This window comes from Carica papaya, chromosome 4, assembly GCF_054855325.1.
Source record: "Carica papaya isolate Zhongbai chromosome 4, ASM5485532v1, whole genome shotgun sequence".
Lineage (NCBI taxonomy): Eukaryota > Viridiplantae > Streptophyta > Magnoliopsida > Brassicales > Caricaceae > Carica > Carica papaya.
This window is the reverse complement of record NC_142312.1, coordinates 8,416,528-8,560,706: the sequence shown is the minus strand read 5'-3', so window position 1 is coordinate 8,560,706 and position 144,179 is coordinate 8,416,528. Positions and strand designations below refer to the sequence as shown.

Here is a 144,179-nt window from a genome sequence, read left to right as displayed (position 1 = left end):
GCTTTCAATTTCGTCAATAACTTATTTTTCTCAAAAAATTCAATAAAATTAATTAAAATAATATTTTAATTATTTATATATATTTTATAAATAAGAAAATTTATCATGGACCAAATTCTGGACCCGAGTATTATACCAAGAGGTACTGGTAAACAGGTAAGAATATAAGTTACTATTATTGCTCATTTAAATGTGAAATAAAATGTTATCCTGGTTATTGTCTTCATAGATCGGTTTTGAGTATGGGAATAATAATTTTTATGTTAAATGATTTTATTTAAAAAGAGATAATGACTCCATCGGTTGTTTATGATTTTTATCAACTTTTAGTTTTCCGTATCGGTACTAAGTGTGATATTCTTAATGGGCAAGTATAATTTATTCTCTTATTTAACCATTTTCAGATCAGAAAGACCAATATTCAACTACTGAACAGCAAGAAGAAGGTTGCGAATAAAGCTGCCTCCCGCATCCTATCAAAGTTGCCCAATGGAGGTTAATTTCATAGGATCTTTAGTTGTGTTTTTCTTTATTTATTTATTCCGTTATTGAAACTTGCTTAAAGGAATATTTTCGTAATCCTATTGGATATCCTAATTCATTGTGTAAGGAATATACACCATAAACTCTTAATTGCTTCCATCTTTACGATATATTCATTTCCCTTAAGTTTTGGGCTTTTACAATTGACTTTTACTACTAATTAATATTAAAATTAGACACGTTACAATATTGTACATTTATAAAAAGTTATATAAATAAATAGAGTTTGAGAACTTAGATCAAAATGTACCTTAAAGTTTCAATAGTCAATAAATTTTCTAAATGAAAACTTTATCTCAAATATTAAAGAATTTTGACTTTTTAAATAAAATAATTTCTTAATCCGAATAGAAATTCAACTAATATATTTTTGTTTTATAAGTCAGAATTGAAGTCAGTCACATGTCTCAAGTTTTCATGTGTATTATATTTTTCAAAATCTATAATGAAAGAAATTAGGTAAGTTTATAACTCAGTGATCCCTAGAAACTTAAACTAGTCAAATCAAACAAATTTTATCAACAACATTAAAAATAGATTTAACACATATTTAAGAAAATAAAACATTAAATAATTCAGAAATCATTTTTCAATTAAACATTTAGGATAATGATATTAAGTTTTAGTAAAAGATTAAATGAGAAAGAAGACATCATATTCTTTAGTTAAGGTCAAATTATATTTTTGTAACAAAACTTATAACCATATTTAACTCTTATAAAGTAGATACTTAATGATTTAAAAGAAATATATTTTTGACATTATGTGCTAAATGTTTACTCCCATTATGCAAAGTCATATTATATAACTAGACTGAGTTTTAAAACAAACTTATAAATTACTCTTTATTTTTGTCAAAAAAATAAGTTATTTTTTATTCCCATCAAAATAGATAATCTTATCAAATACATCAAATTTCAACATCATCAAAATATAAACTTGATCCAAAATTTATACTTGAAATAAATAATTATATATAGTATGTATTTTTAGAAAATTTTTATAATTCGTAAATAGTTCAAAAGCGACTAAATAATTTAATAATTTAATAAAATTAAAACAAATTTTAAATATTATGAAATACCATAATAGGTTCAAAACAACTTACTCGTAGCGCTAAATTCAAAATTTCCAATAAAATGTTAAAATATCTTTGAAATTCTATTCATTCAAAATATCGAATCTCTTATAAAATAAATTCTTTCTAATTAAAAGATAAACATGGATCCAATTTAATTAAAAAAAATAAACTCTATATATATTTAAACTAATAAATAAAACAAATTATAATTTCTACATTAATTTTCAACACTCTTCTTTAATATAGAAATTACAAGCACCAAATTTGTCTTGTTGGAGCAACTGTTTCCAATATATCTTGTTTAATATTCATATTTTGAAGCATTTCTTTTCGATTGTTGATACACTTCTCACCAATCTTCAATTATTGATACGCTTTTAATCAATCTTCAATTGTTGTCGCACTTCTCATCAATCTTTAGTTGGTGACACACTTCTCATCATTTTTTAATTATTAATGTACTTCTCATCAATCTCCAATTATTAATATACTTCTTATTAATCTTCAATTATTGAAGATTTGTGAGAAGTGATCAACGATCTGAGAGAAATGCTTCAAAATATGAATATTAAACAAAACACATTGGCAAGAGATGCTCCAACAAAACAAATTTAGTGCTTGTAATTTATAAATTAAGAGAGAGTGTTAAAGATTAATGTATAAATTATAATTTATTTTATTTATTGATTTTAATTCAAATAAAATTTATCTTTTAGGAGATTTGATTCATAATTATATTTTGAAATAGTAGTAATTTATTTTTAGGAGATTAATTTATGTGTAAATCCATTTAAAGGCACATTAAGTTATTTATTTTGTGGAGTTAATGAAAATTAAAGTTTTTTTCATCTAGAAAAACTCCAACACAAATCACAATGAATCAAAGAAAAACAATCATAAGCTTATAATGAATCAAAGAAAAACAATCATAAGCTTTATTATCACTTCGAGTAAAAATCTATTGAGTTTGTTTAATGCGATAAGAAATATCATAAAATTCATATTCACTTCCACTGTTACTAATTTTATCTTAAACTTTAGGAACAAAAAACAATATCTACTTAGAAGAATGTCCTAACCTACGATGCCACATTTCCTCCTCATTTATTCCACTACTTTATTTGCCCGCATTGGTGCTATTGGTATGAAATGATAGACTCCACCGCACTGCTCACCTGCTCCAATTAGAGTCCTCAAAGTTTGATCCAATATTACATACAATCTATCAGTGAAATTAATAATGCAATTTAATTGCAATAATTTTACAACAAATATGAGAGTACAATTCATATTTGGAACAAACAGAATATGATTCACATAAATGTCATTTTCTAAGCATAATTTTCTTTTCTTTAAAGCTATTGTATTTATTTTATTGAGCAATCCCACAAGGCATTGTACAATCTCTCGAACATTAGACAACAAGTTCACATCTCCTGGCATATGATGTGAGGCTCCTGAATTGATAATCCATTTATTTGAATTTTTCTTATAAAAAGTCATTCAATTTCATCTACTTGTATTCAATATGACAAGTAACTTCACCCATTGATCTCTGCTCAACCCTGAAAACTCGTCTCTTTCATCAATCATGGCTGCTTTTTTATATTTTTTTTGTTCAACAAGCTAAACTTAGCTTTGATACCATGTCGATTTTAAAGAAAAAAATCATGTCTTTATTATATAAATAAATTCATATATATATATATATATACACACACACACACACAAGAGTCATAGGGGTATAAGAAAGCTATTACAATTAAATCTTCTTGATTCTATCCCCTAAGGTCTTATTAATCCGGTACAATCAAATCTCCTTAATCCTACTCCTAAAACCTTCTTAATTCTGTACAATCATATTTACTTAATTCTAACACATAAGACCTCCTTAATTACGAGCCTTAATACAGCCTATTGGGAGAAAAAAAGAAAAAAAAAAAACTCACCCACTTGGGAGACCGTCTCTCAACTCTGTTCTAGTGTACTTAGCTACTGAAATTATTTCATTATCATTGAATAACACATAATTAATAACAATATTGAACTTTTAATTTGGTAATTAATGGTGTTGAATTATTGGTAATAGAAATATGGAACGGTGCTACAAATTCAAAAAGATAAAAACAAAATTAAAAGAAGCAAATTGTGGGGCATGGCTGACGGCACTGAAAACCAAATCTATTATAAGTTACGACCTCCCTACCGGCAAAGGAGACTGGGTCTCCATTTCAGTATAACATGTACTCTTAAATTTTTGGATTTATACGGCACCGTATAAGCTTGACCTGACGAGTCTCCCACCGACATTATCTTTTTCCAAATCTTCTAATTACTCGGTCTGTTTCTTCTTGCGATTTAGTGTATCTAAGTGGGTCAGCTTTTAATTATCAAACATTTAATTTTACAATGCAGATCAGACCAGACACATCCTCAAACCTTTTTTTTCAAATTCCCAACATGTCCAAGAAACACTAACCGACCTCAGAGACGAAACCTAACTCTTCGTGAAAGTGAATAGATGAACCAGAATTTAGTAAGCAACACTTATAGTTTCTAGTTAGACCAGAATCAGATACTTAGCTTTTACTTGTTAACTTATACCCACATACAAATATGTCTAACTAGCAGTGTCATGTTGAAGGTTAGAGTATTTCTAAACCAAGCGAAGTGTAAAATGCTTAGAAAGTTACATAGCTTTCCAATCATACTTAAATTTAAAACCTAAAGAACCAACAGAGAGCATCTTGGAGAACAATATCCCAAGGGTTCTAAGCAAATAGTTAGCCAAATGCTACACAAGGTTATACCAAAAAGCCTTCAATATCTCCAAGTTTAGTATCTAAATCCAACAGGCATGCCTAGCCTGTCTAGGCGGCCTGATCCTGGATAAGCTTTATTTGCGAAGTTGGCATGCAATTTTGAAACCTTGGATTTTGAATCACCAGACCCATAAAGGGAATACCTTCTCGCTGAGCTCGATCTCTCGTACTGGGGTCTTTGCTTTGGAGCACTAAGAGACCTTGCCTTAGCCTTTGAAGATTCTGTGTAAGTCATGTAGTTTGGATGGTCTGAGTACCCACTTAGGTAGCTATTTGCACCATCACTCTTTGTCGGGGTAAAAGGGCTTCTTTTAGATACTCCGCCCCGGGATGATGCAGAATAGAATTGTGGACTGTTATCAGCGGTGCCGAAAGCACTTTCCTCCCCTTCATGAGAGAACTTTAATGGACTTAAAGATTGGACCTCACCGGATGATGGGCTACGCACTCTTTGGTGCACTGTCGACTCCTTTGAAGTGGCGAAGCTGTTACTATATTGGTCCAATGACACTATAAGATGAGAAGAATGAAAAAGGTTCCTACGTTTGGGTAGGTAATGCTGTCTTCCAGTGTCGATTTCAAGGATCTTGTCATTCTTTTCATTATCCATGGCACCAATTCTAGCTGATGGTACTCGGTGATCCCATGGACGTTCCTCTATCCAATGCTCGGATGAATTCCCGCCAATATGTGCTTTGTCAGTATTATTACCCACTCTATCATTTGAATTTGAGACATTTCTCTGCATTGGAGGCAGAGGAAGAATTAAGCATGGCCATGGATAACATCTAGACTGAAACAAAAGGAATGAAGTACAGAAAACAAAGACAATATTACCTTAAGCATTGGTTGTTGTTCATGTTTTCTACTCTTGGACCGGACCGCTTGTTCAAATTTTTCAGGTGTGGGTGGACCCTGCATCCATGAGGTGACAATGGTAAAAAATGCTCCCAGAATTTAGAAGACACAAATTCAAATTTCAGATACTGCAGAAGGATTATTGGAGCCTATCCTATGTCAAAGCAAATACAACAAAAGGATCAGCAGGGTGATACCGCAATAAATTTTTTCTGTATAATAACAAAGCAATCAACATATTTAAAAGTTACGATTTAATTTATGAGGTAGCTCACTAATGCTTTATAACTAGTCTATATAATCTTTGCCGAATTGATCTCATTAGAATTATACATAGTTAGAGCTATATAGGAAAAGGGACAAGAAGACCGAGAAGCTTATGAAAGTTGAGTTGTAGCCAAAACCAATAGATGCTTACAGGATGGTGGAAATGGGAAGATTTGCTGGTTGATTCAGAAACTAAGGCACGTCCTGCACGTGCACGTGCCTGTGCTCGCAACAAAGCTTGCATTCGCCGCAACCATTCTGCAGTTTTCTTCCTCTCAATGTGACCCCTAACAAGTGCCTGAAGCCTAACCAATCCTTTCAAGGCACGCAATGCCCTTCTCGCCTTAAAAACACACGAACCAATTCAGTACCAAACTTAGATAATAGATTAAACAAGCAAGGGAGGTAATATTAACTCTTATAATTAAACTGTCAAGTCCTAATTAAACCAATTTTATGAATATCAGACAAAAGGCAACGAGGTGATCATATCAGGATTTGAACTTTCAAGATAAAAAGAAAGAGGACCACACTGGATCATTTTCAGCAGAAGTTAAAATATGAAGGGCAATGCGATTTGAAATTGTGGCGCCAAGGAGGAAAAAGTAAAGGAAAAGTCAAAGTAGCACGAAATTTTAAAGAAAAGAGGGCGTCTTGAATTCATAAGTCCTTACCCGTCAAGCTAATTAAACATCTGACATTGACAATCAAAAGAGATAAGGACATCTCACTAGCCGTCCTATATGAGAAGAAAGGTAAATATAATCCTGTGCATGAAGACTCTTGTCTATTAAAAGTTGCCAACTAACCAAACTTTACCTCTCAAAAGTCGCATACACGTTTTCCTGCTAGACGTACAAATTAAAACACTGAGTACCCAGATGACCAAAAACGTAGACTTGGACTTTGAAAATGTCGAACAATGATTCTGACTCTAATTAACTAGGTGGGTCAATTGAGACAGAATTGGGTTTTATTAAAACCCAAATCTCTCCAGAAATTACCCAACTAACTGATAAACAGAACATCAATAAAGATTTATCAGCAGCAAGTACAAAAACTAAATTCTCAGTATTAAATGCTGAAAATGGCATAACAACAACTATGCAAGTGAACAGTAAGCAAGGTATAATGTTTGAGGTCCACACGGCATTTTTGTTTTCCCCTTGGAGGAAACGGTGCGCATTGTGCACCCTAAACGACATAGATGCATGTGCATGAGATTTTAGAAGCATCGGACCTTGGGGAAAACGACAAAAAGAAAAAAACGAAGATCGAAGGGAAAGAAAGAAAGCGACGTCGTTTGCATACACGTCGAGACAGAGACAAACCCAGAATGGATTACCCAGTTAAACTTTAAGTTCATAATTTGCACTTCCTCTTCGCGTGTGTCTTAAAAACGAGTCTTCTCTGGTACATTCTCAGCAAGGCTGAAACGTTTCGATTGAAAGAGAAAACCCAAATTAATTTAAAAAACGGGACATGAAAAACGTTTCAATTATTATTTTTTTTTAAGGAACGAAGACTGTTCACAAGTGTGAAAGAAGAACGGGTGGACGATGGGACACGTGTCGCTGGCTTAAGCCGCCTCAAGTGCACGGAGGAGAAAAAACCAGGGGAAAATGAAGATGGGGTGAAAGAGAGACAAACGAACAAAAAGAGCCGGTGAGAAAGCAAAAAGAAAATCCCACAATAATGACAAGAAAATAGATCAAACCAACTAACAACCCAATAAACAAAACGATAAATATAAATATATATATATATGTATATACAGACACAAATAATATAATATTTATAGAGACAAGATACCAGATATCCACGAAAAGCAGACTGTATCTTAACAGCGGCCAATTCTTCCTCGTCACGAGCTACACAGTAATTCTTCTTCTCGTTCTTACCGCAGCTAAACTGAGTTGTGCGATTTCCTGCACATCTGCCACTAGAGTTGGTTAGCCGGACAACAACGGCGGCGGCTTCAGCAGCCGCGACCGCAGCCTCTGCTACTGCGGCGGTGGCCGCCGCCACCGCGATTGCGTGCTCGTCCGGATCCTCCACCTCGTAACCCTCCTCTCCCTTCTTCTGTCCGTGTGCATACGACGAAAAATGAGCGCGTTCCGTTGAGGATGCCGTCGCGTCATTCTCGCGGATGGATTTGACGAAGCTCCATCGTCGCTTCTGGTGATGTTTAGAGGCGGAGCGGATGGCAGTCGGGGAAGAAGGCGATTTCGGGTTGGGTTTCTTGAATCCCAAGAGATTCCGGAACCATTTCGACGCTTTTCCCATATCCTAATATTGGTCTCTCCTTAACAACATAAGAGTTTTAACGTTAGATTCGGAGAAAAAGAAGCCATGGCAGTGGAGATACTGGTTAATTGTCACGAGAGAGAGAGAGAGAATCAGAGGAGTGAGGTTTCTCCGTTTTGTTTCAGAGGGTTTTGAGCCAAGTGATATGTTCCGAAGTGTTCTGTTTTGTTTTATAGAGTTTTTTAGAAAATATATAATAAAAAAAAGAAAATTGATTTGTTAAGATTTTATAAATACGGAAACCAAACGGTAAGTAAGCCAATAAATTATTCTCTTTTAGGAAAGTAAAAAATATTAGAAAATTAATTAATTAATTTAATTATAATTATTAAAAAATTAATTATAATTATATTTAAATAGTGAAAACAGGGAAGGAAAAAGGGCAAAGCAAGTTTAAACCCAATAAAGATGATTAGCTTTCTGGATGAATGAATAGATAGAAGTGACAGGTGAATTCCAGTGGATAGAGATTACTAAATAAATGAAAGGGATTAATTTTTTAATTCAAACTAATTACTTTTTTCCTTTTTGTTTATTTCTGTATTAATCAGGACTAATCATTTCAATTGAGATATAAACATGGGTTTTAAGTGTGTTTATTGTAACAAAAATATCTTAACAACAAAACAAAAAATATAGCTAAAAAAATAATTTATTTTTTTATTTTAATAGAATAAAATTATTCTTAATGTTTTTTTTATAATTCTTATTTTATAAAAATATATTATATATTATATTGTATTAAAAATAGCTCTTTTTTTAAATTAAAATTGTACTCACATATTTGCTTTAATTATTAAGTGTATTATCAATTTTCTTTGGAAAAAAAAAATTCTTTTACTTCAACATCGTACTAGTTTTTATGATGTGTTCTGTAACGGCCTGAAACTTAACTCCCATATGGCATCTCCCTGTGTGTGATTCTGCCATAAAACCTTAACGAAGAAAATTTTTTGATTGCAAAATACTCTGCTCTTTCGATCCACAATACCGACCGTGCAGTGAAAAGGGCTTGTGGGCCAAGACGTGAGAGGGCTGCCGGGTTGTACATTCATAGCATGGACACATGAAATATATTATGGAGCCTAAATAATTATGGAGGCAGTGTCAGTCTGTAAGTAGGGGTGCCAATTTTATCTAAAATTTCAAATGATCCAATAAACCGATAATTTAGTTTTTTTCTCTTGCCAAACCTACTAATTCTCTTGAAATGAGTAACCTTAAGGAACACTCGATCACCTTTCTCAAATTTCAAATCCCTCATCCAGGTATCCGCATAACTCTTCTGTCTGCTCTGAGCCGTCTGGATGTTCTTCCTGATCTTAACTATTTTCGTTGTAGTTTTCTCCATAAGATTTGGACGGAACAATCTTCTATCACGCACCTCTTCCTAACATATTGGCGATCTGCATATACAGCCATACAACACCTTGTACGGAGCTATACCGATACTTGCTTAGTAGCTGTTGTTGTAGGCGAACTCTAGTAGGGGTAAATGATCATCCCAATGGCTCTCGAAGTCAAGAACACAAGCTCAGAGTATATCCTCTAGTGTACGGATCGTTCTTTCTGATTGTCCATCCGTCCGATGATGGAATGCAGTACTAAGAGACAGTTTCGTTCCCATACCTTGCTAAAAACTAGACCAGAACCGAGAAGTGAACCTGGGGTCCCTGTCGGACACTACTGTCACTAGCACTATATGTAACCTGATTATCTCCCGGATATACATTTTTGTTAGCTTGTCCAAAGGGTCAGTCATTTTGATGGCCAAGAAGTGGGAAGACTTGGTGAGCCGGTCAATAATTACCCAAATGGCATCATGCCCCGAGCGTGCCCTAGGCAATCCTGTCACGAAATCCATTGTGATATGTTCCCACTTTTACTCCGGAATTGGTAATACCTGAAGTAGCCTACCTGGGCGTTGATGTTCTGTCTTGACTTGCTGACATACCAAATACTTGAAAACAAAGTCAGTCACATCTCTTTTCATCCCGTTCTATCAAAATCGGGGTCACATACTTTAATACATTTTAGTGCTTCTAGGATGCATGATAAACTTTGAACTATGGGTCTCGGTCATGATGTCATTTTTCACTGTCACGTAGAACACACATCTTGTCTTGAAATCTAAGCAACCCATCGGCAGAAACTTGAAATTTTGAATTTACTCTCTGTTCTGCATTTTTCTTGAGGGCTACTATGATGGAAGCAGCGAATTTGGCTTCTTTTATTCTCTCGATCAACTTAGGTTGAACAGTCAGGTTTGTCAAGCATGTAACACTCTTCAGATCCTGGAGTCGTACCTATTGTGTGACCCCTATTGCCCTACATTCTGAAACCATTAAGTGAGCTAATATAACTATATTTTTTCTGTTGAGTGCGTCGGCTACCATGTTGCCCTTACCCGGGTGATACAAGATGTTGCAATCGTAGTCCTTGAGGAGTTCTATCCATCTTCTCTAACGCATATTGAGATCTTTTTGCGTGAATATGTGTTTCAAGCTCTTATGGTCGGTATAGATCTGAAAAGTCTCCCCCCATACAAGTAATGGCGCCAAGTCTTCAAAGCGTGGATAATCGCGGCAAGTTCTAAGTCATGGGTGGGGTAGTTTTTATCATGACTCTTCAACTGTCTAGATCCATAGACTATAACCTTCCAATGCTGCATCAGAACACAACCCAACCCCAGTTAAGAGGCATCACTATAAACTGTATATCCCTCTGTCCCGCTCGGCAAGTCCAACACAGATCTAGTAGTCAACCACTTCTTTAATTCTGAAAAATTCTTTTCACAGTTCTCGTTCCACTTAAACTTGACGTTGTTCTTTGTGAGCCGAGTAAAAGGAGTGGGTAGGCTAGAACATCCTTCCACGAACCTGCGGTAATAACCTGCTATTCCTAGAAAGTTACGAATCTCCTTGACCGATGTTAATTTTTCCCAACTGAGCACTACTTCAACTTTTTTGGGATTCACTGACACTCCATCCCTTGATATGATATGCCCTAAGAAGGTAGTCTACTCGAGCCATAATCCACACTTACTCAACTTTGCATACAACTTCTTTTTCCTGAGAACCTGCAAAACCTGAGTCAGATGATGAGTGTGTTCCTCTCTACTTTTTGAATAAATCAGGATATCATCGATAAATACAATAATGAACTGATCCAGAAATTATCTGAAAACCCTATTCATCAAATCCATGAAGATGGCTGGTGCATTGGTTAGTCTAAATGACATGACTAAGAACTCAAACCTGGTTCGAAAAGCTGTTTTGGGAATGTCTTCTGCTTGATCTCTACCTAATGGTAACTTGAACGCAGATCTATTTTGGAGAAGACCTGGGCACCCTACAACTGATCAAAAATGTCATCGATCTTGGGGTGGGGGTACTTGTTCTTGATCGTGACCCTGTTCAGTCATCTGTAGTCAATACATAACCTTAACGTCTCATCCCCCTTCCTTGCAAATGTGACTCTAGCACCCCAAGGGGACACACTATGTCGGATGAATCCATTATCCTATAATTCATGATCTGTTTTCTCAATTCCTCCATCTCAACACGACTCGTGTAGTAAGGGACAACCAAAATAGGTTGGGTGTCTGGTTAAAGATTTATGGTGAATTCAACTTCTCTGTCCACTGGCAGTCTAGTTAGTTCATCCGGGAACACATCCAAAAAATCTCAGACTACCAAAATCTCTCGAATATAAATTGTTTTCTTAGGTTTGCCTAGTTGGAGAAAACAGTCGAGTTAAAACACTTAATAATAGAAAAAATTGTCAAGAGGAAATAATGTTTAAAGAATTTTATTAATTTATAAATGACTCTTCATTAGGAGGGTTGAATACACGTTTCTTATGAAAACAATCTATGGTGGCGTGATACACCGTTAGCCAGTTCATTCCTAGGATTATATTAACGTCCCCCATATCAATCTCTATTAGGTCCACACTCAATTTCTTATCTGCTATATATATGATACATGCTCTGTATATAACCTCCTCCAGTAGTGTCCTACTCCCAATAGTAGACACAAACGACACAGAATCAAGTCTTTCAAGTAATACATTCAAGTTTGATGCAAAAGCATGTAAAATAAATTAATGTGATGCACCAATATCAATCAAAACATGTGCAAGAAGATTACAGATAGTGTACGTACACTATATCACGTATGGGTTGGCTTATGTATCTTGCTGAATGAGGTTGTAAGCCCTGCAGGTCTGGCCTGGTTCTAATTCCTCGGACATTCCCTCACGTAATGTTGGTTCTGTTGAGGCAATAACAGGGTCGGTCCTCATGATCCTTGTCACAGTATTGACAAGTCCTACCACATCCTATTGTCAGAATCTGATGAGGATCCTAAGTCATTGGCCTAGGTCTCTTACTCTGCTGAACAGGTGCAAAAGGTGCTGGTCTGCAGTATGAAATCGAGGGCCTGAGGTTCCTTATTGCTGGAGGAAAAGTCCGAAGGTTCCTCTCCACTAACTGTACCTTGACCAAAATAGTCGAGTAAGTACTGAGCTTGAATACATATAACTGCTGTCTAATCTCAGGACAGAGATCCCACTCGAATTTTCTCACCTTTCTGCCTTCATCCACATGCTCTCAGGAGAATACTGGCCCAACTCTAGGAACTTTTGAGCATATTCAGATACAGTCATATCACCCTAGACCAGATGTACAAACTATATTTCCTTTAGATGTCGAAGATGCTTGGGGAGGTACTCTACATTGAAAGCCATCAAAAATTATTCCCAAGTGACTGGAACAGGTAGGGTAGCCTGCTTGAGTTGCAACCAACAGCCTGTCTCTCCCACCAGCATGTAGGTGGCAAGTATGGCTCTCTACTCAGGAATCACCCCAAGAGTCGTGAAGGTCTTCTATGTCTCAACTAACCAGTACTCTGCCTATTTAAAGGAGGATGTCGCTGCAAAAATAGATAATTTTAGTATTTTATACCTCTCAATGTAGCTTGGGTCCATAATGGGAGGAACTGGGTCCCGTGGAAGATGGACTGGATTGTACTAGGGATGGGCTAGATGGCCTTGTAGTGGTATTGGATGATACGGTAGAAGCAGCAGATTGTACTGTAGAGGTGTCAGTGATGTAGTTAGGGCACTGGGTCATACTATGGTGGTGCCATGTGAGGCAGTTGAGGCACCAGACTATACTGTAGTGGTGCCGGATGGTATTATAGAGGAGCAAGGTCGTACCGGGGTGGCTCAGGATCCTTCCGCTGCAGGAGTGGCTCAATCTGTGGTAGCGGGGGAGGATTAGGTAACTCCCTCCTTTCCTCTTGGGTCTGCTGGGCAGCGACAAGTCTCTCTAACATTTCAAATAATCGGTCAACATCCTCTCAAAGTGAACACTCCCAGGCTACTTGGTTTAGTGGGGGTCTTCCTCTCCTCATCTATCTGTACCTGTATTTCACAAGGAATGGTTGAGTGATAATTTATTTTTTGGTGTTTCCTAGAGTTTTTATGTAAGGAATGGTTCTGAGGAACGTGGCTCTGATACCAACTGTAACGGTCCGAAACTTAAAATGAAATAAATTATAAATTGAATGCGGAAGCAAAATAATAAAGTTAGAGTTTTACATTCCTTACACAATAACTTAGAATACCCAATAGGACTACTGGAATGACATTTCTAAAAGAATAAACGAAAAATTAAAGAAACAGATGGAAAGTAAACAACTAGGCATCCTATTCGCAACCTTCTTGCGGATCAGGATCTAGATCCTGGTCCTCTTGATCTGAAATGGTTAATGAAAGAGTAAGCTACACTACTCCAGTAAGAATGTCACACTACTCACCGATACAGAAATAAAGGTTGGTAAAAATCATAAAAACAACTAATAGAGCTCTTAATTTAAGTAAATTTATTTATAATAAATAAAATCATTTATTGCATACTTACCGTAGTGAGGTTTCCAAAACCGACCTATAGAGGCAATAACATAAACAATATTATAATCTCATTTTCAATTAGTCAGAATAATAACTTTTCATTTTTATATGCCTACTAGTATCCATGGAGTTTCATAGGGATATCCCTACTACGCGTGAACCCTTATTCAACATTATCAAGTAATCGGTCGTCCCCGTACTCCGTCCGGTATAAGCACCAAAAATACTATCCCTCAATACCTCATCCAATATGAAGGTGAAATGAGTCGTCCCCATACCCCGTCTGATATGAGCGACAAAAATATCATCTCTCAATATCTCGTTCAGTATGAGGGTGAAACGGTTCGTCCCCATACCCCGTCTGGTATGAGCGCCAAAAATACTATCCTTCAATACCTCATCCGATATGAGGGTGAAATGGGTTGTCCCCATACCCCATTCGATATGAGCGCCAAAAATATCATCCTTCAATATCTCGTCCGATATGAGGGTGAAACGATCCGTCCTCATACCCAGTCTGGTATGAGCACCGAAATACCAATCATCGATACCCCATCCGGTATGATGCAACATTCACGGTAGAGTTTCCTATATACCCGGTCCATCTACCATCTCTCATGATATTCAGTAAAGCTATCATTCATTCATTCACTTAATTAAGTAATTTTTTGTTTACATTTAATTTTCAGTTTCACAATTTAACGGTAAATCACGCAAAACAATTAATACATGCATCTAGGAAACACAACTAAATCATCTTACAAATTCCGGTGTATTATTATTTATTCAAAACTGTAAGATCAAACAATCAGTTAAAAAAGAACAAACAATAATAAATAACTGGTTCTGACTCCATTAGTAACCTGTAATTAATTATCAATATTTTTTAAATTACGCAAAATACCGTTATAATTAAACTTCAATTCCATAACAGAGAATAAGGTGAGAGATTCTTACCCGAATCGGTGTGCGAAATACTAAACTTTCAGCTGCGCCTACTGGCAATCCACGAGTTTTCTCACGTGTTGGAATCGTGGTATGTGATCATCCCAATAACCCCCGAAGTCTAAAACACAAGCTCGAAGCATATCCTCAAGTGTTGGAATCGTTCTCTCTGATTGTCTATTGGTTTGAGGGTAGAATGCAGTATTAAGAGACAGTTTCGTTCTCATGACTTGGTAAAAACTAGACCAAAATCAAGAAATGAACCTTGGAACTCTGATGGTTACCACTGACTTACTAAGGAGTCGGTCATCTTGATAGCCAATAAGTGAGAAAACTTGGTGAGCTGGTCGACAATTACCTAAATGACATCATGTTTTGAGCGTGCCTTAGGTAACCCTGTCATGAAATCCATTGTGATATGTTCCCATTTCCACTCTGGGAATAGTAATGGATGAAGTAACCTGCCTAGGCATTGATACTATGTTTTAACCTGTTGACATACTAGACACTTGAAAACAAAGTCGGCTACTTTTCTTTTCATCCCGCTCCACCAAAATTGGAGCTGCATACTTTGATACATTTTTGTACTTTCAAAATACATGATGAACCTTGAGCTATGAGTTTATGTCATGATGTCCATTTTTAGTTCACTGTCATCTGGAACATATACCATGTCCTAAAATCTAAGCAGCCCATCGGCAGAGACTTAGAATTCTGAATTTACTTCCTATTCTATATCCTTCCTGAGAGCTAGTAAGGTAGAATCGGTGGATTAGGCTTTTTTTATTCTCTGGATCAATTCAGGTTGGACAGTCAGGTGGGCCAAGCATGCAACTCTCTTCAAGTTCTGAAGTCGTATCCGTTGTGCTGCCCCTATTACCCTGCATTCAGAAACTATTATGTGAGCTAATATACCTGCACTTTTTTTATTGAGCGCGTCGGCCACCTCATTACTCTTACCCGGGTGATACAAAATATTACAATCGTAGTTCTTAAGAAACTCTATCCAATGCCTCTAATGCATGTTGAGATTCTTCTGAGTGAATATGTACTTCAAACTCTTATGGTCGGTATAAATCTCAAAAGTCTCCCCATACAGGTAGTGGTGCCAGATCTTCAAGACGTGGATAATGACGACAAGTTCTTAGTCGTGGGTGGGGTAATTTTTTTCATGACTCTTCAACTGCCTGAACTCATAAACTATGACTTTGTCATGCTGCATCAGAGAACAACTCAACCCCAGGTATGAAGCATCACTGTAAATTGTATATCCACCTGTCTCACTCAGTAAGGCCAACACGGGTTTAGTAGTCAACTGCTTCTTGAGTTCTGTAAAGTTCTTTTTGCAATTCTCGTTCCACTCAAACTTAACATTCTTCTTTGTGAGCCAGGTCAAAGGAGCGACTAAACTAGAAAATTCTTCCACAAACTTGTGGTAATAACCTGTCATTCCTAGAAAACTACGAATCTCCTTGACCGAAGTTAATTTCTCCCAACCAAGCACTGCCTCAACTTTTTCAGGGTTCACTGATACTTCATCCCTTGATATGATGTGCCCTAGGAAGATAGTCTGCTCAAGCTAGAACCCGTACTTACTAATTTAGCATACAATTTCTTCTCCCTAAGAACCTATAAAACCTGAGTCAGGTGGTGAGCGTGTTCCTCTCTACTATTTGAATAGACCAAAATATCATCGAAAAATAAAATGATGAACTAATCCAAAAATTATCCTAAAACCCTATTCATTAAGTCCGTAAAAAAAGTTGGTGCGTTGGTTAGTTCAAATGACATGACTAAGAACTCGTAATGTCTGTACCTAGTTCTGAAGGCTGTTTTGAAAATATCCTTTGCCCTAATCTTTGCCTAATGGTAACCCGAACACAAGTCGATTTTGGAGAAGACCTAGGCACCCTACAACTAGTAAAAAAAGTCATCAATTCTGGGGATAGGGTACTTGTTCATGATTGTGACCCTATTCAATCCCCCTGTAGTCAATACATAATCTTAACATCTCATCCTCTTTCCTTGCAAAAGTGACTCCAGCACCTTAAAGAGACATATTATGTTGGATAAACCCACTATTCTACAACTCATTAATCTATTTCCTCAATTCTTTCATCTCAACACAACTCATATGATATGGGGCAATCGAGAAAGGCTAGGTGTCAAGCTGAAGATTTATGGCGAACTCAACTTCCTTGTCCACTGGCAGTGCGAGTAGTTCATCAGGAAATACGTCTAGAAAGTCTCAAACTACCGGGATCTCTTAAATACAAATTTTTTTATTAGGTTTGCCTGATATAGAGAAGACAACCGAGTTAACACTATATAATAAGGAAATTGTCATAAGAAAAAAACATTTAAAATTTTCATTAACTTGTAAATGGCTTTTCGTTAGGAGGGTTGAATACAAGGTTCTTGTAAAAAAAATCTACGATGGCGTGGTACGCTGTTAACCAGTTCATTTTCAAGATTACATCAAAGTCCTCCGTGTTAATCTTTATCAGGTCCATACTGAATTTCTAATATGTTATGTCTATGATACAAGTTTTGTATATAACCTCTCATAATAGTGTCCTGCTTCTTAAAGTAGACACAAACAATACATAATCAAGTCTTTCCGGTGATATATTTAAGTTTTGTGTAAAAGTATGTGAGATAAGTAAATATAAAACACCAGTATCAATCAAAATATGTACAAGGTGATTACAAATAATGTACGTACCCTGTATCACGTCCGAGTTGGCTTCAATATCCTGCTGAGTGAGGTTGTAAACTCTGCCCTAAATAGGAGGTCTGGTCTGATTCTGATTTCGTTGGGCACTCTCTTGTGTAGTGTTGGGCACTCCCACATATGTGGCAAGTATTATTGAGACAATAGTAGGGACTATCCCCATGATTCTTGTCACAATGCTGACAAGTCCTACTACGTTCTGTTATCGGAGCTTGAGGAGGAACCTGAGTCACTGACCTAGGCCTCTTGTTCTGCTGAACCGATGTAGTGGGTGCTGGTCTGCGGTGTGAAACCGAAGGTCTAGGATTTCCCACTGCTGGAGAAAAGATGCGAAGGTTTGTGCCTTGGCCAGAACGGCTAAGTAGGTACTGAGCTCAAATACATACAGCAGTTGTCTGATATCAGGATAGAGGCCCCACTTGAACTTTTTTTCCTTCCTGCCTTCATTTATCATGCTCTCAGGGGAATACCAGCCCAACTTTAGGAACCTCTGGGCATACTCCGACATAGTCATATCACCCTGTACTGGGTGTGCAAACTCTATTTTCTTCAAATATTAGAGGTGCTCTCGGAGGTCCTCTGCATTGAAGGCCATCAGGAACTGTTCCCAAGTGACTAGAACGGGAAGGGTGGTCTGCTTGAGTTGCTACCAGCAGCCTGCCTCTCCCACAAGTATATAGGTAGTAAGTACAACTTTCTGTTCGGAAACCACTTCAAGAGTCGCGAAAGCCTTCTCTATCTCAGCTAACCAATACTCGGTCTCTTTGAAAGAAAATACCCCTGTAAAAGTAGATAAGTTTAGTCTTTTGTACCTTTCAATGTAGCTTGGGTCCATCATGAGTGGAACTGGGTCCCGTAGAAGAGGGATTGGATTATGCTAGCGAGGGACTGGGTGGCACTATGGTGGAGGCACTAGATTATACTGTGGCGGTACCGAATGATGCGGTGGAGCCACCAGATTGTACTGTGGTGGTGCCGGATGGTATGGTGGAGGAGCAGGGTTGTACTAGGGTAGCTCTGGATCTTCCTGCTGCAAGGGTAGCTCAAACTATGGTAGTAGGGGAAGGTTAAGTAGTTCCCTCCTTTCCTCCCAAGCCTGTTAGGCAGAGATGAGTCTCTTTAGCATCTCAAAGAGTTGGTCAATATCCTCTTGAATCAAACCATCCCTGGCTACTCGATTTAGTGGGGGCCTTCTTCTCCTCATATTCTTGTACCTACATTTCATAAGGAAGGGTTGAGCGATAGTTTATTTTTTGATGTTTTTAAGTCTTTGTGTAACGAATGGTTCCGAGGAACGCAGCTCTGATACTAACTGTAAAAATTCAGAATCTTAAAAGAAATGAATTTATAATTTAAATGCAGAAGCGATTAATAGAGTTAGAGTTTACATTCCTTATACAATAATTTAGAATATTCAATAGGGTTACGGGAATATCCTTACTAAAAGACAAATGGTAATTAAATAAATAAAAAGAAGAGCGAATAAATAAGCCTCCTAGGTCAACCTTCACTAGCACTTGAAGGGAGTTCAAATGGTGAATTAGTCACAACCTTCTTACTAATGGGGATCTGAATCTTGGTCTTCTTGATCTGAAATGGTTAATGAAAGGGTGAGCTACACTAGCGTAGTAAAAATATCATACTAATAACAGATACGAAAAATCGAAGATTGGTGAAAATCATAAAACAACAAATGGAGCTCTTAATTTGAGTAAATTCATTTAATATAAATAAAACCGTTTATTCCATACTTACCACAATGAATTTTTCAAAAATAACCTATGAAGATCCATATTCATACCAATTTTTATTTTTATACATAAGAGAATAAGAAACGATAACTTTTCTTTCTTACCTGCTCACTGGTATTCTTGGGGGTCCATAGGGATGCTCCCTTACTCTTGTGTCCAATATCCAATTTAAACAATTAATTGACGGTTCCTATACTCCATTCGGTAATTGGCGCCAAACATTCCATCGTCTTGATATCCTCTCCGGTATGAGGGTGAATCATATCTCCCAAACTTTTCTGATAAGGGACTTTCCAGCCTCGTTTGACTGAGGTAATATTCGCGGTAAGGTTCCCTATATACCGGGCTTATCCGCCCTTTCTCCGGGTACTCAGTAAGTCTTTCACATAAAGATTCTCATCAACAAAATAACCAACCACGCACACCAATATCTCATATTACATTTACAAATCAATTAAACTATAATCATGTTGACAGTATATAACCGAAAATACCAGATAAATCGATAAGGCTATAGAAAATATAATTTAAGAACATGCACCATATAATAACAAGCAATTAGAGTAGTACGAAAAAATAAACAGAAAATCGAGATAATCATGAACTAATTGGTTCCGTCTCCACTAGTGACCTACAATTATTTTTAGGCGCGCTGACATTGGCGCCATGCAGGAAGCCATGCTGGCGATCCGTGTGCCCTGTGATCAGACAACCCAGGATCGATCCTGCGCGCTTGGACGGTCCAAATCCGCTTTCTCCCTTAGGTATGATCAAACGGTCGAGATCAAATGCAATGAACGGTCCAGATTTATTTCTCCCTTAAGCGCGATCGAACGGTCGAGATCAAATGCGATGAATGATTTAGATTCATTTCCTATTTAGGTGCAATCGGACGGACGAGATCGATCGCGATTGACGGTCCAGATTAAGTAGGATGGGTATAAATATTTTGTATCACACAGAACTCGAACCTTAGCCGTCAACCCTCCTACAGGAGATAAAAAATCAGACGCCAGAGAAGGAAGCCGACCGCTGACCGTCGCTGCACCAAAGCCACATTTGACCACAAAAAAGGTAAAAATTCTCCTACCCACTCGAAATTCGATTCCAAGCACCCTTGTAGCCATATCAAAGAAAGATAAATGGTGGGTGAGCCAAAAACTACGGGCAAAGCTCGACAGGGCCACCGGTAACCTCCTCCGATGAGCCCCTTTTCAGTTTTCATTTCGTGCGATTCTTCCACCATTGTGTTCATTGTTCTGTTTTCTGTAAGTTGACTAAAGGAGGAATCCTAGCCGCAAAGGAGAACTAACAGAGTCGCCGCACCTGGAAACCCCACCACCGGTAGGTTTCGATTTTCTGATTTTTTTTTCGGCCAACCAACACTCCTTAACGTATTTTTTATAGGGATATGTGTAAATTCAGCCGAAACCAGCAGAAAATGGCTAGACCGAGGTAAATTGCTGCTACGGGCGGCAATGCTGTCGTTGGAGCATGGCAACGGCGCCATGCCAGAATCTCGAATTTGGCCAGAAAAAATTTTTTAACACCGATTTTTTATTTTTTGGGTACTTTTTTAGGTACATGGAGCATGTTTAAACTTCGCAGAAAAATTCAGGAAATTCAGAGAGTGTCAGGAGTTGCAATAGAAAGTACGGTGTTTCGGACACCGATTCGGGTAAGAATTCCTCACCTTATTCCCTGTTATAGAATTGAAGCTTAAAAATCAATAATATGGTATTATGTGGAATTTAAAAAACTTTGAGAATAATTACAGGTCACTAATGGAGTCAGAACCGATTAATTGTTTATTTGTCCTATTTAACTAATTACTTGCTCGTATAGCTTTAAATACATGATAATGTATTGAAATATTTAAATGATTCAGTTGTTTTTTCTTGATAAATATATCACTTGTTGCGTGATTTACAGTTATTTGTCAAACACGAAATTAATATACAAATAAAAAATTACTTGATTATATGAATTAATAAATAGTTGTCTTACTTGATATCTTAGGAGATAGTGGACAAATCAGGTACACAGGAAACCCTACCGTTAATGTCACCACATACTGAACGGGGTATTGAATGATGGTATTTTTGGCGCTTATACCGGACAGGGTATAGAGACGGCTTGGTTCACCCTCATATCGGATGAGGTATCAAGGGATAACATTTTGGTGCTCAAACCGGACGGGGTATGGGGACTACCGGATAATCGAAAAGTTTAGATTTTATGTTCACGCATAGAGAAACATCCATCTGGACTCGCAGAGGTACCAGTAAACAGATAAAAAATGAAAAAGTTGTTGTTTTTGCTCACTTGTATAAGAGATCATAATATCATTTGAGTTATTATCTTTATGGGTTGATTTTAAAAATTTCATAACGGTAAGTATGCAATAAATAGTTTTCTTTGTGATAAGTGAATTTACTTAAATTAAGAACTCCATTAGTCATTTTATGTTTTTTTACCAACCTTCAGTTTCTATATTGGTGAGTAGTGTGATATTCTTATTGCACTAGTGCAGTTCGCCCCTATTAACCATTTTAGATCAAGAAGGTCAAGACCCAGATCCTGATCAGCATGAGGGTTGTGAATAGGTGTCCCCTAAATCCCATCAAGAGCTAGTGGAGGTTAACCTCCCTACAAGATTTATTTACCATTTTCATGTGTTTATTTTGTTTTTTTATGAATTGCTATGAAATGAACATTTTCATAACCTTATTGGACATTTAAATTTATGTGTAAGGAATGTAAAGCCTAACATTATTATACGCTTCAGCATTAAATTTATGAATTTATTTTCCTTCTAGTTTCGGGTTGCTTTAATAATATTATATATATAAGTTTTTCATATACAGAAAAAGATGTAGACAATTAATAGTAAATAATTATATAGGGTATAATTTACTCCTATACCTTGATTTTCTTCCTTTTTAAAATCATAATTTCTTTCCTCTTTAATATTCAAATATTGAATCAAACTAAAACAGCCAACCCGAGGCGGACCGCCGGCCCGGGCGGCGACGCCATCACCGGAGCACAATGGAACCACCGTGCTGGATTTTTGAAATTGGTTGAGTGGGTCCTAGGACTAATTTTGGATTTATTTGGAATATTTGTAGGTACTATAAGTGTGTTTCAGTTTTCGGAAAAAAAATTCAGGGAACCTAAGGACCGCCCGTAGGCGCAGTAAACCGTTTAGCTCTTCGGTGTTAAATCGAGTAAAGGTCTCTCACCTTATTCTCTATCATAAAATTAAAGTCTAAATAAATAATAATGTGGTATTTTTTGCGATTTTAGTAACCATGCATAATTAATTACTGATTGCTAATAGAGTCTGAACTGAAAATTGTTCTATGTTAATCTCTGTTGATGTATTTTATAGTCTAAAAGCATGATAGTGTCTTATTGATTTATATTATGGTTTGAATGCATGAATTGTTGACTTACGTGACTGCTACTTGGTTTGAATTTAAAACATGATTTCATTACCTGATGCATGTTTATTTGCTTATGTGATTATGTTTGATTTGGAAATGGAGACTAAAAGAAAATGGGAAAGGGGTGTGATTAAATAAACAGATAGAACGACAATCTTACCGGATATCTTGGGAGATAGTGGACAGACAAGGTACATAGGGAACCCTACCGTGAACGTTGTCTCATACCGGATATAGTATGGATGCTGAATAATTTGGCGCTCATACCGGATGGGATATGGGGACGGCCTGCTTCACCCTTATACTGGACGAGATATTGAGATTTAATGATTTGGCACTCATACCTGACAGGGTATGGGGATGGCCCTGTAATTGAGATTGTTAAAGAAAATAGTTCACGTGTAGCGAGAACATCCCTATGAACCCCCATGGATACTAGTAGGCTGGTGAAAAGAGAAATAGTTATGATTTAGTTTATCGTTAATGGTTATGGATTTATGATATGTTCTATGTTGTTGATTTTTCATGAAGTTATGATCTGTATGGTATTATTGTTTTTATAGGTTGTTTTCTTAAAATTTCACTATGATAAGTGAACGACAAATTGTTTTATTTTTAATAAATGTATTGTTTTAAATTTAATGCTCCATTAGTGGTTTTCGATTTTATACCAATATCTGTTTCTGTGTCGGTGATATAGTGTGATATCCTTACTGAACTAGTATATCTCATCCTTTATTTAACCATTTCAGATCAAGAAGACCAGATTCCAGAGCCCGATCTGCAAGAAGATTGCGAGTAGATGATAGATATTTTCTATTTTCTATTTGTTTCCTTATTTCTCGTGTTTCTTACAAAGAATTAATTCTGTAATGCTGTTCAGTACCTTTAAGTTATTATGTAAGGAATGTAAATCTTAACCTTTTATTTTTCTTCCGTATTTAAGTTATTATATATTTCCTTTTGGATTTCTAGGGCCATTATATGTTCCAATTTTGATTTTTATCATACTGTAGAATTGAAATATAATGTGGTTAATATCATATTTAGTTTTGAGTAAAAATAATCAGGTGACTATTGTGTAATCGTTAATTAATGACACAAACCATAGAATCTTAGAAATATTAGTTATGTAAAATGGTTGCCAAATATCATTATGAATTAATAAAAATATAATTAAATTTTATTTATGGCTAATAATAAATGTCACATGCTTATATGTAAACTTCCATATTCTGAATTTTTAAATAATGATAGAAACATCTCTTTTAAGATGTAAACGGATGGGTGCCAAAGTCTTTTATAATGAAACTAAATCTTATTTATGAGACATGTAGTAATAATAGAGAAGGATCGTACATGTGTAACTAAGTAGTAGAGTCTGTTTCTAACTTCGGCGTGTTCAATTATTTTCCTCAAATATCAGTCTTGAAAGTCACAATGAGAAAAGTCAAATATGACTTTGTAATTCTTGTGATAATTTACTTACTGATACAAAATTAGTACATAATTAGAAACATGTAATATATTTTTGAGGATAATGGTAGGGCTAAACTTAATATTGCCCTTAGTTGCAATAATTTTGAGGGAACCGTCTGTATTGATAATCTTTTTATTAATTGGACATGGAACATATATAAAAAAATTTTAGAATTATTAGTCATATGATCTATGACTCCTGAGTTTATAATCTAAGAACTTTCAGAGAATTTATCTGACGCATTTAATACATATGAGGTAAAATTTACTACTTGAACATGAAACATATATCAAAAAATATTTAGAAGTATTGATCATATAATATGTGGCTCCTGAGTCTATAATCCAAGAATTTTCAAAGAATTTATCTTAGGCATTTAGTTCATGTAAGGTAGAAGTCATACTTTAGTGTGCTAATAAATTGACACCTATTTGTTTCTTTAGATATTCAAGTCGAACACTTATTTTCAATCTCCACTGTGAATTTACTAGATCTAAAGTTGTCATATTAGAATTTGTTCTTGTAACTTGGGACATACTATTCGATATTTTTTAAAAATTAAAGAGTAATCAATTATCAAAAAGAAAAAATTACTAGAAGGATTTTACCTAGAACATGTGGCTGCGTGAAGTTGTTTGCATCTGGCCATGATGAAGGCAACAAAAAGAGTTATTTGCGGCATTGCACGCTTATGTACAACTGCTGGAGAGTAGCAATTACAGGGAGTAATAGCTGGTTTTAGAGTCGATTGTGATGGCTGGCTGGTGATGGAGGTGGCCGATCTTGTGGTGGCTGACAACAAGAGAGTGGTGGTCAACTATGAAATCTGGCCCTCTCTATACTTTTTTATTTCGACAATGAAGGTTGAATAGGGTTTATAAAAGAGTTTAGAGATTTCTTAATCTAAAGCTATGATATTATGTTAATAATAATTTTGATTGATGTATATTTTGTTGAAATATATCATATATATATATACAGGTTTTGTATGATAGGAATAAATAGATAACTGATTATAATTAATTATAGATGGTATAATTTATCCTTATACCCTGATTTTCTTCCTCTTTAAAATTCTGATTTATTTATTCTTTAATACCCTAATTTGTTTTCTCTTCAATACATTGATTTACTTCTTTTTTAATATTTGGATTTACTTTTTTCTTTAATAATGTTTTTAAAACTTTTACTTTTAAACTTTCTATTTTGATGATCTTTATATTATTGATAATATTTTTAGTTTGCTATTCATAGATGTTGGTGCAAAAATATTTAATTTTTTTAACTTGTAAAATATATTAGGCAAAATGGCATCCTAGATATATCTCTAGTATAAATATTCTCGTGATTAAGTTAGTAGTGGTGGTAAGAGATAATATAGATAACATAAAATCTCAAAATAGTCTACATAACAAAAAGAATATTTCTTTTCTATATTCATTCATCAGGTTTTTTTTGTAAAAACTTGATTATTGAGATACATGACGACTTGGGAATTGCAAGTAACTCTCTTTCAAATTAACAAAATGCCTAAGAGATGAGGTTATATTGGGAACTTATGTAGTGTCTTATGCTTAAGAATGCAATTTGATTGGGACTAATATATTATCACTCTTTTTACCACGAGAGATGGTAAGAATACATGCTACCATTGGCATCATTGGACTAATTTGTGTATACCATGCTGATGCGATATGTCATGTTAATCACTTATATGGTTTATACAAAAGTAAGTGTATAGATGTTTATAAGGTAATGAATCCATTGAGCTACTTTGTATAGATCCCTTGCATAGAATATTCATAATAATAGTGATGTAGTTAGTCCTTAGACTTAGGATGGTCATAGTTACTTTGGGAATATTATTTCATGTTTTAATGCTACTAATCTGTATACATTCTTATATCATGTAAAGATAGTTAATTGAACATAGTTTGAAGTTCATAAAGCTGGTTGAATGTTAATGAAATATCTATCTACCCTTGTCATTGTTGTGTGAACATATATGTATATGTCATATACGATTAAGGATAAATTTCCTTTCTTAAAAGTGTTCATTGATTTAAAAAAATTATAGTTTGATCAATATGATTAAGTTAACAAATTATATTTGTGTTGATAGATATATGGAGTCTAATATATTATTCATGCAAAAGTTTACTTATCGGAAATGATATTGAAAGAAAAAAAAAAAAAAGTATATTTTGAGATAAATCATTATCAAGTATTTAGTCATGGGCTTATGACTCATTGACAATTGATAATGAATTTGATAAAAATTTGAAATTTAATAATAAAATAAATTTTTAAAAAAATTAAAAGTAATAGAAACAATAAAACCATTAAGAAAATTAATAAATTCTCGAAATAATGAAATAGTGAAAATATTAATAAAATAATTGAAAAAATCAAAGTAGTTTGTCAAATTATAATTAATTGGCGTAACCGACTCAAGAAGCCTATTTTTTATGACTAGTTCAAATTAATTATATTTTAATTAATTAAACAAAATTTATTAATGCTATTTTATTTGTAAAGTATAATTTATTTGTATTATGTTACATGTATTATATACATGATGCAGGTTTTGTACCATGATAAATAGCTTTGATATGAAGAATATATGTAACTGTATACCATCGCATATATAGGTACTGATATAAAAGATTATTTTTATATCATGGTATATGTATGTGTATATATATATATATACACTATCTACTATTTCCTTACTACAGAATATTAGCCTTAATTATCAATATGTTTTTGTTTAGAAATCCAGACGAGTGTAAATATCCTTGGGAAAAACTAATAATTTTGTAGAAGTTAAATAAATTAAACCATACAATATCGAATTATCTCAAAAAAATTTAAAAAGAATAAACCTGCAAGTAAACCAAATTATAGGAGACAGAGATATACTTTGTGCTAATTAATATATACAGATGATAGATTTTAGTGACAAAACAATTCAAAATAAGCATAACCGTAGTATATATGATTAATATACATCCTTCTCCTATTTGCTTGACTATACTATGATTTTGGGTTCACCCTTGTTTAAAAAACCTCATTGGTTATAAGGATTTCCTCATTCAAGTTTGGCACAAAAACTGCAAGTCCCTCCATTTTGCTTCCTTGGAGGGGAAAAAGAAGCCAGTGAAAAAAAGGGTTGGAGTGCTAAATTGGTTGCCTCCTATATATGGTCTTCTGAAAATGTCTAAACTATGGAAGAAACAAGAAGCTATTGATCATGGTATTGGAAATTTAAGGCTTGGAACTTAAGTGACCAGATGGGACAGTAACTTTCTGGAAAAAACATGACATTCTTTGAATTATGTCTTCAAATGATGGTCGTTGATCTGGGTTGCTGTTTGTTTTTCAAAGGAAAAAGGGATTAGTCTCTGTTGGCTAACAAGTTGTAAAGCTTGCAAATTTTTGAAGAAAGAAAATTAGAATCTTTATTACCTTTTCCAACAATCTCGGATGATTGATGCTAGTCGAGGATCGAGGCCTTCTGGCAGGTCTAATCTTCTGTCCATAAAGCCCACAACGCCAACAACCTTTCAGAGGGAACAAACAAATAAGTCTTAAGAAGAGAGGTAAAATGCTAGAGATATTATCTTACATGTTAGTAAAGGACAGATTTTTACCTGTAAAGAATTTAGGTTGCTCCATGGAATGGAAACCGTGACTAATTCCCACAAGATGACACCAAAACTGAACACATCAGACCTGCTTAGATGCAAGAGTTGCAAAGATCATGTAGTTATGACTAAAAACAAAAAACAAGAGAAGAAATAAGAAAAAAAAAAACAAAATCTAATTTAATTTAATGATAATTAGAGGGACTATCAGAATTCTTGTTTTCATATGATGATAATGTGGAAAAATACATATGTTTTTTATGTTGTTAATTAGGGTTTTAAAGTAAATCCTTGAGAAATAAGAAATATAAACTGAGTTTCCAGATATTACTTCTCATTAGAAGGTTCATTCCTAAGAACTTCAGGAGCCATCCACTGCGGCTGCAGATCAAGAACAAAAATGTTAAGCAACTTCATATGCGAAAAATGATGAAACTTGTCGATTGCAACAATGTTTGACCAGAAGAGAGAAAAAAAAAAGGAATTATTACCGTTCCTCTCCCAGATTTAGTAGTTAAGAATGTTGCATTTTTCCACCTTGACAAACCAAAGTCTCCAACCTGGGAAAGAATAATGAACTGCTTAAGCAAATTGCAAGTGCTCAACTTGATCAATTGTTTAAAGGCATTACCTCAAATGCACAGTACCTTTACATTCCAGTTTCTGTCAACAAGTAGGTTAGATGATTTTAAATCTCTGTGTACTATTGGTGGATTTCTGCGATGTAAATAATTCATTCCTCTCGCCTGCATGAAAAAAAATGAATGTGATTTTCCTCTAAGCTCAACAATCTAACCTTACTCTTTGGTAGAAGTAGAATACATACAACATCAAGAGCCATCCTTAGGCGGCGTCTCATGTCTAATGCCTGGTTATTCTTGTGTAGTGTCTTGAACAGGCTTCCCCTGATCATAAACAACAAAAATAACTATAAGATAAGTTATATATGATTTCCATCTTGCCAAAACAGACACTATGCATGGATAGCTACTTAATAAGAGCTGATATCTGAGAGGAATCTAGGTTTTGGTCATGCTTAATCACTTCACTTGGTCAATCAACTCAACAAGTAATAAATTGAAGCTGGTGTATACACCACACAGGGTGACGTTGCAACTAACTTTAGATAGTTTTTGCCCGTGTCAGTCAACAATCCTGTAGAAAATAGTACTTGCTCTCACCTTGGTAGGTATTCTGTGACTATGGCAAGCCGTTCCTGAGAGTATACTGCTCCCATGAACAGCAGTACATTTGGATGTCTCAATTTTTTCATTATATCAATCTGAAGAGCATGAGAAAGATCCAGGATAAGATGCTTTCTCTCACAAATAAAAAGAAATATCAACTGCAAATTAGAAGAGAAATCTTGATACCTCCTTTTTGTAGTCTTCCAAAGTTCCTTCAATATAGTCACTCCCAAAATAAGCCTTAACAGCAACATCCTGGTTTACAAACAATTGTTTTGAGGTTGATCCACTGATTTTTTCACCAAAAAGAAACAAATACTTAGAGTTTGAGTTTCATATACTTACAGATCCATTCCAAATTCCATGGTAAACAACAGCATATGAACCTGCAAGGGAAAAAAAAGAAAAATATTTTCTTCATATTACATGTTCAAACCATGTACTTTTGTCTATTCCTAATTTCACAATATTGAGATCAATTCTTTTCATAGAAGTTTGAGTAGTCTGCCATTATTATATAAGTTTCTAGATGATGCCAGTTAGACCAGCCTTGTTCCAGAAAGTACTGGGTATGACATTATTGACATCATTTCCTTCTTTCTTTTGAATATGAAGGAAAAGTTTAATTTTGGCATTCTCACTTTTTATGTTTGCTCAGTGTGTTTTGCAGAACATAGTTCTAATCAACATATTTCTTCCTCGCCCAAATCTCCATGTACAGAGACAAGACAAACAATTCAAATCGCACGTTACAAATTAACACTGCTTACCTTGGCCAATCTCCTCTCCCAACTGTAGGTCTTCCCAGTGAATCTCACAGTCTGTCAGAGAGTTTGAATCATTATCCCCCTTGCTTGATGAACTTCCTTGGGTCCCAGTACCCTCCCCTAAACTAGGAAACTGTTTACCATCTGATCGTTTATGCTCTTCATCTTCCACCCCTGAAGATTCCAACTCATTCGAATCCACATAGCAGCCTGATCCTGGCATAGAATTTTCTGGCCTGGATGGGGCAGAGTGTTCACTACTACACTCCCTTGGAGAGACTACAACGGGATTCTCATCAATATCTTGTCTAATTCTTTGTTCTTTTAGATTGAAAGGTGTCTTGTCAGCTGAAGAATTTGATTTTTGCTGGTGTTGTCTCCTGTTTCTAGTGCCCGTGATACAGTGGTCTACAGTTGATGCTTGTGGACCTCTAGAAGAATTAACTTCACTAATCACTTCTTTATGGCTTGGCATATCACTTGCGCCATTTTGTCTAACGCTTTCTTCATCTTCATTTTCACAGGTGCCAGTTCCCCAGATGTGCAATTTTTCCAAGACCTTTGTTGCCTACAATTAACCCAACCAGACGTCGAAATAAGAGACCATATGTGAAAACGTTAAAAATAAACTTAAAATGTTGGTGTTGAAAACAAGATTAAGATTTTCACCTCATGGACTAACCGAAAACTAATTTAGATGTCTCCTCATCACTTTAGTTATGCAACATAAAGTTCAGTATGACCTGGGGAAAATAAACTTACTAGAGCACAAGGCTTCTCTAATTTAAAATCTTCAGCCTGTGTTCCACTATTGTCTCTGTTCCTCGTACTTGCATTTGCACTACAGTTGTCATCTCCATGTCTATTTGATAGAAACTTTGATGCCTGTTTATGTTGATGTACAGAAAAAAAAAATCACAAACTAGAGCACAAATGAAAACATAAATTAGAAGTAAAGAAAAAAAAAAGAAAAGGAAAATCTGATAAGACTGTAATACATAAGCACCAGATTGGAAACAGACGCTGCTATCTGTGGCATGGATGCAATCTGTGGTCGTGGAGGATTCCACTGAATCTTTTTCAAGTTTAATCCTCGTGCTTTACCATGATCCTGAGATGGTCTTAAGTTTTGCAAATGTAATCTATTAAATATTGCTGCATCACTTGAGACAGTGATAACACCAGCAAGCTCACCATCCTCATACAAAGGGCTTTTTGTCATTATTGCCATAAATATTTGACCTGATCTCTTCTTTAGAGGGAACTGGCCTGACCACGATTGCCCTGAGTTCAACCCCTCCATGATTTCCTTTAGAGGGGTATGGTATTCTTCAGCTACAAGGAGATCAGCCGCATGGCAACCAAGGACCTCATGGGTCTTCCATCCATATAGATTTTCAGCAGAGCGGTTCCTGGGATAGAAAAACTTTCTTCTCATAAAGCAAAATCCAATGGAAACTCTACAAGAAAGATTTAGTGAAGACCTACTTTCATATAGATAACCATTTACATAACAATGCGTGATGCTATGCTAATCACACAGGTCAGGATTAAATCGAAATGCTTTCTTATGGTTGTCAGCATGTGGACATGAGCTTCAATGTGTGGAAGCAGGACGTTGATCCAAATGATAAGCTTCAACTTCAAACAGAAGTCTGACAAGTGAGACTGAACATCTAAGGGTATTTTTGGAACAAATGAATTACTTTTGTCGAATTCATTTAAAAACGTATTCTTAGTTAAAGAATGAGAGATTGAAATTCAAGGCTGCGAGAATAGAAATTCAACTCTATAGAATTCAAAATGTATTTCAGTTCTTCTACTTGATATTTGTTCATGCATGAATCTTCATTCTCTCGAACTTGAACTGAGTACACATTTTCAAATAAATTCCAGAAAACATAGTTCATTGGTTGCAAACATAGCCTAATCATAATACAAAATTATGTTCAATTATCTTCCAAGATAATGTGGGTTTTACCCATGAAAAATGATTTGCTTCCTTGTTTTAAGAATACTGCAGGCCATTTCTGATTACTCTTCCAACATCAAAGTTACAAGTTCAAGTCTAATGCTGGAAGAAATGACTAAAATTTTTTGTTTCATGCTGGAAGAAAACAGCCTTTAAATTTTATGCAGATGTCATCATGTAACCACCTAATCTTCAAGGGTATAGAAGGCTGCTACTATGATAAAACGGACTAATCAGGCTTCTCAGAAAACCTAAGCCAACAACTGAATTGGATGCTGTGTGATAATGTAATCTAGATTTATTAACTATAGGAGCTTCGAAGGTAATTAATTAACAGGAGTTTAATTGGTAATTTGAGACATGTAAAACAATAAGGAATAAAAAGGTAAATGGTTCCACATTTTCCCTAAACAGGGCAAAGAATACTCATCATTCTTTAGTGTATACTTAGCAAGTGACAACTTCATGCTTGGTTGGTTAGCCCGGATTCACGATCATGAAATATACATCCAAGTGGTTGGTAGGTAAGTGATTTAATTGTTGTTCAATGTGGAAATAATGTGGTGTCAAGAGAAAAGTTTAATGATTTCAAAAAGTTGTTTGACACGGTTAGAAAACAATTTCCAACTCTTATCAGATCAGAAGATCTGTACTGGCAGCGCCACAGGTCACCTTGAGCATACGAGTTGCCAAATGAAAGGAGTAAGCCAAGCTAAAGTTTTCGGTTTGTTTGGACTCAACTTGTACAATATTAACTAATATTTTCCATTCCAAAAACAAATGGTAGCTTGAAGTGATTAGGTCTTTCGCTTGACCAACATAGGAGCAGAGCAAAGAAGCTAAAGAAATACAACCGTACAAATATTCTTGAGACCTAAAACTCACTACACATATCCCTTTTCTATACTAGAACTTTGCTGCATCAATAAGGTTACTTGCTTCACTCTGTATACCATATTCTGTTTTACGGTTTGGATGTTAATTAAGTGAAAGTGGCATTCACCACACCTGGATTGTGGGATAATTTGCTATAAATGAAACTCCAAATAAAGCTAATTATAATAAAAGCATCTTTTTGAAAAAAAAAATCAGATACTATTATAAACATTAAACACTAAAGCACCATCTCTTTTTGAGAGAGCCTTTCATCAAACACCTTTTTGACATTATGGGTTACAGGCTTGGTAGTTCACATATCAAAATCAACCTTACTTAGCACGAGGAATTGTCGGGTTAAGTTCAAAGTCAAACCAATTCACTTGCCTTATCTTCCACCTCTCAGTTCTAAGAATTTTCCTTTCACAAGTTTTAACTTTTCTTTTTCCCAAAAACATGAAGAATTATATATCACTGGAACTAATTTCATAATCAATGGTCTCCTCAAAATAATCAAAATACCCACATAACAAACTCAAAAGAACTCAGGAAACCTCAAACATGTCAGACCAGGGCAAAGACATATAAAGAACCAATGAATAATCATATGAGCGTAAAATGTCCATTTATCGATTATATATTTACACTTACCAGTATATAATCTCTCCAGAAGAAGCTCCGCAGACATAAACAGCATGTCCCATGGACTCCAACACGCTCCGGTACGGGTTTCCGGCGGAGAAATGTCCGGGAACCACTCCTCCGACGGCATCTGACGACATGTCAACGGAATCTGATGTCACTGACACCCCGGTACTCCCGTTCCTCTTCTCCTGCACCAGCTCATCAAGCTGCTCCCTGAGTTGCACATAACTCTTCTCTAGACTCAGGCACCGATCTGCCAAGTTCTGGTACAGACTCGTACCTGACTCGTCTCCGGCCATCTACCACGCCGGAGCTCCGGTGCTCAATGCGCATCAAACTTTTGATCATAATAATAAAAATATAAGCTGTATTTACTAGTTTATGGTGAAGGTGGTGGCTTATATGTTTTTGTGTTATTAAAAAATAGGAAGTAAAAAAAAAAAAAAAAAAATCAAAACTCAATATTTTATGATTTTCCGGACGAATCTTGTCGCCAAAGGGTGTCTGCCACGTGTCACTGGCCGGCATGAGGGAGCTATCAGGTGCGGACAGGTAAGATGTTGGACGAATTAGAGATGGACTTTTTATTATGTTTCTCTTTTTCTATTGGTTAAGGTAATCGCAGTGTTGTCTTGTTGTTAGTTAAAAAGACGAAAAAACCATAAGACTTGAATATAATTACAGAAATACCCTTGCCGCCATTGGTTTGAATAAGAACAAGTGGGTAGTGGGGTTAGGTTGCTTGTACTCAACTATAAATTTTCAAAATTCTTTTACAACTTGCGCACGTGGATAGGTCAACATGTAGAGGAATGGTCCCATGTGTCAGCGTCCACTGTAAAAGCAGGTGGAGGAAAAGCGTGTGATTGATTTGATCCGTTGGATGGAAGAATCAGATTGGTAATGGTTTTGAATGGTGAGGATCAAGTGGGAGAGAAGAGAGAATGGTGGATATGTATGTATGTAAGAATCACAAAAATTCATAATGATGCCAACTGTACTTGCACTATAATTAGCACCAAAGAGCCATGAATATCTTCTGCATAATCATTTTGGCCATGAACACATTCTTTAGTTTTACGCGTAAGGATGTTTCCAAAGACTCATGCATACATGCATGATGTGCTGTTTTTCTTCTCTTATTTGCGAAGGCAAAAATGAGTGTATATATATATGTATATATGATAAGGAAAGACGGCTTCTTCATGAATCAATATGATGACATTTGATTTCAAATGTTTGAGATATCAATCTTTTTGTTAGGTCATAGTTGATTCTATAACAAATACTGATTCAAAATATATATTTGCAAAGAATTTTTTTTATTTCAAAATAATATTTCTTTAAATAATTTTATTCGATAAATTTAATCATAAAATATAAACATATAAAAATTATTAAAAAATATATAAGTACCAGCTACGATCGATAACTATTATCAAATCACAAGTGACACTCACATAAAAAAATTATGACAATAAATTATCAATAAGTAACAAACATCACGTGATTACTTAATAATGCCTAACATAAAAGATCTTATGTGCTAGCACATGTTTATCACCAAATAAGAATCAAATATCTAGTAATTTTAATTATTATATAGAGATTACTTACTTTCAAAAGTTAGAATTAATTATTGAATATTACAAAAACTTAATAACTATTTACTCATAAATTATAGACACCCATAAAATATAAGACTTAAATCTCTTTTACTTACATTATTAGTTTTTTTTTTAAATATTTTCTTTTAATTGACTTAGAAATTAAAGTGATTCGTTTGATATAATACTCATGGCTAACTATGTATTAGTATTAGTAAGTTATAAATAACAAAGAGATCACTTGTAGAATCGTGAAGGATGACCATCTGTCAATAGTGAGAGTCATTAGTCAATAATGGACTTAAGCTATTATTAGTGAATGCCATTTGCCACTAAACAACCCCACATGTAATCTAACCCCATATTAATTGGCATCTTATATTAAAATACAAAAATTACATTGCTACCTAAAGAAGCTTGTAAACTAGTAAAAATAGTATTTATCAAATGAGATAGTGAAAGATTTACCCCACTTGGGATATGATTCCCCAAGTAATAGGGTGAGGAATCAACCTTATTGATGGATAAAAATCAAGTAAAAATATAATAAATTTTATTATGTTGTGTCAAATAAAAAATCTTATTAAGTAGTAAAAGTAATTTATTATTTTAATTTAGAAGTTAAAATTGTATAGATTTACTGATTAATTTTACATATGTTAAGTATACATTATGCATAAAAAAATTGTTAGAACTTACATTAGTTACTACTATGTTAATTAAGTAATAAGTGTAAAATACATTAAACATTCACTAAAAAATATTTAAGTATCGACTAGTAACCAATAATAATTGTAAAAAACAAATAATATCCACATGTTTAAAAATTGATCACAAGCTACTAAGAAACTTGTAGATACCACATGGATAGCTGCTAGAACCTATACTTAAAAATATGTGGTGGCAAATACTTGTTTCTAGATGATAAAAAAAATTCTCAAATAATAGTTATTGTAAATAATAAACACCAAAATAAGAGGAAAAAAAATTTCTTGAATAGATTTCTTTTTGGTGAACAAAATATTAGGTTAGATTTTAACTCATTGTTACTACTTCAATTAAGGAAACCTATTCGATTAAGATATTTTTTAAACAAAAAAAATAATTGGTTCATTAAAATTAAATTCAACTTGGTTAGTGTAATATCATAAATACATTAATAAACTAAACATTCAGTTTCATTGAATCAAATATTATAAACGAATTAAATCAGTTTAGTTATACTTATAAAGTGATAAACTCAATGTATTCGAGATTTAAACTTGTGATTTTTAATTAGAATATAAAAAGTTTTAATCACTAAATTATCATATTGTTAATAAATTCTTAAATAAGTTATTATTTTCTTACCTATACTCTTTTATTTCTCTATAATATAATTTTTTTATTAACAAAATTCAAGATAATCGATGTTAATTTTAGCATATTTCAAGTAATTAAAAAAATACCACATGAAATGTTATTATGAAGAAGTGCTTGTTAACAACAAAAAGTGCTTACCAACGACAAACTTATTATATTCCTTGGCATCTTAAAGTTAAGCATAACCCCTCTTTTTAAAACTTTTAAATGTGTTTGGAGTTAAGTGGGGTGCATTAAGCCAAACACAGCAAATTAGATAATAGTAAATACTGTCTCTAGGTGTTAATTTTTTAATTAGTAGATGGGCAAGCAAAAAGTTATACAAATATTTAAATAATATTAGAGTGATTAAAGTATTTTCCTTTCAGAATTTGAAAGTCAACCCTTTAATGTTTGACACTAACAACTAGGACGTGGAAAGAATATAAGTCCTATAGGGACCATACCCATAAAAGGACTTTTTTTTGACGGCTACCCTAAAAGTGGCTTTTTTTTTTATTTTTAAATATTGGTTAAATCATGCTGGGAAAAAGATATTTAAGGGGAAAAAAAGAGCCACATGCCCCACATGGCTCATTAATTGTAGGGCCGGAACTTGGCTTAGGTTAAATGTAGTCAGGTCAGGTGTCAAGACCACAAATTAATGACGACCTGGCCCAGCAAAATCGGAGGTGCAAACGACGACGTTGAGGTAGGGGTATAAATGGAATTCCACTCAACTCTCCTTGGCCCCTAACCCATTGGTGGCAGTTTTTGAAAAACAACTAACCGCCAGTGCCGCTGTTCAACAATCGCTTGCTTCTCGGAGCAGAAATAGCGAGAGGAGAAAAAGTGGAAGTACGAGGAATGCAAAAGGAATGTTCATTTTGGTTTGCATTCTCTTCAGCTGGTATCTCTGCTTCATGTAATCGTCGTCGACGACGTTGGAGTCCCGATTTTATGAGTTTGAGGAGTGTGGGAGGACCTCTGATTCCGGAAACTGAATTTCTTCACCATGAACTGCACGATATGGCCACAAATCTGTATACAGTAAGCGCTCTCTCTATTTCTTGAACTCTATTTATTAGGTTTATTTTATTTAGTGTTATTTATTTATAATTTTCTTGTATTTGGATGTGGATTATTCTTGTAAGTGATTATTCGCTATGGATAGCTGGAATTTGCTGTGTCTTTTCAATTAATGACGTAATAATGGTGGTTTTAGTCAATTAGTACTTCTGAGTGGTGATTTGTAAAGGCTTGAACTCCATTAAAGGCAAGAAGCACAAACAGAGGTGAGATAAGTTAATTAATGGATTTTTGGGTTAAGAACAAGAGAAATAAAGAAATTATTATTTATCTGCTTATTCATGTGCTCTAGTTTTATTTCAACTGTATTAAGTTTGATTGAGGTAACGAGTAACTATTATCTTCTTTTGGTTAACAATCATATGAATATCCCTTTTCAAATTCTGAAACAATGAATTAATAGGATATGCACTTAACCATGCAGATATAATTTTGTTTTTTAACTCAAATAATATGCCTCTTCCTTTTTTAAGGAAAAAAGTGATATCCCTCTCTGTATGAAGCATAGTAAAAGACCTTGAAGGCCAGCTAGCTACAAAATTATAAAAGGATTGATGTGGACATTTTGAACCAGTAACTTTGAATACATTAGTACTTCAACTGAGCTTTTTCTCCAGAAAAAGAAAAAGATGGAGCTCACCTCAGGTTTTTCACTTTCATTCTTTCGGTATTTGAAATTTCAATTCTTCTTGTCCTTGAATTTCCCTGACTAAATTATTGTACTTATAATGCTATGAATCTAGCATCTGATCTTCCTACATATTAGGAACTTGATGGAGTTACTCAAGGTTGAATGAAAGTCCAATCGCTCTTACGAGTTCACTTATTGAATGGGGCCTATTCTACTATTTAAGGATCTTCCCTAGATATGCTCATCAGTACTTCACATGATTGGATAGTTCTTCTTTCGTTACTCTTCGCAAGTTATAAATTGATATGATATATATAACTCAGCAATCAATACAGAATATTACTGCAGCATTTATAGGTCTCCAAAACCTTCTTAAGGCTCTACAATTTTCATTGTGTATGTACACATTGCATACTGTGTGTGTGACTGCTGTTGGGAGTGGGGATGGCAGGAGTAGAAGCTAAAAGAAGGAAAGAGATGCTGTAGTTCTATGATGAAAAAAGGAAAAATATTTTTGAAGTCTTTATTCAAGATGATAGGGTACAAGCCTGCAAGAGATTGATTCTTTATACACAGGTTAAAACCAGCTATCACAGTGGATTTTCATAATAAACTTCTTAGATAAAGGAACAGGTAAAAGATTATAAGGAGAACAAGAGAAACAAGGTTATCGGGGATTTATGACTTTGGGCATTTTGTTGAATAAATGATTAACTATGGAGCCAAAGCAACTGTGGCTCAATGGCACTGTGCTTTCAAGAGGACTGCCATGGGTAAAATTTTGAGCCTATTAACTGCATGCGTTGTAGGCCTCTCTTCAATGGACCTCAGCAAGAAAAAAAGCAATGACTAAATATGTATATACAGGCAGATTATTTTTATATCTGAACTGTTTTCAGTATCTTTTAAAGTTGTATACAGTCAGATTCTTGTATAATATGCGACTTTAATCAGACTAAATAAGATTTAACCTTAATAGATTGCTCAAAATCACGTTAATCAGTTTTTAATATAGATTAGAGGATGAATATATACAGCTATTGAAACTGTATTATACATTGGTCAGTTTTTACATACAGATTAGATCTATATATACATCTATTGAAACTGTGTTATACATTGGTCTGTCATTCTGCATATGTTTATTGTCTATACAAATAAATATTATATTTTTAGGCTGTCAAAATATGCCTCCTGGAAGCGGCTTAGTAAGATGTCATTTTTTTCTCTGTATGTATTGAAGTCCTTATATCTGTATTTCCTAATCATAGCATCATATTTACTCATATAATCATTATATCCCAGCAATTCTAATGGATGGTTCATTTTATGAGCAGAAGAAAATGTATTTTTTTTAAACTCTATATACAGTACTTATATAATGATTTGGATAGTTATGTTTTCTTTGCTTTGGCTATTCTCCTACAATTTAATATAAGTTCTTATCTGCAAGTTAAGGCATAAACAAATATAGCTTTCATGGACAACCACTTTGACATATTGCCCTCCAGGAATAGTGTGTGTAATGCACTGTGCAAAGTTTCAATGCTTGCTCTGCTGTGGATATTGCCAAAAAGGCCTCTTTTGTCCTGGAGAAATTCAATATTGGTTTGATTGCTGCCATATTGATTTTAGAAAGCATCTCTACCAGGGAACTAGGAACCAAAAGTATGAAATTTGGCACTAGGAAGTATAAAATATCATCTTGACCATGCAAGGCCAAGCAGAAATAAGGACAAATAACACAAGTAACATGCAGCAAATCTACTTAGAAAGAATTGGGAATGGGTATTGGATATGGTAGACACATAAAGGAAGAGAGACTAAAAGGTACCATCCGAAGTGACTCACATGGTGAAAAATCTAAAAACGAAATTGAAAAATTGTCATTTAACTTAAAAACAAAAAAGGAAAAGTTGTTTTTGATGTTTTCATGATTTCATTTCCAGAAAACAGTTTTTAGTTTTTAACTACCAAACATGTTTTCTAAAATTGCTTTCATTTACACTTTTCTCAAAAATAAAACTATTTTCTATCTTAGTTCCTTGAAATTAGAAACTGGAAAACATATTTAAGAATCACATGAGCCTAATATTTGGAAAAAAAAAAAAGAACAGAAATGTTGTCCAATAGGCGACGTACAGTTTAGCTTCATCCAGAGCAGGTAAAATATGATAACTGAAGGTAGTATCCTCTGCAGTTGGAGTGTGATGCAAAATTTCCATTTAGAGGCCACACTGTCTAGAGTTGACGCAAATTATTATGGGCCAAAGAGAGTTGAACAAAGAAGATCCTTTGATGAATAAATACTTTAAAACTGATAAACTGTGCAGTACTTTTTCTAATAAGTACAAAAAGACATTTGCACTATGTTTACAATTTAAGTTTCACTTTGATGGGCATGCTGTATTTTGGTTTTTCTACCTATGCATACCTTTTCTTCTCTCTATCTTTCTTTTTTCCTTTTCTGCCTTTAATATACAGATTGGAGAACACAAAAAGTTGATTTGATTCTAAGCAAAACTGAACCTTGGTCTTTGTTTGAGTGATTATTATGATTGCCTCTCTGCTTGTGACAATCACCAGCTATTGATTCTGTTACCATCTTTATGGAGCATCAAGTATTGTAGCAATCCTAATAAGCAGTATGAAGGACGTCCATATGTGTTGAAGTTTGCAGCATCAGACTAGCAACCTAGCCATCCTAACTTTTAATATGCCAAGCCAAAAGCTTTTTGGTACTGTACCCCGCTATATGTATTTGTCGTCATACTGCGTTGACTAAATTGTTCTATTTGTTGTATCTTTCTCCATAAGCTGAATGTGAAAACCATTTGGAAATTGCAAACCAGGAGTTCGGAGTATATCACCTCCTTTAATTGTTTTCCATCTGAAGAGATCATAAAATAGTCAGTTTATCTCTCTTCCCTTGCTACACACCCATCCAAAATCACTCATGAGCAGCATTCTATGGGGTTTTGTTTACCTGTACTTTGTGACCAAGCAATGGAGAAATACGGCCATCTGCACTTTAGTGAAGTCTGTTCCAACACAAAACCTCATGCCACCACCAAAGGCCATGAAATTCTTAGATGCACCATTTATCTCAACTCCCTGTATGCAGACATTTTAGTATAGCAGCGAAACGAGAGTTCACGTTAAAATTCTGCATCAATTTACTTTGTTAGCTAACTGTTTACATGCAGATTATGACAGAAGTTCCCAAAATAGTTGACCCACCTCCCATCTCCATGGATTGAAGGCAAGGGGGTCTTCATATTTTTCTGGGTTTAAGTGTACAGCTGGGGGACAGACCATCACTGCCCAGTCTGCTGGAATGGTGTACCCTGTATTTCACACCAACTTAAATGTTATAAACAAAATCAATTTATCAGAACAGATACCTATCAGTATTAGTATAGAAGCCAATCGACGGTTATTACATACCTTTAAAGTGAGTCTCTCTGAGTGCTTTTCTAAATATTCCTGGAACTATGTTTGCCAATCTAACTGTTTCCATGATGAACTGCAAGTATAATTCATCAGTGTGGGTGACAGAGAAAGCAAATTTATGTTTTAGATGTTTTGTGAATGTTTGAAGGTGTCTGGCTCACCTGTAATGTGAACTTCATTGATTTGTATTCCAACCACGTAAGTCCAGAGTCCGCATTTCCTCGTTTTCTCAGAATCGTCTCATGCTCTTCCTGAGAGAAGAAAAAAGCATTCAGAACATGTTAGCTAGAGAACCTAAATCTTTGTAAAGTATGTTTCATAATTTGAAACTGTTTTCACAGACCGATAATTGCTGCAACACCAAAGGATGATTGGATAGAAATTTAATGGCTAATGTTATAGCCAGCGAAGTTGTTTCAAAGCTGGCAAAGAGTAGCACAAACATTAGATCTAGTGCAATTGCCTCCGTCAGAATTGTTCCCTCTTTCTGAAGTTCTTGGAGGACATAATCAAAAAAATCACTCTGATTTTTCTGGGGTTTTGCGCGTCTTTCGTGTAGCATATTCTTCAGCATTCTCATTGCCCTTTTCCTACCCTGTACAAGCAATGAGAGGACCAAGAAAGATTATGAACATATATTTTATTGTACACCTAAAACTTTTGCTAACTGATAGAGTCTTTTTTAGCTCAATCATTCCAGGAAGAAGTAATGCGTGGTCCAAGCATATTTTAGCATAGTGTAAGTGGTTTACCCGTAGACATTTGTGATAAGCAGTTCCAGGAATGTCAAAAGGGAAGGAGATTAATCCCTGTATGAATGCAACAAAATTTTCCCTTAAATTCTCTGAGGATTTCTCTTGATCATAACTTATCAGTTTCTTTGCAGTTAAATCAAATATCATCTGCACAAAAGGGACTAATGTTAGAAATTGACAAGGAATTTAACTGAAGATGAATGATTTTTCTGAAATTACATTTGCAGTCGCTTCTTTCAATTCAACGGTTTCCTGGGATGACCACAACAGTAACTTTCTGCATGCAGCCTGTTCAACTTCAGGTAGCATCTTCTTGAGGCCTTCCGGACCAAAGAGATTTAGCACCATGTTCTTAAGGTACTTGTACATGAACCCATGTAAGGAACCTACATTCTGTTTCCCAAAGATCTCTGTGAAAGTATCTGGGTACCAGCTCTGAAAGCAATGTCCTTCTTGTTGGAAGATATAATGATTGAGATCCGGGTCTGTTGATACTATGACAGGTCGTCCCACCAAACTAGTCCGGAATATCGGTCCATATCTACAAGCAAGAGCAGGAAAATATTTAGCCAAGTTAAGGCATAATAGGTGGATGGAGAATAAAAATTGAAGGCAATGATCGTGTCAATGGCATTGGTTAAAGAATTAACTTGCAAGTTGAGAGAACCTTACTTTTCCATCCTCTCTTTGACAAAGGGTGGAATGTCAGACGACTTGTTGGGAGTAAAGAACTGAAGAGTCTCACCGAGAAGTGGCCAACCCATTGAACCCGGTGGGAGTTTACCATTGCATCTGGGATTTCTCCACCTGTAGACCCAGTGCGTGATGATTATAATAATCACGGTTCCAGTGCACACACCCCACATCGGACTCGATTATATTATTTAATATTGCAAAAGACGATTACTGTGCTATGAATTTGCAGGATTGCAATGTGAGCAGATGGCAATGGAGCTGATGATGCGTATAACAGAAGAGGGTATTGCAGTAGCAGAAATTAGAAGCGCTTTGAGGTTGGAAACGTGAGGAAGGGGATATAGATTATAGACAGGTAGGAGAAGAAAGTGCTGGCGTATCTCGTCAACCATGAGGAACTCCTTTTAAATAGGTAGGCAGGCAATACTCGCAACCAGTTAGAAATTAATTTTATAATATTTGGCTCGTCATTTGAAAAAATTATTGGTTACTTCAGAATTTTATAATATATTTTAAAATTTTATTTTATGATTTTTTACCAAAATTTAAAATATATCAATCATATTTATAAGATCACTATATATTCATGAAGCATCTGACAATTACTCGGTCCTTTTTTTTTGTTGTAATTTTCTCAAGTTTTTTGTTTGATTAGGAAGCTGTACGAGTAGTTGAAGATAGAATATAATAGTTTAGAATAATTCCTGTCAGTACACCACTCACATTATCATTTGTCAACGGGGCATCCATAAAATTTTGTTAGAAGCCAAGCATTACGTGAATCTTACAGGATGTTTCGTGTCTCACTCTCTCTATCACTCACTCTCTCTCTCTCTCTCTCTCTCTCTCTCTATGATGCATTGTGTATGAGAAGGAATGAGATGAAACTGAAGGAGCACGAGGCAGAATTCTGGCCTTTTTTAAGGAGATTTTGAGAATATCGATGGAGGTTCAAAGGATCTATCTGACCAACTTTAGTATGTGAAATTAATCCATAATGTGGAATTAAATACTAAAGTCTGAAGGGTTTCACCAACTTCATAAAATCTAGCAATATCTATGCTAAATACTCCATATCTATGTGATGTTGATCATCACCCTGAAAAAATACCCACACAAATTTTTGTTCTTGGTTTCTCATTTTTTGTCTCCTTATATTTTTATTTAGATCTCTTCCTAGATCTGCTTAGGTTGCAATCATTACATATATATATATATATATATCCTGTCTATATGTACGCATACATACACTGACTTAAAAAACTCCCCCTGCCAAACTTAATAATCTTAAGTGCATATGTCACTGGTGATTGCAAATGAAGTAGTTTAGATATGCAATCAGCGACTGTATTTTCTTGTTTTATTTTTTGATTGCTTGGTGGAAAATCTTAAATTATGAGTAAATTAAAGAAGTTGGTTATTCAACGTCCCTGTGTGGTTTAACCAATTTCAAAACATAGAACACCACCCAGTCAATGCCATTGAGCCACGGACTAACTCGACTCGATGCAATAAGTGGCTACATATTTGTAGGTAGGTCACTGTGAATTTTATGACCAACAATTATATGCCCTTTCCCATTACATTATACGTTTTAAGCAATCCAAATTTTCATATTGGACGAAGTTTCATGTATACACCTAAAAGTGAATAGAACTTAGACAAAAGCCAAGGCCTGTAGTATGTGGGGACGGAATCTCAACACTTTGTGTCTTGTTATATATATTACATAATTCGTAAGAAAGCAAAAATCTATTGGTGGTTTAGTACAGAGCCACTAATAATTCCCTTGTAAGCTGCAGGTTACCTCTCAAATCCTGTAGTAGTTCGGTACATCTCTTATATCCTGATTTTCTTTAATGAAATTGGTGTCTTTTCCCTCTGAATAAAAAAAACTAATTAAATATATATGTATATCTATACATACTACGACATAATACAGAGAAAAAGAATGTGACTGTGTCATGTGTCAAAGTTATGAAAGCCGTTAATTTTATGTAAAGAATATCTATACAAATGGAAAATACTCAATTTTATGCAAGTAAAAAAAGTGAAATAATCTCATTACTCTTTCCTTACTGTTTTATTTTTAGTGAGATGTGATAAAAAGAAAAAGGTAGAATCTCCTCCCAATTTATAAAAATGGAAAATACTTGATTTTGTACAAGTAAAAGAAGTAATATAATCTCAATCCTATACAAAATTGGAAATTTATTACATTTTTTTAAAAAAAATTTGAGTTAGATATAATCTATAAAATTTCCAATGACTTTAGATTTTGAGCAGAAAACATATATATAGATTTTGGATTATATTGTTATAACTATTTTTTAATCTAGAATATTAACTTAATTATGATAGAAATATAAATAAATATTTCATATTGTTCTTGTTACGTGGGGGCGAAGTGAAGAAGTAGCTGTCAACACAAATTGCAACTTACAGACAATTAATGTTGGAATACAAACACCACCAACAACAGCTTTACTTACACCCCATTTTTGCAATTAAATTTGAACAATTGTTTTGTTCTTTCCCTTTCTTTTTATCTGTTGAAAATAATATATATATATATATATATATATATATGAGATGCATAAAAGGTAGAGCTAGAATAATTTGATCGGTGATTATTTTTGTGTTTGATGGGTGTTTTTAATGCAGAAAAGTTTAAAGTTGTTGAATGGGTTGATTGAGATGGTGACACGGATTGCTTAACTGCTTAGCATGAGCTTCAAAAAAGGTCTCCTTTCACAACCAATAGTGACAGCTCAATTAGTTAATTAATTAATTAATTATATTGGAATTATAAACTAATTAATTAATTAATTAACTGTTCTACTGAGTCAACTTTTCTTTTCTTTTCTCTTTTTTTTTTTTTTTTTTTTTTTTTTTTTTTGTGTCCATTTTAAATTACATTCACAGTGTCCTACAAACTGACATAAATTTTGTGGGTAATGGGGAACCCACATGGAATGGGTATGGGTCCAGATCATCAAAATAAAATTCTGATTTCAATTGATCCGACGGTTCACATTCGTCTTTCAAAACCTTAACCCCTAAATAGATATAAAAATAAAAAATAAAAAAAAAAGTTGGTTTCTAATATAATTATATTTAAGGTTAATTTGTATTTATATATGTCTGACATGCGTCCACGGGAGGCCGGCAGGGATGCCTGCCTGCTTCCTTCTATGGATTTAAGCCTTCTGGATCACAGAATTGAAGTTGAGGTTAGTGGCAAAGCTGTGCGCACGAGCACAGATTATATGTGTGAATCATCAAAAAAATCATAATAAATGTAATCTACAATAATATTGCCCCCATAGAAGAAAAAGAAAATCTATGTCCCATCACTTTTATGGATTTATTATCTGCTCCTTGTGTTATAATGTCTTTTTGGAGCAAATCTTAATCTCACTCCTGTGATTTTAATGTTTACAATTTGAAATATTAATAGCTCTTTATATATATATATATATATTATAATTCATTACTTTATATAATTTAAATATTGTCAAACTCAATAAAACTATTTTATGATAGCACAAAAATAAAAATAAAAAATTACACGACAAACTCGTTGAACATGCTGATTGATCAGTTTTGACCAATATTTAAACAACAAATTAGTAAGGCTTAGAAAAACATATCTAAACTAGAACACTTCAAATTATAAGATTCAAACTAAAATTCGTTACACTTTTTATTATTTAGTCTTAAAGTTTGTCATGAAATTTGATTGTAAATGTCTACTAATTTTTTCAGTTTACAATTCTAAAACTATTTAGCTTCGAATTGAGGTTTCTGCACAAAATCCTTAATTTACTTGTCCAGTCATCACAAGAAACACCTTCTATCCACCAAACTTTGAAATTTGTGCCACCATCGATATTAAGTTTATATAACATTACAAACATATATATATTAGAGTTAGGTATATCGATAATAATCTCATATGTGTTTGGTTAAATTCTCATTCACTTCTTACTTCTAATCTTCATATTATTATTTATTATGTTTATGTATAATGTATTTATTGTATTTCAATTATTACAACTCTCATTTTTAAACTGTTTAGTAGTAAAATTTTTATTTTATTTTATTTTAAAAAATAATATAATAAAAAAATTTAAGACGATAATAACTTAAACATAATAAACTGAACAAAAACTTTGTCATTATTTAATTATTCTCTCTTGTGTCAATGATATTAAACTTTTTTTTTTCCATTTTATTTTTTTTTTAAAGTGAAACTCTTTCTTTTTATTTTTTAATTTTATTTTTAGTTTTAATAATTAAATAAATCAATTTTACTAAAAGAATAAACTTTTGGGGATAATTATTTACTTAAAATGATATTAGAGTCTGATGCTCAATTTATGAATCATAATAACTCTATTCTTGTTAAAGAGTTAAAATTTTAATTAACACAACGAGTATATGCCGATACAATATTATGTAATATTTATAAAAAAAATAGATTTTTGGTTGGTTCGAGCCGTAAAACCAACTCAGAAAACGTAAATATATACAATCGTAGCGTATATTAATTTTACCGTTTTTCTTTTCGTTGGCCTTTTCTATGATCAAGAGTCATGCGTATAATAACTACGTGTTAATCAACACGCTTAACTGGAATTAGGAGACAATAATTTAGTTAATTACTTATTTATCCATCCCCGCATAACAACAGCCTCCATAACTTGATTAGGTCACCGTCTATATCTTCAAATAAACAAATAAAACCCTAGAGCTAAGCAAGGTATAAATTTGGTCATCCATGAGCTAAGGCTCAGGAATTCATGGACAAGAAAACATGACCATGGTAGCTTCTGTAATTATGAATCCGTCCGAAACAATCCAATTCATGTTCTTGTTTTATTTGCAGTGAAGAGAGCACATGACCCTTCCATGAGTTCAGGCTTGACCTTTTTCTCCCTCTACAAACCTTACTATTAGCATAAAGAAACCCAACCAACACAAAGACAGATGCCGCCTAAAGAGGGAGCAACAGTAATTTTATGAAAAGAACAAGTAATTTATACTGATTAATGCTAAAATCAAATTTCAAGATCTATTTTTAACTGACTTTAGTATAACAATACAATTAATTGCTATACGATTCCAAGTCTGCTATGTACATACACACACATACCATATTATATATATATATACATGTATACATATGCGGATGAGTAAAGATGACATGGGCAATGTCAAACAATCACCTTGAAGATTTGAATATTACCCATTGCATGTGTCCTAGTTAGTTGCAGAAACATGGTATCAAGGACCATACTATTTATTTATGCTGAACAAAAATATTAATATCCAAATGCACTCTGAATATAAAAATTGGGTGATAGGTGAACAAGGGGGCTCCGGCCCCTCGTGTGTAAGAGGCTTTATCATAACCCACCAACCAATATGAAACTGTTGACCTTTTGGGACTACTTAAGCAAAGAAGCGAACGGATGATGTCAGCAGTGATGCTCTTACAATGGCTGCAAGCCATTGTTCAAGAAGACAAAGGGCATATTGTAGTTGGTTACTGCAATGAGACCAAAAGAAGTCAAATAGGGAAACTTTCTCAGCAGCGACACAATGTTTCATTCCCCAAAAGAAAAAAGAAAAAGCTAATGATCTATACATAAGATTCAACGTAACCCCTACCAGACAATTTAACCATTTCTAATAAATCTATCATTTAGGAACTTATAATATGCCCTAACAAGACTAAGATGCATGAACCCCCAGCTACTTGCAGATAAATAAGACAAGTACACTCCTGTACAGTACAGCACAGCAAAAGTCAAAAACCCTGTACTACCATTAAAATATTCCTCATTGTGTTGACACCAAAAAAAAAAAAAATCCAAATGGCTTCCAGAAAAGAGTAATTCAGGGGTAAGTCTTGACTACTCAAATCCAAGAAAGCCATCTCTCTCAATGTTTCGCAGACAATAATATGGTAAAATAGCCAACAACAAAATACCACTGCTGACTTCTCAACAGAAGGTTAATGAGCAGGAACGTGCTTAACAAGGTTGCAAGATTTCAAGATTTTCCCTCTTGAGGCTTCCCAATATATCGCTTTCTCAGCATTCTGTCACAGTTGAGCATGGCACTGACACTCTCCACCACCAAAACAATCTGTTGAAAAAAGATGGAGAAAAGGGTCAGAAGACAGTCAGATGGAGAAGTAAACGAGTGAAAGTATTATGTAAGTACGAAGGCTCTCAAGTAATTAAGAAATAGCTAAAAACAGAAACAATGAAGTTGAAGTTATTTAGTCAAAAGATGGCTATTACTTAGACCTACCTTCCATCAACCACGTAGTTCATTTCAGTTATTTTAGAAAATGGGATAAGATTAGGTCAATGCCGCTAAAATTGGTTCACCAAAAGGACAAAATCAGCACCAAGCAATCACATGTTCAGAAAAAAAAAAACTAATAAAAGCAATTGGACAGAAGCCTCATATAAAAGTAGGACGCTCGGTAAAACCATAGTTAACACAAGAAAACATGTATATATATGTCTATCTATTATTAAATATGCTATATACAAGAAAACATGACAGGACATGTAAACTAGTTATAGATAGAGGTAGCTCTATGAACCTTGTATCTAAATCTGATTTGGCGGTGCTTAGCTGCAACTTTTGGCTATGGCTTTTAAAGTGCCAAAACATTTTTAAACTAAATGGAAAAAATTGAAAATATTTTTTTATCAAAACTAGAACTAAAATATGTTTTTAACATTTATAAACACATAAGCTAATTTCATGTGTTTTGTAAAAACTACTTCTGCTTATAAAAAAAAATGTACACATGGTTTTTCAAAATTATCCTCATATAAATTAATTAATTACACATATGTTTTATCTTCTCCTAATAAAACTTATATTTTTTCTGACAAAGTTAAGTGTATATTTGCAAATAAATTTCACACAAATTTTGTCGTATTTAAGAGTCTGTTTTTCAACAGATTAAGTTTGTATTTCTTAAGCCATTTTGATTATCTCAGCAATTGACATTTCCTTCATTACCTTTCCCAAACTATGGCCTTGCATCAAAGTCCTAGCTCTCCTAATTCCTCTCAAATAGAAGACTAATCCTTACAAACTGATGGAATAATCTTACGAACTGATTATCTCAGCAATTTGCTCAATTAATGGAAGTAATGGGCAAAAAACTGTAGCAGTAGGAGATTCCTCGGTTGGGCAACCCACCACTTATTCTACAAGGCCAGATAAGGATCTTACCCATCCCGACCCGTTTGATACACCTTTTGGGGCTAGTCAAGCCTTTAAACAGACATGCATTACTTCCCTCTTCTTGGGTCATACTTTTGAATTTAGATTCTCATAATTTCTATGATGAGCATCAACTTGGGGATTAGAGGAGGAGAAAAAACCCTTATTTCTACTGAAGAATGTTCAGGTAGAATGTCCATCTAGGAAAGAACTTTTAGCTCATGATCCACTTGTTAGACATGATGATAGCCACTAGCACCAAAAGGTTAGACATGATGGAAAGAACCTTCATCTAATAAGCATAAGCTCTCAAAACTTTACATACAAGCTAGTTGGCTTAGATTATATGTCAAGTTTTGAGGGCTTATGCATTATTGTGAGATAGTGGAAGAATCTTTCATTATTTTTAAGTGGATCTTTTAATGACTTAAGACCTGATAAGAAGAGAGAAGTTGTGTTCTACTTCTTGATTGTCTAAGAAGCTCATCATAAGGCCTTGGAGATCAAGCACTGGTCTAGGTATTCATCTATTCGGTATGGTTTCTCTCAAGTAGGAGATTCAAGGCAGCCTAGAACAATTATGCAGTCAACTTCTAGAGACGCTATTAGCAGGAAAATGGAATATAGTGGCTTTTGTCCTCTATCCTAGTCCCACCTTCCGCATCCAAATGGTCCAATTAGTGAGTTTCATCCTAGTGGTTCCACTGATGAATCTCAAACCACTTCTTCAATAATGTCACCGTTGCCAAAAGAAAGGTCATATGGCAGCTCATTGTTTTCAACGAACTCTCAATGATTGAGAGAGAAATTAGTGATTTGCATGAAAGAGGATCAAATTATTGACGTATTGGAGTTTTCTCGAGAAGAACACGAGTTTGTAATGAATTGAAAGTCAAAACAGAACATTTCAGTATGGTAAGACGTATTCTCTCCAAAGCCACTAAAAAAAAGTGATGAATTGAAGAGGACTAGCATCTTTGATACATGTATTAAGCTCAACAACAGGGCATATATACTAGCTATAGAAGGAGGTAGTACTATCAATCTCGTATCTAAATCTGCTATGGTGGTGTTTGGCCACAGCTTTTGGCTGTTCTTCCAGTATCAATGCACTTTACAACCAAACAAAAAAAAGCCAAAAAAGTATTTCTGATCAAATCTGAAGTTAAACTGTCTTTAACATATATAAGCACATATGCAAGTTTTACATACTTTTTGAAAACTGCTTCTGCTTTTTGAAAAATATATCAATGATTTTCTAAAATTATCTTCATGCAAATCTATTAGTTATAAATGCTCTATCTTCTCCTTCATCTAAAATATTAACATTTGACAATTTTAAGTTTATCAAAATATTAAAATTTTATTAACATTTGATTATCTGATTTTAAAATACAAATAATTTAGTATTTTAACAGTAATATGGAATGTTTTGTACTTATATAATATATGTTTACTGTAAAAAACAAATAACTCAATTAATATTTGTTAATTAAGAAAGAAACAATTTTTATACTCTTTTTTTGGTCATTTCAAAATCTATATTTTTTTCCACCAAGCATAATAACTTCTACTTTTTAATGTGATAGCACTTTCTATACTTATTTTCACCAAAACCAATACAATTTTTTTGGCCGTCTTTGTACTATTTTAAAATATTCAAATTAGTTTTGGTCTTAGTTTTTAACAATTCTGATATCTTTGTACTTTCAAAAATTTTAATTTAATTTTTGACAATTAATGTATACTAATATCGTTGATGGAAGTGCCACATGACCTTAGGTTGAACATGTGTCGCATTCTGTTAGGGTCAATATCCATGTTAGATATTATGTGTCCAATAGCGTGTAAAAAAATTTAATTTATTAATTATTTTTAATAAAAAATTAAAAAAATCAAAACATATGAAAACAACTGTTAATCCACAAAAAATGGCTTCCACTTGGCTTATGGCATGACCATTGTCTGTGGATGAAGTATTTTTTTTTTCTGATAGTTTTTAATTTTTTATTAAAAATAATTAAAAATTTAATTTTTTCATATTAGATGTCACATCATTGGACACATGGCATTTGACATAATATTGACCCAACTAGAATGTGACAAACGTTCAATTTCGGTCTACATAGCCCTTCCATTAATGATGACTGTGTGCATTAAGAGAGAGAAACTAAGTTAGAAATTTTTTAAAATGTACAAGGACTAAAATTACAAAAAAAAAAAATTACAGAGGGACTAATTTGAATATTTTAGAATAATACATTGACCAATTTAATATTTTGATCAATTTCTTTCTAAAAATACTCACTAAAATATTATTTGAACATCATTTTTACCATTAATAGCACAAAAATAAACCACGTCAACCGGGTTCTATAACTAGATTTCGAATGAAGACAAAGACTATCAACCTTTTAAAGTAGCTTGGGTTGACAAGATAACTCTTCAGTCAAACGAGTTCCATAACTAGATTTAGAATGAAGATAGAGACCATCAATCTTTTGAAGTAGCTTGGGTTGACAAGATAATTCTTCAGTCAAATGGGTTCTATAACTAGATTTAGTATGATGACAGAGACCATCAATCTTTTAAAGTAGCTTGGGTTGACAAGACAACTCTATATGTTAATGAGAGATGTCTTTGTAACTTTTCAATTTGGTGACTACAAAGACGAGTTTTGTTTGTTGTGTGTTACACATGGATGGAACACACATCCCTTTAGGTTGACCTTGATTATATGACCTAGATGTGACCAGTCACGAAGGGCGAGAAGGCCCCAAGGACAAGAAAAGAAAATAAGCATTTACAAGCCCCTCAAGTTCCTGTTAGGAAGATTTTTTACACATTTTTAAGTAATAGAGAATTTAAGTGAGAAAGTCACAAGAACAAATTCGCTTGGACCTAGGCTTTACGAAGTTCGATTAAACTTGCTAAAAGAATATGAAATTCCAGAAATGAACAAGTTAACAGAGGATTCTTTGATATTATGCTCTATGAAATTCATAATGAGTTACCACCTACAAAGAAGATTCAACATGCAATTGACTTCATTCCTGAATCTCAAGGACCAAACTTGCCTCACCACAAAATCCTAAATGAATTGAATAGACAAATAGAGTATTTTCTTTTTAAGGGATTTTTCAAACATAGACTCAGCTCATATGTGGTTCATGTACTTCTTACATCTAAGAAAAAATGGAACATGGAGAATGTCATAGATAGTCTAGTTATTGAGAAAATCACCATCTAAGATGGTTTTCCGATTTCTAGGCTAGAAGTTATGTTATATATGCTAGCAGGTTCTAATTGGCATTCAAAGATAGATCTAACAAGTGGTTATCACCTAATTCACAATGGAGTAGGAAATAAGTGGAAAACTACGTATATAACTCAAGAAGGAGTGTATGAGCGGTCAATCATGTCATAAAGGCTGTCAAATGCTCTAGTACTTTCATGCAAGTTATTACTCTTCCAAAACCGTTGATTGGAAAATTTTTTGGTAGTATGTTTTGATGACATTTTAATCTACCACAAGTCTGAAAAGGAGCATTTGGATAATCTTCAGAAGTTACATGAAAATTGTATCATCATATTAGCTCATGTACTTTCAAATTCAAGTTAGGGTTTCAAGAGGATCCTTGATTGGGATAGTTTTAGAATCAAGAAAAATCTATATTATTATTATTTACTATTTATAATTCATTTAGATAATTTTTAGGTAGTTTTTCAAGTTATTGGAAATTTAGGCTATTTACATAAATGTTTAAGTCATAGAAACTTTTGATTTCCACTTCAATTATTTTAATCTTTCCATTATCAGTTATAACTAATTCTGATATAAAGGCCAGTGACTATCAATAAAGAAATAGATGATGATGAATTAAGACTTCGTCTTTTAGGGTTTTATTCGCTGTTATCTATCTATATTTGTTCTTCTTGTTATTATTTGTCTAACCTATCACATTCATTTTACTTCTCCCTATATTTTTTATCTTGATTCCCAATTTCCTCGGTCTATTTTCATTCTTCTATGTCTCACTTAAATATTCTCTACTCCAATATTATTCACAGGACAAGTTAGTTTAACTGCTACTTGTTTTGCACCAAGGATTATCCTTGTTATTAGAATATCTAAATTTCCTATCCGTAACTTCTTTCTTATTTGTTCTATATGATATCAAAGAAGCATGAGCCTTTCGCACTAGTGAAATTAACGGAGCTAGTCAGTATCAATGAGGAGAAGAGAAAGGGGCTATGGGATATAGAAGTTTTTCTGAAGCAAAAATTCCTTGGCAAGACAAATGCTAACTATGGCTAGACACGAGGAAGGCTTACATAAAGATTTTTTGACAGGAGTTGCAAATATTTTATGCAACCATCAATCCACAAGGCAGAACCACCAGAAAAAGAAAGAAGCCACAAAGCCATATGATTGGCGGTAACTTCTTGTATGCTCAGGCCACAATCAGCATAATCCAATCAGTGAAAAGAAATCTTTAGCTCGACCAGAACATATGGGGAATTGGAGGTATCATTCCACTAAAGTTAAGTGATTGACTGGTCCTTCATCTTAGAATTAGAAAACCATACCTTCTGACACATTATCACTCTTCTCACAATTTTTTAAAAATTAAAAATGTATGGAACCAAGGTGGATTAGTAGTGACAACAGAAAGATTAGCAATCACGCCAACATCTCTGTTAATCAACCTCTGTAGAATCAATTACATAAGAAAAGCTACTTGTATCCTCAGAGAGGCTCGCAATTTTAATCATCAATTGGTCTCAGGTTATTGTAAAGAACAAGAAATCATCAAATCCACAAACCTGAAAGCATGCATAGGCGATAGCAGTAGCAAAATAAAAGTTTGCATTGCCAGTACCCTGTAAATTTAGCCTGTCAGTACCAAATAAATGATATTGTGCAACTTATTCTATTTAAATAAGCCTCAGAAAGAGGCCTACCCTCCATATCCACAAGTTGTGCATCAGAGGACTGAGGAGCGAAACCCCAACATATCCACAGAAGAGGAAGAAAGAGAACTGCATGTCTGCAGGACATGAGAGAAGGATTAGATTGCAAAAAAATGGGTCAAAATTCATAAGAAAGAAGAAACAAACAGACCAACGTACTGACTTGCCTGCTAACTCATTAACAAACAACGCCAACAAACCCAAGTACAGAGCTGAATCTCCAACCTAGTTAAGAGAACCATAAACGAAAGGAGAAAACAACTTAGACGATCAACACAGGCAACTTAGACAACAACTAATATCATGAAAATTGCAATTGGATCCAATTGAAACCAATATAAAGCAGAACCAAAATCAGCTAATGATCATTTTTCCAGCATTAATATTAACATGTAGCAAGAAAACCTGTCTTCAAAATTGAGTAATACAGTTATAGTCAAATGTTTTAGCTTCTGTGGAAGTCCTGAAAACATTTTGTTCGGCAATCCTCTAAAATCTTTGTAGCCAGAAATTTATCAGGACAACATCATGGTCCAGAATTTATTCTTGTCATAATTTTAATAATTGTCCAATTAACCCAAGAATTAGATAATTAATTCCCAAGAAATGTGATTAACTCCTAAAATTCAGCTAACACACAGCTGGGGTCACTCCTCAACATGGTGTATGTATATCTCTCATATCCAGCTTGCATATAAAAGGACGAAACGGGCTCTTACATAAACCTTTACTGAATATTTCGGCCAATTGACATCCTGATTTTACACAGTTAATTCTTAGACTCCTATCATTTAAGTTTTTCTTTAATAAAAAACTAATCAATCTTAATATGGTTAGTTCAATCATGAAGCATTGGATTGTAAGCAATACTGATGACAGCTTTGTGGTCATAATACAGGACAAGTAGCTTTATTTCATATAGGTGTATATCTTGCATCAATCTTTTAAGCCATAGGGGCTTCAAAATTCCTCATGCCATCACTCCAGTACTTGGCCTCTTCTTTGACCTCTGCTTTGACCTTCTAAAAACATTTTAGTTTTTGCTTCGCCAAGTAACTAGATTTCCACCAGCAAATGGACAGAACCCCAAAATAGATTGTCTATCATCTAGTGATCTGGACCAGTCAGCATCTGTGTGTTCTCCTATCTTCAAACGACAATCATTGGATCAAAGTAATCCCTTCCATGGAAGCACTTTCAAGTCTCCTAGTACGCAAAATGCAGCATCCAGATGTGTAGTCCGACGACTATGCATAAATTGGCTCACTACACTGATGCTATATGCCATGTCTGGACATGCATGTGAGACATAAATAAGCCTCCCAACTAGAAGTTAATACTGATCTTATGTCAACTGTTTCTCCAACATCTTTCTCAATAGGTAAACCACGACATATCAATTTCTTCAGGTAAATGAAGGCGATATTTTCTCTGGGGAATAAAGATACATTTCTGACCTAGCAATCTCTATTCTAAGAAGGTACTTTATTTTGTCGTAAGTCTTCATTTCAAATTCAGTATGAGATACTTCTTCAAGCCTAACCATCTCCGACGTTATCTCTTGTTAGAAGTATATCATAAACATAAATAACGAGGACAATGATGATTGGCTTTATTAAACCTGTTGAAGCAAGCTCTACGTGCCTATTTTAAGCCAAATAAATTTTTTTTGACCAAAATATCCTCCCTTCAGTTCTTTGACAAGCAAACCCTAGTGCAATCTCGTTAAAGACTTCTTCTCTACCCCTCCATGAAGGTATTCATTTTTTATATCAAACTATTGCAACGACCAATAAAGATTAGCAACACTCGGTAAGATGATTTGGATAGAGTTCATTTTTGCAACTAGTGCAAATTGTCGAGAAATATTCACTAAATAGGAAAATGTATCTTTGTATAATCACGGTAAAGGGTATACTAATAAAATACTCATGTATGTAATTAATTGTATGTTTCTTTTTATTGCCCTAAGAAAGGGTATGTAAAGGAGTTTCTAATTGAATAATACATACCTCATGGTATTAGATCACCAGCTTGAAAAACTCTATACCACTTTTACGAATCCTATTCCGTCTTTGTAGCCAAAATAAGAAAAATCTAAAGGAGGTCAACCTTCATAGCTGGCACCACACTCCAACTGTCTGCCAGCCACGACAAGATAGGCCATCTCCATCACAAGCCAATCTTTCCAAACTGCATGACTAAAAGCAGCCAAAAGCAGCCGCTCAGCCATCAGCCACCAGAACCGCACGCCTGAACCTGCATAGCCTCTGGCTGACCAGCCAAACCTTAGCCGCACGCCCAACAACCTGCACAGCACAGCCACAACCCTCCACCTTGCGCATTTGTCCCTGGCCACCCTTTTGTCCGCAGCCACTACTCCCAGCAGCAGCGCGCCCCTCTCCAGCGACACAGCCAATACAGCCATGCAACTTTGACAGTCGCGCTTGCTTCTCTTGCGCACAGCCATCAGCTGCGGACAACCTGTCCAAACAATGGAGCTATGCTCTAGGGAGTTGGTAAATCTAACTTTATTCTATTCAATCAGCCTTAACTGCCTCGAGAACATTAAATCATGTTAAATGTTACATCGCAAGGTACCAGTTACTTGACCCATTCAAGTATATTTTTTATCTCTCATGATTTAAATGCCTCAAATAAACTTTTCGTCTTGTCGTAGATTATAGACTCATGAGCCGTATACCAGATAACGAACTATGCTCATTTTTTAACACCTATGCTCTATGAACCAACAATAGAAAGATTGTTACTACTGATGGTTCACCAATCATAATAGCAGAAGTTGGAACCATAAAACTTAATCCTCACTCTACAATTACTACTATATTACATGTTTTTAAGTTGTACACCAATCTAAGATCAGTAACTAAGTTGTCCCAAGATCTCAATTGTAGAGTGAATTTTTTTCATCTCTTTGAGAATTTCAAAATCAGAACTTGGGGAGGATGATTAGACGTGTTAAGGCTTAAAATGGATTATATTTCCTGGATGCATATGAGACAACGGTTTGTCCCTTACACTAGCACCTTTGATAAGATATGGATCTATACAGAAGGTAATGTCACCCCTCATTCTCCACCCTTGAGGTTATGTTTCCCTTTTTGTTTTCGCATTCCTACACTGTGATGTATGCAAATAGGTAAAACACAAATATGTAATTCCCCCCCTCCCCAAAGTAATAAAAGAAGTAATTTTCATTTTCATTTGGTACATACTGATATCTAAGGGCCTTCAAATATTCCTAATATTTCTGGAGGCCCAATAATCATTTATTTAATCAATGATTACATTAGAATAACCTAACTTTTCTTATTAAAATCCAAATATGAGATTAATCATATTATTTCACAATTTCATAATATAGATCAAAACCCAATTTGGAGTGAAAATCAAATGTTTTGAGTCGATAACGCTCATAACCACTTTAATCAAACATTATCCTCTTTTTTTCAAAGTAAAGGATTCACTCATGAGTATTCTTGTGTCTATACATCACAACAAAATGGAGTGGCAAAACGAAAAAACAATCACCCGCTTACCAACTACCCATACGTTTTTGTTTCAAACCATATGCCCTTACTGAGGAAAAGCTGCTTTGACCGTAACATACCTTATCAACAGGTTACCATCTCGGATACTAGACCTTTGAGTCCCATAGAAGTTCTAACTACTTTCTTTCCCAAAGTTCAAATAACCTTATTTCTAGAGTCTTTAGTTGTGTTACCTGTATTCATATACATTAATTTCAATGAGGGAAACTTGACCCTAGGGCCATCAAATGTGTGTTTTGGGGGGTGCTCACTAACCTAGAAAGGATACATATGTTATCCTCCTCCTACCCAGAAATTCTATGTATCTGCTAATGTTACTTTTATAGAAACTGAGTTGTTTTTCAATAAACCTTATCTTCAGAAAGAGAGTTTATTAGAAGATAAAACTGACTTATTTCTATTTGATATTCCCCTACTCTTAAATACTACACCCTCAGAAAGAATAAAAGAAAACTAAAGACCACAAGATACACTTGAAAAACACGTATCACCAAAAGATACATCTGAAAACATACCGTGAGAAAAAGAAAAAGAAAAATAAAAAAAATGAAACAAAATGTTCAATTATATAGAACCCACGATTCTATCAAGTGGACTCAAGAACGGAAAAGTCGGATGCTAATCCAAAGCAAGTTCAAGAATCCAAGTCGGGTAGTAGAAATGAGGTAAGCTCTAAGAACTTTTTATCTTTTCATATAATATACCCATTGCACTCAAAAAATGGACAAGAGAATGCAGTAAATATTCACTCTACCCAATCTCGAACTTTGTATCATTTGGAAATGTTCTGTGTCTTATAAAAAATATCTAATGAATCTAAATACAATATCTAATCTTAATACATTATCTGAAACTTCAACTAGTGAGGAATAGAAAAATGTATAAAAGCTAAAATGCAAGCTCTAGAGAAGAATCAAACATGGGAGTGGTGAATCTACCCAAAGGAAAGAAATTAGTGGAATGCATGGGGTATTCAATATTGCTAAAGAGAGTGTATTTTTATGCATAAGTGCATAAAAGTAAAATACACCATATGTAGTTAATTGTTTATTTACTTTTCTATTCTAAAAAATCTATATATAAAGAGTTGTGACATTTAATGAATTACATATTCAACTATTCTTAATAGGATATCAGAGATCTAATATATGAGACAAATTCATAGATAGGATGACTTTCGGCAGTTCTAACAACTTTCTTTATGGCAATTGGCACATCTAAAAGATATAATGATTTGTCACCATCATATCAAAAGTTTATTTCAACTCTTGATGGTGTGCAGGTTCCTCGTTCCATTCAAGTGGCCATCAAGAGTCAAAAAAGGGAAAAGGCTCTAAATAAAGAGCTTAGAGCGTTGGAGAAAAATGGTACATTTTAGATATTCCACTTGGAAAGAAACCAATTTGGTGCAAGTGGGTCTTCACCTTAAAACATAAGGTTGATGGAAACGTAGATAGGTTGAAAGCTCGCCTAGTTGTTAAAAGCTTTACTCAGTCATATAAAATTGACTACTAAGAAAACTTTACTCCGGCGGTCAAACTCAATGCTAATGGAGTTCTCTTTCTAGCCTTAAATCAAGATCGGCCACTACATTAATTGGATGTCAAAAATGTATTTTCAAATGGTAATCTGTAAGAAGAAGTGTATATAGAGATAATACCAAGACTTAAAAATTGTTCTGACACTAACAAGGTGTGCAGGTTGAGAAAATCACGTATGACTTTTGACGGATTTACTAAGACTATGATCAATCATGGATACACTCAATGCCAAGTATATCACACACCGTTTGTGAAGTTCTCTCCATGAAAGAAGATAGCAGTTATAATTCTATTCGTTGATAATATTATCTTAACACGTGATTATGATGAGGAAATATTGAGACTAAAGAAGCTTTTGGCCAAAGATTTTAGGATCAAAAACCTCAAACATCTAAGATATTGTCTTAGATAAAGGTGGCATGATCTAAGAAAAGTATATTTATCTCTCAACCTAGATTTGTTAAAGGAGACATGTATGCTTGGTTGTCAACCTACAAAAAATCCAAAGGATCCAACCAAGAAGATAGGAAATGGAGAAGCAGTGCACTTGTGAATGGGAATGATATCAAAGATTCGTAGGCAACTCATCTACTTCCCACATATTTCAGTCTGACATCAGGTTTTCTGTTTTAGTGTTGTGAGTCAGTTCAGAAATAATCCAACAAAAAAGCACATGAAAACTGTGAATAGAATCTTAATATATCTTAAAATGATCCAAGGCAGAGGTCTATTATTCAAAATAAAGGACAATAGAAATATACAGATTGAGCAAGAGATGTATATACTATAGGCTCAATATTCAAGTACATTCTTATGTTTGGAGAAATCTTATTACTTGGAGAAGCAAGAACAACAGTAGTCTCAGGAAGCAATGCTGAGATTGAGTTTAGAGCTTTTTCCCTAGCTATCTGCGAAGGAATGTGGATACAGAGATTACTCAGTGAAATGAGAACACAAAGTAGAAAGTCTATCCAAATGTTCTACGATAACTAGCCTGGCATACAAATTGCAAAGAACCTAGTGCATTATAACAGGACAAAGCACAACAACATAGTGTCAAAAGCCTTAGACGTGGCTCTAATCTTGTGAAAGTTTAATAGAGAAGATGAAGAACGAATAAGGGAGAAAATAGTAGATTTTTTTATTAATTTCTGATATGCTTACAGTCAATGAAATGAGCCTTTTTTATAGGCCTAAATACATTAAGTAAATTCATTATTCAAGGCGAAATCAAGCATGCTGGAGTTGCGCGGTCGGAATCGCGTGATGATGATGATTAGCATCGTCTAGGGGATGGATTTGGAAAGTAGAGGCATCGGCTGTGGAGTCTTGTTAGGGTTGGTCAACCCTAGTTCCAGTTGTTCTTCATTTTTCCTATTCTGCCTTTTTGTGTGCATATTTCCTTTTTTACCCTTCTTTCTGTAATAAACCCTAAAGGGCTTCCTGATAATACCCTCCCCTTGAACAGTAACCTTGTCCTCAAGGTTGAGATGCGGGAATTGGTATTGTAAATACTCAATCTTCCCATGTGCATTCTTCGAATGGAGGTCCTTCCAAATGGATAGGGACTTGATTTACGAGCTGATTACCCCGTAATATAGTTCTATGTTGTAAGATCTGTTGGGATTGTATACTGATGAAGTCTTTCGTGGTCTGTAGGGGTAAGTTTTGTTGATTTTCTGTATGCCGGGGATGTATTTCTTGAGTTGGGACACATGAAAAACTGAGTGAATCCTTGATTCTTCGGATAACAGGAGCTTGTATGCTACATTCCCAATTTTCTGAGAGACTTGAAATGGTCCATAGTATTGAATGGATAATTTGGAGTCTCATCCCTCCTTGAGTGTTCCTTGTTTGAAAGACTGTAATTTGAGCAACACCCAGTCATCTACTTTAAAACTTCTCTCACTTCGATGATTATCTACATATTGCTTAATTTTGGCTTGTGCCTGTAAGAGCTGTTGTCGTATGGTTCTGTTGGTCTCTTCGTGCTCCGTTAGGACCATCTCTACAAAGAGTAATACAGAGTCAAATTCTATAAAGTTGGAGAAATGTGGAGGTGAGTATCCGTAGAGTGCTTGGAAATGTGTCATCTTCAAGCTTGAATGGTATGAATTGTTATACCACCATTCAATCATAGCTAATCATTTGGCCCAAGTCTTCAGTTGTTGGTTAGTCATGCATCGTAGGTATATTTCCAGACACTGATTGAACCTTTCTGTTTGTCTGTCAATCTGGAGGTGGTATGCAGTACTGGAGAGCAAATTTGTCCCTAGTACCTTCATTAGTTCCTTCTAGAATAAACTGGTAAATATTTTATCTCGATCGATTACTATGATCTGTGGAACCTGGTGTAGCTTGTGTACCGTCTTCATAAAACTTCAGGCCACTCCGGTTGCAGTGAAGGGATGTCGTAAGGGAATGAATGTCCATACTTGGTGAAACGGTCCACTACCACTAATATAGTGTTCTTGTCTTCTCACTTGGGCAATTGTTCAATGAAATCCATTGATATGTGGCTCCTAGCGTGTGGTGGAACAAGGAGTGGTTGCAGTAATCTTGGAGTGAGAACTCGTTCTACTTTGCAATGTTAACATATATCGCACTGTTGGATCCACTGTAAAATTTATTTCTTCATATTAGGCCAATAGAAGTGTTGTTTGACCCTCTCATAAGTAGCTCAAACTCCAGAGTGACCCCCTACTGCTGAATCGTGGCACTGGTAAAGCAGTTGGTTACGAAGTTCCTTTTTATCGCTTATGACCAACTTCCCTTTGTATCTTAATATCCCCTATTGTAGGGAAAAGGGTGATCTACTGTTAGGAGAAACCATTAATTCTGATAGCAGTTGTTGGGTGAAGGGATCCTTGAAGTTATTGTCACTTATTTCCACCATCCAAGCAGGCATGAATGTTGAGAGGGTGTATAAGATTTCCGCTTCAGAGTCAGGGGTGTCCCTCCTTGAAAGAGCATATGCTACCTTATTGGATGACCCTTGTTTGTATTGGATTGTGTAATTCAAGCTTAGTGGCTTTCAGATACCCTTTTGTTGTAACATGGAGAAACTCTTTAATCTAACAAGTACTTTAAACTACATTGATTTGTTCTGATGACAAATGAGGTTCCTTCTAAATAGTGCCGTCATTGTCCTACGGCACAGAAAACAACCATTAATTCTTTCTCATAGACTGACTTTTTCTGATTCCTAGAACTGAGGACCTTACTTATGAAGGCTATAGGTTGGTTTTCTTGCATCTGTCTCAATAGTAAAGGGATCTCTGAATAGGGGCAGTCGTAGGACCGGACGGGAAGTCATAGCTATCTTTAACAACTAAAAAGCTTGCTCTACTTTTGGATTTCATTCGAAGGCAACCTTCTTCAACAATTTGGTGAGAGGTTGGGCTATGATTCCATAATTTTGTATAAACTTGCGGTAGTATCCTGTTAAGTCCAGAAAACCTCTAAGAGCCTTAATCATCCGATGAATGGGCCAATTGACTATAGCTCCAATCTTTCGTGGGATCTATTTCTACCCTTCGGCCTAAGATGATATGCCCTAGATACTCCACCCCTATCTGAAAAAAACAACACTTGGATTGCTTTGCATATAACCTGTTATCTCAAAGTGTCTTTAGAACTTTGTTCAAATGGATAAGGTTCTCTTACTCAGTGGTACTATAAACTAAGATGTCATCAAATAAGACCGATACAAACCTTCAGAAAAAAGCCTTGAATATGTGATTCATGAGAGCCTGGAAAGTAGCGGGGGCATTGGTTAAGCTGAAAGGCATCACCCTGACTTTATAATGATTCTGGTGTGTTCTGAAAGCTGTCTTGTGGATGTCTTCCTCCTTGACATTGATTTGATGATATCCTGCCCTAAGATTAATTTTAGAAAAAATATATGCTCTATATAGTTCATCAATAAAATCATCAATGATGAGTATGAGAAACTTATCTTTTATGGTCAGAGAGTTTAATTCTCTATAGTCAACGCAAAACCTCCGCGTACCATCTTTCTTTTTTACTAGCAGTACCAGTGAAGAGAATGGGTTATGGTTGGGGCGTATTAATGAGTCCGTCAGCATTTGTTGTATATGCTTTTCTATTTCGTTCTTCTAGGTGAATGAATACCTGTAGAGTCGAATATTCACGGCAGCATCATGTTTGGGCAAGGCGATGACATGATTGAAGGCTCGGGCCGGTGGCAACCCATGGGGTTCCTGAAAGACATCTTGATATTGTCTAAGTAGTGCTTCTAGTGCTGGGTTGGATATCTCAGAAGTAAGTACTTGCTCTGAAACTTCCATAATTAGAAATATTTTCCACCTTCGACCGTTTGCTTATGTTTGACCCACTGTTTCGCCTTTATTTCTCTTGCTTCAAATGCTTCGCGAAAGTCACAACCCTGCAATGATATCATAATTGAATCGTACCACTACATGGAGGAAGTCAAACATCATTGGGCCGAATTGCTTCATCCAGTACCCCTAATATCATGTTATACCCTCCTAGTGAGATGATGCGGAAATCGTAGGTGAACTTGAAGCCTTACATGGTCCACGTCACATCTGCGAATTCAAGGTGACCAGATATCTTTTGTCCATTAGTGACCATAACTGTTTGGGGTTTACTACTAACCACCTAATTCTTAATCCATTTAGAAGCTCATTCGTCTAGAAAGGAATGTGAGCTTCCACTATTTAGTAGGACTAACGACGCATCATGACCTGACAATTTTCCTCATATTTTCAGGGTGCTCCCTGTGGTGACCCCTTCTATTGTTTGTAGGGACAGAGTGTCAGTAAGGTCATCGCTCACCTCTTTAGCTTCCTCAAAGGCTTTGTTCTCCAGAGTCTCTTTTGGCATGATCTCCTCCACTGCCATGACAGCTTTGTTGGAGCATCGGTGCCCTGGAAAATACCTACCTCCACATTTGTAACAAGTTGTTAATCTTTTAGGATTTGTTCCCTTCCCCATGCCCCAGAAGGATCTATCATGGTATCGGTCTCTTTCTGATGAGGGAGGTTCATAACTAGGAAGATAGGGATTGCGGAGCTCTATGACTAATTGTTCTTGCAGTAAGGATTGTTCGAATGTTTGGTTGAGTGTTTGTGGCTTGAGAATCTTTATCATGAGTTGTATTTGTGGCTTGAGACCTCTGAAAGCACAGGATTATCTGCATGCATAAAAGAACGTAAGTGTTCAAATTTTTCAACAAATTCGAGAACAATACCTGTTTGGTATAACTTGATGAACTATTCTATGAAATCTTTTCACAAAGGTTCTCCAAATGGTCAGCATAGTTCTTCCACGAAATATTCTCAATCTAGGGTGTCAAACTTCGCTAGCCATCCACGATACTATACGTCGGCAACTTCGCCAAAATATAAGGACGCAATCTCCACTTTTTGTTCATCGGGAGTGTGGTGGATCATTAAATACTTTTTAGAACGCCGGACCCATCCGCGAGGGTTTCCTCCTTCAAACAGTGGAATTTCCACCTTAAGGAGTGCGTAAATGGGAAGCAGGCCGATTCGGTGTGCGATTGCGGTCGGTCCAGCAGCTCAAATGGGTGATTTCTATGTAGGCCAATTCGGACAGATTCTAGGCCAGGTCAAGTCAGACTGGGCCAGTTCGGACTGGGTCAGATCGGGATGGAGTGATACGGGCCAATTTCGTCGTGATCCAGTCCGCTGTATGATGGTTCCAGATCAAGGCAACGGAATCGGTAGTAAAAGAGACTCCGAGCCCTTGTTTTCCTACATCTGCGCCGTACGGGAAAGGAAGAAGGCCTCCACGCCAATGGGTCTCAGCTTCCTATCGTGCGGAGTTTCCTTCGGCCTGGTCGGCAGTTCCGCCTCGAAGCAGCTCGAGTACCACGCTGAACTGTCTGCGTGATTCATCCATAAATGCTGACAGCTTCAAATCGACTTCTTTTATGGTAAGTGATTTGGGATTATTTAGTTCGGTCATCGGGGCCTTCCCGTTCGATCGTGTTCTGGTGGCGATACCGGCGTACGATTCGGCCGGTTCTGGCTCTAATGCCACATTGTCAGAAGTTTTAGACATGGTTATGATCTTGTGAAAGTTTAATGGGGAAGAAGTAGAAGAAAATAGAGAAAATGAAGAACAAATAACGGAGAAAATAGTATACTTTTTTATGGATTTCTGATATGCTTACAATCGATGAAGGAGCCCTTCTTATAGGCTTAAATACATTAAGTAAATTCATTATTCAAGGCAGAATCGAGCTTGTTGGAGTTGCGCGGCCGGAATCGCGTGATGATGATGATCGGCGTCGTCTACGGGATAGATTTGGAAAGTAGAGACGTCAGCTCTGGAGTCTTGTTAGGGTTGGTCAACCCTAATTCCACTTGTTCTTCATTTTTCCTGTTCTGCCCTTTTGTGTGCATATTTCTTTTTTTACCCTTCTTTCTGTAATAAACCCTAAAAGGTTTCCTGACACATAGATCGACACTTCATATAAGAGAAGATTGAAGTTATTTAGCTAGCATACAAGCTTACAAGGTTCCAGATTGTAGACATACTCACTAAAACTCTTCCCATAACTACTTCGAACATTTGAGTCACAAGTTGTGCATGTACAATATCTAGAGTCCAGCTTGAGGAGTGTAGAATCCTTATTCAAGTCAGTAACTTAGGGATTATGGTAATCGGTGTTATCATCCCAGATCTTTTGGAATATTATCTTTTCGAATCCAGGATATTATCTTTCCTTGTCTAGTGTAGGATTTTTCTCCGATTAGATCAACTTATGGCCTGATATGTAGCTAGATTCTTACTATATATTATGCAGATTCTTCATTCAATAATAATAAGAAGAAAACCTAGAATATCTTCGTGGTTTCTTCAATGTCTCTTCTTGGTCTTCTTCAAGTTGTAAATGCACCTTGGAAGTCCTGATCGTAATCTAATCCTTGCCATAACAGAATGAGATCAGAAGAATATTTTCCTCCCCTCATTTTCCATTGTTTCATTTCACAAAATTTTTCCCTTAGCTCATTTCTTGAGCAACATTGCCCAATTGAGAATAAGACGTAACAGGCAGCATTCTAAATCTGTTGAGCATACCGAGGAGAAGATAACCACAAACAATCTGTTGCTGCATGAAATTAGTCAGCCAATACATGATAAGGGAATTTTTGCATTTCCATCAACTAAGATATTTGCTTGAGGCTGCTGAGTTCTTTTGGTCTCTGGGTATGTAGCCTTGTAATCCTTGAGACTAACTAAATATATAACAGATAATATCAGGACCAAGCAAGGTATTTTGTCTGATCTAATTTAATAGGACTAATTTAGAGTGAAGATTACCAATGAAGAATCCAACTATACTGCCACCACTCTATTCAACAGTGACAGTTAACTTCTCTTAGAGATGTTTGAATCACAGGACTACAAGCTACAATTCTAAAACTATGAAAGCCCTGCCATGTTGTGGGGTTGAAATCCTAGAGTATGCAGCTCAAATAACCAAGGGATCATGTTCTGATGCCCTGAAGATTTAGAAATCAGAATAATTGCCCAAAAAGATTTAGACTTGCCTACACCCACGACACTGTTTATAATCACACATTTCAATAAAGCTTTCTATAAATTGCCCTCTGTCAACCACAGTACATAATTAATTTCCAATATTACATAATTAACCCCAAACATTCAATTAATATACGATTGTCAGCAATCATAAATTATTATTCTTCAAGTATTCCATGGAAATGAAAGGAATAATACATGGTTTAATTTATAATTGTTACTTGAACTCTTATATAAACAAATACTTACTGAAGGGTAAGATTTCAGAACAGAAGTAATTGCCATGTACGCAAAAGCCAGGAAGCAGGGCCGATGATTTAACCGTGTTGCTAATGGAAAAATCATGAACAGAATATTTACATGGAAAACTATCAGAAAAAAGCTTCTGAAAAAATCGAAAACTTCAGCAAAGAAGTACCTGCAACAAAATATCAAGCAAATGAATGCACAAGTGCAAGACCTCAAAATTAGAAGATATCTATGTACAAGATAACTTGGGCTCACCACAAAACGCCTACATTTGGTGACAGATCTTCAATAGTGAGAATGAACCCATACGTCCTACAAAAACCAGTCCAACATATAAGTCACATTCTACTGCAAAAGATTTTAGAGAAGTGCAGTGTTATTTACTTGTCTATCTTCATATCCATTGAACATTAAAAATAAAAAAGAAACAAAAATATCTACATCAACACTAAACTAATGTTATTCAATTAATACAAAATCATATGTACTTGCCAAAGCATAATCCCGAGAAGACAAGAGCTCTAATAGCCAACAACATTACAGTTTTATGCATACCTGTTGATTTTTGAAGAAAAAATAATAATAATTTTATTTCTCACCCTTTAACTTATTATATTTAAAGTATTTATAGACTTCGTATCTTATTGATAGGGAAATTCTTATTTTACTAAATTTCTAATAATATGAGATTATTATTATCATAAAATCCTAATTATATAATATTAAATAATTAGATAATAAACTAAAATAACAAAATAATAAAATATGTTATTCAATACTCCCCCCACAAGTTGGTGCAAGGATATTGCACCAACTTACAAATCAAATTCTAAAGAGTCATCCTGCAGTTTACCAATATCAAATGATGTCCAAAAGATGCTGCAAACTGGAACCAGATCTGTCAGACAGCAACTCGTCTCGACTCAAAACGACTCAGTCTGACTTGAAACGGCTTATTCCGATTCAAAACGGCTTGACCCAGCTCAAAATAGCTTGAGCTTGGGTTCAGGCTTGCCTTCAAAACGGCTCGAACTTGACTCTAAAATGGCTCGACCCGGCTCAAAACAGCTCAATACGGCTCAAAAGAACTCGGGCACGACTCTAAAACGGCTCGGGCTCCATCGAAGTATCACAAGAGCTCTCACACGTTGCCACAGACCGACGGTTGTCCGATCACCAAGCAACTACATTCTGCCACCCACCACCGCCAGAAACTGCAACGCACCACTACCAAAAACACCACCCCCATAACCATCAGAGTCTCACGCGTTTCTGCCCGACTACCACGCGCCGCCGCCAGAAACAACACGCATCACAGAGAACTTACGGGGAATCAGCACAAAAGCTCCCAACTCGTCAGATCCAGCACAGATATGGTAAGAACACTAGAAATCGCCTTCGCAGAAAAATGGGCCGCCGTGGCTGGTTCTTCTCCAGCGAGTTCTGCTGCACGCAGAACCGATCGCGCATTGATCTATGCTCCTCTTCGCGGCCGCATAGTCACGTGACACGTATCTACATGTTTTCTATTCGTCAGCCTCTCTGTTCAAATCCGACATCGCTTCCTCTTTCTTCACAGCTTAACGCGGCCTCCAATCGCACAAATCTAAGCAAATCGCTTGTCGTGCGATTTCTTTTCGGCCAATTGCGACCTTTCGTTTTCAGGATTCATATGGTCGTGCTTGGACAGATCTCCCCGCGTGGCTTTTCTGGTTTCACCAGTCGCCACTGCCACCGCGCATTGTGGTTCGATTTGCCGCCCGCCGCCTCTATTTCTCCTTCAGGTGGCGGTTGAGGGTGACGAGAAGAATCATACATGTTTTTCTATGGCTTTCTATCTCTAACCTGAGTTGAGAGGAGGCCGGTGATGAATCTCCGACGTTGTTTAGGGTGGTGATAAAAGTAGAGTTAGATAAATAAGTACTACCCCAGTCTATTGTGTTATTTTAAGGTTTGAATAAAACTCTGAAATCTTTATTTGGCTCCGATACCATGTTGATTTTTGGAGAAAAAATAATAATTTTATTTCTCACCTTTTAGTTTGTACACTTAAAGTATTTATAAAATTTCTATTCTAATGATAGAAAAATTCTTATTTTACTAGACTTCCAATAATATGAGATTATTATTTTCATAAAATCTTAATTATAAGGTACTAAATAATTATACAATAAAATAAAATAATAAAATATGCTACTCAATAACTTTACGCCATAATAATAGTAAGCCATCCCTTAAAAATATCAAGAAGTTATACTATTTGATGGTGTCAATTCTCGTATCACTCACACGGCTAGATGCTATCAAATATTATTGAGAAGAAAAAATAAGCATATATTACCAAAATTGGGTTGAGCCCTCAACGTTTTGGCTTCAGAGCTCCCTTAAGCAGCAGAAATATTGTGGATGAGTGTATAAGAAAAATGTTGTCAAGAACCTAGATTGGCTGGAGAAAAAGTAAAGCAGTTGGTACAATTCTGTTAGGGTTTCTCTAGGGATTTGTAGTGCATTTCATTTTTTATGCTAACCTACTAGCAAGGACAACAGGCTGGTAACAGCTTTCATGTACTAGGGAATCTCACCATTACTGCCTACCAATGATTGGTGCAGCAATTATATTTATGTACAATCTAATTGAATGAGGAATACAACAAGAATCAGTAGAAAAGTTCCTTCATTTTTTCCATCATTCTCTACCTTTTTCTCCTATCCCTGTTCTTCTATTCTCCTACGTTCTCCTCTATCCTTTCTGTCTCTATTTCTCTATTTCTGCACCGTCATATTCACCTTCATGGTTACTTAAGGATAGATCATGAGCCAGTATCCTGACAAATGTTTGGTGTCCATCCCTTGGCATTAACTGAACCATTTTCACAAATATTTTTTTTTAAATAAAAAGTATAAACAGTATAGTTTTACTAAAGCACCAAAGAGGTGCAATCCATTTACAAAAGATATTGACAGTACAGTAATATTATCTACAATATGTCCAAAATCATCCACCATATACATGTTGTGCCCCAAAAAAATAGAGCCAAAATAATGATACCAACAATCTTTAATTTTTTACAATATCACTCTCCACCCCTTCAAAAGTCTTTCTATTCCTCTCTTTTCAAAGAACCCACAAAATAGTGAGGAGAATAAGTTTTATATATTTCTTCTTTTTACCCACCACACTCCCACTCAAATCTCCTCCTTCACCGAACCCGCCTCCACCCAACAAATACCCAGCAAGCCATGCACCATCGACCATAAATTATGAGCAATAGGACATCATGACAGTAAATGATTGCAAGTTTCAGCCGCCTACATAAATAACATGCATTCACCATCACTCTACCCCTGTCAATGGTCAAAAATTCCTTCCCTGCCTCCCAAGCGAAAAAAGCAACTCTAGGTGGCGCATGAGCTTTCCAAATCTGTTTGTAAGGAAACACTGCAGCTTCATTTTCATTAGACTCCATCAGTACATCATAAAAGGATTTAACAGTATAATTACCATCTTGTTTAGGTGTCCACACCAAAGTGTCACTGTTTTGATTCAACCGAATGTCAGAGAGCATCTGCAGAAGATCTTCATATTTTCCCACCTCCCAATCATTCAAATTTCTCATCACCTCCACATTCCACACCAACCCAAGCCCCCCACCAACATAAGCAACCTCCACCACAAGATATTTAATTTTAGTAATAGCATTAATATGCGGAAATTGGTCTTTAAGCTTCCCATTACAACTCCACTCATCTAACCAGAAACGAATAATATTGCCTCCTACCCAACCTCCACTTAACATGCTGGATGAAATAATTACAATTAATGTTAATCTTCCTCCATAAACTCAAACCATGTGAACGACTTGAAGAACACCATGATTCACCAGCCACCCATCTTCCCAAACACGCATCAACCACTCTCTTCCACAACCACTGCTCCCCCTTCATATATTTCTATAACCGTTTACCTAGTAACGCCTTATTCATCTCAATCATAGACCGGATACCAAAACCTCCATGCTTCACTGGTTTCTTCACCTCCTCCCACTTCACCAAATGAAACTTTCTTCTACCCTCTTCATCTCACCAAAGGAAACGACGTTGAATTCTTTCTAATGTTTTAGCAACCTTTACCGGGATCGTAATAATAGACAAGTAGTAAATAGAAAGGTTAACAAAGATGCTTTTGATAAGTGTAAATCTACCACCTTTGGATCAGAAATTCCTTTTCCAATTAGTAAGTCTCTTCTCAAAGGTCTCAATTACCGGACCTTAAGTCACTAAACCCTTATATTTGGAACCAAGTAGGAGGCCCAAATATTTTATAGAAAGTTTTACCATCTTACACCCTAACAAATCCGCTAAATAAACATCATTCTCCAGATTCCCAAAGCCGACCATCTTAGATTTATTTAAATTATTATCCAAGATCACCTTCTCTTCCAGATGGCAAAAAATAAGGGTGTCATTGGCAAAAATAAATGAGAGACTTCAATGTGCTGATTACTTCTCCCCACCCAAACCCCTCTGAACCATTTTCACAAATATTAATGAACTTATAATAAGACTTATTCCTGCCATGTTCAACAGTGATATTTACAGCATTGAAAGGGCACCCTGAAGGTAAACCAAGGTTACTGGCACGAGGGAATACACTGAAAGCTGATCATATCCTGAACATGCACCAGAAAATAAACAGAAGAAGGATGGCACTGCGTTTCATTGTATAGATCAGGTATACTTGCAGAATTAAGTCTATCCGCCTAATGCTTCACTTCATCACGACTTCTCCCCCGGTAAGGTTGATTCAATGAGGAGTATTAGGTACTAGAGAACCTTACCTTATGCCTGGAACAAGCCCTGCTCCATTGACTGCCTCCTTCAACCACATATCCCAAGCCTTTGCTGATGGAAGAAAGATTTGCAGCTTCATGGACTGCCTCAACATGATTTTTTTTTTAAATAAAAAGTATGAAATATTTATATTAACAAGGTATCAAAACAGAGTACCACCCATTTACAAAAGATTTACATAAGAGTTAGTATATCAATGACATTCCCAATGTCCCAATAAAATGGTCTCAAGATAATACAACCATCTATCCCTTAAATTGTACAGCCCACAAACTTGGCCCTCAAAGGCTGTAACATTCCTATCTTTCCAAAGAACCCAAAAAAAGTCGAAGGAATAAGGTTAGCAAAGTTTCTTTCTATACATAAACCTTCTCAACCCCAAATTTCCTCTTTAACCAAACCCGCCATCACCTAATTGATCCCTAGAAGGCCCTAAATTGTGCACCATAAACTATATGCAATAGGACACCAAAGCAGTATGTGATAGCAGAACTCCTCAGCCTTGAAACAGAGATAACACCCATTGACTAGAATCTGGCCTCTTCTTTTCAGTTTATCAATGGTAAATATCTTCTCCCAACATGCTTCCCTTGCAAAGAAAGCAACCCGCGGAGGGGCCTTTGTTTTCCAGATTTGTTGGTGAAGGAAATTCAGAAAACCACCTGCAGTGCCTTCCATCAGGAATCTATAATAAGAGCTGACAGTGAAACCCTCTTTCTTCTCCAAAATCCAAACAAACTTATAAGGCGAAGGCCTAATCTGCTGTGATGATAAAATCATGAGCATGTCCTCATATTCTCTGATTTCCCAGCCATTTAAGCTCCTAACCACATTGATGGACCATCCAATGTTACCATTACCCATCCGGTACGCATCTTCGATCAGTATATTCCTGGATTGAGCAATGCTGAATATCCTCGAGAACCGGTCCTTGAGGAACCTAACCTTCTTGACTGCCTCAACATGATAAAAGGAAGCACAGCAACCTAACCTTGTTTTGGTCAAGACTTTCCTAACTGGAAGGTAAAGAAAACTCTCTTTCTGCCTTTACTACACTTCTACTAACACTCCTACAATGGGATTCAACTTTTTAAGTGCATTAGACGAAAAAAGATAAAATATTCAGGAAGATGCCCATAATGCATTTGTGATCCTCACATAAATGGGAGAACGGTAGCCAGAAGATCATGAGACATTTAATGAATTACAGCGAAGAACAATTGCCACCATGAAAAGATGCCACAAATGTAAGATCCACATTAACTTGTATTCATGTGCTTCCAACCTTATGTCACAATTTCACCTCTCCATGGCCATTTTGCACTTGGGATTGGGATTGATATCATAGGAGGGTGACAGCCAACGCACTAATGGACATGAATACATATTTGCAGAAATTTCTTATTTTATTTAATGGGTTGACGCCCATCATGATTCAACCTGCCTCCAGCCACTAGTTGGAGTCAGCTACATGGATGCATTTGCTACAATTGATCGGCTTGTGTCGTAAAAAAAAAAAATTATTTGGTGCAAAAGTATCCACTAGAAACCCTGCCACTCCCCTGGAGTTGGTTGTCTACAGTCTCACCTTACTTGAAGGTTGAATTTCAAGTGCTGCCTTGCACGGCTTTTGCATAGCTAAAAGAAAGATAAGCTTGCATGTCGGTAGCAATACATAAAACTTAAAATCTAGCAGAGATATCATTGAGTTCCTTATCAATGTTCAGCATATCCTAATGCAGATTGAATTTGGAGTAAGACATAATATTGAAAAACATACCTTTTGAACATCTCTGCCAGACCTCCATACTGCTGCAAAGATATGTCACATAGCACCAGCACATATGCTGACCATGCTGAGGCCCAGAGTATAAAATGCATGACTGGTCTCCATGAGAAAATAACAGGTAGATTTGTTTGGTTTAACAATCTGTGTTGCTGATCACAGACCTCAGTTGACGGATTATCTCCATTTTTACCTTGTCTCTGCAGGAACAACTTTCTAGGAGGACCATCTGGACCATATCCCAACAAAATAATCACCTGGTACAAAATTCGCAATTTATTACAGTCCATCAAAAAACTTACTATTTCCAAATACTAAGTCGATTAAAACTGGAAGTGGTGCATACTGGAATTATGAGAACTGCAGGATAAAGAGACAAATGTGTTGCCATGACCCATCCAAAAGCAGCCAATGGAACTAGTCCTGAGTCAGAAGAACATAATTCACTAAGAGGTACAAGTTGCAAAAGATCATAAACTAGTTATCGATGTATACATATCCTCTTCCATCTTTACACCATACCCAGGCATAATTAGTTTTAGAAGAAAATCAGAGAGAATCCAAAAGCTAACCAAGTACAAACAGCACAAAGCATAAGCATTCTCAACAACTTAGAGGACTTGAAATTCTCAAGAGAAAAAAAAATACTAAGACAAAAAGGAAAACTAGGAGACCTGTTAAACAATAACAAGAATGGCTACAACATTGGGAAATATAATATTTTCATATGTCCCCCTTTTCTATTTCTACTTGACCCATATGGTTTAATTCTTATTTTGCTCTCATTCTATTATTAGATAAGTATCATATGTGAAATATATCTTTTAGATAAAAAAATTAATTTAAGTGTTTTCATTTAGTCATTAGAATGAAAAATTATTTAATTTTTCATTCTTTGACAATAAAAAGGAGTGAATTATACATTACCCAAACCATATTTAAGTTTCTGTTAGCCTCCAGAAAGCAAACATTCTTCCTTTTTCCTTTTTCTTCCATTGACCTCACACCACTCCAAACTGTCTAACACTATCATCTCTTTCCTCCCACCTTTAAACCATTAAAATAATCAAACCCAGCACCGTTATCTCCATTTCTCTCTTAGCTCTTTTTCTTCACCACCTCCCAAAACTTAATCAACTTCTGCATGCAGCTCCTTAAACTCCAAATTGCTCCTTTCTACGACACAAAAAAGCCTGAATTAGCATTAACAAATTCCAAAGAAAAGCAGCATCACACTGCCAAAGCTTGTCCACCAGCTCTTCCTCTTGTTTCGCTGCCTTCCATAGTCACCTAGAACTTCCTAAATAATACATGTAACAGGTCTTTCGCTTTGTGTTGTGAATCTCTTTGTTGAACGGTACACAAACAGACAAAATAAGATCTATAAATTCTCAATTTACTCGAAAGTGCTTCACTGGGATCCTTACACTTGCAAATCATGGCATTTTCATCAAGCTCCAAGCAAAGATGAATGAGAAGAATAAAAAAAAGAAAATTTGTTCAAAATAAATATAAATGAAGAGCGGAAGGCTGATGATCAGGACTAATGTAGAAGAGAAAAAGAAATTTGGGGCTTAGAGCATAATTTTTTAAAAAGTAAAAAAAGTTTGGGATAAAAATGCCCTATTTGTACACACTGTTGACATGTCCGAGGACAACATATGTGACATGCTATTGGAATTAACAGAAAATATAAACAGAAGATGCAATCTGATACTTGGTAACATAAATATCAATTTGCATCCAACAATCTATATCAAATTCCATGGTGCAATCTGATATAAAATATAAAACTGTACAGGTGATTTTTGATATCATCCCTATTAATCTGCTATCTTTTTGTGCTAAGAACTACATTTTGTAATGTTTATAACATTGTGATAGCTTCCTCTTCCGAAAGGTTATATTAGTTCTATTGTTTTTTCCTATTAAAGAAAACCACTACTAGTATTCAATCTGTGGACTCTCATTGACCAAATCCTCGTATTGTTAAACTGTACAAAAATATTATCAATTCAGACTCTTATGTCCGAACCTGACATGTACACCTCATTCTGAGAAACATAGCTGAAGGCTTCTTCTTAGTTCTAACTACTCTTAACAAATTATGAATTAACAATCATAAAATAAACTCTAGTTAACAAGGTAGTAGGCAAACATTTCTAGCTTCTTACTTGTGCATGCTCCATAAACAGACAAAATGACCACTAGATTTTCAACTGGGGAAGTTGACATGCCCACACAAGAAACTACTGTGAAAGGATTCCACAAGTAAACAAGTGCAGCAATATCTCCGGGGGGCAGGATCTCTGAAGAACAAAAAGGTTCATCATAAACATCGGTGAAGTGAAAGTAAGCAAAAGGCAAAATACAATTTGCATTTGACTGAAGGCATAAATAAATTTTCTAGGAAAACAAGAACAAAGGAATTTCTCGTCATATTAACAAATGAAATGCACAACAGATATTCCAACAATCCAGTTTCAACCTATCAAGATTCAATGTTTTGGCTTTCTTTCCTCTACTCTTTTAAGGGATTTGATGGTCTTCGTAACAGAAGAGAATGAAAGGAAGAATAGTAAATGTCATTATTAACAACAATATTTTTTAGATAAAAGAAGAAGCTTTATAAGAGATATCCTCGGGATTTTGTAAGCTGCAGTAACGGATTAACTATTCTTCCTTCATTTTTACCGTAATGAGCAGTTGACAATATTAATAACAAGGAGAATGTTATAGTAAGTTCAAACTCACAATATTTGTTATAAGTACTAGATTTTTTTTTACTGCTAAGATGTGAATATTTAGAGAATCAATTTTCAAAAATCACAATCTAATGGCCTAGTGTTCACAACTAACATGATATACTTGAGCTTATAACAAGAGTACCCCGATAACAAGCATGTTATGGATAAAGATATCATGAGGAAACAAAAACTGGAAAAGAACATGAATAACTAGTCCATTATTTCAAATGAGCTGACAACCTTGTATACCATGGTTGACTATGATAGTAGTTCAAACCATTTCTCCCATGCAATGCTTTCTTAACTATTGCTTTCATTATGTTGGCTCTTCCTCATAAATGTTGTAGCTTCAGGATTAAAATTATAGAATCCTAGAAACATCTTATTCAAACAAGAAGTAAAAGACAGCCTACTAATTACCAGAAGTATTTGATGGCTTAAGAAGGCCCAGTAATTTTAAACCCTGACTATGGGCTTTCTGAAGATTCAGTCCAATAGCGCGAAGAAGCATTGCACTGAAAATATCTGCAATCACAAAAACTAAACTGTATCCCAAAAGGTGTTAGTCCTAACTATGTGATTCAACAAACAAAAAATTTCAGGACAACAAAAAAAAAGAACAAAAGAAAAACTGAAGAACTTTTACTACATTAAGTTGACCAGAGAATACTATATCCTTAAGTCTTAAGTCCACTCAGAAATGAAACTAGATATATACCATGTCCTTTATTAGGGTAAAGTAGGATCCCCGTGTATGGCCATTTGCGCATGTCATGTAATTAAATAGATCAAACAGTTTTCAACCAAAAAATGTTCAACATGGTTTTACTGCACAAACATGAATCAATGCACTTGTATTTTCTTATACACACTGTAACACATATCCAAACTAAGAAATGATGTTACCTCGAATTAAAGGCACAGTTGACGAATGAAAAATTTTACTAACACAGGAGAATTACCTGCATAAAAGATGACTAGGTTGTCCTTCAATTCTGCAACACCCATTGAAATGCCCAATAAGTTGACACACCATTCAAACATTTCAGAACAAATTAAGAAACAGATTAAACCCACATTTGATAGTAACACAAACACCGAGCTCAAGTAGGATTTATGCAAAGGATTCCTTATATTTCAGATGGAACAAGAATTACCATCTCCAAGATACTATCAAGTTTGTGACAGCTAATTCGGTCTAGCATAAATCATTTATAATTACTGTACAACGACCTGATAATAAGTTCTTAAAAAGCAAAAATAAATAAAAATAAAAAAAGGCGAATTAGAGCTCATCAAGAACCTTTTAACAGTAAGCGGCCCAAGAACTGACAGCAACAAAGGTGAACCATGATACATTGATCCTGTGAAACAAACAGAAACCTACTATTTCTTAGATCAAAAGCTTCAATATTTCTTTTTTGTTTCTCTATATTTAGCGGTCGGATATCCTCATACCAACTTTCTTCCAGACCAAAACTAAGAAAAATAAGCAAAGAGTGAAAACAAATCAAAACATAACCATTAACCTGCATATGGAGATATCGATGACTGCTTCAACCAGTAACCTTCGGCCACTACACACAGAAATTAGATTGACAACCAACTTATATCAAAAGCTAAACGTGACAGAAGCAATTGAGCTCTACATATACACAATTAATGATGTGTATTTAGTGTGTTTGGAGAGATAGAGATAGAGAGAGAGAGAGAGTACAGCGACGAAGACTGGTAAGAGGAGTGGAGACTTCGGGGCGAGAAGCTAAGTTGAGATTTTTGGGGAAATAAATCAAAATCAGTCTGAAAATCACTGGTATGATCACCCAACTCCAGAATCTGCATTGCTTTTTCTTGCTTTTGTCTTCTCCCTCCTCCATTCTCTCTCCTTCTCTGCAGTGCAAAATCAGTACGCCGAGCGAAGACTGCACTCGGAGGAAGACAATGCGTTGTTATTAGGTAAACGATGTCGTTTTAATCGCAATAAGAGACGAAGCACATCTGCGTAAAGCTCAATTATTAGTCAAGGGTCAGAGTTCTCCTATTACAAATTAAAAGACGGTAATTTTTTTTTTTTTAACTGGAATTAATAAAAACTTATTTTAACAAACTTTTAATGAAACAGTACATTAAAATTGGTAAAATTATTTTAATTTCATATTTAATTTAATTTTTTATCAATTATCTTTTTATGCGAATAAAATATACATATCCTCCTCATTAAACTAAGATTTTTAAAAATAAATACGGAATGTACATCTAATTTAATAAAGAAGATTGTGAAAATATATTCATATGGAATCTTATAAATAATAATAATAATAATAATGAATTTAAGGTTTTGGTAAATTTTTTAGAATTTAAAATGCATTGTTTTAATTCTATATAAGTTAATTTTTTTTCATCATAATACAACATAATCCTTTGTAAGATTTATTATTTTGGGTATTTTCTATATTTTTAAGTTCAACTAGGTAGATTTAGAATAAATTATGTTATGTTTTTATATTTATACTAAAAATTGTTTAAAAGTGAACCTACAAATAAATTTTACTATTTTTTTATTTTATTTTAAATAATAAATGTGTGTGCTTATTATATTCAAAGTCTTATTTAAAAAAATTTATTTTTTTATTGCCTTTTATATTTTTTTATATAAAGATTACAAAAATATTTATATATATTTTTTACTTTGTTACTTCATACTAATTTTATTTTTATTTAATTTTTTAAATTTTAATAAAATTTTTTTTAGTTGAAGTTCATATACATTTCGTAAAAAGTAAAAATAGTTTACAAATTTAATTAACTACATTTATAATTTTAATTCTTTTATAAAAAAATTCATGCATACATTAATTATATTATTATAATAAAATTAAAAAAAATAAATAAAAACACAAATTAAAATATAATCTAACTCGAATTCATAATTTTTAAAAATAAATAAATAAATAAATATACCAACTATATAGTTAAAGAATTATTAATTGTAATTTGATTTTTATATGGTAATTTTTTATAGTGATTTTAGTTTACACATTTAATACAAAACTATATTATCAATCACACAAGTAGCTTCAATTTCAAAGTAATAATGTAATTTATATTTATTTGGTACACGTCTGGTGATCCAAGGTATGAGTTTGAATGTATCTTTTTTGTTAATTAATTAAAAATACAATAACTTTGTATTAAAATATTATCAAAGCTGATATTTTGTCACAAATACCCAACAAAGAATTAAATGAAATCATATTTAATCAAAATGCATAGTTCACAACTGGAAAGAATCTCATCATCATCATCATCATCATCATCATAATACAATGGAAAAGAATGAAAGAATGATAAACACATGCTACAAAGACATCTGAAGTCCGAGCTATGAAGAAGAAGAAGAAGAAGAAGAAGAAGAAGAAGCTACTTGTTCTTTTTATCTGCAAAAAGAAAAGAAAGAATGAAAGAATAGTAACCAAGATGTCTCCACCTACAAAGAATAATTTCTATGTCTGTAAAAACTTTTAATCTAAGAAAAACAAGAACCCCCTGGCTGCGAGAAAGACGATGAACTCCCACCAATATCCATGGCCGCCCATGAAGAGACTGTGTAAAGAGGCTGATCTTCCCAGGTCAAAGTCAACGCCGCTCCATCATTTTCTTCTCCTTGCTGCCTCACATGGAAGTTATCACATGAGTACATCTTCAACAGCATCTGGCTCTGAACCTTTTCTCTTTCACTTACCCCCATGCATCTGAACCCTCCCTGTTCCATCATCGTCTTCCATTTCTCAAACCTCTCGTGTCTCTCAACTCTCTCACTTCCTTCACAAGCAACAATGCTTCTGATCTCCCTTCCAAACATCTCCTCTATCTTCATCCTTACAGGGCTGTCTACTGGAAGGTTGGTGCAATTAATGGAGTCAAATATGGCAGCGTAGTACTTGAGCGAATTGCAGACTCTTGATTCCAAGCTGAGGGTATTATGTTCCGCTTCTTGCTCCGCCATTACAATTGCTGTTGGGTTGGTGCTACGAATCAGACCCAGAAAGTCTCTGAACGCAGCTCTATTCCCATCGTACAGAATCTTGTGAAGCTGGAAAATACAGTTCACACCCACATTCTCTTTCTCCTTCACATGAAGCATCCATAGTCTCACGTCTTCTAATCTGTCCACAACTGGGTGGAACTCAAATGGCAAGTTCAAGGACTCTGCGAAGACGGCGAGTCTGTCTCCCGTCTCATTTAGCTCCTGTTTGGACTCACCAATGCCAGTGATCCTCACATGGGTAGGAGGGTTTCTCCTACAAGCTAAACTCTGGAAGAAACTTGGCCATTGCAGACCTTGCTTGATGTCAAAATCGATGATGTGAACCCTATCTTTCCCTTCAAAAGCTCTTAACAACATCTCATTTGCAGTGAAATGAATGAACTTTGGAATTGGGCTGACCTGGTTCAAGAGCCTCAGTGCAGTGCCGCCCAAGTCATCGTCAACCCGATCGAACTCCCGGGGAGTGGTGACATGAAAAATTTGAGGCCAAAGCCTGGTGACTCTGAGAGCCAGAGCTTCTGTGTAATAAGCTGTTAATCGGCTTACAGGGTTTCCTGCTCTAGGAGAAGCCAGATCCCCTAGTTTAGCTATGAAGTGGTTAATAGCAGGGATATTCTTGGAGCCAATTGCTTCAACACAACCTGTAAGCAAGGCAAGAAGCTCAAACCCCTGATGCTCTCCTCTGTTGTTAAGCTCCTTGCCTGCCTCCACGCTAGCTCCTTCATATGGGTAAGGGTTGCCAGACCCATTACCTACTTCTTCATGCTCTGTGTTACTCTCGTTTAGCTTAAGCCCCAAGCTATGGCTGTCAGAAGAAGCACTTGAACCTGAAGCTTCTTTTACAGGACAGCGACTAGTGTTATCTTTCTCGCCTAGGTCTGTGATCTCAGTTATGACTGATTCCAACCAGGGATTGTTTGATAATGGCAGAGGTGGAGATATCACTTCACCAGGCACAAAACAAGCCCTTTCTTCATCTCCTGAATATGTAAGAGAGAAAGGAAGAACTTGAGAGTTTGGTTGAAACCAGAAATTCCCACCCAACTGACCTAAACCCAAACCATCACTACCACCCTTTTTCCTCTTTGCTCTGCTGAGGCAAACATCATCTACCAAACCCTGCTCTGCAAATCTCTTCAGATTCTTACCCTTTCCCTCCCAAAACTCATCTTTGATCTCTCTTCTTCCTTCGCCGAAAGCTGTGGTCGCTGTGGTTGACAATGGAGGGAGACGGAGATTGTGCTTGAGAGAACGGCTACTGGTGATCTTGGATTCAATTGGTTTCTCAACAGAGAGACCTACAGGTCTGATGGGCTGCGAACGTGAAGTTTCTTTGCGAGGAAAAGTGCATGGCAAGTCCAGTCTTTGGGTGCTCATGGAAGGTAACTGGAAGTGACAAGCTTGATACTGTGCAGATGCTTCGTTCCTCAATCTATGCCTAGGTGACAGCAATGTAGAACTAGAACACCCAGCCAACATCCTCTGTAACCCTTCTCTATCTTCTCTCTTGTTTTTCTTTTCTATTCACCCACCCTGATTCTCTTCTATTTCACTCCCTATCTCTCTTTTGTTTTAGTATTGAAAATGCAAACTAATGTATGATCTTCCTATATGAGTTGTGTATGTTCAAACAAAGTTTTGTTTATGTATGTTTGAAAAGAGAAATCTAGAGAGACAGACTATGTGAGTGTGTGAAATTTTTTCCAAGAAACCAAAACCAATTGAAAGCCAAAAGGAATCCGATGAATACAACAAAGAATCAAAGAAAAAAGTGAGTAAATCAAATGGGTTTTGTTTTTCTTTGTAAACTCAAAGTGTTCCTATATGAAGAATATATATGTGTACAATGCAATAAATAAAGAAAAAAAAAATCTCCCCACCTAAAAGAATCAAAGAATTGATTAATACTAAAAGACCTACCAGAAAACAATCATCGGATTCCAAAACATTCACAGAGAACTACTCATTGGGAAAAGCTGTGATCCAGCTTAACAATGGAGGTCAAATCATGACTGGGAACGTAAATACATACTTGTCCATATTGGTGGATGAAACTAAGAGAAGAAGAAAGCTTCAAACCCAGATCAGCATTGGAGCTTTGCAACAACTCCATGGAATCCAAAAGCGTAACTCAAGAATCCCAGCTCACGAAAAAACTCCTCAAGCATGCATGAAAACAACAAAACTCATTAGCAAATCCACAACTACTCGTAAATACATATATATGAATACATACATACTCCCTCTATCAACATTCACTACCCAAAGAAACCATACCCGAATGAACACTCATGCTTTTATACAGAAACAAGAGGAGACTGTTTTTCTTTTTCCCCCCTTTTTCCTTATCTCGATCTATACTATTACTCGACTAGTACCACTTCCATGTTTATGTCTCTTTTTCTGGGTTACGTGACTGATCTGATTTACCCAGTCAGCACTTTCGGGGAAGGGAAAAAAAAATAGTAAATAAAAAGGGTATTCGAGAAAGGTAAGGGAAAGCCGTATGATTAAGATCAGACGGTGACAGGGGAAGGGTAAAGTGACCGTTGGTGGGTGTCGGTGAAATATGACCGTTGGGAAGGGAGTTGGTGTACGGAACGGAGGGGAGGTGGAGGGTTAAATATGTAATTTCAGTTATTCTCTATATTCGTGTTTGCCATTAGGGTGGCACGTGGCTGTCTACTGGTATCCGTTCACTTGACCGTTAGGGTTACATCATCATATAATTTGTTTAAAAAATATATTTTCCGTGCTATGGTAGAAGGTTGAATGACTGAGATTTAGTTGTAATTAACTTCCTTAACTTCTAATGTGATTAGACTAAAGCAGTCCACGTGGCGGATAAACAGCCGCCATTTGAGTGGTTAGGTGTTTCCAAGTCTGTAAAGTGATTTCAACTTTGACCGTCGTTCTCTGCAACTGACTACGGTAAAAAGAGGTCTCCGGTAATTTTGGCCACAGTAAAAACAGTGGTCCTACTTACTTGGAGGTAAAAAAAAAAAAAAAAAAATGATATTAATAATATTTGAGTTCAGTTAAAAATAAATAAATTTTGAAGGGAAAAAAAAAATATTTTTTCAATTCTAAAAAAATTTTATGGTATCATAAATTTTTTAAATAAAATGAAATTACATGTAAAAAGATTATAAATAATAATTGAAGAACAGTTTAATAAACACATAAGAATTGCATGGCAGTTTCCAAGGAAAAAAAAGGATGTAAATGATGATAATATTACTTTTTTGTGTAAAATCCAAATTACAACGGTTAAATTCGTTAATCCTGGCAATTACCACTAAAACTCTGTTACTTTTTTTTTACCCAACATTAATAATTTTTTAACGAAACAAAAAATCACATCTGAATTTTGTACATTATTATCCAATTTATTTAAATTCAGTTAAAATAAAGTTTTATAATTTAAATAAAATCATTTATTAACTAGATATATGATATTATTCAAAAGATATAAATGTATTTTTTTTTAATGAATCTAGATAGAGTCAATAATATTCTTACATAAACTGAGATAAACTGAAATTTACCTTCTTTTTTTTTTTTTTTTTTTTTTTTGTGAGTTTCATTTGATCCGTTTCAATTATTTTTCTCAAGAGGCCGAAATTTGGACGCAACATTGCTCCTCAGTCATATTACTTTTAACCCCTCCTTTAAAAGTACACTCACTTCATAAATATGTGTATAAAACACATACTAAATTAACAAACACTTAATATTGATGTTCTGCCCCTAAAAACATACTAATCGCATTCATCTCCTCAAATTTTAAGAATCACACCCAATAAGACAAGCCCCAAACCAAAAATTTCACGACATAAATATGAAATTTATATTATATATGTGATTAATAATCTAATGAAGTTTCCATATGAGTATCCTTCTAAAACTGGTAAGAGTTTGATTGGCTAGATCAACTCCAGGAATAAGGCTTCTTGTTTGCTTGTCAATCCAAGCTCGCTCAGTGTCAAAGCACTTTCCCCATCACTGAAAGCCTGCCTAGGGTATGGCCTCACCTGTTCAACCAAATATATGTTAGAACATTCATTTCTGTTTGCTGCATATTTTTAACTTACACATGAACAATAATCATTTAAGAAGATCCAGGCTCCACTAGAAGTCCTAGGGCCAAACAGTTACCACTCTGTATGTGCCAGGCTTCACTCCTCTACCAATGTCTATGAAGTCAAAAAGTGACTGCAAAACAAAAACCAAAGCTGTGTAAAGCCTTTGAGGACCTGTAAAAAGTGACAGTTACCGAGTATTGAAACATCAGTAACTTACCTGTAGTTTATCAGACTTTAGAAATCGGCGACCACGACGGCTACCATCCGGCATCCGCACCAGAAGGGTTACAGCATTTTCCTCATCTGATGCTGGTTCCCGAGGCAAGGAAGATTCTTTTGCTGCTAATTGCCTCTCAAGTTCCTGAAAGTAAACAGAAAAGGCAACCACAAACAACTCAGGTTCTAAGGATGCGTACAACTACGACCATGTTCGGCACATAGATAACACGACTTAGTTAACAATAAAAAAAGTAATAGTGAAAATATGATGAGATTAAAGATTTTTTATGTTGTTCTTAGTGTTTCAAGAAAACTATTCTGTTTGTGCCTTGAATGTTCTACAAATATGTAAATCTTTAAATATCCTATGCACAAACACATGTTAATTTAGAAAATAAAAACTATAATATATTTTTATATACTAAACAAGGCCTAAAATTCACTTTAACAATGTCAAGAGCATCCAATAAATGATACGACTAATTGCTGTAACGATGTCCCTATCATCCACAGAAGAATATGCACACAGGTCAAACAAAAAGAAATAGAGAAAACAATATCTGGATTGTGAAAGCCTAATTTACTTAAGGCATAAACTACCAACAATGCTCAATTTCTTTAACAATTAGATAATAAGCATAATAGATAGTCAAACATCTGAGGGAGAAACAGGCTTTGATTTATAATTCTCAGTGGTCCTTCCAACTTGTACTTAATAAATAACCAGTAACTAATGCTAATACTAATCCTATTAAGTTACTCACTTTTTTTTTGGAAATAAGAAGCTAATCCTAATTAAGTAACAGATATATAGATGAAAAAATGCAATGACGACGATGGGGAATTTTCACTTAGAGACATACTTGCTTCTCATATGGAAACAAAACTTGATGGCACAGCATGTACTGCCTTTTCTAGCCCTTTTTCCAACGTTGTTCTCATTATTAGCTATAGTAAAATGGTAACACAGAGCTTGTTTGCCAGATAGAAATACGTCTCCTAGAAGTAATCCGATATTCATATTGCCTAAAGTAACTCTTAGATTATTCCAATATTCATATTTAATTAAATAACTCCAAATTACTCGAATATCCATATTTGACCCAATAACTTTAAACTATTAGATACCTGCTCCTCCTCCATTTTCCTTTGAGATTCTTCCCTTTTTTGTCTTTCTTCTTCAAGAGCAGCCTCTCTAGCTGCTTGCTCTTCCAAACGACGAGCTTCAGCTTCCTCCATAACTTTCATCTCTTTTTCTCTGTCAGCTTGCAGTGATGCAAGATACTCATCATCCTGCATGCACCAGGAGAGTTTTCATAATGTCAGACAGTTATTGGGGAACTAAACACCAAACTCCTACTCTTCTGTAGGAGACCAAGTGTTAAACCTGCTGTTCTCGTATCAACCGCTGAGCCGCCAATGATGGCGAAGGGGGACGAGGAATTTGCCGAGGATAAGGACCTTCAGCTCGCAGGAATTGATGAGGGGTGTATGCAAAAGAATATCCACTTTCTGGAATTCCACCAAACATTGCAGCCTCAAGCATGACTGCTTCATCATGTTCCTCTGACGAGATACCTCCCCACTAAGAGCATAGGCAGAAAGATTTTTTCTATATTAAATATTAAGAAATATAATCAAGAAGTGCTTATAGAAATTCTTTAGCGTTGATATAAAAAATACCTCTTCAGAAGCAAATGCATTGCCATTGTTTTGCGGATGGCTGGTGATGTTATGCCTTCCAGGACTCGCTGGTGGGCCAGCATCAACAACTCCAATTTCCTCATCATCTCTAGGTTCAGCAGACCCAGCAGACGTACGTCTGCCCCTGTGCCTGATAAGAGGTAGCTCCTCTACATCTTCAGTTTCATCCTGGAAAGATGAGTTTATTGCCTCCAGCCTACATGGATCCAAGAAAGCACCAGTAATAGGTAAAAATAATATGGAAAACATATCAAAAACTTTTATCTAGAAGAAAATTGTCGCTCATCAACAAAGCGGATCACTCTTAAGCATGAAAAGGACAAAGTACCTTCCATTCGATGCTTCTATCTTCCCTAGCTCCACTTTTGCTGGCTCAGAAGGTCCTACTTCTGATGCTCCAAATTTCTGCTCATGCTCACGCAACGCTTTTTCCTGCTCTGCAGTCTGAAGCCACAATGTTAACTAGGATTTAAGGACACTCCAACCAGGAAAAAGATAGAAGAAGAACAGACCTTCAAGGACAACGAAACGGCATGTAAAAGTTCAGCATCCTCTAACTGAGAATGTCTCTGCCTAGGTGCAGGGTCTCTCAAGCCCTGCATCAGGATGAGGATAAATCAACACCAATCGATACATAAGTACAGATCACAATAAAAAATCCCATCAAAATGATCCAGCTCACTTTCCCCCAGCTGAAAAAAACAAGAAGACGCAGCCATTTTGCTGGCTTTTAAAAAGTTACCTCAACATCCCATTTTGAAGCCTCAATGGCAGCTCGGACCATCTGTTCTTCTATTTCATTGTTATAATCGGGCAAAGTATCAAATGAGGGAGCACTGGGTACAAGGCTTGAATTCGGAGGTCTATTGTGCAAAACAGTTGGTCTTTGTTCAGTCCGCCAACTATCCTGTGCGATCTGGTTAGCTGGGACATCCTCATCCCCTTCATCATCAATTATGACAGTCCCACGGATACTAGGGCCATGCACATGTTCAGCTTCAGTCACATCCTCAATAGTAGGGGCATGACCAGAAATATCAGATGCCCCAGTGCTATCCTTAAACTCTATGGGAATCTCCCTCACCTCTCTAGGATGTGTAATAACCGGAGCACGAGTTGAAAGATCAGAACCACCATCAAACAAGCTTCTACCTAAGGATGGATCCAGAAGTGAGAATTGATTCATAGTTCTAGCTGCAGATAGAAATGAAAGAGGAGGTCCTCTTTCTGCAGTTTGGACAGGATCATCTATATCCATTAAATCATCTTGAGAAGCAGTAACAGGTGCTTCACGTGCACTGTACACATGTGAACAAAACAATACATCAAAATAAAGTAGGGAAAATGAGGAGAGAAAAAAGGACAGTAAAATTCTACTTCATGAATCAAATGAATTGTCAAAACAAGGTGATAAGATAATATGGCTAAAAAAATTGTGAGATGCACTTACACATTTCTATCTCCTTCATTGAAATGCGCATTCACGGCTTCATTGAGATCACCACCATGCTCCTGATAGGAAGACAAAATAATAGAAATTTTGGATCTTACATAAGAATTATTAATATATTCTCGAAGGTTTGTTAAATGAATCAGATTAAACTAAAAACCATTCTAAATCCATTAGAATCAACATTAATGCATTAGATATTTTTACATTGATAGCATAGTCTTCAAATCTAGCTTTCACAACTAATTTGAATTCTTTGATACTAGAATTCTAACTCCACTTGAAGAAGTATGAATATCAAGCTAGGAGTATAAGTGACTGAAAAATAGAATTATAATCTCATTCTACATGTTAAGGATATGTTCGTAATTGAGTTAAAAAAAAAACAAAGGAAAATCAAATGACAATTGAACTCACACAGAATGGTTTAAATCTAGAATGCCTGTATAGAATAGAGATTATAATTCTTTTAAATAGAAAACTTTTGTAATTTCAATCATTATTTTAGTTCTAGTAGCTTTAAGATATTATTCTTTTCAAAATATTTGAATTTTTATTTTTATTCGTAGTACTATTTCTTAATCTTATTAGTACTAGTAGTTCTTCTTTTTCTAGAAAGACTACTTAAAAAGCATTCTAAATATCTTTATAATTTTACTTTTAAGATAGAGTTTAGTTATTCAATAAGCTAATTCGAGAGCTTTCTTAATATTCTGGTTGTATGATTTAATCAAACTTTTAAACTATTGTTTAAAACTTCTTCAATATGATGCTTAAGAAACCCTAGATGTGATGTTTATGTTTTCATATCCAAATCCCCAAGTAAGCAAATAAACTCTAATTTATGCTATGTCAGAATCTAAAAAGATCTAAAGAACCACACTAAAGTTTCAAAAAGTAACTACAGAATAAAAGGGTGGTTCATGGGCAGGAGCAGAAAAGATAGGAGATAGAACCATGTTCCTTTCTAGGAGATAGTTATATGCCGAGCCAACTCTCGCCGGAGCATAACTCTTTTACAATCAAAGTATTAAACAATTGCCTTAAGCCTGTCAATCTAAAAATCTATTTTTATTGATTAAATGACTTTGTTGTTCTCTTCTACAATATTGTTCTTCATGACCATGCCAAGAAATTTTCCGAAGCACTTTGGGACAGGCCCCTTGAAAGTATTAAACAATCAAAGTATTAAACAATTGCCTTAAGCCTGTCAATCTAAAAATCTATTTTTATTGATTAAATGACTTTGTTGTTCTCTTCTACAATATTGTTCTTCATGACCATGCCAAGAAATTTTCCGAAGCACTTTGGGACAGGCCCCTTGAAATGACAGCAAATGAAGAAAAGAACCAGGTTGATGATGAACTTGTTTGTTATATACGTCTACATGCAGTTTTTGGTTCATTGAACTACGATCGGAGGCTGGAAACAACCATAGCTTTCCTACTTGACAGGATTTACACAATTAATAACAAAAAAGAGAGAAAATTTTGCAACAACTTCCAATTACAACTTAAATTGACTTAAAACCCTAAAAATCAACGAGAAGCGTAACTTGGTAAAACTTCAATCAGATACAAACAACACTTACGGAGGATTATAATAATCCCATTTAAGATATAATACGCAACCATAACAATAATGCAAGGCAATAAAAACCCTAATTACGAAGCAAAAAGCGGCAATCTACCTACTATTAAAATTCATTGGATCATCATGACCAGAAGCATCGAATTAAAATGTTGGTATAGAAGAACAAAAACACATCTCGAATTTGATATAAAATAAATAAAGAAGAGATAACCTCAAGCTTTTGCAGGGCGACCGCTTCAGATAGACCGGTGATGCTCATGAAAGTATCGATTGATTCTTGATTAGGTCTAGCCATTGAAAATCAGGTGTTTTAATTGCAGTTGAGCTTAGAAGAAATTCCACTGTTTGTTTATGGAGAGAGAGAGAGAGAGAGAGAGAGAGAGAGAGAGAGAGAAAGAGAGAGAGAGATGTATATAAATATATATATATATATATGTATATGTTGGGGGCTCTATATATAAGGGATTGTTTGGTGAAGAAAAAGATAGATTATCATGTGGGTAATTGTTGTACGGCGTAAGTGGCTGACACCTTCTCCAGTGTTCTACGCTTCTTTTCTTGGAGGAGGGGAGAGATATTAATTATTACGCCACCATTTAAGTTAATTTCTTATCTCTTTATATGAAGATGTATTCTTCAAGTAATTCTTTAATATTATTCTTTTTATTTTTTCACATATTTTTCAAAAAAAATATATATATATATATATATATATTTAAATTTTAAATATTCTCATTTAAAATAAAAATAATAATAATTCTCTTAGCTTTCAAAAGAAAAAATTTATGTTCATATATTTTCTTTAAAAGATAATGATTAGAAAATATACTCAATTGTACTTTCGTTTTTTAAAAAAGAATATAAATTTTCAATTAATTAATCCAAATAATTTTCTAAGTTTTTTTTTTTATTTTAAAAAATTAAATATGTACATATCTATATATATATAACTATAGTTATTAACTCTGCACTAAAACTTCTATTAGATTTAACATCAACACTTGGATATTAAAACTAATAATTTTTTAGAAGCTCAAGATTAAATTATTGGTAATATATTATTTAAAACTTTATATACAAATTGAAAATTACATTTTTACAACATAAATTTAAATATTATAATCACAAATCACAATTAAAATATTTATAATATTAAAAACTGCACTAACTCAAAATCTTATAAATATTATTTACTTTAATACTATTAGTAATCTCTTTAGTCAAAATTTTTGTACCTTAACTACCAAGTATCGAAACTCAAACTTAAATTATTAATGGTATATAGCTTAACATTGTGTATATATGAAATTTAACAATCACATATAAATTTAAAAAATTTCTAATTTTATTCCAAACTCAACTTAAAAGCAAATAACAAACAAAAGAAAGTTGAATGTTTCAAGCAGCATTGATTCCCCAAAAATAAGCACAGCCGCCGTGGTATACAGACTACAGCAAACTGAAGAGTGAGTGAGAAACAAAGTAAATCAAAAACTATACACAGAAAATGCCTTGCCCTACAAATGCTCTAAAACTAAAACCACTAGCATTTGATTCTCTCTTCTCTATATAATACAAGGGCTTCCAACCTACAAATGGTTCTAAGTGCAATCAAAAATCACTTACAACCACTCTTTTAAGTTTGCTTGGGTATATTACTACAGAATCTAAACACAGACCTCCCTTGGTGTGTGTACAGTCGATTTGGGTCATCGAGAACTTTATCTTCGTTGTCGTTGAGCCACTGGAATTTTCTACCACGAAATCCCCGACATGGTACTCCATCCACTTGCCAGGATCATTTAGTATACACTGGGAAGCAGCATATTGACCATCTGACGTCCATAGTTGAAATCGCACAGGCTTTATATCCCAACCGTGTACCTGCTCTGTGTTACAAACCCGGCGACCAAACCTCCTGCTCGCACGCCCCAATTGTAGTCTGAAGAATACACTATAAGTTCCTGCTGGAAATGGAAACTCAACCTCCCCACCAACTTCAAACCACCAAATCTGCTGGAGAAATGCAATGGTAGAGAACCTACAAGCCAAAGGGAAAACAAAAGTGATTCCAATTACTTCTACTATCATCTTTCGCTATGCCAGTGAATAAGCTTTTGATTTTGCACATACAGCACTTAACATACATCCCATATCATATACACTTATCATATACACTGCAGATTAGCACTTACGAGCTAATCATTGGACAGATTATTGCACACCCATCTAAAGAAGCTATGTGTAAAAGAAACTTAAGGACCCCATCCAAATATGACATGATAACAAAGAGCAGCTGGGAGATGGCAGTGACTATAAAGATGCTATAGTAATTAACTGCACAACCTCATCATATCCATAAACAAAGACAAGCTAAACTACAAAAAAGAATTCAGAATTTCTGAAAACGGAAGTGCAAAAAAGAGCATCCGGGTTTTTTGTCCAGAAGCATTCGTCATGGATTTGTCAAGTCAAGAGGAATCATTCTTTTCTTCATTCATTTACCATACCAAAAAGTGTCCAATGGTAACTAATCCAGAAGCATTCATCAAGTGGAATCATTCTTTCTTCATTCATTTACCATACCACAAAGCATCCAAAAGTAACTAATCCAGAAGCATTCATCAAGTGGAATCATTCTTTTCTTCATTCATTTAGCATGCATAAAACTGTCCAAGTCCTAGTGTATTTGATAGTGAACTAAAGATTTCAAGTGCGAAAACCACATGGGAAGACATCATGCTAACAACCAAGAATTTTCAATTTTAAAATTGTAAGGGACCATAGAAAAAAAAAACTCTACACTATATAACAATTGAGTTACAGTAACTGACCCTTCAAAAATGTCAAAGGAAACATTCATGAGGATAGTATGTAGAAAAATGAACATTGAACAACCATATCATTGCCTGTCTACAATTAAAAACAATGATTATTAGGTCAAGTACGTGAGCTTGTACAGTGAAAGAAGATCTACCTACAAGAAATACTAAGCATTCAAAAGCTTTGTCAAGAAGTGTTATCTCCCCTGGAGGTAGAACTTCCCAAGGAAAAAGCATTCACAAAAAGCACATATCAAATGGATCAAACATTATAAGAACAGCAGTTTGCAACATCACTATTTTCACAATCTAGATTCAAACAAAGTCACCAAGTCCAACTAAAAAGAATTAAAGAATAAAAGACCTACTCTGCAGTATTTGGGCAAAAAAGCCCCGGACGTTTGGATTTGACCACCCAATCTAAAAAATATATGATAAGTAAATAATAATTGAATCACAACACGTAAAAGAGAGAAGGATTTTTTTTCTATCTCACCTGGATTCTTCTGTTGGAATGTGATTCCAATACCTTCGATCATCAATTCCAGTAATCAATAAGCCCTTTGAAGAAATTGATAAACAGACACCACCTGTTCGCTTATCAAGCCAGACTTGCTGCATAGACAAAAAAATATACCTAACCCATTAATAAACAAACCAAAAATAACACGGAAGTGTTAAGAAAAGGAATCTTAAAGATCAAAGTCCAAACACCCATATTTTGATCTAACGAAAAATCAATATTCTTATATTCTAATTTCTAGATTACGAAAACATTAGACAACAAATTGGGCTAAAGATAATAATAGAGTCCAAATCGAAAAGGTTAGCTTTGTGAAAAAGAAAAAATTATAAAATTTTCATGCTTCAAGCTTCGTCAATTTCGACAAGGAAAACCCCAGAACCCCTCATTATTCTCCATATCCCAACAGTTTTTAAATATCCAAGGAAGAAACAGAGAAGGCCGAATACCTTTGTGCCGCCGTCAATGGAATTAACCCGGCATAACATGGTATAGATTTCCCTCTTATCAAGCTGTCGAGGAAAATCCCCAAAGAGTTTCTGAATAAGAATGTGATAATTAGAAGGCAATTTCGTTTTCCAGACAAAATCAGCCCATGAAGCACCACGAAAAGCTCTATTAAGTTTTGCCAATTTGCAAATATCCGGGGGATCCAAATTCCCAATAATCAACGCGACACAGCTCTCCGGCAAGTCCCCCAAACCGGTTCTGGAAGAAGAAGATGAGGAGGATGATAGACAATAGGACGAAGAGGAAGGATAAGAAGAGGATAAAAAATTGGGGTCTGTAAATAAAGCAGAAAGGTTGGCACCCATGAAGCGAAACGCAGAAAAGAAAGAGGGAAAATCAGAAAGGGTAGCCAGAATAGGAATATTGTTGTTGAACAGTGAAATCAAAAAGCGAAGAAGAAGAAAGAGAGATGTTTAATGGAAAAGAAGAAGGTACTTATAGAGAGGGAGGCGTATAGCTTCGTTCCTATTTGTTTTGTTTTTTCGCGGATGACAACCAAAACCAGTAGGGAAAGAGACGGGTAATTACAGAGATGGAGGATGAAAAAATCATAAATCTTCATTTATTATTCCTTTAATATCGCTTATTATTATTCTATACAATTAAATTTCATTGACATAAAAATTATTAAATAGTTTTCACACAGGAAGATGAAAACTTGTTTCTAGTTTTGAATCTTCGTTTTAATTTTTTTTTTTTTTTTGGGAGGTCAATTATGGAGCACAGAGACTTTGAATATTTCAGTTAAATTAGTTTAATAATAAATTTCTAGATGGTTCGAATTAATTATCCCAATTTTATTTAATTAATTTTCAGTTCTTTTAAAAATATTTTATTTTCCTAATTCTATAAATTTCCTAAAATGGGAAAGGAAAATCTTATCTTTTTTAAAATAAAGATAAATATTTTATTTTTCTAATTTTATAAATTTCACAAAATCGAAAAGGAAACTCTTATCTTTTTAATATAGAAATAATTTTCTTTTATATTATGATATATATTTTTATTAAATAATTACTGATTTCGTAATTAATTTAATTATATTCTGTAATTTTTTAGTTAAAAACTTAATATTTATTTAAATTATCATAATTATATGACTCTAAAACAATTAAATTAACTAAGGTTATGTTGTTATACATTAACATAAAAAGTATATTATACACACACACAAAAAATGTCCTATTAAACATAAATAAACAGTTTAGGTTTACTTTGTATTTGAATGTTTATTTTTAGATTATATAATGATTCGTTATTATTATATTTCACGAATAAAACCTTGTATGCATAAAACATAAAACCGTAAAAGTTTATATATAACACTATATATATACACGCACGCACTTGGTCTCCCCAAGCTCAGACGAACACTATATACATACACACACATTATTCTCAAGTACATATATCACACTTCAATTTTTTTTATAAAAAAAATTACCTATGTATATATATATCTAACAATAAGAAAAGACTGACTACCACAGCCAATATCAGCACCTTATATTTCTTTCACACATGCATACTTTGTCTCTTGTGTGTAAATATACATGTAATATCCGGACTTGAGACTTAGTTTGAGATTAATTTTAAAATTAAAAAATAAATAAATAAATATAATATAAAAAATATATAAAAATATAATTTTAAATTTATAAATTTTTATTTAATATAAAATTAAAAAAATTTATAGATAATAAAATTAAAAATAATTTTAAAAAAAATGATGAAAATTTGAGTTCGGATAATATTTTTTTTAAAAAAATCAAAAACTAGGAGTGCAAACGCAATTAAAAAAAAATGTTATACGTAGAACCACCAGTCAGCAGCTCCGACAAACTGGAGCACCCCGCCTGACAAGACACGCTGACTTGATGCCACGCAGGAGGTCACGCTGGCAATCTGCGTGCCCGCGATCGAACGGCTCGAATGCGTTCTCATGCACGTAGACGATCCGGATCCGTTTCCTCCTCAGGCGCAATCGAATGATCACGATTAAAAACGATGAATGGTCTAAATTCATTCTCTCTTTAAACGCGATCATATAATCTATATCAAATCGCAATGAACGGTTCAGATTCATTTTCTCTTTAAACACGATCGGATGATCGAGATCAAATGCAATGAACGACCTAAATTTAAGGGGGATGGGTATAAATATCTCACTTCATACCGAATTCAAACTCTAGCCGTCAAACCCCCGTTGGAGAAGAAGAACCAGTCGCCAGAGAGTGGAGCCGACCACCCGCCGCTGTGCCGAAACTACCTCTGATCATCAAAAAAAGTAAAAATTCTCTTATTCACTCATAATTTGATTTTGAACATCCCTATGGCCAAACCGGAGGTAAAGAAACGGCGGATGAGCCAAAAATCATGGGTAAAATTTGGCGGCAACGCCGCAGGCAAAACAAAAAATCGTCTCCAATGAATCCCTTCCCGTTTTCTGTTTTGTGCAATTTTCCACAATTGCGTTCACCATTTTATTTTTTACATGTTGATCAAAGAAAAATGCTTAGCCGCGAAAGTGAGCCGGCAAAACTGCCACACCAAAAATGTAATACCCAATAATTTTAAAAATTAAAATTAATGTATAAAATATAATTTTTAAATTTATGAATTTTTATTTAATGTAAAAATTAGAAAAATAATAGGTGGATGATGAAATTAAAAATAATTTCAGGAAAAATGAGTGAAAATTTGGGTTCTATGGGTATTTTTGAAAGAAAAATCAAGAACTGGGGGTCAAAATATAATTTAAAAAAAAATGTACCAAATAGGATTATCCAGTCAGCAGCATCGACGAACCGGAGCATCCCGCGTGATAAGGCACGTTGATTCGGTGCCATGCGGGAGGCCACATTGGCAATCCACATGCATACAATCGGACAGTCGAAATCAAACGCAATGGACGACCCAGATTAAATGGAGATGAGTATAAATATCTCACTTTACACTGAACCCTAACCCTACCTGCTAGCCTCCCGCTAAAGAAAAAGAACTAGTCGCTGGAGAAGGGAGTCATCTACCACCGTGCCGGAGCCACTTCTAATTGCCAAAAGAGGTCAAAAAAAATTTATTCGCTCAAAATTTAATTTTGAACACCCCCATAGCCAAATCGAATGAGCCGAATATCGTGGGTAAAGTATGGCGGCATCGCCGCGAGAAAAATAAAAAATCACCTCCGATGAGGCCCATTTCCGATTTCTGTTTCGTGCAATTTTTTCACCATTGTATTCACCATTCTGTTTCCTACAAGTTGACCGAAGAAAAACACCCAACCGCAAAGGTGATTTGGCGAAGCTGCCGTACTGGAAAACCCTGCTGTCGGTAAACTTCTATTTTTTTATTTTTAGACCAATTGAGGCCCCTTAACGTGTTTTCTCGCAGGGATGAGTATAAAATCGGTCGAAAATAGCCAGTTCGAGGCAAACTGCTACTACGAGCGGCAGTGTTATCGCTGGAGCACGGCAGTGCCCCCATGCTGGAATTCTGAAATTTGCTAGAAATAGTTTCTAACACTGATTTTTGAGTTTTTAGGGTATTTCTAGGTAATTGAAGCGTGTTTTAATATCCAAAAGAAAATTCAGAGAACCCAGAAACCACCAGTAGGTACAACTAAAAATTTAGTATTTCGGACACCGATTCAGGTAAGAATCTCTCACCCTATTTTTTGTTATGGAATTGAAGTCTAATTATAAATAATACGATATTTTGCGTAATTTAGAAAACCTTGATAATTAATTACAGGTTACTAATTACAGGTTACTAGTGGAGCCGGAACCGATTACTTATAACTGTTTATAATGTTTTAACTGATTGATTGATTTTACAATTTTAAATGTATAACAATGTGCTGGAGTTGGTAAGATGATTCAGTTATATTTTCTGGATGCATATATTGCTTGTTTTGCATGATTTACAGTTAAATTGTGAAATTGAAAATTAAATTTAAACGAAAAATTGCTTGATTAAGTGAACGAATGAATGATAGCCTTATTGGATATCTTGAGAAATAGTAGATGAACTGGATACATAGGGAACCGTACCATAGATGTTGCCTCATATCGGACATGGTATTGAGAGATTGTATATTTTGGCACTCATACTGGACGAGGTATGGAGACAACCCATTTCACCCTCATGCCGGATGAGGTATTGATGGATGATATTTTTAGCACTCATACTTAACGAGATATGGGGACGGCTAGTTAGTTGACAAAGTTGAATAAGGGTTCACGCGTAGTGGGGACATCTGTATGGACCCCAATGGATACTAGTAGGCAGATAAAAAAGGAAAGTTGTTGTTTTGGTTAACTAAATATGAGATTATGATATTGTTTGTGTTATTGCTATTATAGGTTGGTTTTGAAAATCTCGTTACGGTAAGTATGTAATAAATAATTTTATTTATGATAAATGGATTTATTTAAATTAAAAGCTCTATTAGTTGTTTTTATAATTTTTACCAACCTTCATTTTTGTATCAGTGAGTAGTGTGATATTTTTACTGAGCTAGTATAGCTCAATCTTTCATTAACCATATCAGATCAATAGAACTAAGATCCAGATCCCTATCCACAAGAAGGTTACGAATAGAATATTCAATTGTTTACTCTATGTTTATTTCTTTGATTTTCGTTCTTCCTTTAGAAGGGTCATTCCGGTATCCTTATTGGGTATTCTAAATTATTGTGTAAGGAATGTAAACCCGAACTTTATTATTTCACTTCCGCATTCAATTTATAATTTATTTCCTTTTAAGTTTTGGGTTGTTACAGTTGGTATCAGAGTCGCGTTCTTCAGAATCATTCCTTACATAAAAACTCTAGAAAACACCAAATACGAACTATCGTTCAACCGTTCCTTGTGAAAAATAAGTACAAAGACACAAGGAGAAGAGGTCTCTTGCTGAACAGGGCAGCCTAAGACAGGTCACTTCGAGAGGATATCGATCGGCTCTTCGAGATTTTAGAGAGACTCATCTTTACCTAGTAGGCTAAGGAAGAGATGAGGGAACTGTCTGACTCTCCACCACTTCTACACTATGAGTCACCCCTACAACGAGAGGCTCTAACACTACCTCGGTGCAACTCTGCTCCTTCTTCGTATATTCCGACACCGTCACAATATAATTCAGAGCCCCCACCGTATCATCCGACACTGTTACAAGGTCACTCGGTCCCTCCCCAGCAACATCTGACCCCTCTTCCATAGGGATAGAGATTGACACGGGGAATCTTGATGTATTTCTAAGAACAAACTGGTTAGCGATGTATCACGCCACCGTGAATTATTTCCATAAGAAAATTTGTATTTAAGTCTTCTAATGAAAAGTCATTTATAAGCTAATAAAAGTTTTAAATATTATTCCCCCCTAACAAATTCTTTAGTACATAGCACTTTAACTCGATTGTTTTCTCTATAATATACAAACTTAAGAAAGAAATTTGTATTCAAGATATCTCGATAGTCCGAAACTTTTCGGATATATTTCCTAATGAACCTCCCGGACTACCATTGGACAGGAAAGTTGAGTTCACTATAGACCTGCAGTTTTGCACGCAACCTATCTTAGTTTTTCTTTATCGGATGAGTAATGTATAAATGGAAGAGGTGGGAAAACATATCAATAAATTGCAGGATAGTGGATTCATCCCATATAGTGTATCCCCTTGGGGTACTAGAGTCACATTTGCAAGGAAGGGAGATGATATGTTAAGGTTATGTATTGGTTACAGAGGACTGAATAGGGTAACGATAAAGAACAAGTACCCCCTTTCCAAGATCGATAACCTTTTTGATCAGTTGCAGGGTGCTTAAGTCTTCTCCAAAATAGACTTGCGGTCAGGTTACCATCACGTAAAGATCAAGATAGAAGACATTCTCAAAATAGCTTTTCGAACCAGGTACGGATACTATGAGTTCTTGGTTATGCCATTTAGACTAATCAATGCACCATTCATTTTTGTAGATCTGATGAACAGGATTTTCAGACAATTCCTGGATCAGTTCGTCATTGTATTTATTGATGATATCCTGGTCTACTCAAAAAGTTGAGAGGAACACACTCACCATCTGACTTAGGTTTTGCAGGTTCTTAGAGAAAAAAAGTTTTATGCGAAGTTGAGTAAGTATCGGTTCTAGCTCGAGCAGACTTCTTTATAGAGCGCATCATATCAAGGGATGGAGTGTCAGTGAACCCAGAAAAAGTTGAGGCAGTCTTGGACTGGAAAAAAATTACCCTCGATCAAGGAGATTCGTAGTTTTCTGGCAATGGCAAGTTATTACCGTAGGTTTGTTGAATGATTTTCTTATCTAGTAAATCACATATTTATATAATAATATATAAAGATTGGTTAGTAATTGACCTCAAAGACTTGATCTAATTGGTAATGAAAATTTTAAAATACCCTTTAACATCCTACTTAAAGTCTAGTGTGATATAAAATTATAATTCGATAATGATAACAATGTAAAATACATAGAGAAGGTAACCAACTTGACACGATACTCCTTATTTGCATCAATCAAGGGGATTAACTAATTGTTGAAGAACAATTACAATGTCATAAGAGAATAAATGTGTATGGTTGATTATTTTGTGTAGATTGTTAAAAACGTAAGTTTGATTTTATACTTTAACTTATGAAATTTTTGAACTTAAATAAAGAATCATAAACTATTTAAATAAAGTAAATAAAGATTTGTGACTATATAAAATGTTATTTTTTAACTAAAGAATCAATGGCTATTTGAGACTTGATATTATTATACTTATAAGATATTTTACATTATTTATATAAAATTCTTATGAACATTAATTTTATTAGTTCAATATCTACCATTATAGTACAAATGAGTCACTTCAAATAAAATTTATCATTGAATTTAATTTTTGTACGGAAGAACTTAAGCTTCTGTTTTTTGACTTTTTTTAGCCAATCAAGACCCTTTAACGTGTTTTCTCACAGGGATAAGTATAAAATCGGCTGAAATTAGCCAAAACTGGTCGAAAATGTCCAGTACGAGGCAAGCCACTGTCACGGGCGGCAGTACTGTCGCTGAAGCACGGCGGTGCTGCCGTGCGGAAATTCTAAAATTAGCCGAAAAAAGTTTTTAACACTAATTTTTGAGTTTTGGAGGTATTTTTAGATACTTGAAGCGTGTTTTAATCTCTAAAAAAAATTTAGGGAACCCGGGGACCGCTAGTAGGGGCAACTGAAAGTTTAGTGTTTCAGACACTGATTCAGTTAAGAATCTCTCACCTTATTCCTTGTTATGGAATTGAAGTCTAATTATAAATAATATGATATTTTGTGTAATTTAAAAAATCTTGATAATTAATTACAGGTTACTAATAGAGACAGAACCGGTTACTTATAACTGTTTATCCTATTTTAATTTATTGATTGACTTAACAGTTTTAAATGTATGATAATATGCTGGAGTTGGTAAGATGATTTAGTTGTATTTCCTTGATGCATGTATTACTTGTTTTGCATAATTTATAGTTAAATTATGAAACTGAAAATTAGATGTAAATAGAAAATTGCTTGATTAAGTGAATGAATAAATGGTAGCCTTACTGGATATCTTGGGAGATGGTGAACGGGACCGGGTATATAGAAAATCATACCGTGAATGTTGTCTCATACCGGACGGGGTATTGAGGGATAATATATTTTGGCACTCATATCGGACAAGGTATGAGAACAGCCCGTTTCACCCTCATATTGGATGGAGTATTGAGGGATAATATTTTTGGTGCTCATACCAGACGGGGTATGGGACAGCCTGTTAGTTGACAAAGTTAAATAAAGGTTCATCCGTAGTGGGGACATCCAAATGGACGCCCATGGATACCAGTAGGCAGATAAAAAGAGAAGGTTGTTGTTCTGGTTAACTAAATAGGAAATTATGATATTATTTGTGTTATTGCCTCTATAGGTCGGTTTTGAAAATTTCGCTACAATAAGTATGCAATAAATGATTTTATTTATGATAAATAAATTTACTTAAATTAAGAGTTTTATTAGTTATTTTTATGATTTTTACCAACCTTCATTTTCTGTATCGATGAGTAGTGTGATATTCTTACTAGGTTAGTGTAGCTCACGCCTTCATTAACTATTTTAGATCAAGAAGACTAAGATCTAAATTCCGATCAACAAAGGGTTTGTGAATAGTTTACCACCCGAACTCCTTCAAAAGCTAGTGAAGGTCGTTTTAGGATTTTCAAATATTTACTTTTCATTTATTTCGTGAATTTTCATTTGTTCTTTTAAAAGAAACATTTTCATAACCCTATTGGGTTTTTTAAACTATTGTGTAAGAAATATAAACTTTAACTCTATTATTTCGTTTCCGTATTTAATTTATGATTTTATTTCATTTTAAGTTATAGGCTGCTACAATATATGTATATTATAACACTTATAAAATATATAAATTTCTCTAATTATATAAAAAATAACATAAATTTTTTTTATATAAACAAAACTTATATAAAACTAAGGGAACTTTTAATAAAAATATTTAAAAAATATCATAACTCATAATATTTATATTTGAAATGTTTAAATAGATGATTATTATATGTTATTGTGTAAAATAAATAGATAATTAATTATAAAGGTAGTTTACTTTAATATATTTATTTAAATTATTTTTGTATTTAAAATTTTTAAATAAATTACTATTATATATTATCATATTAATATAAAATAATCTTAAAAAACTAGCATGTAATATTACCCAATTTTACTTGTATATATATTATGCTTGCAATTGCGACAAAAAATAAATAGTCCATACTTACACTAGCTAGAAAAATAAATTTGTACAGATAATTGAATATAAAATACTTTGTCAACTCAGTTTTTAAATAATTTTCATTAACTTTTTTATAAAAAAAAAATTAAGGGACGATCAATGTACTTGTAAATTGATTTTTTAAAAAATATAAATAAAATATATTATTTTTACTTTCAATTTCTAATTTGATCCAAACATTCAATATTTTTAAATTGAATTTTAAAACATTATGGTCCGATAAAAATACCTGATAATTACATAATAAAATAATTTAATTAAAATATGAAGCATAATTTGCAAGTATATATATATATATATACAGACCAAGTTGTGGAACATAATTAACCTATCAAGCGTAGGGAGCAAAGTTTATATATAAATATGTACATGTCACCTTCATCTTATATTCTAACATATAAAAAGATACTAATCAATAAGGTTGCTCCTGGTTTTGTAATATTAAATGTAGGCCACATTACGCTTTTCATTTTCTTATTTGCTTAGGCTGCTCTTTTTCTACATCAAACATATAAACAAAAATCTAAATTATTTAAAACATTTGTGTCTTTATACAAAACCCTACTTCATTTTATTATATATGTAAAAGCCCAAAACTTAAGGAAATGGAAATATTCAATGAACGAAATATAAGTAAAAATAATTAAAGATTTAGAGTTTACATTCGTTATACAATTATTCGAGATGCCCAATAGAGTTATGAGAATATCATTTTAAGGAAATTCTCAATAACGGAATAAATAAATAAATAACACAACTAAATTCATATAGAGTTAATCTCTGTTGTACAACTCTGACGGAATGCGGGAGACAACTTTTATTCGTACCTTTCCTGCTGCTCAAGTCTGGGTCTTGGTTTCAAGTCTGAAATGGTTAAATAAGGGAGATGAACTACACTAATTCAGTAAAAATATCACACTTAACACCAACACGTAAAATCAAATATTAGTAAAAATCGTATAATAACTAATGGAGTCAGTATCTCTTTTTAAATAAATTTGTTTAACATAAAAAGCGTTATTTCCATACTTACCCTTATAAGTTTTCAAATTCGTTCAATCGCGCCTAAAGATGAAATACATCTGGGTTGTCTGTATATACGGGATGCGATCTGGGCCGTTGGATTCGCTGGTACGCAGATTGCCCACGTGGCTTCCCACGTAAAATCAATGTCAACTTATTCGCGACGCGGCGTGTTCTGATTTGCCATTGCTGTTGGCATAGCCGTTCTACATGGTTGTATTTTTTTGTGATTTTACTCCCTATTTTAAATTTTTCTTTCAAAAACACCCCCCTTTATTCATAGTTTCACCCATTTTTTCAAAATTATTTTCAATTTTATCCCTAAATAAATTTTTTCTCAAAATTTTCATAAAAAATAAAAAATAAAAAGACAAGATTAAATTATTTTAATGTATTATATTATTTGTAATATCCGAGCTTGAAAATTGACCTAGGATAAAAAATTTTCATTTATAAAAAATATATAAGTAATTAAAAAATTTCATTTTAATTTAACTTTTTTCAAATTTTTGAAAAAAAATGAACTATGGATGAAATTTTGAATTCAGATAGTGTTTATGAAAGAAAATTAGAAAATATAGGGTTAAATCGCAAAAGGAGAAGGTTGGTAACATGTGATGGCCCGATCAGCAACCCAAGCGAATCAAAGCATGTCGCATGACAACCTCACTGACATTAACACCATGCAGGAGGTCACGCCAATGATTCGTATGTCTGGCGATCCAACGGTCCAGATCTCATCTTGCACGCGTGAACAGTCCAGATGTATTCCCTCTTTAGACGCAATCGAACTGTCAGATTCAATATGATCGTGCGGCACAGACTCATTCTCCAATTAAGATAGATCCAAAGGATGAGAGAGGGCCACGTGTTTTCAAATGGACAACCTATATCGACATGGGAAGGTTATTTAAGGATTGCATTCCAGGGAACCCTAACCTTACCCGTACTAGCCTTCATTGGAAAAGAAGAACCAGACGTCGAAGAAGGAGGCTGATCACCACCGACCGTAAAAAAAGGTAAACAAAATTTCTTCCCACTTGGAATTCAATTTCAAGCCTTCCTGTGGTCATATCGGAGCAAAAGAAACAATAGGTGAGTTGAAAATGTTGGGCAAAGCCCGACTGAGCTGCCGTGGCCAAAATCCAAAATTCTCTCTGATGACCCCTTCACATTTTTCATTTCACGCAATTCTTTGATCATCGTGTTCACCATCTTTTTATGGTGCAAGTTAGCTGAAGAAGAACCCCAATCGCTGAGGAGAACCAGCAGAGCCACCGTACTCAGAGACTTCCCAATCGGTAGGTGTTAATTTTTTTATTTTTTTGCTAACCGAGGCTTCCTAACGTATTTTTTTCGCACGAATATGTGTAAAATTAGACAAAACTGACCTAACCCGGCCAAAACCGGCCAGATCGAGGCGAACTGCTATCGTGGGCAGTAGAGCCCGCGCTAGAGTACGGCGGCACCGCCATACCAGAACCCTAAAATTTTTCATAAAGGTTTTCAACACAAAGTTTTGCCTTTTGGGATATTTTTGAGTACGTGACAAATATTTTAATTTTCGCAGGAAAAATTCAGAAAACTAGGGGACCATCAAGAGTCGTAGTAGATAACACGACATTTTGAAACACCGATTCGGGTAAAAATTCCTCACCCTATTCCCTATTACAGTAAATTAAGGCTTAATAATCGACAAAACACAAATCTTGTGTTTTGTGAAAATTAAAAAAATTCTAAAAATAATTACAGGTTACTAATAGAGTTGGAATCGGTCAATTCATATTTGTTTTGATTCACTGTTTATTTTTCTGTATTATTTAAATTGTCTACTATTATATGGTGCGTATTTAATTGATGATTTTAATTATTTTCTCGTTATTTAGTTTACCTCACTACATATTCTGGTGTTGGTCTGTTCTGAAATAAAATATCTCAATTATGTTCTTAATATATATATCATCTGTTTGCATAACCTACTGTTAATTTGTGAATACGAAATGTTAGTATGAAATTGACGATTGATTGATGATATAAATATATGTATGAAATGCTTACTAAGTACCCTAGGAAATGGTGAACGGACTTGGTATATAGGGAATCCTATTGTAAACATAATCGCAGCCGGATAGGCTGAGAAGTCTCATACAGGAAGGGTTTGGGAGACATGGTTTGTAACGCCCAAATAATTTTAAATTATTTTATTATTATTATTAATTTATTTTATTTTATTTTTTTATTTTTTTATTTTAATTTAATTTAATATAATAATAAAAATAATAATAATTGTAAAATTGAGTAAAAATATTATTTGGATTTAATTGAAATTGATTTTGGGAAAAAGGGGTGAGAATTAGGATTCTGGGGGTATTTTTGAAAAGAAAATAGGAAACCGGGGGTCAAAATGCAATTTAGAAAAATTGTGCCCCGTCAGTGTCACGTCAGCAGCCCTGGCCAACTAGGACCTGCCGCGTGGCAAGACCACGTCGACCCGGGAACGGGCCACGTGGGCAATCTGCATGCGCGCGATCGGACGGACCAGATGTGTCCCCCCGCGCACGGACGACCCAGATTAAGCGTGCGCACGGACGACCCAGATGCAAGTGCACGGACGACTCAGATGCACGCGCACGGATGGCCCAGATTCAATTGCGCACGGACGGCCCATATTTAATCAAAATGGACGGCTGTGATCAAAAGGCAAAAGGGTATAAATAGAACCCCCACACCTGACCACAAAAACCCTGGCCGCCTGCCCTCGCCGGAGAAGATGAACCAGACGCTGGAGGAGCCGGCCATCGCCACCTGCTGCCGCACCGAGGAGTTTTCTGACCGCCGATCGAGGTAAATTTCATACTCCCGGCTCGTTTTTCCATGCTGAGTTCTCCTGTGGCCAAATCGGAGCCAAAATCCAGGCCAAACGGCCAGAAAACACGGCCGAAACCCAGCGGCGCTGCCGCGTCCCTCCTCGATTTTTGCCTCCGATGAGGCCCTTCCCGGCCTCCGTTTGATACAATTTTTATATCACCGTGATTACCATTCTTTTCTCTACAGGTTGATCGGAGCCGAATCACTAAAACACGAACCTTGCCGGAGAGCCGCCGTACCTGAGAGCACCACCGCCGGTAAGCTTCGATTTTTTCGTAAATTTTTTGCCCCCCGAGGGCCCTAGGGTTTTTTTACTGCAGGGACCGATGCAAGTGTGGTCGAATTTGGCCGGAAACGGCCGAAAACGGCCAACTTGAAGCGAATTGCCACCGCAAGCGGCGGCGCCGTCGCCGAAGCACGGCGGAGCCGCCGTTCCGGAATTGCAATATTGGCCAAAAGGGGCTCTGAGTCTAATTTGAGATTTTTTGGGACACGTGCAGGTACCAATAGTGCGTTTTAGTTCTCTGGAAAAAATTTAGAAAAAATTAGGGACAGCCTGCTGGTGCACTGTAGAGCCGTATTCGGACCCCGAAACAAGTAGGGACCCCTCACCCTACTTCTTATCACGGTATTAAAGTTTGATAAATGATAAAACGGTATTTCATGAATCAACAGATGTGTGAAATTGTTTAAGGTCGCTAATGGAGCCCGAGTCTGGTGTGTTTGTCTGTTAGCTGTTGTTTAGCCTATTTTACGGTTTTAAATACAGTATGAGGTCTTATGTTTTTATTTCATAGTTTCGTGTGCACATATCACTGTTTTATTGATTATAGGTTGAATGACTGAGAACCCGATGTTGTATGTTGTCTTGTTTGGCATAAATTACTGGTTTGCTTGTTTGTTTGCGAATTAATGATGCTGACTGAGGAAAAGGGGAATGAAATGTTATGTAAATTAATAATTGTATAATGTGGTCAGCCTGACTAGATATCCTAGGAGATTATGGACGGACCGGGTCCGTAGGGAACCCTATCAGGATTGTGGTCTCTCATACCGAACGGGGTATCGAGATCTTATGTGTTTTGGCGCCCATACCGGACGGGGTATGAGGACAGCCCGTTTCACCCTCATACCGGACGGGGTATTGAGGTTTATAGTTTTGGCCCTCATATCGGACGGGGTATGGGGACGACCTTGGAATCTGATTACAAGTGTTAAGGGTTCACGGGTAGCGGGACCCCTATGGATCCCCATGGATACTAGTAGGCTGGTAAATAAGGAAAAATATGTTGTGTAATGATTGAGATGCAAAAGGCGTGATAAGTATTATGTTATACAGTTTCTATGATTTCGTGATGATGATAATGTTATTGCTTTCGTATATTGTTTTATGAATTTCACCGAGATAAGTGGATAGTAAAGGCTTTTATTATTGATAAAAGAATTTGTTGTAAACTATGTTCCATTGGTCCTTTTGTGTTTTCTACCCACCTTTACCTCCGTGACGGTGAGATAGTGTGATGTCTTTACTGGGCTGGTGTAGCTCATTCCTTATTTAATCATTTCATATTATGAAGACATTGTTCCCGAGCCCGTTCCGCAGGAAGACGGCGAAGGGGACGCCTGAAGACTCCGTAGTCATATTTATACCTTTTATTTTCGAGTTTCTCTTTTAGTTAGTTTGTTCTTTTATACTTTGAGCACGTTTTTTGTTTTAGTGTAAGAGATGTTTAATCAAAATTTTTATTACGCTTCCGCATTTGACCTTTTTAACACACATATTTCATTTTAAATTTCCTTGGCCGTTACATGGTTCACCCTTATACCGGACGGAGTATCGAGGCGATGGTGTATTTGGCTCCCATTACCAAACAAGGTATGAAGACGGTCGGGTTAACTGACAAATCTAGATATTCGGTTCGGGAGTAGAATAATATCCTTATAAACCCCTAGGGGTTCATGTAAGCAGATTAAAAGGAGAATTGTTAATCTTATTTACTTGTACATGAAATCATAATATTATCCGAGTATTTGTTTTTATATATTGATGTTAGAAAACTCTCAACGATAAGTATGGAATAAATAATTTTCTTTATGTTAAGCGAATTTACTTAAATAAATGGCTCCATTAGTTATTTTATGATTTTCACCAACCTTCGGTTTTCTGTATCAGTGATTAGCACAGTTCGATCGAGCTCCGCTTGTGATTTTCGGCTCACTTTTTGGTCTTTTGGCTTCTATATGGGTGTGGGGAGGTACAAAATCCAATTTCGAGCAAAATGAGAGAATATTTTACCTTTTTGGCGTCGACGGTGGCCGGTCTCCTTCTCCGACAACTGGTTCACTTTCTGGCCGCCCTTCTTCTTCTTCTCCAATCTCCTATTTGGTGGCTAGGGTTAGGGTTCCCTGTGAAGAAGAGTTTAAATACTCATCTCTACTAAATTTGGATCGTCCGTTTGAGGAGACGTGACTCATCCTCAGCCATTGGATCGCTCTTATTTAGGGAATCAATCTGGGTCGTTCGATTGAAGATGTGTGAGCTGTTTGATCATGCTTATCCAGGAAATCAATTTGGACCGCTCGTGCACGCGGGAGTAAGCACGAGCCGTTGGATCGCCCACGCACGCGGATCGCCCACGTGGAACCTGTGCTAGCATGTTTGCTACGCAGCGCGTTCTGACTCGTCGTGCTGCTGACGTGGATGTCCCACGTAGCCCACATTTTTCTTTTTGCGATTTGACCAATTGTTTTCAACTTTTCTTTTAAATATACTCCCTTTATTTACAGTTTCACCATGTTTTTCACAATTAATTTCAATTTCATCAAAAATTAACAAAAAAATAAAAAACTAAATTATTTTAATTATTATTCTTATTAATATTAAATTATCTCGGATCAAAATTTTGAATTCGAGTGTTATAATATATATAAAGTTTTTGTATATTCTAGTCGTGACTCGTGAAAGGAGCGGAGATGGTGCTTTCTCACTTGAAAAAAGAAAAAAAAAATAATACTACAATTTTTTAGAACTTAAATTTTGCTTTTTTGAAAAAAAAAAATTAAATTACGACTTAAATTAAATTAAACTAACAATATTAATTACTAATTAGTTCAATAATTAATAATTTTTTATAAAAAATTGTAAATTTAAATGGGACTGTTTGTTATTCATATATATATATATATATTTAAATTTTTTTTTTAAGAATTGATTTAGAACTTAAATTAAATTAAACTAATGATATCAATTACTAAGTAATTCAATAATTAATATATTTTTTTATAAAAATTATGAATTTTAGTCGTATTATACTCGTCTTTATTCTCGTTTTGAGATTATTCTCTATAATAGTATATGATTAATATTAATACATGAATTATTGATTAATGGTGCTATTTCTATTTTTTAAAAATTAAAAGAATAGAAAAGGTCAACTTGATGTGGCCAATAGAAATATATGTTGTGACGTGACAACACCTACTTCAGCAATATATGTGGTTGGCAAGTTGCTTGCTGACTCGGATACACATAAGCCTATCCGCACTTTTTCGCTGACTGTGTACGTTTTGAGTGGCCCACATTTTTTTTTCCTCATTAACAACAAATCCTATATTTTTCTTTAAACTAAATATGTACATTTTATCATTTATGAGATGATGAAAATCTGACTTTAAGATAAAATCTTAAGTGACTTGAAATAAATATTTTATTAATTTTTTTGGAACTTAAATTATAGTATTAACGATCTTAAAATAGTGAGGACAACCAAATATTATTAAGGAACGAACTTAAATTAATTAATTAATTAGTTTGAGTTTAATTTCACTAATGAAAGGTTAGCGAAGGGTAATTAATGTTGAAATCTTAGTTTTAAATTCCAATTTTTTATAAGAGAAGTTGATGGATGACCCACTAAGAATCCAAGGAAATCATGAATTGAAAAATCATAATTAAAGTGGAAGGACCCATAAAAAAAAAACAAAGAATTGGTTAAAGGGATTCACTTGAGAAGAACTCTCAAAAAAATATTTTCTATTTTTTTATTTTTTAAATTCATATATTTATCCATGAGTTTACCTAATAAAAAAAGACATAAATACCTATCTTTTATTTTAAATTTATATTTTTATTCATAAAACAACTTTTTAAAATCGTTTTATATGATCAATATTAATGGAAGGACTCGATAGAAATTAAGGATTTGAGGAAGAGATTCATCAATCAAGTATCCTGTTAGACAACATCCAAAATGTTAATCCAATTGAAGAACATTTAATAAATTTTTATTTTATTTTTTTAATTTTTCAAATTTATATATATATATATATATATATAATAGTATAAGAAGTGTGGTTACCAATAATTATTTACAAATAGAAATATTTACTTTGAAAATTTAAAAATAAAATTTAAAGAATTTTAAAGTATATGAGTGCATTTGTAACCAATATAAAAACTGTAGCTTCATATGCTTCTTTTAATTGAAATTTGTTATGTTTTTAACTTAACCATATATATATATATATATATTTTATTAGAAATATAAAATTGGTATATTTAAGGTTTTTTTTTTTTTTTTTTTTTGTGATGGGAGAATATATTGTACTGATGTATATTTATCTTTTAAAGTAAGAATATATATGATAAGATTTAAACTTTTAATTATTACCAATATATTAATTTTTTTAATAATATAAAAAGTCTGAATATAACTGATATTAAAGTAGAATTATTAATCAAATGATTTTATCAGAACAAAGAAGTTAAAATCTCAATTATCTATAAAAAAATATAAAAAAAAAAAAGAGAAAATTTGAATTCTTGAAGGGGGAAACAAGGTGAAAACAAATGGAAAAAATGATCCCATGGTTTGGGTAGGGAATGATAGGTGTAAGTTTTATTAAAAAAAAAAAAAAAAACTCTTGTCTACTTGGGTAAGGCAAGTGAAAAAATTAGGAATTCAGACGGTAAGATACAGATGGGTGGAAATTTTTCTATGCGTCTCTATTTGGGTGGTGGGATAAAAAGGGTAACACCATATCACCCATCCACTCCATCACGCTATGTTATTTTATCTTATATTTAATTTATTTAAAATTAATTTATAAAAATATATATTATTAAATAAAAATTATATCTTAAACATATGAACAAAGGTGAAAGATAAATAATGGAGTTGAGTATTCATCCATAAGTGAGAATGAGGAGAAAATTTTTCCAACTTAAATCTTGCAAATGTGAGAATGAGCGAGAGATTTTGCTACATTATCAATTCTATTGGTGCCATAGTGGAGTAATAGAATCATTTTTTCATTTTTGTTTTACTATTTTATAATTTTTTCCTACTCATATCTAAATATTCTCACGTCATATTTAGAGAAGTATACAATTATTTTTCCAATCTCATTCTATAGGAAAATCTTCAATTTTGTTGTTTGGTTATCTAATTTGTTTCATTAATTTACAAATTTTATCTAATTATATATTATTTATAAGAGATTAAGTTTGAATAAATTAAATATAAGACTATAAATTTAGCAAAAACACAGTAAAATATAAAATATAAAGCTTATTATAGCTTTTTTACTAAATGGCACAAGAAAATAATGTAAAAAAATGTTTAATGAGTTTGGTAGTGTCTACTCTTTTCTTACCCACCGCTTGTGTAGGTAAAATTTTTTACTATTAATTGCTCTCCACTATTCGATTTTTTGCTGTATTCATTCGTCCTAATAGATTAAGATGGGATTAGGTAACCTAGTTTCTCCATTTGATTGTCATTCCTACATTCGAGTTTTTAGGAGATGAAAGTGAGAATAGAAATAGTAAACTTTTATAAGAACTAAGAATTTGAAAGTTTAGTTGTCAATTACAATTTCAAACAAAAAATTAGAATTTAATACAAAAAATTTAAGAATAGAGAGTAATCAAATTACTTTGCTATGTGTTTTTCGTAGACAACACAAAGCATAATGACCTATATCCATAATGATACTCTTATTTCTTGAGACTTTTTTACTAACCTTTTTTCAGAGGAAAACCTTGTAAATAGGTTAAAATTCATCACCAATACAATCCATTATAAGTTAAGATTATGATTTCATCTATTGGACAATAACTAAGATTCTTTGACAATCATTTTTGGGGGAAGGGAGAGAATTAAATAGTTTCAAAAATTTAGCTACATTTCTAAATAAGAAATGAGAGAAGGAAAAGAAAAGAAGATTCTTGAAATACCAATTCCCTGACGCTTGCTCAAGGTGGTTTTGGTTATTTAGTTGATCCCCTTGTTGGATTCCAAGTGTGGAAAACAACCTTGAGAAGATATAAATAAAGCATTTTAATACATTAATATTGCTCCTAAGTCCTACAATAAATCAAGCAATAATTCGTCCACCAAAGATGTGAGAAAATCAAGCTCCAATTCTTGTGCCATATTTTCTATCTCATCATCAAAATTTCTCCAACTCCCATTTTTCTCTACATCTCTAAAATAAGCACCTCTGTTAGCCTTCATGTCCCAACCCAGAAATAACTCTCTTGGTTGCCCCTTAATCCAATCTTCTGCTGTCTTCAACAACTCTTCCTTGAATAATTCTTTTCTTTTACCAAGTATAGCATGATTTTCTTTCAGTAGTCTCTCTCCAACTAAGTCCAGTAATAAACTATCTTCTTTGGGTAAAAAGCTATTTAAGGGGTTTCTAGCTTTGATTAAGTTGAGTAAGTGATATGCTTCTCTTTCATTATCATTGACATGTTCATAAGTTTGGTTCATTGACATGAATGAGGAAGTTGGCTTCGTGGAATGTTCATCGTTAAGCTCTAAAGAAGCAATTCGCTTCTCTAGGTCAACTGGTTCTACTTCATGAGTGAGTCCCTCAAAATATCGGGTCTTTTGTATTAGCTTTTGTCTGGTTCCTGTTGATGACATTTGTGTTATGATTAATAATTTTTTTTTAATAAAAACATGCACAAATAAAATAGATCACATCATCTAATTTTTTCTAAATCCAATCAATGAATAGTTCAATAAAAAATTTTGAAGTCTCAAATTTTACACTCCTAGCTAGATACATAGACCAAGGAGCACAAAGAAAAGAAGCCAACCAGAATCATATGGAATCTTTCCTATACATGGGGTAAATTGCATTCACTAAACTAATAAAAATCGAAATTGAGGTAAATTTTTGTTGACAAAGTAAGTTCTTTCCTTAGAAATATACATATAAATGTGTATGTGTGTCTATATATATATATGTCTATATACATATAAATGGAAAGTAATTATGCCTTCTAAAGTGAGTTTTTTCTTGGCAAGTCTCAGAGAGTATTAGGGAAGAATAGAGAAAAGACTAATATTCATCAACCGAAAAAATAAATGTACAACTTTATCTATATATATATATATATTAAGGAGTAGTGAACTAAGTTAGAACTAGACTACACTACTTAACTAACCTAATGCTCCATCTCAAAATGGAAAATGCATATCATGAATGTTCATCTTGGAATTAGTTTTCCAGTTAGATGCTATGAAACCAAAACCAATCCCGAACTATGAAATGATGCAAGAAGTAGTGGCCCATCAGATCGTCAATGGTTGATTTGCCGAGCTGTGCTAGATATGGATTGGAATTAATGTTTTCCACGAGGAGGATGAGAATAAAGAAACAAGAATCAAAGAACTTTGAAAAGAATGAGATCTGCGAAGAAAGATTTTTACTGATTTTCAGAATCAGGAGGGCAAATCTTCAAGAAAGGAGGACCAATTTACAAAAGAGAGTGAAAGAAGAGCCATAAAAGAGTTTAACGGAAGCTATAGTTCTCTGATACTATATTCAGGAGAAATAGAGAAAGGACTAATTTTTGTTAACCAAAAGAATAAAATGTACCACTTAAATAAATATTATGTAGCAGTAGACTAAGTTAATTAGAATTAAACTAAAATATCTTACTAACTTAAGAGAGACAGAGTCCTGGTGGTGGATTATCTTTAACATCATCGTTTGTTGGTTGGATTTACTAACCAGATGTGGTATATGTTGCAGGGAAACAGAATGTTTGCAATGTTTTTCTAAACTCTGTGGTCTAGGCTCGTCGGGAGTCCGCTCGGTTGCTCTTACTTGATGCCTTTTTTCCTTAAATTGTATGGGTTGTGGATTTCCTAGTCTAGGAAGCTAATCTTATCCCAGATTTTTATGGAGCAGTTTGGTCAATTTGGTTAGCTAAAAACAAGAAATATTTTTTGTCTCCTGATGCCGAGTGTCTCTTGTTGGAAGAATTAGGCTTGCTTGATGGTGAAAGAAGCTTCCCTTTCCTTAGATCAGATACTATTAATAATCTTTTTGTTTCCGTTATATGGGTGGATATATAAATTCTTAGGACCTTATCTTCAAGAAAGGAGCGTTGGGTGGTTTCCATGTCAGGTCGTTTGAAATTCAATGTTGATGGATGGACAGCATCTTCAGAAATTCAGAAGGGTCAATTTGCTACATGCTTTAGAAATTATTGCTTATGTTTTCGAATACGACAGAATCGCTAGTCATTGTTCTTCGTTGCAGCTTTTTCAAGCAGTTTGGGATAGCCTCTTGTGTATTGGAAAGTGGCTCTCCTGACCTAGTGTGTTGGGTCAACAATGGAAGCTCCCTTGGTGAATAAATAGAGAGAAAGGAGATTAAATTATCTGGAAAGTAGTGTGGAGAATAATGTTTTTTCCCATATTAACAAAGGAAAGTGTCCGTTGGTAGCCGGCTCCGCGAAAATTGGGAAATTGTTCCGTTGATCTAGTGGCTTGGATTTGTTAGTTTGGTCCTTTAGGGCGGGTGAATTTTCTAGCTGACTACTCTGATCTTGGTTGATTTGGCATTTGTGACTTAACCTTTGCGAATTGGCATATATCTGGTGCTCAAGGGTTGGGATAAGAGAAAGCTTTCTGCTATAAGAAAGCAAGTGAAGGGGGTTTCTTTTTCCTGCTTTTCTTTTGCAGGCATGTTCATAACTATAAGGCTTATTCAATTCTGATTCTCTTTCAATTTCAATTCCCAAGATGCCTTTCAAGATGAAAGGAAAGGAAGTGTTTATGTGTTATTGTCTGATGGTGTCGTTTAAGTTATTTTCTGTTGTAGTAAAGTATTATAAAAGATATATACACACAAACAAGCAGCATGCGTCAAATCTTCTGCAGTGTGTGTGTGTGTAGGTAATGTAGAGAGAGGAGAGTAAAAAGAAAACCTTTGACGAGCGCGGGTCTGCAATATCGGGATTGAGGAGAGTTAAACTCTTCCACATCTTCAAATGGGCTATCGAGCACAGACACCGGGCTGGACTGTTCCTTTTCCTCATTCGGCCACTCCTGCTATAATTCACCAACTCATCGATTTAAAATTAGGAGTAAACACACTAACTAATTAGACGTATTACTGTTCTAATCAAGTTTTAAGTGAGAGGTATATCCACCAACCTCTCCAAACTACATAAAATTTCATTAGTTAGATACAATGATTTTCATCAACCATCAAGGAAGCGAATGATAACCCAAGAATTCATGAACTTGAATATCCATGTACAAAAAATTAAAGTGAGGGAAGAGAGTATATTCTTTAATTCATTATGTTGTGATTAACATAAGAATTAGAGAAGTTAAGTAATAATATTCAATTAAATGGATTTTGGATTTTTTTTCCTCAAAGCACTATCCATAAAAATCAAATAAAAATAGACTTCTTTAGTAATCATTTGAACTAAATTTTGAGTTTTTTAAAGAGTAATAAGATAAAAATACTCCCTAGAAGTCTTTCAAACTTTTTTCAAATAAGTCATTCAATTAATTTATTTATTAAAACAAATAAATTCTTGAACATATCATCAATAACTTAGATAACCGTCAATTACCTAAATTAACATGATTCATTAAAATTTTAGTAGATTTTAAAAAATCCAAAATGGATCAGTTAAAAAAAAAAAAAAACAACTCCTATCTAACTTTGGGTACAGAATATTTAAACATATATACTTAATTTAATTTTGCTTAAATTCTTTATAAATTTAATCTAAATAATAGCTATGTTAAGCATTTAGAAATTTATTTAATGTAATAGACAATTAATTGAATGACTAATTGAAGACTTAATTACAGTAATTAGAAGGTTATTGAACAAATTAAAAAAATAAAAAAGGTCAAGAACTATTTGATGTAATTTTAGTCCTAAGTAAGAGTATGAATAAGTGTGGTAGAAACTACTTACAAACTAACAAACCGAACTTCATATAATTTTATTGCAAATTTTTATAAACTAGTACTTGAAATATAATAACACCCATCTATCTACTCATTAAATTAAAATCCTTCCAAATCTTGTTAGACTAAGGCCACTTAAGTACACAGGCACATGCTATTTAATATTTGGAGGGTTTTGATTTTTATGCTATTTAATATTTGCCCACCAATCAATAAATACTAACTGTTATATGCTCCTTCAAACAGCAAGCTAGGTCAAAACACGGCATTAACATTTTTAAACAAGCACCGACAAATTGGAAGAGCTGATAACTTCTCAAACCAAAACAAGACCTGCAATTCCAACTTTCATTTTGCTTTACTATTCATATTACCAATCAATTTGATTAAAAATAGGTTTTAGAATTTATACTTCATAACTATAATGATAATTTAATTTTAAATCACTCTGAAAAATCATAAACTTGCAGATCATACCGCCGTGGATTCTGCACCTGACAAACACGAAGCGGCATCACAGGCCTCGACTAACTCTAAAACATTTTAAACCTACAGACACAAGACATTAAATACCCCACACGTGATGCCCCTTCCCGCTCTCAGTAAATTTGAAAATCCCCAATACGTCCCTCGCCTGCTATTTTCTAGTTTGCTACGCTATGATATAATTTACGTTGAACATAAATTCTAAATTAATCAAACAGAAAAATATTGATTTGCAAACGCGAAGCACCGAAATAAAAACCTCCTAACTAACCTTTCTGTTAGAGTTTTTGCTGGTGGAATCCTCGCCGATCAGTTTCTTCTCCGTTAATTCTTTCTTACCTTCCACGGTGTCGTTTTGGTTCGGACTACCAGAGTTACTGCTCGATGACAGTAGAGTATCCCAAGTGAAAATTTCACTCTCGTACTCTCTGCAGCTGTTACTTGTTGAGACTCCGATCGTTGTAATTATTGTTGTGGTGGTTGTGGCGAACTGATGCGCATTCTGATCGAACGTTTGTTGTGATTTTCGGGACAATTCGCGGAATAATCTCCATTTTTTTATGCCGCCGTCTGCTTTCTTCCAGAACCTTCCTTTCAACAGCTTCCGCGACAAGCTTCTTGGGAGAAGAACTTTCTTAACTCTGTCCCGTACCGACGGAGACGGCGAAGTTGACTTGATGGCTTTAATTACGGCCTCCGACGCTCTACGGAAAGCGGAAATGGTGGTGGAAGCCACCGCTCTTGAGCGGCTTCTGGTCAGAAACCGGTTAGCGGTGTTGGTTTTCCTGAGGTCAATATCGAGGAGAAATCGGACGGTCGTACAGCATTGTCGGCGAGGGAAGGAATTGAAACCGTTGGACGAACAGGAGGTGAGATCTTGAAGGAGGTAATCTTTGAGCATCAATGGCTTTCCAACATCCATTGAAAAAGCCTTGTGAAGCTTCTGATCGTGATCATAACCTCTTGACGGATTGAGCAAGTCCATTCTGATTATACTTCCTTTCGAAGAAGAAAAACAAGTCTGAGGGTTTTGGGAAGTAGATAACGTTAGTTAATGAGAGAAAAACAAAATGGAGAGAGAAGGCATTTAAACAGTATACGAATTAATTGGCCTGTTTAATTTATAAGTTGGGAGAGAAGGGAAGCTTAAATAGTACAGGAGCAGTAAAAACCCTACTGTAACAGTTGGCAGGGACGAAACGAGAAATTATATTTTTATAAAAATTATTTTATATAATGAATATATATATGCATCACTATCTTTATTTATTTATTAATACAGTAAACATATTTATACTGTATTAATATGTATATAAAATAATTTGTAATTATTTACCAATTAAATAATGAGTCAAATATGTTTAAATTATGGTAATTAGTTGCAATTAATTTTTTAATTTTGACTGAGGTCAGACAAAATAGTGGACTGGGAAAAATAAATCCAGTACACGTAGATTGGTCAATTGAGTGGGTCCATTCTTCACGCGCACAGGCACGTGCGAACGCGCAGTGCGTGAGGGCACTACTATCAATTCAAAGCGCTAATAAATGTATACACTGGGATACCACTTGGATGTAACAAATTATTTAGGCTATTTTTTGAGCAAATTTAGAAATGCTGAGATATTTGAAATATATCTTATTTTATTAAAATTGATAGAAATTAAAATTAATTATTTCGATATTGTATATTTTATGCTATGTCTATCAACAACAACAACAAAAAAAAAAAAAAATTATTATTATTTTGAATTAAACATATAAAAATTATATCTTGTTAAAACTAAGTAAATCAATAATATCTTTTATTACTAATTAATTTCAAAAAGTAACCCGAGCAGCATATAGTCAAGGAGAAGCTCTTTTTTTTTTATATATTTTTTTAATGGATTTTAAACTTCACTCAAGGAAAAAAAATAGATGGGACAATGTTTAATGCCTCAAAGAAGCTTTTGAAGATTATCTTAAATATTTTATCTTTCAAAGTAGATATGTAAGAAAAAAAACACAATTAGAGATTTAAAAAATAACTCAAAGAGAAGCATACTTTTACTTGATTTTTAAATCGATTTATCTCAAAATTTTTTTAAAAAAATATATATTTATAAATAAAAAATAAAAAGCAATCATTAAAAACAAAATAAATTTTATATCTAATCATTTTAAATTTATGTTCTAAAAAATTTCGGTGATGTAATATGATACTGCACATTATACATCGTATTAAATTAAAAAGGTAAATATTGATGTGCTTTTAGATGTAGTTATCTATATATTTTTTGGGTGATATAATTTAACGACAAATTAAAATGTAGGAATATTTTTTGGTGTATTTATGAATGTATTCTTCTTCTCGAGATGGTGAACCACATACTAAAATAGATACAAACTTGTTTTATGACAATTTATTTTAAAATTTCTAATACTTTGTAATTTTACATATCATCTTGCACTTAATCATCAACAAAATTTTTACAGAATAGATTAAAGTTACCTACTTACATAAAAATTATTTTTCTATGCACTTAAACTCTTTCATTTATCTTTTCTCTTGCCATTTTTTCCATAAGATCCCTGTACTTAATTTCGTTATCATTTATTTTTACTCTCTCTTTTCTTTTTCAATTTTTTGTTAAACTTTAGGTGCAATTTAACTTTCCAAAATTCATTCAACAAATATTTACTATAATTTAAGTTTTATATGGAATTACTAAACTTAAGAATATTCACAAGCGTATAAATACAAATACAAAAAAAAAAAAGTAAAAAAATAGAAATTAAAAAAAAAAAAAAAAAAAAAAGTAGAAGATAATAGGATAAAAACTCATGACTTTATATTTGTAAGCATAAGATATTTGAATCCCAATTGGATGAAACGTAAAGATAATTGTTTAATCTATAAAATTAGTAATATATAAATATAAATTTTGTGGTCCTGAGTTAGCTAAAATACATAAGATATTTGTAAGCATGATGTATGAAATTCGAGTTTTGGGTGGCCCTGATTGTGACACGTGGTGCATGAGCATCCATCTGCCGTCTCTAATGTCAAATACCCGGGAGACATATTGTGTTAGTTTTAATCATTGCTTAATTAGTTTCATTCTTAATTTTTAATTCACATATTTGAAATGTTGAACCCATAAATTAATTTAGATCAGACAATTGATATTGAAAATTAGGCAAAATCTCCAGCAATCTCATTGTGTTACATCATTTTGTCCACTTGATTAATTCTTATTTTGTATAACCATATATATATATATGACTATTCAAGGCAATTAATTATTTTGATGTATGTTTTCGTGAAATTGGGGATTTTGATTTACTGGGTTTTTTTTTTTTAATTTACATGTAATTTGCAAGTTTTTCTGCTTCAGAAGCTTCCAAATTATTAATTCTGTGTGTGTATATATATGCGTTTTTTTCCCTCTGTTGCGCAGATGAAAGAAAAAGGGGGGATTTAGATAATATCAGTATATGTAATTATAATCGAAAAATATATATATATATATATATGTATGTATGTATGTACACACGAGGCACAAAATATACTAGGTACGGACACTCAGTACTTACAAAACTTTGTAGCTTCCACACTAATCAACTCAACAACAAAGAAGCTTCTGGCTGCTAGGGATGTTCCATCCATAAACTAATAAAATTAAACAGTAATTAATCTAATTAAAACCACATTAATTATCACACCGAGTAACTCCACAGTGACAAATCAACATCACTAGATTCTTCATCCTCCATGTTTGTCCTATCACTCTCTACCAATGGAGGTGGTGATAGCAGAAGCCCTTCCGCCATATTCGCTAGCAACCCAGGCATATCAAACACAGCTTCTTCATCCATAAAGAACACATTTTCTTCCAAATACGACTCGTTTTGATCTCCACTTTCCACTTCCTTCCCTTTCCCAACATCACGATGATCAGAAATCTTAACCCTCTCTAGTACCTCTCTTACTTCCCCTCCAGCAGCTTCTTCCCTTTCCAGAGGCCGAAAAGCTTCAGCTGCTTCAGCTGCAGCTCTTCTAATATCCTTCGCGTCCATGGAAGCCGGCTGTGGCAATCTCCAAGCAGAGTCTGCGAAATTCAGGCATGCAGATTTTCCTCTAAGCGCCAATGCTGCAACGTCATGTGCCCGTGCCGCCATTTCAGGAGTCGGATACGTGCCCAGCCAAATCCGTGTCTTTTTATTCGGCTCCCGTAGCTCGCACACCCACTTGTTCTTGTTCCTCCGCCGAACCCCTCTGTAAATGGGGTGCCGGGTCTCTTTAAAAACCCTTCGCCCTGCTCGCTTCTTAGGCCTGCTGCTCGCCAGTATGACGTCCTCATCGGAGTGAGCCGGCCGCCGGAGAGTACCAGGATCGGACGAAGTAGAACTCTCTGGTTTGTCGAGGAACATAGAAGTACTCGATCCAAATGGATAATGTTCGGATAATTGCCTGAAAATCTCCATCTCCAAGTTTTTTTAAGAGTTGTAACCTGGGGAAAAGGGAAAAAAGAAGAAGAAGAAGAAGAAGAAGAAGAAGAAGAAGAGGAAGAAAATGGTTTACGGATAAAAAGAAGAGAGAGATTTGTATATATAGGTTGGGGAAAGTGGTCCACGTGGGCACGAAATAGACGCGGACACGGGTTAGTTGGTAGGTGCCAGCTGGACAACCTACGGTTAAAACAGAGCAAGTACACTAAGCACACTAGAATTATCCATCATTCTTTCCGAGTCAAATCAAACTGAGTTAACTCACTTCCGAGTCCGTCTTTGTCGTGTCCAGCTGGGCAAAGAAAGATAGAAAGAGTATTTACAATGTGAGAGATTTTGGCTTACTATAAAAGGAAGGAGAATTGTACACGTGGAAAATATTTAATTATTTAAAGATGATGTGGCAGCCAGCTCAGCATCTTAGAATGAGCTGGGTTTTGGAGATTTCACTTTCGTAAGCACCTGTTGAATCGTAAGTGCACACCTGTAGTGAGGGATGATGTGTCCATGCATGATGGGAAACGACCGCGTTATGGATTTTTCTTGTTCGTGTATCTGGTGGCTGTCTCAAAATTTCTATATATTTTTGTACTTTTATTATTTTAATTTTTATGCACCACAATTAAATTAGGAGATTGAAAAGGCTAAAATAATATTATATTAATTTGGTGACAAAAATATGCACCATATATATATATATAATACAAAAAAATGTCAATTATTAAATAGAATAATTTGGTCTCTATGAAATGATAAAACAATTATTTCCCATCAAATATAAATTTTATTTTCCTCGAATATTCCTCCAATATATATATATATATTAATTTTCTTCCGCTAATTAAAGCTTACTTTTTATTTAATCATAATAAGCATAATTTTTTTAGTGTCTATTTGTGCTAATTATTTTTATTTGTATAAAGTAAAATTTTAACTAAATACCAGAAAAGATAAATATTTTTAGAATAGACACGTTTAAGATATAATACTAATGAGTATATTTATTACTTTTATTTAATAATTTAATATTTAAAACAAAAAATATTAATTTATTATTACTAATTTTATATTTATTACAAGCTATTAAAATTTAAAACTAAATGGAATAATTGTTTACAAATGGCTCTTGTTTGTAAACACTCTCCTCCGCTTTCCTATAATTATTCATTATACAAAACTTTGAAATTAATATAAGTAATTTTAATTTAAAATTTTTATTATTTTAAATCCATTAATTTTTTTTTTACAAATATATGATTAAAATATACAAACTTTGATTATAAATTTACACAAAATATGAACTCGTTCTGTTTTTACACAAATATTTAAACTCCTAACCAAAAAACTTACATGACAACCTTGTCATAAACCCAAGAAATAAGCATCAATATTGTTAATTAAATAGTATTTTAAAATAAATAAAAAATAATTATTACCTTCATTGCTAAGTACTAATCAAAATATTCATATAATTTTAGTAAATTTTTATAATTTTTCAAAAAATGAGCAACGATAATAGTTCGTATATAGTAATTCCATTTTGCACAAACTACAAATCAAATTTAAACATCCATAATTCATTTAATAAGCTAAGTGCCAAAGCTATTTCGTAATAGTTATTAAGTTATTATATAACATACCAAAACGATGTTGTTTCAGGAAACCCCAAAACGGCACCATTTTGGGTAAAGAAAAAAAAAAAAAAACCAGAGATGTGTTTGCCTCTGGTCGAGAAGATGAAGAGGTAGAGGCGTGTATGCCTCTGCCACCGTTCGAAAAAATGAAGAGGAGACTTGCACGTTGAGGAAGAGGGGCCTGCAGGACTCCTCCCACCCCTCCCTATAAAACACAAAGGGAGGGAAGGAGATCGGTGCAGGAAGAGAGAGAGAGAGAGAGAGAGAGAGGAAAATAAAGAGAGAAGGGTTGTAGTTCCATCAGTCGGCAGCCGAGAGAAGAGAGGAAAAAGAAGAAGGCGAAAAAAGATGAGGAGAGGTCGGTGCTGTGTGCGGTGGTGCGTAGAAGAAGAAAATGGTCTGGGCAGCGACTCGACACACGTTTTGTTGTTCTGCGGCTCCCTCCGACGTGATTCCACAAGATTTGTGCTCGATTTGAGGGTGCGAGGGGCTCTGCGGTGAATTTTGACCAATCCACGATGGAGATCGGTGGTGATTGGCGATGAGCGGTTGTGGCGCATGGCGGTCCAGTGGCGGTGCGTGTGGAGGCGCACATACTTCCGGTAGTTATGCGCAATGAGTCCTAGGAACCCGATTCGAGTAAGTGAATTCAAAAAACCTAATGGTTTACCGTTTTAGATTTAGAGTTTATTAATCCTATTTAATTTTAACACAATAAATTATTTATCCGATTTAGAATTAGAAATAAGTGTATACACGTGTTTGAAAATTAGAGGATAACTAATTCATTATTGACCTTATAGATCGGAGATAACTTCACGAATAAGATTTAGATGAAAATCAGGTAAGTGCATAAGTGCTTATAAATATAGTTTAATCTTTCTTAGATATTAAAACTGTGACGTTTAATAATTAGTAATTAGGCGCATGATTCTGACGAGATTTTACTATTGATTGTTGTATTATTATTTATCTTTACTACTGAAATTACTAATGAATTTTTTTGCTATATCTTGGCAACTGAACTCGTATATGCACTGGTTGCTATATAATTGGGAGTATATTAAGGATATGTAGAAGAGTTTAAAGTGATAAATAGGTACAATATGCGTGTTATAAGTACAGAACATATTAAATAATAAAAATTAAAAATTTTATTAATGAATATAAATAAGTAGATAGACATTAAAATATTTAGAAAATTCATTTAACCAGTATCATCGAGGGGTGGATGCGTGTGTAGCCTTTTGGCGTGTGACTTGGTGAACCATACTCGTGGATATGGCTTTAGCCAGACGTGGCGAAGCGACAAGTACTGTGAAACTATGAACTGAATACTATATACTGCAAATTGTAAACTACAAATTGAACTGTAACGTATTCACGTGGTAGATGAGATCCTTACTGCCCTCGTTGATACCTACAGGAATGACATCGCGCGATGAAACTATTATTAATAGGATATAAACCGATATGAATGAATAAGGAGTCATGTGGAACGTTTATACTTAAATACTAAATTAATATCTATTAAACTACTTACAGCTTAAATAGTGATACTGAATACTGAATTATGATATTTATTAAACTGTTGAGTTATGATACTGAAATAATAAATTCTGAATGTTTACTAAATAAACTAGTTAGTTGAGTTATGAACCGTCTCCGCCGGTAGTTTTATTGGTTTTATCAACTTGGATAGATTATCCTATTATTTATTGGTACTTACATACTTATTGAGCATATTAAGCTCATCTTATTTATTAATCATTTCTTCCGGATCAGGATATTCAAAACCCCACTCCTTAATAGTGAAAGACTTAGTAAGAGATTGTTAATTTTTATTTTAATTCGAACAGTATTTAATGTTAATTATTTCATTTTTAGTGAGTATTTATTTTAGAATTTAGACATACCTCATGGATATTAGATATTCTGAGGTAAGTATGCAAGGGAGGTTGTAACATCTGGACCCTAGATAAATTAAAAAGATGACAAAATAAATAAATTGGTATTAGGGTCTAAATGAAATAAAAATTTAAACTTTTGGAGTGTTATTTAATTTCAAATACCTAACTAAAACATGTATGAAAAAGGGGGTAAGAGTATAATTATATGGAAGTGGAAGGGGGCAAAAAGAATTAAGAGATGGATGGTCATAATCGAATTGTCTGAGGGATCCAATGATTGAGGTTTTATGAAGGTTAAACGGTCCAGATTGAGTCTTGTGAGATCTAGAGGCCCAGAAAGACGGATATATAAAGGAAAAGATTAGGGTTTCTTCTTTATTTGAGAGGGAAGTTGAAAAAAAAGAGAGAGATGAGGAGAGAACTGTTGAGTGGGGGAGCCGAAAGGAAGCAGAATGGAGCGAGAGCCGAGTGGAAGAGAGAAAGAGAGGAAAAGAAGAGAGTGGTCGAAGAAGATGAAAGAAGAGAAGGAAAGAGTCAGAACCGGGAGAGAGAGCGAGAAGGAGAGTGCATAATCGACACCGAAGGAAGGAAGAAGGAAATGAATCAGGTTGAGGAGCACTGTGTGACAATGGAAACTGAAGCAAGTAAGGTAAAAATTTTGTCTTTTTCATCTTTTCATCTCTATTTTCCTTCAATAATTTTTTTATTTCATATTAACCTATTTGTAGCCATGAAATCCGTCATCCAAATCTCAAGCAAGAAAGGAGAGTTGCAAGGTAGCCGTGAAGACCATCCAGAGTCGAACTTAAGACCGAATCGCACCACGCCGGCGCAAGTAAGTTTTTTTTTTAATGATTGGTTGGTTGTCAGGGCGACGGGGACGGATAGTTGGTGTCAGGCTAGCTGCGCGAGCTCGGCTAGTCACCCACCCACTCGGGAACCTAATTCATCACTGGGGAAGCTGAAGAGTCTTCCTCGGGTACGAGAATCTGATTCACCAGTGGAAGCCAGAGAGTCTTCCTCGGGAATGGGAACCCGATTCACCCACTCGGGAAGCCGAAGAGTCTTCATCGGGTATGGAACCTGATATTTTTTAGTTTGAGAATCGAGAGCGTAAGGGAGCAAATTGCTCACCCTTATGCTGTGAGCTGGGCATCTCGTCGGGTTATCATTGGAACCCGTGATTTTGATTGAATTTAGCTTCTGTTTAGTGTTTAAATTGCATTAATTAATCTGTATCCTGTGTGTACAGTGAATTAGGATGTTCAAGCAGATCCGAGAAGGTTGTAGCCCAAAGGAGTTGTAAGTATTTCCCATTATGAGCCTATATTAGGATTTTTGGAATTTATGCATGTATGTTATTAATTTTGTGTGTATTTTAAACATAGAACATGTACTAACCTAATTTTTGATGAAGAACATAACTCGAACCTATGACGAGTGAACCCTAACCTGTTTGAAAATTATGAGGAGATGGAGACCAAAAAAATAAGGACTGAGGAATACCTACACTGATGATAAAATATAAAAATTAAATTAAAGAAATCACGAATAAAGTGAAAGATTGAGAAAAAGAAAAGAAAATAACGTAAGGAAATGAGTAAAAATAGAAGAGAATAATTATGGTTGTTAAACGACAAATGTAAATAAAATTTAAGAGAAAAATAGAGTAAATAGGGAAGTAAATAAGAATTGAGAAATGAGAGGTTGTGCGTGAGTAAGGTATAGACCCTGGATGCCTTCTTGTTCAGTATGAATCGAGGAGGGGAGTGTGTGTGTCTGGCTGAAGTTTAACGGACATGGCGAACCTAGACATGGATAGAGTTTAAAACCTATTGTCGATTTGTGAAAGAATTTTTTAAGATTGCAACCCCTCTTACCCGGCTTAGTAAGAAAGATACTAAGTTTGAATGGATCCAGACAGTGAGAATAGTTTCAGAGAATTTAAAAATCGACTTGTGACAGCTCCAATATTAGCTCTACCAAGTGGATTAGGAGGTTATGCAGTGTACACTGATACATTAAGTCAGCATTTAGGATGTGTTTTAATGCAACATCGTAGAGTCATCGCATACGAGTCAAGACAATTGAAGATCCATGAATGAAATTACCCAACTCATGACTTGGAATTAGCTATAATTATATATGTTGGGATGATCATCTAACACTGATAGATGCTTATAACAATAACTACTAGGTAAGTATTGGTATGACCCCCTATGAAGCATTGTATGGCCGACCTCGTAGGTCTCCAATCTACTGGGAAGAAGTTAGAAAAAAGAAGTTAATTGGCCTAAAGTTAGTAGATGAAACTACTATAAAGATTATTAAGATCAGAAAGAACATTCAGGTAGCCTAGAGTAGACAGAAACGCTATGCGAATAACCGAAGAAGGGACCTAGAATTCGAGGTAGGTGATCATGTTTTTTTGAAGATCACGCATCTCAAAGGCATCAGTAGATTCGGAAAAAAGGAAAAGCTAAGTCCTCAATTTATTAGCCCATTTAAGGTTTTAGAGAGAATTGGAGCAATTACCTATCGACTAGCATTGCCCCGAAACTACCTCAAGTTCACAACGTATTTCATATATCGATGCTACGAAAATACAATTCTGATCCATCTCATGTGATACCCTATAGACCTCTTTCAATTTAGAAAGATCTATCCTATGAAGAAGTTCATGTCATTGTCTTGGATCGAAATGAGAAGGTGTTTTGGAATAAAGTGATTCCCCTAGTCAAGGTCTTGTGGCGAAACCACACTTAAGAGAAAGACACTTGGGGGCTAGAAATGAAATTTCGAGGCAACTATCCCCATCTATTTAATGTTTTGTAATTTAGACTAACTTTAGCTAAGGATATTTTATATTAATAAAATAAATTTCGAGGACCAAATTTTTTGAAGGGAGAGAAATTGTAACAGACCAAATATTTTAAGAGACCTCAAAACGTCTTTGTTTTTGGGTAAAGAAAAAAAAACCTATGGTTGGGAAGATGAAGAGGCAAAAGCATACAACTGAAAAGGATGAAGAGGAGACTTGCACACCGAGGAAGAAGGTCCATGTAGGACTCCCCCGCCCCTCCCTATAAAACAAGAAGGGAGGGAAGGAGATCGGTACAGGAAGTGAGAGAGAGAGAAAGAGAGAGAGAGAGAGAGAGAGAGAGAGAGAGAGGAAAATAGAGAGAGAAGTGTTGAAGTTCCATTAGTTGGCAGTCGAGAGAGGAGAGGAAGAAGAAGAAGACGAAAAAAGATGAGGATAGGTCGGTGTTGTGTGCGGTGGTGCGCAGGAGAAGAAGACGGTCTGGGAGGTAGCTCGACGTGCGTTTTACCTTTTCATAGTTCCCTCCGACACGATTCTATTAGATTTGTGCTGGATCTAAGGGCGCGAGGGGCTCTGCGGTGAATTTCAGCCAATTTAGTGTAGGGATTGGCAGTGAGAGGTAGCGATTGGCGGTGAGCGGCGGTGGCACATGGCGGTCCAGTGGCAGTTCTTGTAGAGACGCACAAACTTTCAGTGGTTGTGCGTAGTGAGTCTTAGGAACCCAGTTTGGGTAGGTGAGTTCAAAAAACCCTGATGGTTTACCAGTTTAGATTTAAGATTTATTAATCCTACTTAATTTTAATACAATAAAATATTTATTCGATTTAGAATTAGGAATAAGTCTAGACACGAGTATTTGAAAATTAGATGATAACCAATTCATTACTAACCTGATACAGATATCACTGTAATAGGTTGATCTTATAGATCAGAGATAATTTCACGAATGAGATTTAGATAAAAATCAAGTAAGTGCGTAAGTGCTTACAATCATAGCATAATCTTTCTATGATATTAAAACTATGATGTTTAATAATTAATTAAGCGCATGATTTCGACGAGATTTTACTATTGATTATTGTGTTCTTATTTTTGCTTATTATTGAAATTGCTAAATTATCGTTTTACTATGTTTTGGTAACTGAATTCGTATATACACTGGTTGCTATGTAATTACGAGTATATTAAGGATATGTAAAAGAGTCTAGGGTGATGAATACGTACAATATGCGTGTTATAGGTATAGAACATATTAAATAATTAAAATTAAAAAATTTATTAGTGAGTTGAAATAAATAGATAGACATTAAAATATTTTAAAAAAATTCATTTAATTGGTATCACCGAGGGATGGGTGCATGTGTAGTCATTTAGCGTGTGACTATGGTGAACCATACTTATGAATATGGTTTTAGCCAGACGTGGCGAAGCGACAAGTAATGTGAAATTTTGAACTGAATACTGTGTACTGCAAACTGTAAATTGTGAACTGAACTATAATGTATTCACGTGGTAGATGGGATCCTTGCTGTCAACTTTGATACTGACAAAAATGACATCGCGCAATGAAACTATTGTTAATAGGATATAAAATGATAGAAATGAATAGGGAGTCATGTGTAATGTTTATTATACTGAAATACTAAATTAATATCTATTGAACTACTTATTGCTTAAATAGTGATACTGAATACTGAATTATGATATTTATTAAACAATTGAGTTATGATACTGAAATAATAAATTCTGAATGTTTATTAAATAAACTCATTTAGAAGGTTTGCTTAATGAATTATGGTGTAGCTACCACGTGTTTTCTAAATTAAAGAGAAAAATATTTTAGACTGTCTCCGTCGATAGTTTTATATTTTTACAAACTTGGACAGATTATCCTATCATTTATTGGTACATGTTTATTAAGAATACGAAGCTCACCCTATTTATTATTTATTTTTTTTTAAATCAAGATATTTAGAATTTCGCTCATGAACAGTGAAAGACTTGCTAATAGATTGTTTAAATTTTATTTTAATTCATTAATGTTAATTATTTTATTTTTAGCAAGTATTTATTTTAGAGTTTAGACATATCTCGTGGATAATAGATGTTCTGAGCTAAATATGTAAGGGATGTACTTTTTATTATTTTAAAATTTGCTGCGTGAAGTCTTGCTATAGATTATTTTATCATGATATGGTGTGCGTACGGTCAAAACTCTGGATGAAAATCCAGGTTGTCATATATTAACTAATTAATGGAACACTCATATCACTCATTAGGTCATTCTAAGGAAAAAAGACAACAACAAATGTAATCTAAAAGGCTTTAAATGTTAAAAAGTTTAACTTCATTAATTATGCAAGAATTTACAGAATGAGTTAAAGGAAAGAAAGGAAATAAACTATCAATATAACCAAATAAGTCCTTTATGTTATCTCATGTTTTTGTTTTCATTGTGCTTGGTATTATGAAAATGCTTAGCAACAAATAAACTGTTTAACATAGCAAAGTATACAATGTATGTATATTTCCACTAAACACAAGCTACTTAAATTCAAATAGAAGGAAAATATACACAAGAATTTGGTTTACTTTGTATTAAATAGTATATATATTGGATGGAATAACTTGTCCTCTATGGTATAAATGCAATGATAAAATTTAGCTAAGAAAAAATGCATAAAAGAAACCAAACATGACATTTCCACCACCTTACAAATTAAAGTCAAGCATCCACAACCATAAAAAGGTAAACATGACACGACTTTAGTGAAGGTTAAAGGTTAATGTTTGAAACCTTCATAAGCAATTTAAAAGTGTATGTAATCACCAAAACACATAACTTTATTTTTAATTATCCCAAAATTAAAACATCTTGAAAATATTATTTGGAAACTTGAGCAACTGAATTATCATTAAGAATTACAAGTCTCATTTTCAGAAAAAGTTTTTACTTAGATAGCTATCAACCTTAAGATAAGGGGTTTATGAAAATATATTTTTTGGTTAAACAATAACTATCTAATTTATATTATAATGAATATATAGAAAAATGTCATTACCTCTTGATTAATTATACAAGTAGTAGACTTCAAAAAAATCTTGCAATCCTCCACTTATAATCTTTTTTTTCCATCATTCACAATGAAGTAATGATCTCTTGTAGATCTTCAGTTTTTTTTTTTTTTTTGTTTCAAAGAATCATTTTATTGATCATGTTCATAATAGAAAAATGAAGAAACAAGGAGAGTAATATTATTATTGTGAATTTAGATGTGTTTAATGAATTTACCGAGTGAGGATATGTAGATCATATCTAAGTGAAGAAATTAAAATTGTCGGGAAGAGAAACTTATAGAATAAATTCTTACTGATAATGTGTTATAAATTTTAAAAATATATGATGATAATGTAATAGAAAAGTACAATAAAATTAAAAAAGACTAAAAAAATTTAAACAATAAATTTTTCTTCAAATTCACTATATCATAGAACTTCTTATAGAGGTACATGAAGTTGTGAATTAAATTAAGAATAAATTATAAATTAATTAAGAGGCTATGAGGAAGAAATGTAGTATGAAAAGAGATACAAACATTTATGACTAATGAAATTTAAAAAATGCATAATATAAGGTGTAATGTATTTCCGTTACCTCTTTTGGTAGTTTAATTTTAATAAAAATAAATAATTTAAATACACCTTTTTTTTTTCAATTATTCTATTTTCATAAACTTCGTGTAAGTGTGTGAATATATATGTTTTTGAAATTGGGTTTGAGTAAAAAAATTCATGAAGTACCTTAGTTATTTGATGTGAGCTTTGTTTCTCCTAGCCAGTATTGTTTCTTATTTTAGTGGTTTATATTTGTGGTGAAATACCTTAGAATATTAGTTGTAATCATGTATAAGGTGTGATTAAATGATTCAGATAAAATATAAAATAAAAATTATGTTAAGAGATTTCACCTTATAATTTTTAATAATTATTTTTTTATTTAATCATAAATTTTGCTGCAACTATTAATATTATGTAGATTTTTATACGTGTTCACTTTAAAAAAATAAAAAATTATAACCTAAATATGTATAAAAAAATTCTAAAATTTCCATATGCAATAAAATCACTCTTGTAATAAATTTATGTCGAATAAGAAATATTTTGGAACAAATTTCAACTTTTAAATCTTTTAAATTTATTTATATATTTAAAAGTTATCATGTTTTTAAAAAACATAAATTAATTTTTTTTATTTATATCAACTATTTATAGTTATAACATGTTATAAATCTTTCGACCAACTATTTATTTATATCAACTACGTAAAGATCCGAAAGTTAAAGGAAAATAAAGTTATAAATTAAATGCGAAAGTGAAATAATAGAATTAGAGTTTACATTCCTTACACAATAATTTAACATGTCCAATAGAGTTACAAGAATATCCATTCTAAAAAAATAAAAAAAAATAAAAAAAATAACCAAAAGACAAATAACTAAGTAATCCTAAAACGACAATTAGTAGCTCTTGAAAAGAGTTCGGGTGGTGAATTATTCACAACTCCCTTGTTGATTGGGACCTGGATTTTAGTCCATTTGATCTGAAATAGTTAATGAATGGATGAGTTACACTACCCTTGTAATAATATCATACTAATCACAGATACGGAAAACTCAACATTGGTAAAAATAAGAAAAAACAATAAATAGAGCCCTTAATTTAATATAAATTCATTTACTATAAAGAAAGTCATTTATTCCATATGATGTAACAAGTCTTTCTCAATAATAACTTATGAAAACTCATATTTATGCACTATTATTTATCAGATAGAAGATAATAAGAACAATCATTTTACATTTTTACCCACTTACTAGTATCCCTAGGAGTCCATAGGGATGTCCTCTTACTCGTGAATCCAATGCCCAATTAAACAATTAACTGGCCATCCTCATACCCCGTCTGGTAATGGGCGCCAAACATTACACTACCTCGATACCTCGTTCGCTATGAAGGTAAACCATATCTCCCAAACCTTACTGGTACGGGGACTTCCCAGCTCTGTCCGACTGAGATAACGTTCACAGTAGGGTTCCCTATGTACCAGTCCCATTCGTCCTTTTTCGGGTATCCAGTAAGACTTTTTAATACAGATTTTCATCAGCATAATAATCAACCTTGTAATAATCATATTTTATTTTATACTCACAGTTCATTTAGACAATAATATAATTTAACATAGCCAAATAACCAATGACGAGAATATCGGCACACAATGCAGGGAAAACAAATAACAAAATAACCAAAAAGACCTTAAAAGCTATCAATTGAATTACGTACAGTATAATAGTAAACAAGTATAAACATTACAGAAAAATAAATAAGGAATCGAAATGATTGTGAACTAACCGGTTTTAACTCTACTAGTAACCTGTAATTATTTTTAGGATTTTTTAATTTTTCATAAAAATACAAAATTATTAATTATTAAGCTTCAATTTGTTGGGGTTGCTGACTAGGCCATGACAAATTTTTTCTTATTTGCACTATGACCCCCAGTTTTAAATTTTTCTTTCAGAAATACCATCCGAACTTAAATTTTCACTCATTTTCGCCAAAATTATTTTCAATTTCCTTCATAACTTATTTTTTTGATAAATTCAATAAAAATTAAAATAAATTAATTTAAAAATAAATTTTTTATATATTTAGAATGTTAAAATTAATAGTGCGCCAAATTCCGAACCCAGGTATTACAACTCTCCCCTCTTAAAAGAAATTTGGTCTTTCAAATTTGTCTCCCTCTCACTCAATCAAATAGTTGGGGATATTGCGCTCTGAAGTCTAATTCTAGCTCCTATGTGGCTTCTCTGTGTGTGTGATTTTGACATAGGACCTTAACGAATGAAATTTTTCGATTGCGGAGTACTCTACTCTTTCGGTCTACAACGTCCACCGGTATCTCCTCATAGGACAGATTCTTCTGGAGTGAAAGAGGCTCGTGGGCAAAGATGTGAGAAGACTTAGTGAGCCGGTCAACAACTACCCAAATGACATCATGTCCCGAGCGTACCCTAGAAAATTCTATCATGAAATCCATCGTGATGTATTCTCACTTCCGCTCCGGAATCGGTAATGGTTGAAACATGCCACTGGGCACTGATGCTCTGCCTTGACCTACTGACACACTAGACACTTGAAAACTAAGTCGACTACCTCTCCTTTCATTCCGTTCCACCAAAATCGGAGTCGCATATTTTGATACATTTTAGTACTTCCGGGATGCATTATGAGCCTCTGTCATGATGTCTCTTTTCAGCTCACATTCATATGGAACACACACTCTATCCTGAAATCCGAGCAGCTCATCAACAGAGACTCGAAATTCTTAATTTACTCTCTGTTCTAGATATTTTCTGAGAGCTGCTAGGGTGGAATCGGCGGATTAGACTTTCTTTATTCTCTGAATCAACTCAGGTTAAATAGTCAAGTGGGCCAAACATGTAATTCTCTTCAAGTTCTGAAGTCGTATCTGTTGTGCAACTCCTATTACCCTGTATTCTGAAACCATTAGGTGAGTTAACATATCTGCACTTTTTCTACTGAGTGCGTCAGCTACCACATTGCCCTTACTAGATTGACACAAAATATTGTAATTGTGGTCCTTAAGGGGTTCTATCCATCGTCTCTGACGCATGTTAATATCATTTTAAATGAATATGTATTTCAAGCTCTTATGGTCGGTATAGATATAAAAAGTCTCCCCATACAAGTAATAGCGCCAAGTCTTCAAGGCATGGATAATCGTGGCAAGTTCTAAGTCGTGGGTGGGGTAGTTTTTTTTCATGACTCTTCAACTGCTTGGACTCATAGACTATGACATTCTCATGCTGCATCAGAACACAACCCAACCTTATGTATGATGCATCACAATAAACTGTATATGCACCTGTCACACTCGGCAAAGCCAACACAAGTGCAGTAGTCAACCACTTCTTTAGTTCTGAAAAGCTCATTTCACAGTTCTCGTTCCACTCAAACTTGATATTCTTCTTTGTGAACCGAGTAAAAGAAGATATTAGGCTAGAAAATCCTTCTAAAGTTCTATGGTAATAACTTGCCATTCCTAGAAAGCTACAAATCTCTTTGACCGATGTTAATTTCTCCCAACTAAGTACTGCCTCAACTTTCTCGAGATTTACTGATACTCCATCCCTTGATATGATATGCCCTAGGAAGGTAGTCTGCTTGAGGCAGAACCCACACTTACTCAACTCTACATGTAACTTATTTTCTCTGAAAAATCTGAAAAATCTAAGTCAAATGGTGAGGGTGTTCCACTCTGCTTTTTAAATAAAGTATGATATCATCAATAAATACAATGACAAACTAATCCAGTAATTATCTGAAAATTCTGTTCATCAAATCCATGAAGATGGCTGGTGCATTTGTTAGTCCAAATGACATGACTAGAAACTTATAGTATCTGTACCTGTTTCAAAAAACTGTTTTGGGAATGTCTTTTAGCTTGATCTTTGCTTGATGGTAACCTGAACGCATGTCTATTTTGGAAAAGTGAGCACCCTGCAATTGATCAAAAAGATCATTGATCCTGGGGAGAGGGTACTTATTCTTGATCGTGACCTTGTTTAGTCCCCTATAGTCAATACATAACCTTAGTTCCATCCTCCTTCCTTGTAAATGTGACTCTATCTCTCCAAGGGGACACACTATGTCGGATGAACCCACTATCCTGTAATTCATTGATTTATTTCATGAACTCTTCCATCTCAACATGACTCATGTGATAAGGGGCAACCGAGATAGGATATTTGTTTGCCTGAAGATCTATGGTGAATTCAATTTCTCTATCTACTGGCAGTCTCGGTAGTTCATCAGAAAACACATTTGGAAAGTTTCAAACTTTTAGAATCTCTTGAATTCAAATTTCTTTCTTAGGTTTGCCTAGTTAGAGGAAACAGCCGAGTTAAAGAACTTTGTAATAGGAAAATTACCATTAGAGAATAATGTTTAAAATTTTTATTAATTTGTAAATGACTCTTCATTAGAAGAGTTAAATACAATTTTCTTGTGAAAACAATATGCGGTGGCGTGATACACTACTAGGCAGTTCATTACTAGGATTACATCAAAGTCCCTTGTATCAATCTCTATTAGGTCCACACTCAATTTTTTATCGGCTATATTTATGATACAAGCTCTGTATATAACCTCCCCTAGTAGTGTCCTACTCCTAGGAATAGACACAAACAACACAGAATCAAGCCTTTCAGATAATACATTTAAGTTTGATGTAAAAGCATGTGAGACAAATAAATGTGAGGCACCAGTATCAATCAAAACATGTATAAGATGATTATAAATAGTGTACATACATTGTATCACGTCTGGGTTGGCTTCTGCATTTTGCTGAGTGAGGTTGTAAGCTCTAGCGTAGATAAGAGGTCTGGCTTGATTCTAATTCCTTGAGCACTCTCTCATGTACTGATGGGCACTCCCACATATATGACAAGTATTGTTGAGGTGATAACAGGGTTGGTCCCCATGATCCTTGTCGCAGTGCTGGCAAGTCCTATCGCGTCTTGTTACCGGAATCTGAGGAGGAGCCTGAGTCACTGGCCTAGGACTCTTGTTTTGCTGAACATGTGCTGTGGGTGCCAGTCTGTGGTGTGAAACTGGAGGCTTGAAGTTCTTTACTACTTGAGGAAAAATGTGAAGGTTCATCTCTACTATCTGTGCCTTGGCCAGAACAGCTGAGTAAGTACTAAGTTCGAACACATACAACTGTTATCTAATCTCAAGACGGAGACCCCACTCAAACTTTCTTGCATGTCTACCTTCATCCATCATGCTCTGAAGGGAATACCGTATAACTCCAGGAACTTTAGAGTATACTTTGACACAGTCATATAACCTTGGACAAGGTGTGCAAACTCTATTTTTTTCAGATGTCGGAGATATTCTAGGAGGTACTTTGCATTGAAGGCCATCAGGAACTATTTTCAAATGACTGAAACGGGCAGGGTGGCTTGCTTGATCTACCACCAACAACCTACTTCTCTCTCCAATATGTAGGTGATAAGTATCACTCTCTGTTCGGGAACTACCCCAAGAGTCATGAAAGCCTTCTTTGTCTCAGCTAACCAGTACTCAGCCTCTTCAAAAGAGGATGCCTTATAAAAAGTAGATGGATTTAGTCTTTTATACCTCTCAATATAGCTTGGGTCCATCATGGGTGGAATTGGGTCCCGTGGAAATATGAGTGAATTGTGCTACGGAAGGACCGGATGGCCTTGTGGTAGTACTAGATGATACGGTGGAGGCACCGGACTGTACTGTGGTGGTGTTGGGTGATGTAGTGGCGGCATCGAATTATACTGTGGTGGTGCCAGATAGTACTGTAGAGGAGCAGGAATGTACCGGGGTGGCTCAAGATCCTCCCACTGCAAGGGTGGCTCAAATTGTGGTAGTGAGGGAGGGTCAGGTAGCTCCCTCCTTTCTTCCGGGGCTTGCTGGCAACGATGAGTCTCTTCAGTATTTCAAATAGTCGGTCAACATCCTCTTAAAGTGAACCCTCTCGAGCTACTCGGTTTATTGAGATTCTTCATCTCCTCATCTATCTGTACCTGCATTTCATAAGAAATGGTTGAGTGATAATTCATTTTTTTGTGTTTCCTTAGGTCTTTGTTTAAGGAATTTTTCCGAGAAATGCAGCTCTGATACTAATTGTAAAGACCCGAAACTTAAATGAAAATAAAGTTATAAATTAAATACGGAAGCGAAATAATAGAGTTAGGGTTTACATTGCTTACACAATAATTTAGTATCCCCAATAGGGTTACGAGAATGTCCATTCTAAAAGAACAAATAAAAAAATAATAATAAATGAAAGACAAATAACTAAGCAATCATAGGATGAACTTTACTAGCTCTTGAAGGGAGTTTGGGTGGTGAAACAACCCCCTTGTTGATCGGAATCTGAATCTTAGTTCTCTTGATCTGAAATAGTTAATGAAGGGGTGAGTTACACTATCCCAGTAAGAATATCACACTAATCATAGATACAAAAAATTGAAGATTGGTAAAAATAAGAAAAAACAACCAATTGAGCCCTTAATTTAATGTAAATTCATTTATTATAAAGAAAACCATTTATTCCATATTGTGTAATAAGTCTTTCGCAATAATAACTTATGAAAACTCATATTCATGCACTATTATTTATCTCATAAAAGATAACAAAAATGATTATTTTATATTTTTACCCGCTTACTGGTACTCTTGGGGGGTCCATAGGGTTGTCATCCTACTCGAGAACCTAATATCCAATTAAATAAATAACCTGTCGTCCCCATACCCCATCCGGTAATGGGCACCAAACATTCCACCACCTCGATACTCCGTTCAGTATGAAGGTGAATCATATCTCTTAAACCTTACTGGTAAGGGACTTCCCATCCCTATCTGACTGAGGTAACGTTCATGATAGAGCTCTCTATGTACCGGGTCCGTCCGTTATTTTTGGATACCCAGTAAGTCTTTTCCATACAGATTTTCATCAGTATAACAATCAACCCTGCAATAATCATTTCTCATTTTATACTCACAGTTCATTTAGACAACAATATAGTTTAACATAGCCAAATAACCAATGACCAGAATAACAGCACGCAATGCAGAGGAAACAAATAACAAAATAATAAAAAAGACCGTAAAAATCATCAATTGAGTTAAGCATAATATAATAGTAAACAAATATAGGTAATATAGAAAAATAAATAAGGAATTGAAACGACTGTGAACTAATCATTTTCGACTCAACTAGTGACCTATAATTATTTTTAGGGTTATCTAGTTTTTCATAAAAACACACAATAATTATTTATTAAGCTTTAATTTACTGTAACAGAGAAAATGGTGAGAGATCATTATCCGAATCGGTGTCCAAAATATTGAACTTTCTACTGCGTTTACTGGCGGTCCCCGAGTTTCTTGAATTATCCCTGCAGAATCTAAAGCACTTTTCATGTATCTAAATACCCTAGAAATCCAAAATCGGTGTAAAAAATTATTTTTGGCCAATTTTGGGATTCCAGCACGGCAGCGATGCCATGGTCCAGCGATCGCACCACCACCCACGGCACCTGTTTGTCTCGACTTGGCCGTTTTGAACCAGTTTTGCCCAGTTTCAACCAGCTTTATACATATTCCTGTGAAAAAATACGTTATGGGGCCTCAATTAACAAAAAAAAAAAAAAAAAAAAAACGGAAATCTACCGGCTGTGGAATTTTTCGAGTGCAGTAGCTCCGTCGGTTCACCTTCGCGCCTGGGAGTTTTTCTTCGGTCAACCTGTAAAAAAAAGAATGGTGAAAAAATCGCACGAAATGGAAAACGGGAAGGGGCTCATTGGAAGAGGTTGCGAGTTTTGCCCATAGCGGCGCCGCAGGGCTTTGCCCACGTTTTCCAACTCACCCGCCATTTATTTTGTTCCGATATGGCCACAGGGGTACTCAGAATCAAATTCTGAATAGGTAGGAGAATTTTTACCTTTTTTTGCTGGAGAAATGACTCCGGTGCGGTGGCGGTCGGTGGTCGGCTCCCTTCTTCGGAGACTGGTTCTTATTCTTCAGCGAAAGACTGGTGGTTAAGGTTTGGGTTCAGTGTGATGCAAAATATTTATATCCATTTCATGTTAATCTGGACCGTTCATCACATTTGATCTCGACCATTCGATCACACCTAAGGAGGAAATGAATCTCGATCATTTATCACGTTTGATCTCGACCGTCCGATTGCGTTAAAGAAAAAAATAAATATCGATCGTTCATCGCGATTTGATCTCGACCTCCAATTGCGTTTAAAGGGGGAACAAATCCGGGTCGTCCACGCGCGCATGATCGATCTTGAGTTGTTCGATTGAGAGGCGCGCAAATCGCCCTCGTGACATCTCGCGTGGCACCGACGTCAGCGTGCCTTACCACATGGCATGCTCTGGTTCGTCATGGTTGTTGACTGGGCGGTCCTACGTGACAAAAATCTTCTTATTTGTACTTTGATTCTTAATTTTTAATTTTTCTTTCAAAAACACTAATCGACTTAAAATTTAACCTCTTTTTTTAAGAAATTATTTTCAATTTCATACATAATATATGTTTTTTTATAAATTTAATAAAAATTAAAATAAATTAATTTAAAAATAAATTTTTTATATATTTAAGATGTTAAAATTAATTCGAAACTAAATTTTAAATTCGAATATTATAAACTATTTATACGATATGGTATATATTAATTATATATATCTGTAATATAATAAACTAATTATATATTTAAGAAAAGATTGAAATTTTTTATTTAAAAAATGGTGGGATGGGTGGGGAAATAACGTGTGAAGAAGTTATGGGGTTACTTTCACGTGGTAGTATTTTGTAAATACGGTGCGGATTGAAAAGATGCATTCCTTCCTCCAGGGACGCCATTAGCTGTATTTTATTTTTCTGTCGGTTGGAAGTTGAAGTGGTCAGTTTCAATAACTTTTTTTTTTTTTTTTAATTTAAATAAAATGAAGAAAATAAGAATTAAAATTCAAAATTGGGAAGTAATTATTCTTCTAAAAATCGTGGGTTTGATCCATTTGGGCTTACTCAATAATCATACAGACCAAAACGAATCGTTTTGGGCTTAATTATAATCCTGATGGTTTCATACTTATTTATTTTTTAGATATATATGTGTGTGGATATAAAAAGAAATTATAATTCAAGAATTGGCAATTTAAAGCCAGCTAATGAGTAGTTGCTGGTGGAAAGAGTTTGTGGTCACTGCAAAACAATTGATAGCTTATTGCCGCCCTTTGACCTTAAGAGCTTCGTCCTTGTTCTATGACATCTTATTTACGCCTATACATACATACATACATACATACATACATACATGTGTGGATATCATTGATTACTCGTTCAAAATTTCTCTTCAAGTTGGCAGTGGCGTCGAATTTGAACTTTTTTTCGAAAAAGAAAATGAAGCATGCTATATGTATGTTTCGTATGTTTGTATACTTAAGAAAAAAAAAAGAACATATTTATATATTAAGGAAGAAAACTAGTCACACAATTACTAAAAGTAAATTACTATCACTTGTTATGAGAATTGAAGAACATATAACTAACAAGTTCAAATCCAAAAAGGGTACTTAATGCATGAGCTAAAACAACAATTTTTAAACCTAATTTAATCTTAATTATTTCCAAGAGATACCATTTAATTAATTATAATCGGTTGTTTTTATTTATTTTTTCAATCAAAATGAAAATATAATATGGTGGGTAAGATTTGATTTCGCATGCCAATTAATCAATGGGGTATTAATTATGGAGCAGAAAATAATTATGCATATATAAAGATGGACATATCAAGATTATGAATTGATTGAGACAGTTAGATTGGTGCCCAAAAATTGATTAAAAATTAATTTTAAAAGTAATAAAGATTTATTCAATATGATTATTTTTACTCTGCAAAATACTATTATTACGAAGAAACTTGATATATAAGACTTACCCAATTTGGAAATCAATTTATTTATCTTTACATCACTATTAGTATTATTATATATTAATGTAAATTATTAAAATAAATTGTTAGTTAATAATTAAAAAAAAAAAAATAAGAGGTGAGTGATGAGTGTTAATTGTTAGTGGCTAAGCCGTGTGCAAATGTGATTATTACATTATCAAAATATCAAATATCCCATAATACACAAAACTATTAAAACCCTAATAATATCCAACTGCTTTTGCCGCGATTTCCCCACGCTTTCACTTTTTCACCCAAACACATATACGTACATATATATAACATATGAAGTACTACATCAGACACACACACACACACACACATATGAGTATATATATATATATATATATACACAAATGAAAGTTAAGAGTCTTTATCTTACAGTAATATTATTCTTCAAATCCTTACCTTTACATGGCCGATGACCATGATCCCAAGATTCTGCCCAGCAACGTGTCCCAATTAGACCAACCTGATCATCACGATCCCCACTCCCAAACTGCTCTTCCCAACATTCCCACGTGCGAAATCCCTGATCCCTCCAAATTCACCAACATGGCATCCTCAAGCTCCACCCGCAAACACCCAATGTACAGGGGAATCCGGCGCCGGAGCGATAAATGGGTGTCGGAGATCCGGGAGCCACGTAAAACGACGCGCATATGGCTTGGCACGTACCCATCTCCTGAGATGGCAGCCGCCGCTTACGACGTGGCGGCTTTGGCCCTTAAAGGTGGCGATGCGGTGCTCAACTTCCCGGCCTTGGTTGGAACATACCCTGTGCCTAAATCCACATCCCCTGCGGATATACGCGATGCAGCTACAGCCGCAGCTGCCCTCAAGAAACCACCAACGGCGGGTGATGATCCAGCGCCAGATCATCATCAGTACAAAGGAGAGTTCATTGATGAAGAAGAGCTGCTGAACATGCCCAATTTGCTAGTTGACATGGCAGAGGGAATGATGGTCTCCCCGCCCAGGATAAGCTCTCCGCCGTCTGATGATTCGCAGGAGAATTTTGATCACGGAGAAAGCCTCTGGAGCTATTTTTATTAACAAGTATCTTAGATTTTATGGTGTGAAACTGGATATTGCAGCCTCTCTTCTTTCTAAGCTGATGGCTGCAATCCTTGTTCGTTTTTTTTATTTTCAAACTTTTGTTTTGGTTTGAGTTAAACTACTGTGTGCTCTTGAGAGTCTTCTCTCTCTCTCTCTCTCTCTCTATATATATATATATATATATATATATACACATATGCTCATGAGTCATTATATATATTTAATTAGCACGCTTAAGATTTCCAAACATGTATGTTATATATAATATATACAGGTCATGCACATGCTATATATGTAAAGTACATACATACTTAAATATAGATACAGGGTTTTGGAATAAAAGAAGGAAAATAAATGAGATAATCATATGAACATACGGGCAGTGAGAAAATATCAAACACCTGGCCGTGTGTGTTTTGTAAGGGGAGTTGACAAGAGAGAGGGATGGATGGTTGGATCTTTAATCATGGCAAGGATAGATGTTTTTTGAGTTTTGAGAAGAAGATAATTTACGAGTCGAAAGAACGGAGTGGGTCCTGTTTGTCTCATGAATTGTCAAGGTCTTGTTTGATATTGAAAGCTCGAAACTTATTATCACAAAAATAAAATAATAACAGAGAGATGGAGAATTGTAAGTCTTGACTAAACAGCTCATTTTTTGCTGTTTATTTTGTCTGAGTTAGTGCTATCATGAACCTTTGTCCAAACCCCAAGGTTATTTTAACATGCTTATAATTGGAATATATCATAATATCACCCCTTAAAAATGAATTATTGAAATTCAATAATTAATATAGCATTTCTTTTTATTTTCTTAATGATTAAGATTTCTTTAACTTTTAATTTAATAAATTAAAATATTACATATTTGATGAGTATGAAGTTATTTGCTAATTGTTAA

At 34.5% G+C, this 144,179-nt stretch overlaps 11 protein-coding genes and 1 long non-coding RNA gene across 21 annotated transcripts; 3 read left to right on the top strand and 9 right to left on the bottom strand.

Annotated features, from left to right (window-relative positions):
* Positions 1-4,295: 4,295 nt before the first annotated feature.
* On the bottom strand, positions 4,296-8,037 carry IQD22 (IQ-domain 22). The gene is made up of 4 exons (XM_022039625.2): positions 7,384-8,037; positions 5,723-5,914; positions 5,284-5,361; positions 4,296-5,188 (listed from the first exon to the last, which is right to left on the bottom strand). Exons 1-4 carry the CDS (start codon positions 7,855-7,857, stop codon positions 4,460-4,462), a joined length of 1,473 nt encoding a protein of 490 aa, XP_021895317.2. The 5' UTR covers positions 7,858-8,037; the 3' UTR covers positions 4,296-4,459.
* Positions 8,038-26,895: 18,858 nt separating this feature from the next.
* On the bottom strand, positions 26,896-33,652 carry LOC110812800 (PAS domain-containing protein tyrosine kinase family protein). 2 transcript variants are annotated; one of them, XM_022039651.2, is made up of 14 exons: positions 33,254-33,649; positions 30,761-31,166; positions 30,517-30,639; positions 29,758-30,322; positions 29,333-29,373; positions 29,174-29,242; positions 28,982-29,082; positions 28,627-28,705; positions 28,448-28,546; positions 28,292-28,360; positions 28,132-28,181; positions 27,807-27,888; positions 27,622-27,716; positions 26,896-27,523 (listed from the first exon to the last, which is right to left on the bottom strand). In XM_022039651.2, exons 1-14 carry the CDS (start codon positions 33,544-33,546, stop codon positions 27,421-27,423), a joined length of 2,175 nt encoding a protein of 724 aa, XP_021895343.1. In that variant the 5' UTR covers positions 33,547-33,649; the 3' UTR covers positions 26,896-27,420. The 2 variants fall into 2 exon arrangements, with proteins under 2 accessions (XP_021895343.1, XP_088073856.1); XM_088217730.1 differs by lacking the exon at positions 26,896-27,523 and having other exon boundaries at positions 27,618-27,716; positions 33,254-33,652.
* A 3,121-nt stretch (positions 33,653-36,773) lies between these two features.
* Positions 36,774-43,342, top strand: LOC110812789 (uncharacterized). Of its 4 annotated transcripts, none has more exons than XR_015818383.1 (3): positions 36,842-37,490; positions 37,758-37,929; positions 42,351-43,342. It is a non-coding gene; the product is annotated as an uncharacterized LOC110812789 (long non-coding RNA). The 4 variants fall into 4 exon arrangements; XR_015818382.1 differs by having other exon boundaries at positions 36,854-37,245; XR_015818381.1 differs by lacking the exon at positions 37,758-37,929 and having other exon boundaries at positions 36,774-37,245.
* Positions 40,639-42,989, bottom strand: CYP87A2 (cytochrome P450, family 87, subfamily A, polypeptide 2). Of its 2 annotated transcripts, none has more exons than XM_022039634.2 (9): positions 42,796-42,989; positions 42,343-42,664; positions 42,121-42,270; positions 41,712-41,963; positions 41,530-41,619; positions 41,363-41,441; positions 41,156-41,262; positions 40,902-41,029; positions 40,639-40,805 (listed from the first exon to the last, which is right to left on the bottom strand). In XM_022039634.2, the coding sequence occupies exons 1-9, from the start codon at positions 42,987-42,989 to the stop codon at positions 40,697-40,699; spliced, it is 1,431 nt and encodes a 476-aa protein (XP_021895326.1). In that variant the 3' UTR covers positions 40,639-40,696. The 2 variants fall into 2 exon arrangements, 1 of the variants encoding a protein (XP_021895326.1); XR_015818379.1 differs by having other exon boundaries at positions 40,785-40,805; positions 40,902-41,081.
* Positions 43,343-48,630: 5,288 nt separating the features above from the next.
* On the bottom strand, positions 48,631-79,314 carry LOC110812794 (uncharacterized). Of its 2 annotated transcripts, none has more exons than XM_022039641.2 (14): positions 79,077-79,314; positions 78,889-78,936; positions 78,663-78,723; positions 78,322-78,354; positions 77,780-77,904; positions 76,787-76,921; positions 74,959-75,035; positions 74,607-74,869; positions 68,231-68,287; positions 67,976-68,144; positions 55,217-55,278; positions 55,045-55,130; positions 54,907-54,963; positions 48,631-48,975 (listed from the first exon to the last, which is right to left on the bottom strand). In XM_022039641.2, the coding sequence occupies exons 1-14, from the start codon at positions 79,234-79,236 to the stop codon at positions 48,932-48,934; spliced, it is 1,377 nt and encodes a 458-aa protein (XP_021895333.1). In that variant the 5' UTR covers positions 79,237-79,314; the 3' UTR covers positions 48,631-48,931. The 2 variants fall into 2 exon arrangements, with proteins under 2 accessions (XP_021895333.1, XP_021895332.1); XM_022039640.2 differs by having other exon boundaries at positions 55,221-55,278.
* Positions 79,315-80,640: 1,326 nt separating this feature from the next.
* Positions 80,641-83,856, bottom strand: LOC110812795 (GRAS family transcription factor). The gene has a single exon (XM_088217729.1). It carries the CDS (start codon positions 82,884-82,886, stop codon positions 80,886-80,888), a length of 2,001 nt encoding a protein of 666 aa, XP_088073855.1. The 5' UTR covers positions 82,887-83,856; the 3' UTR covers positions 80,641-80,885.
* Positions 83,857-85,031: 1,175 nt separating this feature from the next.
* Positions 85,032-90,887, bottom strand: LOC110812765 (plant UBX domain-containing protein 8-like). The gene is made up of 11 exons (XM_022039609.2): positions 90,670-90,887; positions 88,866-88,927; positions 88,158-88,713; positions 87,928-88,011; positions 87,744-87,859; positions 87,395-87,611; positions 87,099-87,296; positions 86,840-87,004; positions 85,710-85,853; positions 85,566-85,622; positions 85,032-85,441 (listed from the first exon to the last, which is right to left on the bottom strand). Exons 1-11 carry the CDS (start codon positions 90,751-90,753, stop codon positions 85,334-85,336), a joined length of 1,791 nt encoding a protein of 596 aa, XP_021895301.1. The 5' UTR covers positions 90,754-90,887; the 3' UTR covers positions 85,032-85,333.
* An 894-nt stretch (positions 90,888-91,781) lies between these two features.
* LOC110812805 (F-box protein PP2-A12) lies at positions 91,782-94,854 on the bottom strand. Of its 2 annotated transcripts, XM_022039659.2 has the most exons (4): positions 94,253-94,854; positions 93,777-93,895; positions 93,649-93,700; positions 92,307-92,499 (listed from the first exon to the last, which is right to left on the bottom strand). In XM_022039659.2, exons 1-4 carry the CDS (start codon positions 94,616-94,618, stop codon positions 92,458-92,460), a joined length of 579 nt encoding a protein of 192 aa, XP_021895351.1. In that variant the 5' UTR covers positions 94,619-94,854; the 3' UTR covers positions 92,307-92,457. The 2 variants fall into 2 exon arrangements, with proteins under 2 accessions (XP_021895350.1, XP_021895351.1); XM_022039658.2 differs by lacking the exon at positions 93,649-93,700 and having other exon boundaries at positions 91,782-92,499; positions 94,253-94,848.
* An 18,310-nt stretch (positions 94,855-113,164) lies between these two features.
* LOC110812740 (uncharacterized) lies at positions 113,165-118,901 on the bottom strand. 2 transcript variants are annotated; one of them, XM_022039574.2, is made up of 3 exons: positions 118,035-118,901; positions 116,272-116,395; positions 113,165-113,958 (listed from the first exon to the last, which is right to left on the bottom strand). In XM_022039574.2, exons 1-3 carry the CDS (start codon positions 118,746-118,748, stop codon positions 113,408-113,410), a joined length of 1,389 nt encoding a protein of 462 aa, XP_021895266.1. In that variant the 5' UTR covers positions 118,749-118,901; the 3' UTR covers positions 113,165-113,407. The 2 variants fall into 2 exon arrangements, with proteins under 2 accessions (XP_021895266.1, XP_021895267.1); XM_022039575.2 differs by having other exon boundaries at positions 116,272-116,392.
* A 2,348-nt stretch (positions 118,902-121,249) lies between these two features.
* On the bottom strand, positions 121,250-122,336 carry LOC110812763 (dehydration-responsive element-binding protein 1E-like). Its single transcript, XM_022039606.2, has one exon. It carries the CDS (start codon positions 122,231-122,233, stop codon positions 121,466-121,468), a length of 768 nt encoding a protein of 255 aa, XP_021895298.1. The 5' UTR covers positions 122,234-122,336; the 3' UTR covers positions 121,250-121,465.
* A 3,831-nt stretch (positions 122,337-126,167) lies between these two features.
* Positions 126,168-130,798, top strand: LOC110812801 (uncharacterized). Of its 2 annotated transcripts, none has more exons than XM_088217727.1 (3): positions 126,168-126,445; positions 126,530-126,875; positions 127,054-130,798. In XM_088217727.1, exons 1-3 carry the CDS (start codon positions 126,211-126,213, stop codon positions 127,121-127,123), a joined length of 651 nt encoding a protein of 216 aa, XP_088073853.1. In that variant the 5' UTR covers positions 126,168-126,210; the 3' UTR covers positions 127,124-130,798. The 2 variants fall into 2 exon arrangements, 1 of the variants encoding a protein (XP_088073853.1); XR_002539368.2 differs by having other exon boundaries at positions 126,169-126,450.
* An 11,614-nt stretch (positions 130,799-142,412) lies between these two features.
* LOC110812784 (ethylene-responsive transcription factor ERF027) lies at positions 142,413-143,428 on the top strand. The gene has a single exon (XM_022039628.2). It carries the CDS (start codon positions 142,634-142,636, stop codon positions 143,273-143,275), a length of 642 nt encoding a protein of 213 aa, XP_021895320.2. The 5' UTR covers positions 142,413-142,633; the 3' UTR covers positions 143,276-143,428.
* Positions 143,429-144,179: the final 751 nt, after the last annotated feature.

What these genes read in the sequence shown, in the direction of transcription:
- IQD22 (XM_022039625.2), bottom strand. Translation starts at nt 7,857, where the DNA reads ATGGGAAAAGCGTCGAAATGGTTCCGGAATCTCTTGGGATTCAAGAAA. An exon ending in CTGCTTTTCGTGGATATCTG is followed by an intron (nt 5,915 to 7,383) that starts GTATCTTGTCTC and finishes TGTGTTTTTAAG; the next exon opens with GCGAGAAGGGCATTGCGTGC. An exon ending in AACAACAACCAATGCTTAAG is followed by an intron (nt 5,189 to 5,283) that starts GTAATATTGTCT and finishes CCTCCAATGCAG; the next exon opens with AGAAATGTCTCAAATTCAAA.
- LOC110812800 (XM_022039651.2), bottom strand. Translation starts at nt 33,546, where the DNA reads ATGGCCGGAGACGAGTCAGGTACGAGTCTGTACCAGAACTTGGCAGAT. An exon ending in CAGCGTCTGTTTCCAATCTG is followed by an intron (nt 30,640 to 30,760) that starts GTGCTTATGTAT and finishes CAACATAAACAG; the next exon opens with GCATCAAAGTTTCTATCAAA. An exon ending in ACAGAAACTGGAATGTAAAG is followed by an intron (nt 28,361 to 28,447) that starts GTACTGTGCATT and finishes ATTCTTTCCCAG; the next exon opens with GTTGGAGACTTTGGTTTGTC.
- CYP87A2 (XM_022039634.2), bottom strand. Translation starts at nt 42,989, where the DNA reads ATGTGGGGTGTGTGCACTGGAACCGTGATTATTATAATCATCACGCAC. An exon ending in GTCAAAGAGAGGATGGAAAA is followed by an intron (nt 42,665 to 42,795) that starts GTAAGGTTCTCT and finishes TCTTGCTTGTAG; the next exon opens with ATATGGACCGATATTCCGGA. An exon ending in TGAAAGAAGCGACTGCAAAT is followed by an intron (nt 42,271 to 42,342) that starts GTAATTTCAGAA and finishes CCTTTTGTGCAG; the next exon opens with ATGATATTTGATTTAACTGC.
- LOC110812794 (XM_022039640.2), bottom strand. Translation starts at nt 79,236, where the DNA reads ATGGAGGAGGGAGAAGACAAAAGCAAGAAAAAGCAATGCAGATTCTGG. An exon ending in TGTTTATGGAGCATGCACAA is followed by an intron (nt 75,036 to 76,786) that starts GTAAGAAGCTAG and finishes CTTCTGACTCAG; the next exon opens with GACTAGTTCCATTGGCTGCT. An exon ending in TTCTGAAATCTTACCCTTCA is followed by an intron (nt 55,279 to 67,975) that starts GTAAGTATTTGT and finishes TCTCTTAACTAG; the next exon opens with GTTGGAGATTCAGCTCTGTA.
- LOC110812795 (XM_088217729.1), bottom strand. Translation starts at nt 82,886, where the DNA reads ATGTTGGCTGGGTGTTCTAGTTCTACATTGCTGTCACCTAGGCATAGA.
- LOC110812765 (XM_022039609.2), bottom strand. Translation starts at nt 90,753, where the DNA reads ATGGCTAGACCTAATCAAGAATCAATCGATACTTTCATGAGCATCACC. An exon ending in AATGAAGGAGATAGAAATGT is followed by an intron (nt 88,714 to 88,865) that starts GTAAGTGCATCT and finishes ACATGTGTACAG; the next exon opens with TGCACGTGAAGCACCTGTTA. An exon ending in ATAGAAGCATCGAATGGAAG is followed by an intron (nt 87,612 to 87,743) that starts GTACTTTGTCCT and finishes GGATCCATGTAG; the next exon opens with GCTGGAGGCAATAAACTCAT.
- LOC110812805 (XM_022039658.2), bottom strand. Translation starts at nt 94,618, where the DNA reads ATGGGTGCCAACCTTTCTGCTTTATTTACAGACCCCAATTTTTTATCC. An exon ending in CCATTGACGGCGGCACAAAG is followed by an intron (nt 93,896 to 94,252) that starts GTATTCGGCCTT and finishes TTGTCTATGCAG; the next exon opens with CAAGTCTGGCTTGATAAGCG. An exon ending in ATTCCAACAGAAGAATCCAG is followed by an intron (nt 92,500 to 93,776) that starts GTGAGATAGAAA and finishes TTTGGCTTGTAG; the next exon opens with GTTCTCTACCATTGCATTTC.
- LOC110812740 (XM_022039574.2), bottom strand. Translation starts at nt 118,748, where the DNA reads ATGGACTTGCTCAATCCGTCAAGAGGTTATGATCACGATCAGAAGCTT. An exon ending in GCAAAAACTCTAACAGAAAG is followed by an intron (nt 116,396 to 118,034) that starts GTTAGTTAGGAG and finishes GGTGAATTATAG; the next exon opens with CAGGAGTGGCCGAATGAGGA. An exon ending in CAGACCCGCGCTCGTCAAAG is followed by an intron (nt 113,959 to 116,271) that starts GTTTTCTTTTTA and finishes TGTCATCAACAG; the next exon opens with GAACCAGACAAAAGCTAATA.
- LOC110812763 (XM_022039606.2), bottom strand. Translation starts at nt 122,233, where the DNA reads ATGGAGATTTTCAGGCAATTATCCGAACATTATCCATTTGGATCGAGT.
- LOC110812801 (XM_088217727.1), top strand. Translation starts at nt 126,211, where the DNA reads ATGAGGAGAGAACTGTTGAGTGGGGGAGCCGAAAGGAAGCAGAATGGA. An exon ending in GACAATGGAAACTGAAGCAA is followed by an intron (nt 126,446 to 126,529) that starts GTAAGGTAAAAA and finishes ACCTATTTGTAG; the next exon opens with CCATGAAATCCGTCATCCAA. An exon ending in AGCCGAAGAGTCTTCATCGG is followed by an intron (nt 126,876 to 127,053) that starts GTATGGAACCTG and finishes CTGTGTGTACAG; the next exon opens with TGAATTAGGATGTTCAAGCA.
- LOC110812784 (XM_022039628.2), top strand. Translation starts at nt 142,634, where the DNA reads ATGGCCGATGACCATGATCCCAAGATTCTGCCCAGCAACGTGTCCCAA.